Raw genomic sequence first — 113155 nt, 5'->3', positions numbered from 1 at the left:
TCTGCACACTTGACTGAAATCAGAGAAAACAGCACCAGCCTCTCCTGACAAAGAGAAGTCCTTTGACATGTGTCCTGCTCCATTCAGTTTTTTTCCCCCACTGCAAGAGTGTTCATTACAGGTAGAAATGGATAGTTTTGTCTCTAAATGTCAGCCTATTTGTGTGCTTGTATGAATTATTTTAAAATATGTAAATACATTGATTCCATCAATGGGCGCTGTAGGCTAGAAAAAGGCTGCAATTTCACCTGTCAATCAGAAATTGGGAATCTTTATTAAATAATTCATTAAATTTATGTGGCTGTGTACACACAGAATAAGGCCCTTCACTCCCTTGCTGCTCCCTCATTTAACACCTCCCTCCTTTCCTTGTTTCTTTCCTTGCTCCTAGCTCCACCCATCGAGGGAGGCATAAAAAGAAAGAGAAGGAAAGGACGTGATGACTGGGGAAGGGAGAAAATTGCAAACGGAATGACAAGGACCTCTCTAGTGCGTCAGTTACAGACGTGGCATATGCGTGGCAGATGGGGAGGGGTGGATCCGCAGGTCGATCATATATATACATCAGACTTTCCGAAAAAATACTTCCGCAAAAGGATGCGCTGATGTTCTCTTGCTCAAAGGAGACCGGGAGTTCTTAACTTCTACTTCTAGCTCCGAGAAGGAACATTTAATGATTGGAATCTCCTTAAAGACCTGGATTTCCGGGGCAGGAGCAAGTAAAAGATAAAAAAAGAGACACAAGTGATTGGAACCCTCACTCTTCACTGCTGGTATTCTTTCTCTCTGCTGCAAACCCTCTGCAAGGCCAATTAACGCTAACTGGCTTCAGGTGTTCTCCATTTCCTCTACCCAGTTTTTTTGCCCAACCAATTACTCTCTCCTCTGCTGCAGCTCTTCACTCCTGGCATAATTAGTCAGGTGGCTGTGACAGCATAATGCAGACAGTAACCCCACTGGGACTAAAATGGTAATGCAAGTTTTGAAGAAGTTTTGTAATACACCATTGTTATGTGTGGTTGTGCTGAGATGTGAGGTGTTGACATACAGTATAGCTTCAGCAGCTTATTTTACACCTGCAATGCTCTAATGCAGGGATGCACAACACTGGTCCTGGAGGGCCGGTCTTTGAGCTGCTTTTTGACAGCTCTATAAATGATGTTGGTTCACTCCTGTACTTGAGCACAGTACAATCTTTAAGATACACTTGCAGTCTGCAGGTGTAGCTGGTGCATATACAAATATTTAAGATTATTTAGCTAATTAAATAATTAAGATGAAGCTGACCAGCCCTCGCTATGCACCCATGCTCTACTCAGTCAGCACACCGGAAAAAAATGAAATCTTGATTTTTTGGCATAATTATATTTGGAGCTATCTGCTGGTATAAACACTCTATACAGTTGTTTAGGCCCACAACCATTCGTGGGTCACAAATTTCAAGTTTGAAACTTTTTTTGTATGTGTCTGTGGCAATCAGTCAGCAATTGTCACACAATTGCGTCTGCTGTACCCAATTACATTTGTCATTTTCCTTCAGAAATGTCAGCCTTGCTATTGTTTGCTAAGTTTTTCTCAGAGAGAGGCGACAACATCCATTCACTTGAAGAATGTAAGCTTCGTCCTGTCTAACTGTGTAAATAATGTAGTTCTGGAAAAGAAAAAAAGAAACCAAAACAAACTCAAAATCATACTCACAAACACAAAATCTCTGGTTAAAATGAAGCAGGTCTGAACAACACTTAAAAACTATTTATGGAGGTGTACCTATTATGCTGCTTCAATGTTGTTTCAAGTTAAATCTATTAATCATTAGCCAGTTGTGAAAAGTAACTGAAATTCATTTTTAAAAATTAATAAAAATGAGAAATATATATATAAAAAAATCATATTGAATGTCATCTAATTCTGGCATGGCTACACATGATTCATGTGGTTGCACATAACATCAGGACCTTTTGCAGCCTATGTTTAATTTATCCGTAGTCTGCCACCATTTTAAAAGGAAGGGTAAGTTCAAGTTAATAATTTTGAAAGAGCTGTACTAATGAGAAATGCACCAATCCGGATCAGCCTTGTTCGGCTAGAAAAAACATGCCAATATTACTAAGTGAAGGTGACAGATTATTCCTCTATTGTCACTCTTGTCATCTTTATTTCTCCAGAGGGATTTATTTGAGACTGAAATTAGGCTTTTGACCACCTCTTTTTCTCCATGGATCTGACTGCCTACCAAGCCATAGAGCTTTGTCTCTCATTAGGATGAAGCCATCCTGTTCATTATTGTTTCAAAGCAGCTGAACTGTAAGGGTACATTGAGACGCAACAACTAATATCTCATAAGGCCTATTTCACTGCTAATAAATAAGCAGCAATAGTTCATCATTTATTTTAATTTCCTGACTCAAAAACTATAAGTGTTCTCTGGGCAGTAGATAGTTTCTACTATTAGAAAAGACACCTGATATTGGTAAGAAACACATTTTGTTTGTTTGTGTGTGTATGTGTGTGTGTGTGTGCGTATGTATGCATGCATGTGCGCCCGCATCTCTGAATGCACAACTCTGAATGCAATGGGCATTAAATATTGTAAAACCATTGCCTTGTCTGAAGTATATTGACTTCTGCTGTGACATGCCAATGGTAGGGTCAGAATTTGCAGCAGACAGCACATGTCTATAGATCCATCCTGCCTTGTGTCATTGTTAGTTGCTGGTGGTACAATGGTGTGGAGAATCTTTGCTTAGCACACATTAATTACCTGTTGAGTATTGTTTGAATGCCACAGCATAGCCAAGCATTGTTGCTGACCATGTGTATCTCTTTAAAGACAACCCTTTATGGCCACAGTCAACCCTTTTTAAAATTCATACTTTGAGCAGGATAATGCACCCTGTCACAATGCATGCATCATCTGAAGTTGGGTCCAAGACAGTGTCTTCAGTTTATCCCAATGGCCTGCACAATCTCAGTACAATAGAGCACCTTTGGGATGAGGGGGAATGGGAGGTTTGCAACACACGTGTTGCTGAAAAATCTGCTGTGTGATGCTATTGAATCAGCATGGATCAAGATTTTTCTAGCAGTTTCTATGCCGTGAAGGGGTCCTACATGGTACTAGATAGGCATACCTAATAAAGTGACCACTGAGTATTTATGTGCTGCATATAAAATGCATAATTAGTGGACAGTAGAAACATTTGATCAAACTTATGGATGAATTAGTGCATGTGTTATTCCACCTATTAGTTATTTCAACAAAACAAAATGTAATTGGAACACTGAACTGCTTTTATAAGACCTGCCACAAGGGGGAGTTTTTTAGTTATTGTTTTCATGAATTTCTCGCGAGATAAAAAAACAGGATGGAAATTACTAGTTAAAATTTGTCCATACAGGCCAGGTTTGTGTCTATATAACGTGATTTAAATGAAAGTGCCCAGTGATTTAAAATACAATTTCCTCTCTGAAACCTTTAGATATTTAGACACATTTTTACATACGCAATTCAGCTTTCACAAAATATTTGCTCGCTGTTTTTTTTTGTTTTCGACTCAACATACCCGGAAACAATTGCAGTAAATTTGAGGTTAAAGTCAGGGCAAGCTCCTCATCAACTCTACCTTCAGATGACCAAACGTAAAACCCACTGCAATATATCAATCCCTCAGGCTAGTGTATTAAAAGGTTAAACTCAAAATAATCCAGATATTGTTTAAATTGTGTTGATTTCCATAGATCATATCTGCCCATATGTATGTAAAGTAAATGTTGTGTTTTAAAATGCATTTTGTCCATGTGAATAATAGGTACATAAAGTAGACATTAACATTATTAATGAATGATGCATGCTAGCTTCTAGAGGTTTGTCTAATCCCAGATAATCCCTGCCTGATGAATCCAGAAAGAGAAGATATATTGGCCAAAGAGAGGGATTAGTGATGATGGGAAATGGGGATGCATGTGATGTCAAGGAAGGTGCACACGCACTCACACACACACACACACACACACACACACACACACACACACACACATACACATACACGCACACAGACACACACACACAGGCACACACACACACACACACACACACACACACACACACACGCATGCAGGCATGCCTTTCATTTCATTCATGAAACTAGCAAGACAAAAACAGATTAACTGCAAGATGTCCTCAGCCTTGAGTGCTGTGTGACATCACTTTTGAGCTGTAAACATCCAACTGTATTGTCCCTGTTTGGATTATGCTGCTGAGAAGCTCATAGTGAGCAGAGTGAAAACGGGAATCAGACAGCCACAACTTCTGCCAATATTGACCTTACATTGCTTCATATTCATAGCAAAAATCCCTCCAGAAGAGGAAAATCTGACAAACCATATAAGTAATTATTGACTAGGATCGATGATTGATCGTTAAATAAGAATGATGGGATTGCAGTGAGAGGGTTTTTCACCCAGCTCTCATCAACCTGCGATCATTTTGCTGTCGCTAACATTGGTGGTATTTCTCACTGTATCTTGAGTCCTCCTTACCACCCCAGTTAAATGTTTAAAAATATAAAAAAATAATTCATCATTTTCTGCCATCACACATGCTGAGATTATGAGATTAAGATAAATAAGAATTAAGATAAATAAAATTGATTTTCTTAAGGGTGGCCTGAGACAAAATTTCATAACTGAACACAAAACAAACAACAATAAACCTGAATAAGAAGTAACCATGTTACTTCAGTCTGGGAGTGGTAAACACATTACATTAAGCCCCCCACCGGACAGTCTGAGATATTAAATGGATGGTGTTTAAGTATAGAATATTACGTACCAAATGTCAGGATTATGGTTTCTGTACAAAAGTTTTTGGAAATCTGCCCAGCGGCCATTACAATATTTGTTCTTAAATTCCTACAGTATCTGGACAAATACAATATCTCCTCTAGTGTCTGCTGTTTTAAAGTAGGAATTATTGAAAAAATTTATTAACTTGAAAATGTACTTTTTAAATGGTACCTAGATAGTGAATGTGAATCCACTCAGAAAGGATACAGCCTGTAATTTGCTCTCTGCTGTTATCATTCTGATTGTACAACCATTCGTATTTCCATTAATCTTCCGGAAGCTTCCACTGGCTGGACAGTCATTGAGACAGACGTACACACAGGAATAATTACAAACACTCAATCCCCAACACATCTACTGTGCACTTTATTGCAACAAGATGCAGTACTGCATGGTTCTTCTCACATTTACTAAAAGAAAAAAATCTTGGCTGACTCAAGATTTTCACCCTACTAATCACAAACATCAATACTACTGCCTATAGCAGCGTGATATTTCAAGAGTTCCAAATAGCAGGTGAATTGTTATTATTGAGGAATAGTCTTTCTTGTGTTAGTTGTGCATTTAATGTAAAAGCATCCTAGAGTGTATACAATAAATCCCATTTATCAATATAAATTAAGAATGTGCATATTGGGAAATGTTTTGCAAGCAAAATCCTAGATTTAGTGGTATTGGTGTTCTGTATGTATGTATTGAGGATGATTGTAGTAAAAGAAATGAAATGAATGTGACCTTCATCTCTTCACTGGGAAGTGCTTACTGTAAGTGCCACTCAGCCTAGTGAAGCACTGAGTGGCAAAAGTACTGAGAAGCAGCATGTACCAAGGACACTGGGGGTCTGGTGGAAGCATTTGCAGTCTGATGACTGCCAATATAGAAATGTGCAATTAAAAGGACATACACAAAAAACATCTTTAAACTTGAAATCTGTGGCCCTAAACGACTGTATAGAGTGTCTATGCTAGCAGCCAGCTCTGAATATAATTGTGCAGTCTGGTTCTCATTGTTTTGTCATGAATGATTAGTCTAGTATATGCAATTAGTAGCAAGCATTTTTTTAGTTCTGGCACATCTCAACAAGCATTCAATGATTTTTAATAATTTCCATTGGTTTTGAAAGACTACTCATTACACACACAATGTGGATTAGTATTTACTAAATTAATGAATTCACCCCCCTTTGCATGTACATATGTGATGTCATTGCTCTTTCCAGTTCTTAAGTCTAAGTCCATTTAATTAAAATACCGATGTATTACCCCTGTGCACTATCTACAGTATCGTCACCACTTTTCGATTCCTGGCTCTCTGCTGGCATGGACTTACTTTCACGCATTGGCACCTCATCGCTCACGCACGCTTCTTTTCTGTTTGAAGCAATCCTCTGTTCAATTGTGCTGAGATGTTTAATCCGGCCTCAGACCCCTTTAATACAGTGTCTCCTAATAGGATTGCTGGCGTTAACCCCACGGACAATACTGCCAGCTGTCACAGGCCCTCTATTGGTGAGGGAACTGAACTGGGGGTGGCCCGTTGTGGGTGGGGCAATGGAGATGCCTGGAAAGTGTGATGATCTTCTTAGTCCAGTTCAGACAGAGCTGCCCGGTTCAAAAGCCAAAAGTGCTTTACGTGGGGGGAATCTACAATACCCGCGCTGGACTCTACTGTGACCCTCTTCGCTGCTGTTTACACTTTTCTCCTCCTATCATTCGGATTCTGTTTATATATGGGGTATTGATTTTGTGGGCACTGGGTTTTCATGATGGCTGTGGCGCTGGATGCCGTGTGGGGCCGGGTGAAGAACGTATGCAGGCAGAACGGACTGCTGATCCTCTCTGTGCTCGCTGTCGTCATAGGATGTTTGCTGGGATTTTTCCTACGGACACGGCGTCTGTCCGAGCAGGTCAGTCTGCCCTCCCTCCCCAAAACAGGTCCTCCCACACACCGCCGCCATTTGTAAAGCGTCCATCTTGCATACCCCTAAAGACTCATCCAGTCCCCTTCTTGAGTAGCATTCCTTCCTTTTTCTACTGCTTCGCCTCAGTTATACTTACCACTTCACTGAGGTTTGATATGAGAGATTACTGTAGGAATCCATCGAGAGGATGTCCCTGAGGACTGCGGTTACATTTTTCCTGCTCACAGATTATTTCAATTTATTTTTCTCTGCTCAAACATCTACAGATTGGCCATGATGGTGTTCTCCTGGTCTGATTGGTAGCAGGTTACATAGAGCATGAAGGCCAAAATAGTCAGTGCTTTAATGTCAACAGTAAAGGATGCGCTGATAGATGATGAACGATGTTCATGTTTGCATTGTGCGCGATACAATAAAGGAACTAAGACTTTATCAACATGATTTACAGTGCAGTAGAGTCTACTGTTTTCCCTAGATGTGCTCTGTTTAATGATCACCTCCAGAAAAGGTGCTTTTTTAAAAATATTTGCTGCACCAAAATGTTCAAGTTCCACAATATTTCTAAAAATAAAGAGTAGCCCTTTACTCTAACTGCCAGGGATTACCATTCAATCACACAAATGCTCTTAGTAATTGTATATTAACCAAGAGTGGTGCTTAGCCTTAAGCATTTAAAATACATTGAAAATAAAAGGCCTATGTTCTTAAATAAATTGAAATGTCCATTTTCTATTGTATTTTTTCGGGGTGGGGGCTGGGGAGAGGAAGGGTAGCCTTGTGAAAGGTCAAGGGTTTTGTGTGTATGTTGACTGAAACAACAACAGACAAGTGTCTAGTTGACTATCAGTCAGCAAACCAGTGCTAAAATATTATCTCAGCACTTTTGATGTCAATCATTGTAAAAATGATCAATTATATCACATTACAATTACCGTGCAATCATTGGGCAAATGCTCTTATCCAGAGCAATGAACAGTGTAGGTGAGCATCAGTGTTTCTCACAGGAATATAAATAGGAATAAATAGGAATATAAATAGTAAAATAATAACCTAGCAAACAACAATGTTTTTTGAATCACAAGAAGGTAAGATTAGAGAAATGACCAAAATATCTCACACAGCAATACTTATAGCATTATGCAAAAGGAATGAAAAAAAAGTATATCTAAAGTCTTATCATTTTTATCAGAAGATGAGCAAGGTTTCTGCTGTCCTGACTGCAGTGAGAGGCTCAGCCCATGACTTGGAATTTCTCTCAGATGCCCAGAGGTAGCAGAACAAAGATCTGGTAGATAAGTAGGGTCTCATGATGTTCTTTGAAGATATAATGTCCCTTTAGCTGCCCAAGGTTTTGAATATGATGCAAGTTGATATCAGCAGCAGCATCGATCTCTTCATACAGGGTGACTGAAACTGCCAATTTGACTGAGCCTGCATTTGATCACAATTATAATATGGAGTTGAGCATGACTATCATGAAATCTACATACATTTTAGACTAACTCAGTGGTATTGAAACCGAGATATCAGGCTAATGATTATGGTACTAGGATAGTATTTAGAATAGTATGAGTCTCTTGGTGAAGACTAAAGGTTCTTGGATAAAAACATGTATCTACTATCTACTGTTTAAAATATCACATTAGAGCAAGTTATATGTGTCAATTTATAGTGACACTTACTGTAACTCCAGTTACTTTTATTATTATAAGTAGTTGTGGTCGTAGTAGTAGTAGTATGGGAATTATAACAAACGCTCAGATGAATGCCATTAATCCTAATTAAGATAAGGTTTATTGCAGTATCCCACCTCCAGCATACTGCTGTTTCTGACACTATAACAGTGAACTGACTTTACATTTTTCAAACAATGTTTTAAACAAGTGATGGAAGCTGTGTATAGTTGACATTTAAGATTACTGTATCAGTAATATGAAAGCATGCTTTAGGTGATGCCTTGTAAGTGACTTGCATATATTTAAGGATTGGTGTACCATTGATGACAGACTAGTTTAAACCAATAGAAGCACTATGCTGTGGAGCACATGTCATTTGATTGCATAGTTTTGGATGAAACTGGCAAGCTGCCAGCCTTGCTTTCAAATCTCAGGATGCACGTACATATGGATTCTTTGGACACGGCACAATCACTTTTGGGAAAGTCCCAGTCTTTTTTAATTAAAGCTGAGAAGTGTAAAAAAAAAGTTTAAAAAAGTATTCAAGGTGAATTTTAACCTTTGAACATGAGAATTCATCATGTGCTTGAAGTAGTCCTTCAAAGAAGATAAAGCCGGCTAAAGTAGCAAAGTAAAGTCATAGGCTATTGAAGTTTATGATTGGCAACTTGAATGATAGATGGTTTATTGTCCAATAGATTTAAATAACAAAACTAGAGCCTTGGAAATTGCATAGATCTTCTGGCAATTGAAATGAATTAAATCTCAATACATAAATGTGTACAACAAATGTTTTCATAGACAGGTCTAGCAGCATACATCAGTGCAATTACCCCACTAGGTGGCGGGGTCTAGGCTTTGAAATCACCAACTTTAAAATCTCAGAAAGTTTCAGTTACTGTATATTAAACAGATTCGGTTTCACTGTTTCATGTTCAAGAGGAGTTTTTACCCTCATATCCTTAGTTTGACCCTCAAAGACAATTCCTTTTTGTCCCATATAAAGGACATGAGTCACATATTTTACTCTGCAGAAACTTAAACATCCAGGAACAGTCAATACAATGTTTTCACTGCAACATGTTTTTGTCATCCAATATACTAGTATTATATATTTTTTAAAATCAGGGAGTACTCACTTACATTGACCTGAACCTCAGAGTTTGTCTGATATAGTAATATCAATCACTTCAAACAAAACGGTAACTAATCGATGAGTACTGAAAGATGTATGACATTCATTCATTGATGTGTATTTGTAGACTAAGAAACCATGGTACATACCTTTTTTTCACACAATTAGTTTTACTTAAAAAAAAATCTTAGACATGACTTTGCTCAAGATATCCTCCTTTAATGAAACACATTATATGGTAGTCTATCCAATCATTTTGTGGAAGGTAGAGGAGTGGGAGGGAGGTGGAGGCCGGGTAGTTTAATTGGCTGAAATCATATCTATCTGCATTTATTTTAAACCACAGGTAGCCTAATACCACCTGCCAATATAGCCTGCAGTGTAAGTAAAATAGACAATGCAGTTGCAAGAAACATGGCAAAGAAGCAAGAGTTAGGCTTTGATATTTGGAGCCAAGTCATCAGTGGTACAAGAAAAGGCAAATATGGTGTGGTGTTTTGCAAGAAACTGCACCACAACTACAGACTACTCTGAAGGCAACTAGAGAGAAACCACTTTTCCTGAGTACAGTGAAATGGCGACTGAAGCAAAAAATACATTTTCAAATCTTTTGTGGTCTGGTGTTCATGGAGCTTGACCCACCTGTGTCTTTTCTTTTATGGATGCAGACACATCCTTTTAGACCAGTGGATCAGAAAATGAAAATCCATATGTTGTGTCCACGATAGTTAGCAGGATGAGAGTTGGCATGCACACGCAGAAGAGAGAAAAGAGCCTCCAACACTAAGTTGAAACCAAAATATATTGGATTCAGCATTGATCTGCAGTATTTTTTCAAGTGTTGGTATACTCACAATACATTCAATTAGTGACTTGAAATATAAGCAACAGACAACTCAATGTCAATCAAAACATAATTTAAACCAGATGAATCGATATAGTACCTTGTAGCTGCCTTGTAGCAGGCAGAAACAATCTTTGATGTGCAATATCCGTGGCTTCAAAAGAGCCATTACCATGGTAATCAATCAAGTGCATGCAACTGAGGGGAAAATAGGGCAGATGTTAGGGGTCATGTAAAGTTTATCAATGCTTCCTCAGCGACGCAGGATCCAGAAGCAGGTTGCTCATAACCGTACAGTCTCATATGCTCCTATTGTTCAGATCCTTCCCATTCTCGCCAGCGGATATGAGTTTTTATTTTCAGACGTACAGATATTGATGTCAGACAGAGGACGTGAGGCTCATGGACATTGTGGGGCAGAGCAGGACAGCTGAATTACAATAGCGACAGGCTGGCATTAGCAGAGACCAGTGAACTGAAAACCTTCAGTGTGCTGGTCCTCCATTGCAACAGCTCATCGGTTCACTGACCTGCACTGCACCTTGTGTGAAGTGTGACGTCTCTCTCCACATCCACAAGAGTACGCTCCACTCTCCACCCCCAATGCAAGCCACTGTACTGTTTTAAGTCAAATCTCACCTGTTCTTCACTTCCATGGAGTTAGTTTGAATATCTGCTCAGTCCTCTGTATTTCATATGAGGCTGCTGCTGATGGCATCCTTCCTCTTATATATAGTTTTTGCATTGATAACCTTATTATTTTAATTATTTTCAAATTGTTAAAGGAGAACTTTCAACTTGGACCAATTTTTGTGAACTATTTCCACCATGCTGACAATACTTTTGACGCATCTTTCTTTGTGGAGCTTCAATCACGCCAAGAACTGCAATGCAGTCTAATGGTGAATGCTATCACACCTTCAAATGGCTAATTTTCCACAGCATCTGTTGAGTGCACACTGTAATTCAATCCCCATAAAGAATGTAGGGATTGAGAGACTATTGGCTGCTAAGCAACTGCAGATACTGCCTGCACAAAACCTGCCGTTATCTCTCTCTCTTTCTCTATGCCCTGACACAGTTATGTACTTCCTCATCTGCCATTGAAAAGGAATTGCAAATCGTGCAGGTGCTTGTGTCGATGCTTTGCCGCAGTGAAAAGAAGGAAGCTGACCAACCTGACCACCTGACCACCTGATCCATGGCGGTGACTTGAATGTTTGACACTGGTATGCAGGAAAGACAGAAGAGAAAACTTGTATACTATATAGGCCATATATAGAAAGGCCATACATACTAGAGAAAAAAAAAAAAACATTTACAGTACATGATATTCTGTACATGAAATACATGCTCCACCAAGAACGTGATCTATGCCCTGAGCTGCCCATCCTCATTGCTGCATGTGGGTAAGACAAACAGAACATCTGAACATAGGAGCCTCATTAGGACCCTGGATCTAGGGAGTACAGCTGCTTGACACTTCATGGAGGCTCATCTCAATATTTTGTCATTTAACATGTAAAAGCTCGAAGCAGAGGGGGTGATGTTGAAAAAGATAAAAAAGGGAAACATTTTGCCTGTTGTGATATTGATTGGGTTTATATTACATTTTCTATAAGGACTGGCAACTGTCTTGAGTTCATTGCTGCATAGTATAGATCAGGGGTCGGCAACCCTGGTCCTGGAGAGCCGCAGGGTGTGCTGGCTTTCGTTGTTGCTTGGCATTAATTGATCAATGAAAGCCGTTGATTACACGGTTAACTCACCTCACCTGGTTTCTTGGGTCTGAGTCGCTTGCTTATTTTAAGGTGGAGACGAAAGCCAGCACACCCTGCGGCTCTCCAGGACCAGGGTTGCCGACCCCTGGTATAGATATATAATGTATGCATTAATGTTTTCTCCATCTATGGAGTGTGATGCACAAAAGGATATTTTATATTTGCAATACATTGTTCTGTCTTTCCTGCGTAGTACGTATCAGTGTTGAATATTCAAGTATCTGCCTTGGCTTACAAAGATCAGGTGGTTCGTAACACATGCTGTACACAGTATGTATGGGTATTGCTGCATTTGGTCTGTTGAGACCTGACAAAGATCCACTGGGATTGAAATGTTTGCTTTCGAAGGTGTGTAAGGAGCACAACAGAAGTTCAGTGTGAGGCTTCCTTCTTTTCATTTTTATGCTTCCGAGGCTAGCACCTTATTAACTGGATGTCCATATGACACACTGTCTCTAATACTGAATAATAAGTCCAGCAGGGCAGGAAGGAGCTGTTTTACAGATGATAGAAACATTTTTAATCTCTGACCTGGGTCAGTGAGGGTTTTTTTGCATTTATTTCTTTTTTCAGCCTGCAATTTTCTGTCACTGTGGTAACAGGATATACCATTTGCATAATTTATTTTAGCATGCCATGGCTTTAGCGACAGCAGTTTCTTATTTTGTTATGTGGGTGGTAAAACGAGTGAGGGGGGGTCCCTCACCTTCTCTGCATTTTGGAAATCCACATACTACAAGAAATAAGGTAATGTCAGTGTCCTTTTCACAAGTGTACAGCGGACCAAATGCTTCATAGTTTCTCATTCTAAAAATGTGCTAAATCGGAGAAATGTTGATAGAATGTCCATTGTTTACTCTCTGGAGGAATTGTCTCAATGCTGTATGCTTCTACAAATGTACTTGTACATAGAAATGCTATTATCTACATTTTGTATGGGCTCTCCTGAACACTATGAGCCCAAGTACAACCATCTCTGACCAGTATTTGTAATTTAGTTGCAGAGAAAATGTGTTACCCCCATCTGTGTGTAAGAATATTCAGTATAACTTCAGCTAATCAAAGAACCAACTATGGGCATGTTATCGAAGTGACGACTAAAAATAATTTTAGTTAATGACATTATGTTTCCAATGGTGTATTGTTTGTTAGGCTTGCATGAAGCAACACAGTATTTTTTCACCTGTGTAACGAAACTGTAGCATCTTTAATATGCACGTGTCTGTTGTGCTTTGGTGATGTATACTACTCCCCATGATGTATTTAAGAAAAACAAACAGGTTACAAGGATATAGCAGGTATCTATAGTTCTCAAAGGGCTATAAAATGAAATTATAATTGTAAAATTGCACTAAAATGAGTTTTCTTGAATGAAGGTGCACTTACTCTATGTACACTTACGCTAAGAAAATTGTGAGAAATACATACTCACACAAAGAAAAATGTATGAATAAGTGGTTAAATGAGTAACATGCATTTATTTATCAATCTATTCATATACTTATTCATATACTTCATTTACCTAGCTTATATTTACTGTATGTGCATGCATTCGCAAATATATTCATGAATGAACTTTATATCTATATTAGACAACAAAACTAATTATTGCATCTTGATAAGGTTCAAATCTACTATGCAGATTTTATTTGAGGGCAGAGCAAGATCCCATACAGCTACACATTTTGTATTTCTATACTTATGTCATGACACTGATCATTATTATTTGGTACTGCCAGTTGAGCTGCAAACCCTGTTTGTCCCCATCAAGTTTGATAGGCTATGTCAATATTACTTTGATTGAATGATATTAAACAAAATTTCTGCTCGCTTTTGCTGTTCATAATTCATGCTGGTACACAACAGAGGGTCTGGGGCAGTGGTGCGTGACAAGGGCCAAGGGACTTCTGTTCTTAATAGTTTAATTGGCTCAATCATATCTTATCTGACATGTGTATGATTACTGGCTACAGCTGCAGACTGCAAGTCCAATTATATTATTGTGCTCAAGTACACGCTTGAACCAGGGTAATTTATAGAGCTGTCAGCCTATTAAAAACAAGGCAATTTGGCAACTCGTTCACCGAGTTGCTCACTGCGTGAACACCATATTAATGGTTCCATGAGCACGATACATAAAAATAAAATGAGGAATATGCATTTCTAAGGCAAATTTCCACCATTAATGATAGTGATGGTGATTCCTAATAATTTCTCACCATTTGAGGTTCAGTTATAAAAACGGGTAGCACCATTGTCAGGGGTACAGTATATTTTTATTGCAATACTCAGATATACAAGCCTGTTGTGAATCCTATGAGAACTCTACTAAGAATGTGAGAGAGGCTGACCAAGAAGTCTCCCATTTACTGTAGAGGATTCTGAAGCAGTGGCAAGCACTGATATGACACAATTTAGGCTGCAGGTTAGAATATAAGCTAGAGATATTGGAATGTAAGGAAATGTAATGAAAAGAGAATATTTAGTTCCTGCTTTCATTCACCACACACTATTCTCCGGGCACTTCTCTTCCTCAGTGGGGGATGTACACATTTCTCCCTCAATTCATTGGTGTATGACCACACACATCTCCAAGATCATTGTAATGGAAACTAGGAGGAAGGAACTTTGGCTATTTTGACAGATGCCTTGCCAAATCACCCAAATGCATCTTGTTTGTCAACCTGCTATCTACATGTACAAAGGTGAAACCTCCAAAGATACTTTAGTTTCATATGTGCCTCACATGCACGTGTGCTGTACTCCTTGTATGTCCACATGCATGCTTGGCTTTGTTTGTTTCATTTACTCTAAAAGTTTTATGAGATTTTTTACTCCCACAATTGTTCATTTTAGACAGCCAAAGGAGCGCCAGACTTCTGTGATATCAAAATGTAATCCTTACATCACTACCCTCTTTAGCTGCCATTATCACACTTGTGTCTTGTTTCTTATTCTCTCTCTTTCTCCCTTGGTCTCCCCATACTTATGTTTCTTTAGGTCACTATAATCACAGGAGAAATTCAGACTTGAAGCTCTATTAGGATGAGGTGTGAGGTTTCTTCTTCTTCTTCTTCCATACTACTGTATGAAGTAGCCTATCTATGGGGGACTATGGGGATGGCATACAGAAGGGAGAGCCCTGGAAATAAATTACTCTTTTGATATGAGCTGTACAAATACAATGGAACTTGCTAGTTTGCAGTGAGAACATCATGAATGAAAACACAGACTGGCTACTTGACATACTGCTGTAAATACCTGTGGTTTTTTTTTGGCCCCGTTAACCCCAATCCCCAATCCCAAAATGACCATATGAAATATAAAATAAAAAACTCATTCATACGAATACAGTCGTTCAGAGAACAGATAATACTTGTATTTAAAAAAATAATAGGGGCTAGAATTGTCCACCCTCCCTTCACAAAGATAGCACGACAGAGTGGTCTATATAGTGAACATATTGAAACTTTATTTAATTTCTTCAGATCCTTTGTTCTATAAAAAAATATTATATTATAATATATATATATTTTTTAAAAATACAATATAGCTCATTACGTACTTATGTTATTTCATGCAGCCTTTTTTGCTCATCTTTATGAAAGTGCAAATAATTTTTGAGGAAATTGTAAATCCTCAATAGATATTTTTGTATGATTAATTGTAGTGTATTGTACTAGAGCTATCTTGGCATAATTCAACTGTGAAATAACCATCTTTATCTTGCAAATCAAATTTGTTTAGACTTTCTTGGTGGCATTGATCACAGTGTGTAGGAAATTGAATCAAAGTGTTAAAATGTCCTCATGATATTTTTAAGGGAAAAATATTGGTTGTGTGGTTCTACCACCCACGAATACATCTGATTTCACATTATTTCTACCTCCTGGCTGAAAGATTATGCAAATTGGCAAATCCAATGAAAAATGCAGCTTCGTTTAATGATAAAATATGCATTCCAAGACTGTGTGCAGCTGTAACTCACCTAAATCTATGTTACGCCCATCCAATATTTTGGCCAGTGTTTATATGCTCTTTATATTATGTAAATAAATAAGCAAAATTGATAAGTCATGGAAACTGTGTACATAAATAGTTTCCATGACATAAATGTAAGTATTTATGTCAATGTAAGGGGTATGGTTGGAAATCTAATACATCCTTTTCAGTGCCATTAAATGGAATATCGCAATGTATTTACATGATCATGATTTTTACAGCTCCATCATCCCAAACAAATCTCCTTATTCAACCTACAGTAATGTGGCCACTGAGTTTTAATTATACTGTCGGAAAGCAACTTGAAACGCGTGTCATCCAATTTAATTAACTGTGTATATCATTCTAGACAAGAATACAGACAAGAAATATCTGGCATCTTTTGTATGGGCTTATTTTGACCCTTTGTAATTGTATAGGCGGCACGGATGGTGCAGTGGGTTGCACTGCCGCCTCACAGCAAGGACGTCCTGGGTTCGAATCCCCGTTGGCTGGGGCCTCTCTGTGTGGAGTTTGCATGTTCGCGTGGGTTTCCTCTGGGTACTCTGGTTTCCTCCCACAGTCCAAAGACATGCAGGATAGGCTGATTGGAGAGTCTAAATTGCCCATAGGTATGAGTGTGTGTGTGAGTGAATGGTGTGTGTGCCCTGCGATGGACTGGCGACCTGTCCAGGGTGTATTCCTGCCTTTCGCCCAATGTATGCTGGGATAGGCTCCAGCCCCCCTGCGACCCTGTTCAGGATAAGCGGGTTAGGATAATGAATTGTATAAAATGTCATAAAATATACAACCACTTTTATTTTTATCTCAGATTTATTTGTGGATGATTCTGGTGGCACTTTCCCATACACATGCCAAACTTTCACTTCCTGTACCTCAGGCATTTCTGACAGATTTTTCATATTTATGGATAAAAAGCTAGTCATTTGGGAGACAATAAGAAGGCGACAAGCAAAGTGTCATAATCTTTCTTTCGCAATAATTTAGCATTTCTCTTAGCATAATAGGAGGGTTGATGAACAAGCCATTATCATTATCAGCCATTATCAGTATATTGTGGTCTGATCCTTCCTGCAGAGGAGGTTTTCTTCAGCCATTTTACAGTTTTTTCTCCTTATTAGATCATCCATTTGACACCACAGCCTATCCCTGTATTTCAGGGTTAGGGTTATTGTACCTTAGAGAACGGAAGCACTATCTAACAGCACTATTTCAAACGTTACCATTAACTCAAGGTGCCAGCGAATGTGGGTGTGTAATTTTGTGACTCCAGGGTCACATCCAATGGGAAACTTTTGCTACATTTTGTCGGGGCTGAACATGACCCTGGCATTAGCGCAACTGCTGTGCAGTTGTAAATGAGACTGGTAGAATAAGAATAAATGAACTGTTGCTGTGGTGTTTGGTTGGTTTTATTATTGCAATCAGATTGAGAAATTATTTCCCTTTAAAAACAGTGCATTATCTCCATAGCCAGCTGCTAATTTTGTCATTATGAGAGACTCAGTAAAGAGTGTCTTTACAGACCATTACTGGTGAAATAAAAAAAGGTGACTCAATAGTTATAATTTTAATAATTATATTCCCCCTCAAACGAAATATATGTCCCATGCATACAGTATGCCAGTGCTAAAAGCTATGAATATTCAGAGACTGATCAGGAGTAGGAGGCAGCCAGCATAGGTGATTTTCAATCAGCCTCTCCATTGTGAATCTGTACTCCTGAATCTGAGGACAGCAATGAAGATGGCATTTGAATTCATTATACCTTTTTTTTGTCAATGTTCGGCTTAATACCATCCATCCATTATCTGAACCCGCTTATCCTGAACAGGGTCGCAGGGGGGCTGGAGCCTATCCCAGTATACATTGGGCGAAAGGCAGGAATACACCCTGGACAGGTCGCCAGTCCATCGCAGGGCACACACACCATTCACTCACACACTCATACCTAAGGGCAATTTAGACTCTCCAATCAGCCTAACATGCATGTCTTTGGACTGTGGGAGGAAACCAGAGTACCCGGAGGAAACCCACGCAGACACAGGGAGAACATGCAAACTCCGCACAGAGAGGCCCCGGCCGACGGGGATTCGAACCCAGGACCTCCTTGCTGTGAGGCGGCAGTGCTACCCACTGCACCATCCGTGCCGCCCCCGGCTTAATACCACTATTTCAAAAATCCTCACGTGAACACTCAACATCCGAAGAGTACGCAAATCAACTAATAACAAATAATAATCCCACTTATAAAATGAAAGTGGGAAAAGGTAACCAATGCTATTTCAAGTCACTTGTTTTCTTTTCATGTCTGAAAATTTTGAATGTGAATGTGAAATAAATCACAAAAGGCAAATGTTTTTGAAGGGTACTCACTAGGGAAATGACTCCATAGCCAACCAGTCCCTACACTCTCATGCAATTTGTGTCTCTGTAATCTCAATCGTCTCTCTGGTGAATCCAAGGCATGCCACATATAATGCAACTTTAAATGAAGTTGCTGGTGTGTTCTGGGCATTGATAAAGGCAACAAAATTATATAGCTCAGTATACTACTGTTTGGTTTAAATGCAAGCGCATTATTCAACACCAAACTTGCATAGCACTGAATGTTTCCAATGACACACCCCCTATTCCGCTGCCAAACCCATGCTGACTCAAACAAGTTTAGTGAAGATCACGGAACTATCGAACCTAGCTCAGGCGAAAAAGTATTCTGTAAGCATCAGATGAAACTAACAATTCCATTTGCGTCTGGGCGTGTTTGCACTTGTGTTCTCACCAAATAGGGTCCAAAATGTCTACAGCTTCTGAACTGTGTAGTGTGTAACCCCCAAATAACAATGTTTTTTGCAACTTTTGTGCATTCACATTAAAAAATGCTCACTCTCTCTCTGCCCTGCAGAGCGATTCTGTTAGCCATCAGCAGGTGTGTTGACTCTGGCCTAAGTCCTGAGGAAAGAAACAGGCCAGATGCTTTTTCACTCTGTACGCCTGTGCAGCAGAATATTTCCATGTCTTCAGCCAGAACTTATTATCTCAATATTTCTCTACTCCCTGCAAATGGAGTATAAAGGGAAAAGGAAAGGGGCCATTTTGATGGGGGAGGCGCGAGTATTGCAAAACCTTGCACAATATTTTTTTCTCACAGTCCACGCTGAAAATGTTTCATAATGCACAAATCACTTCAAAGCTGAATTGTGGAATACATACTACATTCACATGAATATAGTGACATTTTATTCTAACTCAAAATAAGGTTTTCGAAGCCTCCTTTCAGTTCCTTTATATGGTATGCCACAATGTTCTTCATAGACTTAATAAGCTAAAGCAAAGCACACACATTGCCCAGTAAACAGCATAGAATGTGTTGATTGAAATGTCATTATGAGTCATCCAAGATGTATTGAGTAAGCCATTGTCAGATCTATATCTTTTCACAAGGTTCTCAAAGCAAAAGCTTTGAACCATTTATATATATTTGTGCTGATTTCTTTAGCCATTGCAATTAATTGGTTGTGTTATTAGTGAGTCTAATTAAAAATGTCACAGCAATGAAGAACAGTAATAGAAAGAGGAACAGGGAAGAAGGAATATAAACACTGTATCCAGTCTAGATATGGAAATGCATGTGTGAGTTCCCCACTGGTATTTCATTGCTCCTGTTGATCTACCTCTGACCCCAAAGTGTTGCACAGCCAATCCAGAGGTTGTCAAAGGTTGCCAAAAAAAAGCCTTGATTCCATTATGATTATTTAATCCATCTCTGGTATTGCAGAGGTTTACTCAGCTATTCCTTGAATTCATGGTCATGATTTAAAGTCTCTCCCTGAGTATACTGTATATGCATATAATAACAGATCACTGCTGCCTGCCTTTTAAAGAAGTGCATTTTGTTTCTATTGTTTGCCTCTTATCCCACCTGATATCTTTGTTTGTTCTCTTCTGTAGGAGGTCAAATATTTCCAATTCCCAGGAGAGCTGTTAATGAGGATGCTGAAGATGCTCATTCTACCACTTGTTGTGTCCAGGTAATCAACACTCTTGGTGATGGCAGTTAAAGTCTCTCTTTTCAAATGATTCTTTTAAACTCAACTCATGTAACCTTTCAGGCTTCTAACCAAAGAGCTATGGAGTTGAAATACAGTACAGTGAAATTCACATTTTCTTTGTACAGTATTCTTTTATTATCTATGATTTTTGCTTTGATATTGCTCTACTTATAGACCCCGTTGATTTGATTGAAAGTCAGTTCATGGAGGTGGAGACTAGCATGTACAGCCTTTAAAAAAATCTTGTGCATCAGTGTATTATATGACTATGCTGTCCACCAGCTATGCAGTGCACAGGACTGACCAGAGGGGTCACTATTGCACCGGGAGACAAGCAATAACCTACTGAGTGATACTACTGCTAATTGGGTATTGCTCCTGGACACAGTTTGTATTGGCACAGTCAATCCGATTCAGGCCACAAGGCACATAACACAGCTGAAGGCTAGTGTGTTGGCTAATGGAAACGGCACACCCCTAAACAGTGCCATATTGAGAGCTTAAGAGATAACTGCCTGCTCTTTTAGTAACAAGGTTATTTAAAGGTACAATAGGTAAGATTTTTGTGTTAAAACATTGTTACAAGACCTTTGTAAATCCATTTCTATCATTGAAAAAGGCTCACTGACATGTTGACTCACCCTCTGCCTTTGTTTATAGTCCTTAAATTCGGGTTTCAAAATATACAGTTGACAGCCCAACACAGAACTGTACAATAATTCAAGTTCATTGGTTGAAAACTGGTTCTAGTTGCCACAGCCAATGGTGTTTCAACGTCAGCACGTTTACAGAGAAGGGAGCGGGATAAACTGTGTTGTGGTTTGAAGGTTTTTGTTGCTGCTATTTCTCTCTTGACCATTAGAAGTCCGAAATTGCCTATTGTACCTTTAACTTAGTTTGGATTTTTGGTGCAATATTTTGTTAATAAATACTATGCTACTAATACTATGAGTTTCATATAGCCTACTATTTGCTTTCATAATCAAAATATATTCATATACAACTGGACTTACTGCCTTTGAGAGGATATATTACATTATATAATGAAATCTATATCCAGAGATATTTTGTTGGATGGAAGTACATGGTCCTTTGATGAGGACCTTTATGCAGACTATTGTTTGTATTTTTAATTAAGTTTAGGAATGTGAAAGAAAGCAAGTTTCATTAAGAGCTACAGTGTGTATCGCCATAACAGGTGAAGGTAAATGTGTGTAGCTGGAAGCTGATTTGCTAATTGGGGATCAGCTGTAGAGTCAGCATCAATAGTGTGCAATGCTATAGGTCTGTGCCATGGTTTCTCATCTCCTTTTCTTCAGCCTTTCTTCTTCACAGTTCTCTCATTCACCTTTATTGTGGCTCTAAAGGAAAGAGCTTGTCAGAGACCCACACAGAAATATTACAAAATGCTATTTTTTTATTTTTTAAGCTTGACTGATGCTGAAAGCTATTTTCATAGAGAAAACAGAGATAGGAGCGCATCCGTGGTAAAATGTAAAATCCAAAACCCACCCCAATGAAGGCCTGTGTGCCACAACGCATTGGTGCGTGTTTTTTTAATTCTTGCCTATGCATTAGCCATATAATAAAGGCTTTTTAACGCATCCAAATCAAGTGCCTTGGTCACCATCCCTATCTGACTATTTTCAGTTGCCTAAAACTGAACTGAAACTGCCTACAAAATAAATGTAGAATAAAACCATTTAAAATGAGAAAATCACTCATTGCTAGAGTATGTGCTTTCATCTCTCTCTCAGATACCTGAATTATTAATGTACTGCATGGATTACGCTTCTCAAATATTGATTGACTGGGGTACTGTACAATTAACAGCTGAATAGCATTTAGTCTGAAAAACATATTATGCACATTCCATATTAGGCTACATTATTACATTTTTTATTTAAAAAATGTATATAATACAAGTATATATAATAGAAGTATATAAGTATAGAAGTATACTAAGTTTCCTTCTATACTGTTGTTATATTTTATGAATTATATAACAGTGAGTATTGTAAAGGGACAGGCTCTTTGCAATGGGCAAGCAGTCCTGCTTATAAAAACAAATTCTCATACTTTCATTCCAAGCACCACAATTTTCTGCACATTTCACTGTTTGTGGTTTTTCACTGTTACAGTTTATGTGGAGGTCTGTGTGCCGTGACTCTATGTGTTGTACACTGCGATGTTACAGTGGATCTCTGGCTCCTGGGAGGAGTCATCTCAATGGATAGAGTATGTGTGGCAACGTGGCCAATGCTGTATCTCAAGTAATTTGATGGCTTTAAGACTTTCCACTGTTTTCAATTACAATTCATTTTGGTGGCTGAGAGATTGATACTGGAAAATTCTTTATACTGTTACTCACAGACATAAACCCAATATATTTTAGTCCCTATTTCCAGTGTCTACAGCTGCAAAAGTTTACCATTTCATCCCATTGCAGCCAACAAATGATTGCGGTGCTGAACATTGCCAAGGTTCTGTACTGTTTGCTTAACAAGTCTACGTACATTGATCGCTTAACAATATTATTAACAAATGTTTTTACATGACATTCTACATGTTCCTCTGACAGGATTAACCTGTATTTGCAGGTCCCATTTTGACAACATTTGAAAATGAGTATGCTAATATTATTGTTAATTGTTATTGTTATTATTATTCATATTTATACATATGACTCACATGCCTTTTAAATTATATTTGAATCTTTTTAAAAGCAGTGAAATTATTAAATCCAGAATTATCCAGAATTATTTATTATTATCCGCAATAATAAATGATAAATAAGCACGAAAAATGCTGTAAACCAAAAAATAACAGTTATTGACATAAGTTTTCTTTTCCAACATGTGTAAAGCAGTGGGCTTTTTGAATAGCTAAGGAGCACAAAAGGAGCACATGAGATCTGTTTCACCTGTTTCATTTTGTGGTAAGAATATTGCCAATTGTGTAATTGATTGTGGTAATGACACAGCAATTTTGTAGTTTATGGATACACTCCATAGATCACAAACGGATGAGATCAAACTTGATCATTTTTTGTTATATAGAGCAGACATGAATACAAGAAGAGGAGGTGTGATGATATGTCTCTTCCCACAATGCTTCAGAACTTGCTATTATTAAAGTAAACCCTTTATCTTTTGAATGTATATTTGTGAAGCTAATACTTCATGAAAACAAACATCTGAGTATGGGTAGTATCTATACGCCTCCACCTGTTCTTCCTAACTCTACAAATTGTATAGTGTCAACCATTACTTCATTTGAGCATGATTATTCTTGGTGACTTCAACAGTAATTGGCTAGACCGCTCCTCTCTGAATAACAAAATACACAGTTCATCAATGAGCCTACTAGAGTTGACCACAAGTCATTAATAGACTGGATACTTGTTACTCATCCTGACATAATTATTAAATCTGGGTACTATCCAATTTTCTTAGTGATCATTCAGTTATTTTTAGCGTTATTTACGTTTCCCAGTCTCCCGCCAAAATATATTTGAGTCAGACAATGCAAGAACATTAATGTTGAACATTTTATACATGACCAGCTCAATATGATTTGGAAAAGGTTTCAACTCATACCTTATATTGAAGATGGTTGGAACAGTGAAATGAGTCACTGATAAACATGCCCCCTGGAGGGAAATTCAAGTGAAAGGTCAACATTTACCTTGGATCAGCTCTGATCTGATCAGTCTTTTTTATTAACGGGATAAGGCCTGGGGGAATTATAGAAGAACTAAAGATCCTGCTCACTGGGAAACATGTAGAACATTAAGGAATCTATGTAAGACAAAAACACATAATGCCAAATGCCCCAAAAAAATGGCCTCTCTGCTTCATAATCCAAAACAGATGTGGAAGAAAGTAAACAAATCTAACAAACATTCCAGTACCCAAATTTGAATGAATAATAATATCACGCATGATTCCTCTGTTATAGTTAATTATTTTAATCAGCATTCTACTGATGTTGTTCTTGCCATTAATGATTTAATGATTGACTGTGCTCCTGGACCAGATGGCCTTGAGGCTAAATTTATTAAACTAGCTGCCCAGGTTCTAATGTATCCATTTGTTGACCTATTTAATCTATTTATATCTACCTGTGTACTCCCACCCATTTGGAAATGTGCCAAAGTTACTCCACTTCATAAGGGAGCTAACTCTCATGATCTTAATAATTATTTCCATTATCAGCTCTGTAGGTAAAATATTTGAAAAGCTTATCTTAAGCCTAGCTTATCTACTGCATTTTTAAAATATACTAATTATGTGTTTTCAGCCTCTGGCAGTGGCAAACTTACTTGTGCAGTTTTCCTAGATTTGACCAAGGCCTTTGATGGTGTTGATCACTACCTTCTCCTTGAGAAATAATATGTCATTGGTGTCTCCCACTATACTTTACTTTGGTTTAATTAATATCTTCACAATAGCTGTCGGTGTGTCAATCTGATTACTTAATTTTGGAAAAGGATGTACCAAAAGGGTCGTCCTTAGAGCAATTAATTTTCTCCATATTTATTAACGATCTTCCACAAATTTGCTATGACTTGAATGTGCAATTGTATGCAGACGATACTGTTATTTAAACGTTCAAGGCCAGAATATCTGAAATTAAATGTTCCCTTCAATCAGAATTTTCTGTTATTGAAAACTGGCTTTCATGCAACAAACATTTGTTGAACAAGAAAAATGCTTTAATATGCTGTTTGGTTCTAATTATAATTTTGCCCAAACCTACAATGACTCTATTTATTTTAATGATGGAATGCCCCTTGTGAAAGTGGATACGTTTAAATATTATTACATTAATGGCATTTGGCAGACGCTCTTATCCAGAGTGATGTACAACAAAGTGCATACCCATAACCAGGAATAAGTGCGCTGAAAGACCCTAGAGGGAAATCAATTTCAACTGCTACCTGTACAACAAAGATAAGGACCAGGGCCTATTTTGTTTTTAACGAACAAATAAACAAACAAACAACAAAGCAAAAGTGACCAAACTTAACTATCCAAACACTGCTTACCAAGCCAACTAAAAATACCGATACACAAAGTAAATCACAAAGACAACAATTAAGGTTCACAGCAAGGTATGGAGGGATGGGGAGAGGTGCTGCTTGAAGAGGTGCGTCTTCAGTTTGCGCTTGAAGGTGGGGAGAGATTCTACAGTTCTGACCTCAACGGGGAGTTCGTTCCACCACCGTGGAGCCAGAACAGGCAGTACTCGTGAGCGTGAGGTGGAGGTTCGGAGAGGGGGAGGTGCCAAGCGCTAGCACCAATGTTTTGAATTTGATGCGAGCCATGACAGGCAGCCAGTGGAGGGAAGTAAGCATTATTATTGTAATGCTTATCCGTTATAGTCAAACAATGGCTGTATTTAGAGATTCCCTCCTTTTCTTTCCCATTTCTCATTTTATTTTCTCTTACATTATTTTTTCTTTCATTTTTCATGCTTTCTTCCCAAAGAAGTTATTTTCATCGATTTAATCTTCACCTGTCTTTGTTTTTTCTGGAATGTACATACAAGATTCCTTAGTTATTTATTTATATGTATTATTTACCATTTATCACATGGAGCAGACACCTTATGTGGGTAATGTGGGTTGGTTGGGTGTGATGTGTGGATGAGTGGATAAATGAGTATGCTTTTGTGTTTAGTCTGTGTTTTACTGTATTTTTTGTGTTTTGGATCCCCTTGAAAATTAGATTATCTCAAGGGGCTATCCTTCAATAAATTATATATACAAACAAATGTGACAAAACGTATGCAGTATTTTAGATGTACATTTGCAAAATATGTATATTTATTTTATCACATTGCATCAAAGAATAGATTGAGAGCTACACAATCTAGTATTACTAGTTAATCTTGAGCAAATTCTTTAGCAGTAAAATAAAACATTATGTTTTTGCAAACTGCAGTATTGAGAAATCAGCCTTTTTAAGTTATGCATACATTCTCTGCACAAGATCCATTGGCTTGTGGGTTAATAAAGTGATCACTGAGTGTATATAATCAGAAAAAAGCAAGACTATATAAATCTATTAATCATGCAAACAATAATTATCTTCTGGTCCCCAGTAATGAATTCGCGCATACATGTAATCAGACTCAATAGTCACAACACAAGGTTTTTTCAATAGAATATATTCATATTCCTGCTTTTGATGTTAAGTTAAATAATATTCGATAGATTAATAATGGTTCTTAATGATGTGTACCCAGCAAATGTATCTGGGCTACATGTTTTAGTGCAAATCTAATAGCCACTGCATACTATTTAAATGACAATATTACATTACAATGTAGGACTAAGTCCCCTGTATTATTAATCTGTATGGTAATGTCAAATCAGGCACATGCTTATTGCTTACCAAACAGACTGTGTAAGTTCATTTTTCTATGGTCTATATATCGTACCTACAGTATAGTAACTATTAGGCAGTTAGAAGTTCACAAATATTTACTCATTCCGGACTGAACAGGAGCCTGTCAGGCAGTGTATCGGGCCAAAGCACTGACGGATGATGTCCTTCACTGACACCAGTTCATTCCTGGTGCCACTGCATCCTCTGTTACTGCTGTCAGCTCACCAGAGTGGTACACATTAAGCGGTTGATCATATCACCAAGGGAGGACAACTGTAGTCAGCATGGTTTCTCCACCTCATCATCCACTTGCAGCGTTGGTCTCTGTGGTGCCTGCAGACGGCCTGCACCAGCTGTGCATGAAACCTGGCACAGTAGAGCTCAGCTGCAGGGTGGGCTGCAGCATAAAGGGGCAGCAGATGGTGGAAGGTTTTTTTAGAGGACAGCGGATGCTGTAGTGATGGTACAGGCTTTCATAACCTACAGTAGTTTATGGTTATTCAAGTATACCTTATTTCACAGCGTCGTGTTGTTATTATTATTATTAGTAGTAGTAGTAGTAGTAGTAGTAGTAGTACTTAGTAGTGTGATTACACACACACATACAGTACACACATATACTGTATATTGTTCATCTGCCATAAAAATATATCATACATTTTATAGCATTCTTTGAATTAGGCCACCTGTTTCTTAACCTGTTTCAAAGTATGACTATTTAAAAAATATGGGATAGATAAAATGCAGCCTTGTTGTTCACTTGTAGAAAACACATTTAAGGAGAATTAATTAATACATTTATCCCTGGCTCCTTTTAAACGAAACGTTTATGTGCATGCACTACCTTTTCTTTGTGGCTTATTGGTTCAAGACAACTGTAATTTTAAGGCCATGTAATTTCCGTGTCATTTAATCTGCCGTGAGATTTATTGCCTGAGTATGGTTTTGACTGTAACCCCAAGAAGACTTAATGACAGGTATAGTTTAAGACTGGGAAGGCCATGTTTTATTACTTCCTAGAATCATCAAGCCTGATGCCCAGCATTGATCTTTGGTGGTTTCCAATCCCCACAATTATTCAACCCACCTAAAGTTTTGGTCATCTTTATCAAACAATAGCATTTCATTCATTCTGTTTGACTACATGCGCAAAATCTAGTTTTGATAGTGTTTGCTTGAGCAATTTGTATCAAAGCAGCAGTGATTCAGTTGCTGAATAGCATGTGGGAGGTGAGAGGGACACATACACACCTGGGTCTGACGCCGTTTTTCAATTTCAGTTATTTTAAGCCCAAATATTTAGGAAAAGTTGTGAAAGGAGGGTATTGCATTTGTTGGTATAATTTCATAAAGTCTAAATGCCTGATGGCAATCACTCTGGCCTTTCTAGTGTTAATACTACTCCTACTGAATACACTCAATTATCACTTTATTAGGTAGAACTGTACACCAGCGTGTGAATGCAAATATTTAATCAGCCAATCATATGGCAGCAACTAAATGCATAAATGCATGCAGACGTGGTCACGAGGTTCAGTTGTTTTTCAGACCAAATGTCAGAATGCGGAAGAAATGTGATATATGTGACTTTGACCATGGAACAAACAACATCCAGTGAGCAGCAGTTCTGTGGGCAGTTGTTAATGAGAGAGGTCAGAGGAGAAGGGCCACACATTACAACAGTGATATGTAGAAGAGCATCTCTGAACTCACCTTTATTGTTACAAATGTTTCAGCAAATGTATTCAAAGGCCCCCCCAAAGTGGACATATAGCAGTCTGTAATTTGATACTATAATGGCTATGAAGCTGTAAAATCTTTTTTAATTTGATAAATAAATAAATACATAAATAAATAAATGTTTTGTTTTACCAGTAATCACCAGACAGGTAGTGCTACCTTCTTGTCTGTGCACTTCATATGGTTTATTTATGGTGAGCATAATGTAGTTTTGGGATGAAGTAAAATGTAAGCAAATCCCCTGTCTTGCCATTGATTGTTAACTTATTTACAAAATCTAACATTAAATAGTCCTTAAATAGTCCAAATTCAAAATGGCCTTTAGAGTGTTGAACATAATTCTGTTCTTTCATTAATTTGCACAATTACACAGAAAAGCTTCTTTCTAACTTTGTAACATTGGCTGCTTGCATGCGTGTGCGTGTGTGTATGTGAAACAGAAAGAGTGGGCGAGAGTGAGAGAGAGAGAAAATGAGAGAGATCTGCAGATCATGCATGCCCGTGTGTATATCTGTGTGTGCACATGCGTGTATGCGTGAGTGCGTGCATGCGTGTGAGGGTGTGTGTGTGTTTGCATATGTGTGCATGTGTGAATGCGTGTGAGTGTGTGTGCGTGTGTGCATACGTTTGTGTGCGTGTGTGTGTGTGAGTGTGTGTGAGTGTGTGTGTGTGTGCGTGTGTACATGCGTGTGTCTGAGTGTGTGCGTGTATGAGTGAGTGCGTGTATGAGTATGTGAGAAGATCAGACAGTAATCCCTCAGATCTGACAGAACTGTGTTCATACAGGAGGAGCAGGCTGGCGGAGAACTGAATCTCCTGAGCAACTAATGGAGCCTAAAGCCTCTCTGAGCCATAGCCACAGGTGCACAGTGTCAGCCATCTTCTGCCTTTCAAATAAATTAAATAACAGTGCTGACACAATATTAATGGCTATCCTAGAAACAATGCCCTTGTGTTTCTATAGAAACCTCTACTGGTGGAAATCTGTCCGTAACAATATTGTTGGTAGGAGAGACAAATTGTGGTTTGTTTTTATGCTAGTTTAATGCATTTAATGATGTGCTATAGGTTTGTGATGTATACATGCCATGTATTTTGTGTGTGCTCCTGTGATATTTAATCCCTTAGATATGTAAAGGCTACACTCTACACTTCTGGCATTAAGAGTACATTTTACTGAAAGTAATTTGTGTCTGAAACGAGTTGGGCTGCAGCTTAATGAGTGGTTATGAGAGACTAGCCATATGCTGATTCTAGACTCGATGCATGAGATCTTCTCCTTGGTGTTGTCACTGGAATATTTCAGCTGGACAAATGCCAGATTAAAAAGAGAGCTGGAATTTTCTTAATGAATCCAGCCACATGTGACAAATCCCAATGCTGCGCCCTAACGGGCAATGAATGATTACCCATGTGGCTTCCTGTTTGAACTGCACGTGGCACACTGGAGGCTTAGCTTTCAGAGGTGTATATAAATCCTAATTAATTTATTTCTTTTTTAATCAAATGCACATTAGAACATGACAAAATGCACTTTTAAAAGTACTTTGTCACACTTGCCTTTCGGACTGCTGTGAAGCGCCGCTGACTGTTTAGATTTAATTGAAATGAGAGAGTCATAGACGCCTAATCCCCCTATGCCCAGATGTCTCTTAGTAGTTTTAGCCTTTTGTTTTTTGTTTTTTGTTTTGTTTCTTTTGGGGGTGGGGGGGGGTTCAAACCTTGAATCTTTTATAATTTTCTAATATATCTGTGTGGCCCTACTGTGCATATCACAGAGTTCTTATTAAGCCACTGGAGGGTTGCATTACTGAACAACAAATGCCTCAATTAGCGTTGTTGGACAAATTTTGGTCAACAGAAACATGGTTAGTGAAAGGTATCACCGTATACTACATTTGCAGTATAGTATATGCTGTATACACAGTATATTACAGTGTGCAGTTCTGAAACAGCAGGTCTAACCCACACATTTTGTCATTGCCTGAGTGGTATTATTATCTGAATGTTGTAATATGTTTTCACACAGTTTGATGTCAGGACTGGCAGCTCTGGATGCCAAGTGCTCCAGCCGGCTTGGACTTATCACCATCTCCTACTACCTGTGGACAACCTTTGTGGCCGTGGTGGTGGGCATTATCATGGTATCCATCATTCATCCAGGGGGAGCGGCACAGAAGGAGGACTCCGAGGACAGTGGAAAACCAATCATGAGTTCGGCCGATGCCCTGCTCGACCTCATCCGGTAAGGCACTACCATAATATTCACAGCTATTAGCCTTGCACTGGCTGTGCTAATCATTCAAGTCCTGGGGGGGGGGGGTGTTTCACAAAGCAGAATTACTGAGTTAGCTGGATAAAAACCTTTTTACTTCTGTCCATGTTCTAGTTTTGGAAGGGTTCCTGGTTGTACTCAGTGAAGTTATCCAGCTAACTCAGTAATCCTGCTTTGTGGAGCAGGCCAATGTCAATAGAGAACTGAAATATCAGGCTCAGTACTTACATACAGTACAGTCTTTGGCTGTAGCTGGGGTTTTATAACCTCATTGTACAAACCAAGCCCATTGCTTTGCATTACTGTATAGCAATATCAATATTTATATGCATGACCTATATTCAGAATTCAGCATGCGTTTGCAGTGGCATTATCTAGAATAAAATGAGTGCCATATGTTACTCCAAAAGTCTATAAATCTGACGTGTGCTGTCCATAAGTAAATTAGCCGAAGAATAAACAGATCTACTGTAGGCAGCAAAAGCAGTGGTGCGTGAAGCAGTCCTGCCTTCTATCCTATTGGAAGGAACATGCATGGAAATGGGAAACTGTATGAATTGTTCCATGTGTTTCTTTTTCCTTTTATTTTTTATTTATAAATTCAGCATCCAAATTGGGGCTGGGCATGTGTAATACCCAAAAATCCTGTCAGGAACTGCAGTCACATTCATGTGCAAATCCCACTGCCGGTTCAAAGACATCCATGTTTCTCCTCTGAAACACATGCAGTTGCCAACTGCTTCTTGTCACCCTGCAGACTACAGTACAGTACATAAAGTGAAGTCAGAGGAAGGCCTTTTTGTACGTGGCTTTTACATGCAGTATACGGGCACTCGATTGACCAGCAGGGGTTCAATATATAGTGATGAAACACAGACAGACCATGGGTCTCTTCCCTGCACCACCACATTGTGTTTTATCCAAATGAGCCACACAACAGCCTCAAGTATGGATAAGTCACCTGTATCCTCAGCAACCAACCTCACATTATTGTGTTGTAAAGCTGAAATAATGTGGAATATTATTGCGGGTGGTGCATGGACTGATGTCTTGCCTATGGAAATATAACAGTAGGGAAGGGACCAATGAAATGCAGCCTTTTGTTAATGCGAGCTTCTATCCATTCTATCCCATTTTGAAAGTCCTGAGCCATAAAATATACTGCAGCTCTTAGGTGAAGGCATGAGAGGTTTCCTTACACAGCTACATCTCAACCCTGTCTTCAACACATGAGTCCAATCTCTCTGACCATTTTCCTAGCTTCTGGCTGCAGTCCTTTCATGCCTCTGAAGTCCCATTGTATGCATTCCATTATCCCTGCCTTTTTGTAACTATTTGCTACATTTTGAAATTTCTCAGTATACAGTAAATTGATTTTTTTATCACTGCCCATAGAATGATCTATCTATTTTTAACACTATACAGGAAGTACACAGCTAAGAATCAAGAATTCCTAATTTAATATTCAATTAACTTTAGCATAGATTATGTCAGCACTGTCAAGATCACAAGATTATGAATTAATCCTGCTGGCTAACATGACCATTCTGAACCCATAATAATAATGTGATTATCTTGCAGCTTCATGCAGACAGAAGTATCGTTCTCATGAAACAAAAGTAACTGCAGCACCTTTCAGCAATACACTGCAAAAAAGTAAACATTATTAGTATGATTGTCTTATATTTAGACTTAAAATTTGTATTGCATTCTTGCTATATAAGCAGACATATTGCCAATGAGTTGAGACAGTTTGACTCATTTCAAGTTTTGGCAATTGAATAAGAAAAATGCACATTTTCCTTCCCTAAAACCAGCAGTAATTTAAAGCGAAGTAATTCCTAGTTGAGAGAAAGCAATACGAGTTTAAGTCTCATTAAAAGAGTAAAACACTTGTTAAGACAGAATTCTATGCAGTGTATAAGTAAGGGAAGATAGTAGCATATGGCAGACATAAAATAAACATTTTCTGTGATAATAAACAAGTCGGCCCTGCTGATGTTGCTAATAACATATAAAAACCCAGATGAAAAGCATATGCACAAGGCTCAGTGGTACAGTTGGCTCTAATTTAGATCTTTTCTGCCAAGTTACATAACAAGGCAAGTCCTTTTGTTTGTTTTATTCTCTGTTGCTAAGTGAGGAGTGCCAAAAAATGTGGCCAATGACACATCTTTCCCTGTCTCAGTTTGTTCTCTGTGTTGCACTTTCCTCACCATTCAACTGTAGGACAGGCAATAAAAGAACCTTGTTTTGTTCCAGTGTATTGCGTTGCCATAATAAAATGTGTGATTTAAAATACATGTAACAATACAATTAATTGATTGAATGGCAGTAACACTATTATTTTAATGAATGCTTATTTTACATCGTACAATCACATTTTCAGTGGAGCAAAAGAGTAATTGTAGAATGTATATATTTTCGACACATTTTGGATTTTTGTTCAAAATACCATTTCAGCACTTGGCTAATCCATTGCTCATTTAATTGCTTAATAAACACAACAGAGGTTTAAGGTTCAAATGTATCAGTTACTATGCAGATCTTTAATAATACTGTTTCTAGGTGTGCGTGTGCACTGCGTTTACATTGCTTAATTTTTTTTGCTTTAAAAATTTTTTTAAATATTGTAATTTTTGTAATATACTGTATGACTTTCTAAACTGAATGAGTGAAAGTAACAATCCCAAAGAAGAATTTTCAGGATTTCAAAAAAAGCTTGTTGTTTTAGCCTCTTAAACCTAGACAAACTGGCAGAAGTAACAATTAAACACCAGAAACAGTCAAACATGGAGGCTCATCTGCATATCTTGAGAGCTAGAATACTATGTACATGTAGCATCAGCTACCTAGCATTGTTAGTATGGAAGGCAATGCATATTAAATGGCTTCAATCTGGTAAGGCCAGAACTGGTTAGAACCCAGGAGAATATCTTCTACATGCATTTATATTTACCCAGTGTTCTTTTGTACACTGGAGAATAAATGGCACTAGGACAGAATGATGTGAACTCATTGTCCGCTAATGCTCTCCTTATTAAATAAAGGAATTACAGTTTCCCTGTGAGGCAGACATCCACTTCTCCTCACACAACATCACAACTTTCATTTAACTTTACTTTGAATTGGAAATCACAAGTCATTAATCCGCTGGAGAGATCTGACAAATAAGCAAACAGTGTTGATCTTTTTTAATAGAGCCAGTTAATGTGCCCTGTAAATGTAAATTTCCTTTGTACTCTTTGATATCACTGGTCAATATCCTGTTATAGAAAGCAAACTTTATTTACCTATCCTTATTCAATTGGATGTATATGAGTCGATACATTTTGAGCATATGCTTTTCAAGTGAACAGAAGCAGTGAAAAGGACCCCTGCTTGTTTATCTCTTTCAGAGTAGGCTGTATGGGTCCAAGTCGATAATTATCTTCATTACCTGCATTATATGGTTGTTCCCACTGAAATGAACCAGAAAAAATGAGAAAGCCAGTTTTACAGTCCAATGAAAAGGATCCAAAAACATTTTGTTTACACAAATCCAAAAAACTTTCACGGCCAGAGTTATAATTTGTGTAATTACATTATACCAGCCCTGGGGCCTGATTTATAAAAATGTTCTTGGATTTAAAATTACAAGTTTAAAAGTTAAGTGCTTATACTTTATTTATGAAAATACATGAGACTGACAAAAGTTGCTTATATTAGTCAGCAAATGTAAGTCAAGGGATTGACTTAAAAGTAAATAAAAGCAATATAGTATGTGGTTGCATAGCCCATAATAACCAGATCAAGTCTATGACCCATCAACAATCCTTTGTTATCTGCTTTGGAAATGCCTTTCCTGGTCTTCACTACAGCTGCTTTTAATTTACCCTTATTTCAGGGGCTTTAATCTTCTCTTCAGCAAGTGAAGAGACTGCAAGCTCAATTGAATTGAAATCAGGTGACTGGCTTGACTAGTCCAAAACTTTCCAATTTTTCCCTTTGATGGATGATTTGGCTGTGTGTTTGAGTTCATTGTCTTGCTGCATAAGAGAGTACAATTCATTGGTAGGCTGGTAAATGTAATTGCTTAATTTGGTCCATCACAGAAAGAAAGAGTATGCTATGAAATTAATGTATGTTTCCACTTACCTGGAATACTATCTGTCCAGATACTTTCAAACAATGTGTTGTGTTTTCTAAATATTAGCTGCAGTTCACACTGATAAAGCGGACCATAGCACCAAAAAAGTTATATTTGAAAAATTAAACGGTATCTCTTGACAAATATAATATAATCCTGTGGCTTTCACTAAATTCATTTTCATCAAAGTTTAATCATGGTGGAATGCAATGTTTTGTAGTTTCCAACTACTTTCCAACTGGCTTTATTGAAGCACATGGTGTCAAATAGCGTCAAAATTCATGGTTGAGAGTTTAACAGGGTGTAATTTATGTCATAGAAGTTACACCTGTTGATGTAAATAGTGATAGTATAATGATGCAACATCACAAAGCTGGCTAATAAACAGCTGAGCAGCCAATTGTCCAATTACGTTTACTCCCCCAAAATAGGGTGTCTATGTGTAAAAAGGGTTGTAATTCTTTCAGGGATCACCTAATATGGAAGCACCCTCCAATTAAAGCTGACAGTCTGCACTTTAGCTTCATATTAATTGTTTTATTTCAAACCCAATGTCCAGGAGTACACCGCCAAACCAACAAAAAAATGTCACTGTCCAAATATTTACAGACTACACTATATAAATTTTGAATGAATTTACGCACAGCCCTCAAACATGCAGTACATCCATATAACCAGCAGATAATAAATAAAGTCTTAAAGGTGTAAACCTTACATAGCACGATGATCATGTCCTTGTCAATGTGAAATTTTAGAAATAACTGCTTAAACATGGTTTTCTGCGTCATCCACAAGATACAATTAGATTGTAAGACCATTATAAATTAAGCCCCTGGTATTCCTTCTTCAGCGAGGAATAGCACTAGCTGTGGCTTTGATTTTATTGCCAGCATTTAAAACTGTATAGACTCTTTCCAGGTCCCATGGACCATTGAGATCAAGGTCTTTGTACGTAGTGTTCAGATAAGAAAGAGGGACACCTGAAGAGACATTGAAGTATTTTATTTTCATTATCTTTTGACTGTGTGAATGCTCAGAGCTCCCATGGCTACTGCTGCACTGCTTTCAGTGATTACAATGATTGATTGATTCAATATGTAGAGATACGCCATTTTTAATGCATTTTCATAATGCACCCATTATAATGAGGCACTGTATAGCCAATTTCTCATTGCAAAAAGGCTGACCCTACTGAACAGCATGGACAATGTCTGTGTAGGATGTGCACAAGGTTGCACAGCACTTTAAATTTGTATCTACCTCTTATTTGCAAAGCAGGGCAATAAAACAGCAGGTTCCTCCATGTCATATAAACGGCTTACAACATGGACCAAGTCAAAGACTGAGACAATAAAAGGTTATTCAAACAAACCTTGATACCATTTCTCCATGTCAATGTTCCAATATAAGAACAAAAATATACAATTCAGGAGTTGCATTAATAAACACATTGTTTTTATAGACTTTTATTCCATGTCTGGCCAACATATTTCTGGTTTGGTAGAAATACAAGTTTGTTTCGCAAATTACTTGATATGGACATATTTATGAAACCAAATATCCCACCTGGTTATGAAGCTACAACTGTTTTCTGACTAACGTTGAAGTTAATTTCGTAATCCGTTCAGCCATTTTTGACGAAACTATGTTTTTGCCAGGATTACACCAAAGCAAAAGCCATCTTGAAGTACTTTTGAACATTGTATAATTGCATTGCTAGGTCATTTCAATACTTAACTAATGTAAAACATGGCACGCTTCTTGTAGGATAGTTTCCTACCCTTTCCAACAAGGCATAATGTGTTATATTCTGGGGACAGAGTGTTAGGGGATATCGCTGCATTTCCTTAGCCGAATGAATATACAGACTTGCGCAATTACAGGATTTGGACTTGCTATAGATGTAAACCTGTAATTGTACTGGGCTAACGTGGCTCTGGCTACTTTTAAAACACTTTGGGGAGCTTTATAAAAACACATGTGAAGGTTAATTTTCTGTTTTAATAGAAAAAGAAGTTTTTCTAATCATTCATGTGTCCGGAAAAAATGATAAGGAGATGTTTTACATTTGGATGGATTTGGGGATACTTGAGGACATCTGGGTGCAGTTTTGGGAAAACTCATGTGGAATTTGAATACCTGTCAATATCTTTACCATATTTTATACACAAGTTGACATCATGTTTTTGCACAAATATAACATAGTTCTGGGTTGGTTCTTGACTTTGAAATTGAGATATGTATTGCTAAACTCTAAAAACACAAGGCCTTTTGTAATTTCTTTGTATTTTAGTGTAGCTTTTGTTTACACTGTATGTACATGCTCTGACATAAATTTGACGCTTTTATAGAACTTGTACAAAATAGGTGGAAATTGCCCTCTCGGGCATAACTAGCTCGCTAACTAGCTAGCTAACTAGCTAAAATAGAGAAGCTGCCTATGTTGCCTAAATTGTGTGATGTAGCTAGTTGTGTAATGCGTGGCCTGATAAGTTTCTGTGAAATTGATTAGGCAGTTGCAAGTCTTGTGACTTGTGTAACAAAAATTTAAGTTGCGAATACCAAACAATTTTTTTAGTTTGAAAGTAAAAAAGTAATCTGTCTAGTTTCTCTATTTTGAGCAGAACTTAAACATAGCAACATGCTGAAACAGTAGCCATCAGCAGACCGCTTATATTTTTATATTTGATAAAAGACCGGGATAATCCACCTAACGCACCTTCCACATTGTGTTAAAACAATGTAACGACCATAATGTTTTATGATGCCATATATTACTTATAATGTACAACATATGCTCTTCAAACAAACTTACCAATTCTGTGCTGTTGTTTGCATTAATTAATGTTTCTTTCCTTCCTATCCAGCAACATGTTTCCATCTAACCTGGTGCAAGCAACTTTTCAACAGGTTAGTGCCTTCAAATGACTGCACTGTGACCTTTACCATATATGATCCTTGCATAATTTTGCTCAAGACCTATGAAGGCACATACTCACATAAATATGTGATGGCTTAGGGCAGGGGTGGCCAACCCTGATCCAGGAGAACTGCAGGGTGTGTTTGTTTTTGTCGTTACTCGGCACATAATTGATCAATTAAAGCAGTTGATTACACAGTTAAATCACCTTACCTGGTTCCTTGGGTCTAATGTGGTTAAGTCATTAAAAGCTACACTAGGTAAGATTTTTTGTGTTAAAACATTGTTACAAGACCATTGTAAATCCTTCCTATTGAAAAGGGCTCACAGGCATGTTGACTCACCCCTGCCTGTGTTTATAGTCCATAAATTCAGGTTTCAAAGTGTACATTTGTCGGGCCCTCACTCTGTATCAAAACATTGTACAGCTGTACAAAAATTCAAGCTCATTGGTTGAAAATTGCCTAGCCAATTGGTGTGGGGGCTTTTATTGCTTATTATCCAAGTGAAGATTATATATCTAGTTGTAAAACAATACCAGTTCGCTATCGGTAGCAACAAGCAAATTAGCTATAGTTAGCATGACAAATTTAGAAATATCCACTTACGATAAAATATAGGTAATACGAACATAGTAGCGATGCATAGTGCATAAGCATTGTGCCTCAGGTGGATATTTGTAAATTCGGGAAGCTAACTATTTATAGCTAATTTGTTGTTACTGATAGCAAACTGGTTTTGTTTTATAACTAAATAAGCAATAGTATACAGAGTTTCAGTGATCACTTGTCTGGAGTGCAATTTGGGCTGCTACACATTCCTTTTATCTCTTTACGTGTTCAATCACCCATGTTTAGCTAAACCTTTATTTCTCTCAAACGGTAAGTTACAGTTGCATCGTTTGTGGTAGACTATCATGTCTTAGTTACATAGCCAAATAACTTGCTTGCTCATAATATAGTTGGTTAGTTCAAGTGAAAACTTGAAAAAAGACAAAAAATATAAATAGTGTTGTGTATCGCACTGTTAGGTTGAGCCGTTTAGCAGCTGGATACACAGCAACAAGAGGCGGTGATATGGTGCAAACCGAAGGTGTATTTATTCACCCACATAAAACAAGAAACCGTATTGGACAAAACAGGACATGACTGAGAGCATCTCAGGGTCACAACACACAACAGCAAGCATACAAACACTGGCAGCCTTTATACCCTGCTACAGGCAATTAAGCTGGGTGCTACATCCAACAATTAACATTAAACAATACACAGAATTTTGCCCCTTTTACATATGCATAGTCCACCCATATCCAATACATGGTTATATAAATATTGCATCAATCAATAAATAATAAAAGATAACAATATACATTTAAATGCAAAACCCCACACAACACCCCCTTCTGCTATCCCATCATATGGTCCCTCCCAGAACTCTATATGTAGGTGCTCGGACCCCGGGGACTCTTTTACCTGAACACCTAGAGCACAGACAAAGACAACAAAGGTAAGTGATTGATTGATCAAACAATTAAAACAATCATGGCATTTAACCAAACATTAAAACCTATTTCATGCCAGGTTAAGTAGGTTACTGAATCTTTTGTTTCCCTCTACAGGTGGAGCCCAACTCCCTCCCATGCTGAGGACAAACCCACACCAACCAAACACACGTCCATTAAAACACTTTAAATCATGACTGGTGTGCAATTATTAATGTTGTGCAAACTATTCAATATATATTTAAAATATGCAATTTTACCCTATCAATGTGACCAGAATTGGTAATGAAATGTGTCTTCATTACACGCACCAAAGTCAAGATTTCATAAAGTCACTTGTTCAGCCAACATTTTCTTAATAGAAAAAAGACAGCATGTTCTGTTGCATTTGTCACTGTCAGCTTTCCAAAACAGTGCACAAGAAGACTGAACTGTATAATAATGCTTTATATTACGCGTTATATTCATAGACTGTGGGAACAATGTTGTTGTTTGTTGCTGCAATTCCCCTCTTGACCGTTAGGAGTCTGAAATTACCTATTGTACCTTTATGATGAAAACAAAAACCAGCACACCCTGCGACTCCCCAGTATCAGGGTTGGCCATCCTTGGTTTTGGGAATATATTGGAGAGCCGAAACCAGTGGTTTTGGCTCATCTATTGATATCTTTGGGATTCATAGTTCAAAATGTGGTTGCTGGTGGTAATTGACAAGCCAACTGGACTAACTAATCTGCAATCTACAGGACCCAGCTGAATCTATTATATTATATATTATTTTATATATTATATATTATCTTTTCACCATTTCTCAAAATACAATCACTTTCACCTTTCCCTCACTCTCAGTATCGGACAAAGAGCACACCAATCATGAAGACACCAAAGCCAACAGTCAGTCAGGGCCTCGCAGGGACCACAACCCGACGGGCCCTCATCTATGGCATTCAGGATGACAACGGAACCGACATACAGAACTTCTCCCTGGACCTGACTCCACCTCCTGATGTTATATTTCAAACAAGCCCAGGCACCAGCGATGGAATGAATGTCCTGGGAATCGTCATCTTCTCTGCCATAATGGGTAAATACTGAGTGTCAAGGGGGAATAAACTGGCCTGGAAGCAATGACCTTCCTGGACATGATCTTTCAAGGCTACACACAGCCAAATACACTCACTGATGATTCATCGGCCATTAAGCACAAATGTTTTTTTTTATTATTCTGGTTTCATCTGAGGAACATTTCCCCCATTTCTCAACAACAAATACTCTTGAATTTGTTGAAAAAAAATCTGAAATGGTCCCATGAAATGGTCCTATACTGCATATGTCATTGAACCCTCCCAGAAGTTAAATGTTTCATATGTCCATTTACAGGAATAATGCTTGGCAGAATGGGGCCCAACGGCACTGCTCTGGTAAATTTCTGCCAGAGCCTGAATGAAGCTGTCCTGAAGATTGTTGCCATTGTCATCTGGTGAGTGTCACTTTTGGTAGCTTTCAAAATCTTTTTTTTTTTTTACTAATCACCATGTTCCTGAATCAATCCATTGTACCTCGGTGTCTTATTGTTAAGTGTGAATGGGGTTTTTTGTTGATTTACACAGGTATTTTCCCTTTGGCATTGTATTCCTGGTTGCTGGGAAGATTCTGGAAATGAGTGATCCATCAGCCATGGGTAAAAAGCTTGGCTTCTATGCTGTGACTGTGGTGATGGGGCTGGTGCTGCATGGGCTCTTCATCCTGCCCAGCATGTATTTCTTCATCACTAAGAAGAGCCCCATCGTCTATATCCGTGGCATCTTGCAGGCCCTGCTTATCGCACTTGCCACCTCCTCCAGGTACAGGCCTCCACCCGTCACACCCACCAAGAGCTGCAGTTCAATCAGTGTTACCTCATATTCATTAGCAGATGCTTTTATCCAGAGTGACTTGTATGGGTATATTTGGCATGATTATATACAAGATCTAAAGAGAATTACTATTTAAACTTATATAGCCAGCAACAGCACACCAAGCGTTTCAATACTCACCTAATACTGTTCATGTCATAATCAGTTATTCTGATATGATACCCTGGGTCTATTTGACCACCCTCATGGAAACTAGTAAATAATCTAAAAGCCTGCATTATCTCAACATTTTTCTTGAAAAATGGTTATGCTTTGTCAATACTTTTGCTGAAGTAATATGTGGCATCATGACGTTTTATCAACAAACAAAAAAAAAAGGAATCAGGTATATTTGATCATAGATAATGTGTGCATGTACCAAGGTTTGGCCAGCAAAATGTCCACAATTCACTATTGTATTTGCTGGTACTGTTTTTTATCTTATTTCTTTTGTTAAGAGAGCTCATCCCTCACATCACAGTACAGATTTAGAAAGACTAACAATGCACTGAATATAATTTTTTTTATCAAAGTACAAAACATTCTTGTGGTCAGGAATTTACTCTGGGCTCCATTTTCCTCTGAAAATATTCTGTTGTTTAATATCATTTTGACCACCCAGAATTGTTAGATGGCATGCATAGAGAACATGTTTTATTGGACTAATTCTGTAAGCCAGTGGAGGAGGTGAGGAGATCAGGCAACATCTGTTTCCTCTTAGCGGAAGTGGGAGGTTGTGAGAAATATGTAGCTCCAGTGACTGCCCTTCTGTGTGTGCCAGGACCTTGACCTATTATATCTGGCCAGTTGGATGAGAGATGAAAGACAACTGCATTACACTAAAAAGAACTATTCATTTGTAACAGATGAATATAAGAATTACCTTTGAATATATTATCATATTGTTTCTTCATTTTTCATATTGAGATATAATTAATCATGTTTGAATTAATGAATCAATATAACTTAATTCATTTCCATTTAGTCAATAATACTCATTTCTGTATTCTGTATACTCATTTCATTGCCATTTAGTATCCATCCATCCATCCATCCATTATCTGAACCCGCTTATCCTGAACAGGGTCGCAGGGGGGCTATCCCAGCATACATTGTGCAAAAGGCAGGAATACACCCTGGAGAGGTCGCCAGTCCATCGCAGGGCACACACACCATTCACTCACACCTACGGGCAATTTAGACTCTCCAATCAGCCTAACATGCATGTCTTTGGACTGTGGGAGGAAACCGGAGTACCCGGAGGAAACCCACACAGACACAGGGAGAACATGCAAACTCCGCACAGAGAGGCCCCGGCCGACGGGGATTCGAACCCAGGACCTCCTTGCTGTGAGGTGGCAGTGCTACCCACTGCACCATCCGTGCCGCCCATTTAGTATCTCATTTAAATAATATTTTAGATCAGAGCTGAAATAACTTGGATTTGTACAGATTTGCCAACTGGTGCTACACACTGAATTTTATTTGTCACTGGCATGGTTACTCAAAGGACATTTTCGCCATTATAGAATCCATGGGAGTCATTTGCAGATTAACCTTCTTTGCGCCTTTTTGTGGTATTTGAAGAAATTGATGGCTTCTGACTGCTACAGATGTTAAAATGTAAGCAGCAGGATTAGGCAAAGAGTTCTCCCATTAAATTCTTCCATGAATTTGACCGCACAGTAGAGGGCGGAGGATTTAATGTTGTTGTGTCACCCTCTTCTTCACAGCTCTGCCACGCTGCCTATCACCTTCAAATGCCTCCTGGAGAACAACCACATTGATCGCCGCATCATCCGCTTCGTGTTGCCCGTTGGCGCCACCATCAACATGGACGGCACAGCATTATATGAAGCAGTGGCCGCCATCTTCATCGCCCAGGTTAACAACTACGAACTGGACTTTGGGCAGATCATCACTATCAGGTACCGTTTGGGCAGTCAGAACATCCGGACCAGTGCAGAGAGAATAATTGGCACCTCTTCCATGTTTAACACTTCTCCATATGTGACCTTTCAGGCTCCAGGTCTTTCAGTTATGATACATGATAGTGTATGACATGATGGTGTTATAACACCTATACTTAAATATAGAGTGAAACGTCATATTTTGGAGAAATGTGAATATTTGACGAGGTGCCAGATATTCAGGATAAACTGATAAAAAGGTTAATATCTTTGAGATGGTTTCTGTCCTGTTTAGCTATAGTAGCTGGCTTTTAAAAGTCATATGCTTTGAATAGCAGAATAGCAGAACTTTCTCTTCACATCATTTTTTAAATGAAGCTGTAGAATTGAATCTGTCATGTTGGCTCTCAGGGACAAGGCCACTTTCCTTATCACCAAGCAAAATGCAAGTTCTGAGAATGCAGTGTCTAATAACTGCCATTTTGCAAGGGTCCTCTGTGTTGTGCAGCTGCATACAGCAAGCTGCACAATTTATTCAGAGTCAAAGGGACTGCTGAACTGAGAATGTAACCATATGATTTTAATCACTCTGAGTACTGAACCGCATCCAACAGAATGTGTCCAGTGAAAATATTTGAACAGATGACCATTTTCAAGAGATGCAAGATGTATTCTGAGAATCGCCAGAAAACAAGGCCTTATATTTGTGACATACAGTATCACAAATACTTGTCATACTGTATAGCTGTTATCCAAAATTCACCAGCTTTGACATATTTACAGTTATAATAGCGTTAAGCACCACATCCTCACAGACTGAAGCCATCCTGTAATCCCTCTGTTAAGGGATCCATGTGACCTGAATAAATCATCTCTCCTAGTCACGGCAGATTCATCTGTTTTTCCCCCATCTGACGTTGTTTGCAGTGCTGTTCCATCTGTGCCTCTTTCCCCTCAGCCAAGGACAGTACTATGCTGCAGAGCAATGAAATGGCCTCTGGTAGAAAGAAGCCAGGATTTCAGAAGGCTTGCTTGATTGTTTGTTTCAGATGCCTTGTTTCTTTGCAACCATTCAGATCTGTATTAGTGATCTTTGTCACACCGTTCATGCCTGTCTCATACAGTAGTCTAGAAGGGTAACAGCTCAACAAGAAGCATGCATTACTTTTTAACATTGCTTTATATTGATAAGTTAATTGCTTGGGAGTTGTATATGTGGATATAATGTATGCTTTACAGGAAAAGGAACTTGTTTGTAAAAACTGTTGTTGATTAATATTCTTCTTTTTTTTTTTTTTTTTTCAACATTCCTAGTATTACAGCCACTGCAGCCAGTATTGGTGCTGCAGGGATTCCACAGGCTGGATTGGTTACCATGGTGATTGTATTGACATCTGTCGGTTTACCAACTGATGACATCACTCTCATCATTGCCGTGGATTGGGCACTGTAAGTAAATCCAAAATGGTTATTCACGCATACTTATCTTATTGGCTGGATACCACTGTCATAGTAAACATCACATCTGTTTGACCTTCTTCAATCTTTAGAGTATTTTTAACTGGGTCTGGGTTGAAATGAGTATTTGCATTGCGGTATCACCTTCTTTTAAGCAAATGTAACCCAATTAAAATAATGTGTCCTTTGGCCCTGACACAGAATCGCTGTAAACATCTTGCTGCAGGCACTGCAGGCAATGTTTTGTCATTATTTTACAGAGGTCACAGTGAAATTACCTGGACATGCACATGAATACTGAATACTTAAATGCTGGATATATCACAAGCACTTTATCTGTGTCTGATGCAGAGATAGATTCAGGACCATGGTGAATGTGATGGGGGATGCCCTGGCCACAGGCATCATGGCACATATCTGCAGAAAGGACTTTGTGAAGGAAGGAGAAGGGGTGAGCAGCCTTACTGTCTTCTACATCTTCTACATACCTTACAAACATTCAATATATTTTAAAAAACCTATGTTTACATTACATTACATTACATTATTGGCATTTGGCAGACGCTCTTATCCAGAGTGACGTACAACAAAGTGCATACCCATAACCAGGGATAAGTTCGCTGAAAGACCCTAGAGGGAAGTACAATTTCAACTGCTACCTGTAAAACAAAGATAAGGACAAGGGCCATTTTTTTTTTGTTTAGTATGTTTTTTTATTACTCAGTTTTGCAACTATGACCCTGAAATGTATCAAATAGTTTTTATAATTAGATGGAGCTGCTTCATACCATCTTAATCAATAGTTGCTATAAAGGTGCTACTTACAATTCCAAAACAATGTGTAACTGTATTGGCTTTTTACCGATGGAAAAAAATTAATTAAACATTTTTAAACTGGTAATAGCTTTGAAAGTAATTCAAGTTATGTTTGCCAGACAATTAATTAATTATCTTTGTTCAGTATTATATACTGTGTAGGTTTTCACATCTTCAATTTGTGCTTTAGTGGGACATATTTTTACATATTTAATAGTCCTTTAGTATACAGATAATTCTTAATTTTTTTCTATATATTTTTTATATTTTGTGCTTTTATACGGAGTGCTGTATGCCATCATCTGAAGGACTATCAATGAAAGGTAGCCTATTGGCTAACTTAGATTGTTGTGCATGATTTTCATGACAGATTTTAGTTGTGCAAATTTGTAAATTCAAATTGTTTTATCACATGCTCCAAGTTACATAACCCGGGAGGAAAACGATGTCTGGCCATGAGGTTAGAATTCACTTAATGAAGCCATGGAATAACAGACTGAAAATAACAGAAATGACCTCATTAAAAAAATGTTTGGACTTGCAATGTGAAGTTTAATGTGTGAAGTTTTCTTACCACATAAAGGAATGCTGCTGAACACAGATCATCTAGACCAGGGTTGGGCAAGGCATATCTGTTTCAGACCAACTGTTCTTAATTATTTAATTAGCCAAAATGTTTACATGATCTGTCATTTATAGCCACATTCTGTGATATTAACAGCAGCTGATAAATGTTCTTGTCTTGTAAGCATTTCATTGCGGTCTAATTTCCGAGTGAATCGGTCATGGTGCATATGACTCATTAGCTGATGGAGCCAAGGTAATTGGTGGCAACAAAATCCTGCACACCAGCCCTCCAGGACTGGAGTTGCCCATCCCTGATCTAGACAATCATGAAGATATGCCTGGAAAGCCTTGCTCAGCGTTTGAGTGCCCTGTGATCGTTGCTCTCCCCCAGGTGCCCCTGATCTGTGAAACCAAGCCAATGATCAACATCCAACAGATCATGGCCTACCAGAACAATGGTGGCTTCCAGCCCCCGCCAGACATCAAGACAGACAACATCCCCCCTGACGTAAGACGGCTGATGCAGCTTGAGGAAGGCTTGAGGTCATCTGATAAAAAGAAGCCCCCAGCATCACACAAGCGTGCTGACAAGGACAAGCACAAAGAGCACTGTACCATCGACATGAACGGCCTGGAGACTAATGTGTAGACTCCCCAAGGAGGGCTGGACTACAGCTCATCACACCAGAGTTAAGACCCCTATGGGAGAAGATTGGTATGGTCAAGAAGGACGTGTCGTTTTTTTAACAGGAAAGGTTTTGATACAATGTGCGAAAAGTGAATTGTGAATTGTAGTGGGTTTTATGCTTACATGTGTGCGGAACAGCCCGTGTGGATAAATTCCTGGAGAGAGGATCCTGAATGGATGGATCCTGCCATGTTTGTAAGAGTAGTTGGCTGGCAGCAGCGTCATGAGACTGATGCGCGCCAGTTTACTTCCTGTTTGGACACAATAGGAGGTAACAAAAGAATGGGTTTCCTGTCAGTGTGGAATCTGTGGCCTTAGGGGGGCGCAAAGAAAGGATATTCATTCGACTGCAGCCACAGCTGGATGCTATCTCCAGATGCTGCCCACAGCACCATGTCTTAGGGTCACTGGAACAAATGACCTCCAATGGCATTTTGGGAGATGTTCCATTCATGCATGCCAGTGGTAATCATTTGAGCACAAAAGTGCACACATATACACCCACCCACATACATACACACACACACACACACACACACACACACTCAGTGAGCACTTTATTAGGTATTTATTAGACCTATTTTTTAGACTTAAGTCTTCTGTTGTTGTAGCCTATCCATTGAGAGGTTTGACGCGTTGTGTGTTCAGAGATGCTCTTCTGCATACCACTGTTGTAATATGTGGTTATTTGCATTACTGTCACCTTCCTGTCCTTCCTTTCATGCATTTAGTTGCTGCCACATGCTTGGCTGATTAAATATTTGCATTAACAAGCCGGTGTACAGGTCTACCTAAGAAAGTGCTCAGTGAGTGTATATGTATGCTCATTATCGAAAACTTCACATAAATCTAGCCACCAGGACTCTTGAAAACAGCTCTTATTATCTTATATTATGTAATCAAGTGGAATACTTGCTTTGTTTTTTTACTCTTGCTTATTTAATTTGATACATCTGAATTTTATATGCTTTCTTTCAAGTGTTACTCTTTGGAGCCACATTCTTGTAATCTGAAGCAAAATGCATAGTGAATCACTAACTCATTGTCAGTGAATCACGTTCTTGGAAGTAGAGGTTGCCTTCATATTCCACTGCAGGTTTTTCTTGATGATTTGCTCTCTCCTCATTTCAGCATATAGTGAAATATAGTCAGGCTTCCATCTATGTCTGTACACAAAAACATTTAGCCATGTATGTCAGAGGCAACTTATACAAATCCACAGATGTTGCTAACCAGCATCTGGTATACAAAAAAATAATCCATCAACATACAGCAAAGATGCATGGCACATGCCGAGATAAACATTATCCAGTCAATGGCTTTGAAACTATATAATTTATTGCTGCTACAGCCACTTATTACTGCTTAAATAATTAAAGGCAGGATCTGTCACTCAGATAGTATAACTGAAACTGTTATTTCATTTCCCAAGCTGACCCGAAGTCTGTCTTGGGGAGGGGTGGTAGGAGGGTTTGTGAGCCCTATACATCCCTGTATACATTCTCTGCCTTAAAGAATAAAAGGGAGAGCAGTGGTGTGACCAGCGGATCCCTGGTATCAGAGTACCCCAGAAGTACAGAAAAGGAATATCAACCCACAAAGTGAGCCCAGTGCCATGCCCACTTTGTGCAGCCAGCTGTGTACACAGCATATACATTTATATGAATTAAAGGTACTTTGATGCTCTTTGTTCAGTGCACGTTATTGCATCATTAAACTGAAAATACTTTTTTTCAAAATATGTTTTTAAGCTGTTTCTGTTAACATAAGTCTACTTGTAATGGAATCACACTGTGTATGGAACTGTGGTGTATGCTTCTTCTTTTTTTTACATGTATCAATGGCCTGGTTGCTGTACTGATTTATGTTGCTATAAATCTCCTTGAAGAAAGTTCTTGTGTAAGCATTCTCTCTCTGAATTGTTTTTCATAATTTCATAATTGGACATGGATATGCAGTAATCTGTGAACTTTAGCATTACAACAAAATTAAAGTGTTAACAATAGAATCATTATTTGGCCTGTCTCTGCACTACCATTTTCATGTATTCACATTGTCCTTTCTGTCCCAATTATGTTATTTTTTGATAAGAAAGCACTATCCTGTCATGAAACAAAGAGTGCATTTTTTCCTGTCACTCATTTGCCCACCAAGAATTGAAGGGAAAGTTGAGCTTTCTTTTTTATGTTGATCTTATTGAAGTGAAAAAGAAAATACTCTGAAAGGTGGAAATGAAAGATCTAGCTGCAAAAGGATTTGTCAGGTTGACTTAGCAAGATCAAAACTGAATGATGTTCCCGACGAAGTAATCCTGTCTCTACATTCTAAATAGAAAAATAGAATACACTGAACTCAAAAGGACTGAACAAATCACATTAACAGTTCCAATAACCATTGCAAAAAAAGCTCTAAAAGACTGCAAAAAATAACTGAAAATCCATTGACCTTGACACTTTGCACAAGGGGGCTTTGCACAGGCTGCAATTATTCTGTGCCATTTTGAATTTTAAACACTGACAGAACAATGTGGAACAACAATGAAAGTACATTTCATCAGAGGAAATGCTTTGTGCTTGACTCACCACAGTTCTTTTTTTAACTTAAATAGTGATTTTAGTTAACACCCCATGTATTTTCTATTCATGATGAGGGTGAATAGAACATTTGATTTGGGATTCATGTTATTTGACTAATGTGAACATTTTCTAGATTGATATTCCAAATATTCATTGCTGTGCAACAGATTTTACTAGTAATTGCCAGGGTGTGATACACAAAAATACATTTGTATGGTGCATTATTGTGAAATTTGCAGCATGAGTGTTTTCAGACTCTGTTAAAATACATATACATTTTATCTTGCTTGTAAAACATTAGACTGAACATAGAATATGTAATTTGCAACAAAGAAGAAGCTCCTGAGTAGGGTTAAAAGAAGAGTTTGTTGCCTCACAAGCAGTCTGTCTGCCAAGTAAACTGAAGCCAAAGTGAGAAAGCAGACAGGCCAGCAGTACTCGCTGTTCTTTTAACATGGGCTCTGTTGTGGAGTAAGATGTGGAGAGAATGACATCAAAGATGTTGCATCAAAGATATCTCTATATCTATAAGATATCTGTCCTCAGAGAGTCCATCATCAGCAGTCCCCATTTGTCCAATCGTTAATTGACATCTCAGACTTTGAACGTGGCGGGATCCCAGGGGTCAGACTCTTCCAGGCATCCACACATCACACATTTTGCTATCCCAAGTCATATGAAATCAGCTATATCATCCTTCCTCCTTTGATTGTCATAGTTCTGACCTTGCTTTGATTACCTCCAGGGTCCCAAGAGCCATCCACATGTGTGTTCTGCTGTATGCTGCTATGGAGCCCCGGGACCTGGTTGCGGTGCATTTAAGCTGACTTGTGGAAACATGCATTTTTTTGCATGAACAAAGACATGTAATAGCAGCTGTAAGTCAAGAAAATAATTATCTGGTATCCTGCACCAAATCATCTTGAACTTGAAAATCTCACATTTTTGCATGTGTAAACAAATGGGTTAAGGGTTTTATGTATCAGGGCTTTTCTTGTTTGTTTTCCCCCGAAATCTATTCACGGAGAAAGGATGAGCAGGTCTGGAGCAGAGTGTGCAACAGGTTGTTTGGCTGCAGGTCACGTTAATAGCTTTTGTTCCTTTGAGGTCTTACTGACCATATTCCTCTACTTCTTCCTCTTCTTCCTCCTCCTCCTCCTTTTCCTCCTCCAAGTCATCTTCATGGGCAGGGCTGGTGGAAGTTGGACCAACATCGAGGACTTGCAGGTTCTTTAGGTGAGAAAAGGCACTCTCTACTACCGCATTCACCGACAGCCGGTTAAACCTGTTCCAGGGACAAATGGCACAGTCAATACAAACATGATTAATAGTAACATGATGAGTATAGCGGCTACTACAGCACAAAACCAATATCATTATATAAGAGGAGATGTTAATCTGCTGTACCCACAGAAAATCACCCAGATTTGGCCTTTGGATAAAATTAAATTAGATTTTCTCAAACCCTGCAAACAAGTTACCGAAGAAAATGAAATGAACTCTCATGGTGGCCTATTTATTTCCTAATAGCTTGCCATGTTAAAAACTGAGCTCATTTGTGTCTTTGCAAATAGTGCATTGTTTCAATTCACTGCCAACTTTTAAAATCAACTTGGAGACCAGTCTTGTTGATGCACTCTTTCCAAAGTAGAATATTTGAGAAACAAAATCTGTAAACTTATGTGGCGGCTCAGAAGGCTTAAATAGCACCTCAGTTCGATCATTCCCACTAACCCAGTGCTCGCTCTGTCAAGAGGATAGGTACTTACCTTTTGCATAAAAGGCCAAAAAAGTATCTAATTAAAGTATCTTTTTAAAATCTAATAATAGTAAGAAGTTCTTAACATACATTTTTAGATAACAGCCTAGCTGTATGAGAGAGCCCATGAGAAGAAACCAAAAGCAATATTTAAGTTAAGCCGGGCAACAAACCAAGTAAATTCACAAGCAAAATGATAATAATTATTTTCACAATAATAGCAACCAAAAAGTAATGAATTCTTTGAAGATCTATACTCTAGTTTTAAAAACAGTATAACAGACTTCAGAGGCCATAATTAGCCTTTCCATCAACACCCAGTAAAGGGAAAATATATGTACTTGTATCTCACATACCGCAGGCCTAGCATCGTAAATATTCAATAATACAACATTGTGACCCATAGAGACCCATAGCTTTCCCCAAATATTTCTCATGTCCAAAAATTATGTTTGTTTCAGTGACCAATTTTTCTTGCAAATCAAGGTAAGGACTATGGGCATGGCTTTAGTACTGTAGTTGCTCATTGGGAAGAAGATGCCGGTATAACTGAACAGTAGACATTCCACCATCAAAAATAAAACTCTCCAAGAGGTATGCATTCTTTCCTTAGATTGACCCTTTAGAATTACCTGAACATTACCATATTTTTGGAAAACACCATCAGACTGGAGTTATAAATGTAATCTACAGAATAAAAATGAATGCAACCCAGTACTTCATGGCAACAGCAACCATTTTACAACCCTGCTGAAAAACACAGCACAAGCTGAAACAGCTGATAGCTGGTAGACCACTTCAGTTCCATACTCAACATGGTTTGACCAGCTCAAGCTATGTTTTGAAACAGCTAGATTTTACACCAGGGGAGTTGTCAACCTGCAAGTGCTATTGGAAATATAATAAAATGCAAAAATGGGTTCTGGAACTTAAACATTTGTATTATTTTGGCTATATCCTAAGCTAAGCTACATGTACAAGGACATTCTGCAATGAAGCCAACCTGAACGATGTAGCCTAACTTACTTCTCTTCTGGGCTTCTTCGGTAGCACATCATCGCCCAGGCATTTGATTGGTAAACTAAATAAATGCATATTTTAAAAATTAAATGACTAATTGACTTACTGGTACATGATAGATGTTTAACCAAGACTGAGATTTGAAAACAACATCTGCTAACATTAGATTAGTAGGTCAAGACTAAGCTAACTTATTTGATTGACATTTCTAGGTTATAGAGGCTTCAAATAATAAGACAGTGTGATACACAAGCAAACACACGAACAAACTGAAGGAAACGATCAATAGTCCCCCTGTATTATTTAATGCAAATGCTCTCCGCTTTTTATTCTATTTGTGTATAAACTTTGCATGGATTAAATGATCTCATCTCTAATTGTAATCTATAAGTACTAAGCAGCAGTTGAACCCACCCTATTATATAGTACATGAGTCCCTGACAGAGAAATGCTCTGATTAAGGCTCCAGCCAAAACCCATTAGCTTATCTGTATATGAAGCTTTTTAAAGTGAGCTTAAAGCTTTGTTTACAAAGCAAAAGCTGTCGGCTGTGGATTTAATGAACCCAAATTTTATATCAAAATTAATATTTTGTGCATTGTGCATTGCTTCAGAGTAATAACAAGTAGAAATGTTCAGAGCTGCCAAACTCTTAAAAGCAAAACAGATTTAAAATGTATCATTGGTTTATTACCACATTGGCCCTTGCTGTAGGACAACGTTGTTGTGTCTGACTGACCTGAGGAAGATCCCCTTAATGTTGGGCGTACTCTCAAATGCACTTGCTGGGACACTGCTGATGCGGTTACTTTGCAGATAAAGGTACTCCAAGGTCTCAGGAAGGTCAACAGGTACGTGAGACAGTTGGTTTCCTGAGAGGTCCAACACCTGTAGGAACAAACAGTTCTTATTCCTTTAGCTGGGAAAACATAGCATGCAGTTTATATACAGCACAAATAGTCTACTCTCTACAGTATATTGGGCCTATATATGTATATTTACATATTCTTCCCTTAAAATCCCAGCAGGTCACATGGTGGGCCTAATTATAACCAATCAATTATGTTTTGTTAAAAAAATGTTTTGTTTCATTCCCTTTAAGAGCTGTGCACTTTGTGCCTCTGTTTACCTATTTATGTGGTCTACCACAGCAATTAATGACGAGGATATACTCATCAGAGACTAAACTGATATTCTTGTGCAGGAGGTGCAAAGTAGAGTTTTCATTTTTCAAAAAAAAATTTTTAACAACAATTTCAATAAAACATTGCCAAAATGTAGAATTATTATGGTCCTAATATGTAATGTGACCTGTAATATTTCCAATTGCTATCCCTGAGATGCAGTTGAGTTAAATGTTTTATTCTCTGCTCCATTTGGAATGTATAGCCTAAAGGACCTGTATTTTAGGCTACTTAACATAAACCCTCCAGACAAATCAAAAGCATGTCTTCTAGTTTATCAGTCTCTTTGAAATTGAACACTACATTGATTACAACACAGATAAGCACAGAGCACAACTGGGCTCCTTATTTTAATGCACCAGCCAGAAAACACAGGTCCAAGAGCAACAGGATGTGAGCATATGGTATGCTACACCAATACAAATGCTCTTAAGCTTTAACAGGGGAATCATAAAAGATTCCCAGCTCAGCAACAGGGTTGACTTCTGAATGTGGTTGAGACACCTCCTTATGCGATAAGAGCATAAAAATAGACCAGTTGGCCCCAGACCCTATCCCACTTACGGTAAGAGAACTTAGTCCCTGCCAGGCGCCCTGGTAGAAGGAGCTGAGTTTCAGCTGATTATTGCTGAGGTTGATCTCGCGTAGCTTGCTCATGCTCGCCAGGGCTCCCTCAGATACGGAGCTCAGCTGGTTGTCCTTCACCTTCAGCACATGGAGGCTTTTTGGCAGGCCCACAGGAAGAATGTGCAGACTGTTTCCGGACAGGTCCAGGGACTCCAGCAAGCGGAGCTTACGGAAGGCCTCCTTGTGCATGCGGGGGCTGGTGATCTTGTTGTAGCTGAGGTTGAGCTCGGTCAGGGTGTACAGCATGGCCAGGTCATTGCGGTTGATCTCAGAGATCATATTGTGCAGCAGCATGAGGGTCTTGGCGCGACGGGGCAGCCCCCGCGGAACTCTCTCTAGCTGGTTGTTGTACATGTGCAGGGTGTGTAGTTTCTTCAGACCCTGGAACGCCATGTGGTGAATGCTACGTGAGCGAAGTTGGTTGTTGTGCAGAAGCAGATACTCAAGGTTTCGTATGGGGGTGAGGACGTCCGCAGTGATGCTGCGAATAGAGTTCTTCTCCAGGTGGAGCAGCACCAGGCTTCGGGGGAGGCCCTTGGGCACCATGCTCAGGTTGTTGTTGGACAAATCCAGGTACTCCAGGCTACTCAGGTGGCTAAGGGTGAGAGTGAGGGGAATACCCAGAATTAAAAAAGCACAAGAGGTAAATCAATAAATCAATCTGATATGCGTGGGCTTCCCCTTGTCGTCACTGTTTTATACTCTTTCTGATAATTCTGTGACTTAGTAAGCCATTGTGCACTTTGTCAAAATGAGTACTGGGTTCAGCATTATAAGCTTCTAAGCTATGGTAGATCTTTGGTCCTATTGATTTGCACTCCCTTTACTACTGATTATTCAGGGAATTCATAAATAAAAAGTTTTCCCTGAATAAAAAAAAATAAAAAGTCCCACCTGAAGGTTTCATTGTCCATGCCGTCGTTGCTAAGAAGGTTGTTCTGCAAGTACAGTTCCCGCAGGTGGGAAAGACTGTTGAAAGCCCCATGAGGAATCTTCTCCAGTTTGTTATTCTGTCCACAAGAAGACACTATCAGCAGAGAGTGTCAAGAAACCTTGGCTTGTTTGAGTCACATCTTTCTAATAATTGAATTGATAAGTTTATATTACATCCATTTTGCATTTTTTCAGACTTTTAAGTTGTATTTTTCTATAAAACTTCACCCATGTATTTAGTGCCCTATGAATAACATATTTAAGACACAAACTAATTTTTTCATTTGAGCCTTCTAATTCTCAGCTGACTAAATGTTCATGGAAACATTTTCCAAGTTTTTTTATCCCTTAATTTTCTTTAGAAAATATTATTTGGAATTGGAAAATGTGCCTCTTGGGTTACCAGTGTGCCACAGGCACAGCAGGAGCACTGAAGCCAAAGGGTGTGCACTCCTCCTTGGCATTCGCCTGCAACTGTGCTCACACAGTGCTACAGGAGAGAGCCTCTGGGTACGGTTCTTGTAAAACTTATTGCTCATTGACTAAATACCTTAAAATGGAGTCGGTAGATAGAAGAGGGCAGGTTCTTCGGCACATATCGGAGGAAGTTGCTGGACATAATCAGGATCTCCAGGGAGTTAGAACCATTGAACATGTTCTCAGGAAGCCCAGCATCAGTCAATTTGTTGTTATGAAGATAAACTGACCTAAGTTAGGGTAGGAAATGAAGAAAAACAGACAAAATCACTGACAGAAGAGCGAGGGAACTGCTTGAAATTAATTTAATGTGGAAAATATCATCCTTACTTCAGACGTGGCTTCTGGCCGAAAGTGTTGGGATACACTTTGGTGAGCTGATTGGCTGCAAAATCTGCACTAACCAGAGATGAAGGGAGGAGCCTGGGAGCTGCGGTGAGCTGGGGACACAATAGAGAGCAGGAATGTGCGGCGTGTTTTTAGCACTCTCCTGTGGAACATTACTCTGAGCACAGGAACATACGAAAACATGATGATGAGAACAGGCCTTTCAGCACTTCTGGGTTCTTCATTTGTCCTAGAATCTAAAGCTCACAATTAACAAGGCAATTTCACTGATCTGCACAGGATGAGCTCTCAAGACGGACAACAATGCTGAGAGCCATGGCACCCATTCAGATGATTTTCTAAACTGAAAAAAGGTGTCATTAGCTTAATTGAGTGGCTCTACATGCCTAGCCAGAGCCTGCAGGCACTGTGGCCGTGCTTTAATAGCTGTGATCAATCCACATGGTAAATGGATTGAATGGTAAGTTTGCTATTTGGAGAAAATGTAATTATCAATATACTGCTCTGGAGGTAGCTATGTGTAGATTTACAGTCTCTATGCCATGTATTCTGTAAATAGGAATGTGTGACAGAAGGACTGACCTTGTTGTTCGCCAAGTACAAGTAACTCAGTCGATCGAGGATTTCAAATCCCTCATCTTCAAGACCTGTTAAAATAATAAAAATTTAGCATTGACAACAAATATAGGCAAGATAAGAATAGAGCGGCCTGTAGCGTAGTGGTTAAGGTACATGACTGGGACACGCAAGGTCGGTGGTTCGATCCCCGGTGTAGCCACAATAAGATCCGCACAGCCATTGGGCCCTTGAGCAAGGCCCTTAACCTTGCATTGCTTCAGGGGAGGATTGTCTAATCAACTGTGCGTCACTCTGGATAAGAGTGTCTGCCAAATGCTATTAATGTAATATAATGTAATGTAACACAAGATGCCAATAATTACTCTGGTAGCTTCATGTGGCCATAGACAGCCAACATTGTACACGGGGTACATCAACTGCACTACACTAAAAATTGCACAGTTTTCACTCCCTTTTAACCTTCAATTTCCTTTCTAATCTCTCTGTCAGTCTGACTTATTTCCCCCCTCCAGTCCAACCTTGTGAAGTTAGACGGTTGTTCTGCAGGTTGAGTGTCTCCAGCAGGTAGAGTCTGGAAAGTTGCTCAACAGTTACTTCCTTGATTTGGTTATTCTGAAACAATAAGAATCAGTCAAACAATCAGTAAAATATGAAGAGAGTGAAACAAATTGCATACAAAATTATATTTAATATGTATCGTCTTGACTATTTACAGGGCAGGCCCAATGTTATAAGAAGCTGTAGTTGGGCTGTAGTTGTACCTGCAGGGACAGCTGGCGAGTGGTTTCAGATATATCACTGGGGAACTGGGAGAGGTCCACCCCTGCACAGTCCACCGCGCCTTCTACTTTACAGTTGCAGTTCTTTGGACAGCGAGTAACATCTGGCTCTACCACTGCAGGGGGCACTGTCTCCTCCACTCCATCTTCCTCTGCTTCATCTTCCCATTGCCCCTGGCAATGCACCAGCGCCCAGCCTAGCATCAGCACACTGAGGACCTGCAGGAACCCCGCAGGCCTCGCCATGCTGAGTGACCTGATCCAAAACATTCCTGACCCAAAGGCCCTGCTCCCTATGGTCTGACTGGGATTCCACTTCCAAAACCTTGAGCTCTGAACAAGGCCTCCTCTACGCCTGCAGAGGTCGGGTGAATAAGACAAAATATCTGGTGAATATGACAAACAATGTCCCATACAGTCAAATAAATGCTATGTGTTCTATAATTATTTTGCAAGTTTACAGTGAAAGCATCCACGTATAGTACATCACTGGATGAAGGCTAAATGAATGTAATGTAGTGTAATATACATTTGCTCTTCAAAATATGTATTATTTTGTTTTATATTCAGCCATTTCTTTTTTCATAAAAAGGCCATTGCATTTACAACTTCGTTAAGAAATAATCAAGCAAAACTCTTATTTTGTCTGTTAATCATTCCACTTCATTTTTTAAAATTTATTATTGTTTTGTCACTTGAGATTACTGACAGAATGAAGAGCAGAGGTGATGAAACCTGTTCCTGGAGAGTTTTATTCTCCAATTAAAGCAACCAATCTGAACTGATTGTGTCGAAATTTGTTGTGTTTAAAGGGAAAGTTGTTCAAAAAGTTTTTATAGTATATTTCGTAACAGCCCACGGTTTGTTAGATTGCTTCCTATTGCAGGGTTTGGTTGTTTAAACCATTAACTATAAACCATTTAAATAATGACTGGAGTAGATACCTATTGAGGTAGGTCTCAATCAATGGGAAGCAAAAATGTAAGAACTATTAGCATTGCAAAACAAAAAAGGTCCAGGCCTTTATGATTATGCTCCCACATGCTCGATATTTCCATTCCACGATGACTCACTGAGTGTGTGCAGTTACGATTTAGGGGAGCTGTCACTCCAAATTAAGGTTTTATTATAACTCCAGACAGAAAACGGGAACTAATGTACTTTGGGAATGAGAAGAGAGACTTCAATTCAATACCCATTTCTGTCTGTCATCTTGTTAGTTCGGATTTACTGTGTGGGCATCAAATAAAAATCTTGAAAGCTAAATTTATTGGTAAATTATAGGTTTTTTGTTGAATAACTAACGGTAGAACACAAACCGTGTGTTGCAGTTTTGTCGGGTTTAATTTCTACCAAACATCTGTGCCAATGAGAAGTATGCTATCAGTTTTTTTTTTTTTTTTTTAGAGTTAGAGTTCAGAGTTAAGCTGTTTGACTGTTTAACCAGTCAAATTCTCCAATTTCTGAAAATCGCCAAACATTGTACTTTATATATTTTTTTAAACACTGGCTTTATCACAATTCACAATGTTTCACTTGATATCCTGCCAGGCTTCTTCTGGATCTGCTCCACTGTGTTATTTTTGTATGCTACCCAAAATTACTTTTGCCACCACCCATGGCATACACAGCCAGCTAAATGGACATTGAAGAGATCAACTAGTTAGTATTCCTTAGCTGAAAGGCTAAAAGCAAAATCGGCTACTTGTCCCTCAGGGGCTGAAATGAATATCTACTGTAATACTTATAGTTGGTGGTATAACACATTGAAGACACACTCTCATATTAAACAGCACTGTGTGTGCTCTGGCAATATCACCATGTGATGTTATGTTATCAACAGAATGTCAATATAGCTGCAGAAAAGTGAAATACTACAGAAAAGAGGAAAATCGGACCTAGGATGTTCCTTTATGCAAATTATAATGAAGTGAAAGTGCTTTGGCCTGGAATCCTCCTTTAAACATCACAGCCTATATACATACTGTAAGCACAGCAGTTTGTCAGTCTGCAGGAGTGTGGCAAACTATGATCACATTATGAATTAGTTTCTGACAAGTTACAGAGCAGCATTGGAAGATTTGTGTAATTGCCGTTACAGCTGTAGCAGTAGTACAAAGCTGGAGATTTGTTATCACTGGCTAGCAAAAATGTAATGTACATCAGGAGAATCTTAGGTTTAGTGGCAGCTACCTAGTTATAAGTTGTAATCAGTGTTTATGGTGTCTGGTGTTGAGCAGATGTATACATGATGTTATTTTTGTTTTTAAATGATTAAAACATTTATTTAATTTCATCTCATCTCAATTCACAATGCCAGATATTCCAAATATTTGTGCCTATATTACCGATATGCTCATTATAGGCTCACAAAGCAGCACAGAACATTAAATGAGAAAAGTGTTTTCTCTGTCTCCTGCAGCAGCAATGGAAACATTAAAAACAGACTATTTACTTTTCCCAAATTCTTCCGTCAAAGCTGCATTCCGCATCTCCTTCAGTGTTCCACAGCTGCCTATCCTGAGCCAAGTGCTTGTGACGTGCGGGACTAACATCTGTTGTGTTCAGTGACCCATAGTGGTGTGCATACAGAAAATACATATGCACATTATCTCAGCACAGCTCCCCTTCCCACACCGAATGCCTGAGGCACACATTCATTCACTGCCCTGTTTTGACCCACCTCGCAACTGCATTTCACATGCCATCAGCCAAGAGATCAAATAAAACAACTTTATATTTAATGTCATATTTTGCCCAGTGTTCAAGGGTGTGTATGTGTATGTGTATGTGTGTGTGTGTGTGTGTGTGTGGGTGTGTGCATGCGTGTGTGTGTCAGTGTGTGTGTGTGTGTGTGTGTGTGTGTATTGCCAAAAATGGAATGGAATCAACTAGAGGACCAATTTATGCACCATGTTGAGTGACACAAGAACAAAGATTAAATTGCTGTATGGTCCAGTTACCAAATGCAGTCATAACCACGTCCTGTATAGTAATAAGTCAGCCACATGTCTTTCCACACAGGGTGAAGCAGAAAGTGTCACAACACTGAAATATCTGGACTTATCTATAAGTCCAGTCTTAAATAAAGAAAGTATTTTTACCTTCTCTGCCTTCTGAGTTTGGTGCTGAGTAAAAAGTCTGACCTCCAATCTCGTGAAAAACAATCCCATTACAGGAGAAGAATAAGTGGTTAAGTATCACTACAACAGCTAGAGCCCTTCCAGATGTAAGAGTGGGTGGGAGAACCACAGTGCTGTGTGTGTGTGTGTGTGTGTGTGTGAGAGAGAGAGAGAGAGAGAGAGAGAGAGAGAGAGAGAGAGAGAGAGAGAGAGAGCGAGAGAGAGAGAGAGCAAGAGAGAGAGAGAGAGAGAGAGAGAGAGAAAGAGAGAAAGCGAGTGATGTTGGGGGGGTGGGACATGGCCAGAGTTCCCAGCCAAATTTCCTGTTTTTTTACAGTTTTTCCTGCAACAGGTCTTTTCCAGTCCCCATATGGAAATGTGCTCAGTTCACAAATCTTAGATTAATATGGGGTTTGAAAAACATCCATTGAATCTTTGGAAACAATCCTGTCTCCCTTCTAGGATTCACTAGGGTTCACTTACAACGAGGGCAATATGGTTGCGACCTACAATATATGTTTTACAGCACATGCACTTTTAACAGTCATCTCAATTTAATATTACACATACTCAATTGAAGCCACACTGTTTTCCTCTAGTGTTTTGTGTCCTTGATGTTTCAGCTGCTAGTATTGTGAACAAAGAGTATAGAGATACTTCAGAGTAAAGGGGAAAAAAATATGCTATAGAATATGCACATATTTTTTACAGTTATGCCTGCTAGGACTGCATATTGCAGAAATATATTTTTCCACATTGATCAGTTTGCATGGGTAAAAATTAAACTGGAACTGTAATTATGAATGATTCCTTAGCACTTACTACTATAGATTGGAATGTATTTGCAATCTGTTCATTTTATTCAAATGACTCCTCAAACAGCACCATAGCATATTATCATGCATGAAATGTATTCAAGGCTCATCATTGCCGGTTTTAACTGATTTTTTAAAATGGAAATTCAGATTCAGATTAAACCAATTTTCAAGATTGTTTTTGCTGTTGTTAGTAAATGAGGGTATGCAGCTTTAAGAGTGAGAATCTAGTGATTGGTCTGTGTGTATGTGAGGCTGCTGGGAATGGTGAAAAAGTGGCTGTGTCCAAAATGGCTCACTGTTCACTAATTACCAATCCCTTACTAGTGAATGTCCATATGGTGCACTATAGCTATAGTTTACTAAATAAACAGTGAATTCGGACAGCAGACGTCGTCTTTTGCAATCGAACAGCACCATCACGTATAGGCTACGCGCTGCTGCATATAGCCACAAAACCATTAACAAACATATTATAGTCATTTCAGAAATGTTAGGCCTATTTATTGTAGGTCTATATGTCTTGTAGGCCTATATGTCACTATAAAAGTTATTAAATGTGCAGTTGAAATAACAGGCTCAACATATCGAATCTCCTGGAATGTGCACTATCATTGTTCCATTCACAAAGCCTATGGTCAACAGATTTAATCAATCAGTAATTAATAGATCATTTATTTTCATACAATTCATACTCTATTTTAGTAATAGCAATTACAAGCACATTGCAACATTGCATGAATAGGTATGAAATATAGAGTATATGCAACTTCAATAATTGGTTCATGAAAACTACATTCAGCAGTAACCTGCCCTGAATTCCAATTGGGTTTGTAACAGCCCTGAATTTACCATGGAAACTGGCCAGAAGGAGCAAACTGTTTCAAAGGTGTGTTTTTTAATAAACGTTACTGATTGTCATCATCAATTAATTAGTCCGTTAAGCCAGATATAGGACCTCTCTTATAATATAATATAGAATTAGTGTTTATCATTTTGCTCTGGTATTCCAACCAGATGTTTATGTTTCCACAACAGTCTCACCTGCCATTCCCCACAGGCAGGCAGTCACCTTTGCAATGTATTTACAATACCCCAGTGAGTTTCTAACCTTTCAAGATTTAACACCTGGCCATCTAACAAAATACTATAATTCAGTTTCAATATTTATGATGAAGTATGCACAGCCCCCAACTTTCCATCACACAGATACATTATAATAAATAGCACAGGACCTCTTTTTTTACTGCTAGCTACAAGGGCCATTTGTAAGAGTGTATCCGTTGCTTTTTGACAGTATAGAAGATACGCAGGTTTATCTGAGAGCTTCACCTTGAATTAGATTGAACAGAATTGAATTGTTTTCAGAGAAACGCATTTGTACATTCATCTCAAATATGAAAAGTCTGAAAAGAGGTTCTAATTAACCATTAACATTCATATTAACTAGTATTGTTAATAAGAATTTGAGGTGCTGAAGGTATGTCAGAAGACAAACCAGAAACTGTTTAAAGTTACAATATGACATGCACTAGCGATAGCCACAAAGTCCCTCGGCTGGTAAAGCAAATTATTCCCCTGACAACTGATTTCACTAATAGTGAATAATAATAATAATAATAATAGTGTCATCTTAGGCTATTCAGTGTATCAATAAAATACTTAGGTATGATTTTATATGCCACCATTATGACAATGATTTGCAGATAATGAATGTGGATATTTAATGTAAGAAAAAATGTATGATGACACTTGTGGCAGTCACATTTAATGCAAGCTATCATAATATAATATCACGTACAATGCTATTAAAAAATATAATTTTTGTTCAAATAAAGTGACATAAATGTTCATCACACCTTTATAAACTTCAAAGGCAATGACATGAAGTGTCATCATATGGATTTTGTGACACTTGTCATGACACTTTGTCCTATACATCCAAATATGTGTCAGGACACTAAAAACTCAAAAGCATTTATGACATGGTCATGAAGTTGTTATAACAATTGCAATTGAGTAATTATGTATTGTACAGCAGTAGAGAATTGTGGCAGGCAGATTATAAAATATTCTATAAAGGTATTAAATATACATGTTTAATCACAAACTCCAGAGGGCCATTTTATAAGGAGTTAGAAAATAATATTTACTTGATCTTCATGATCTTCTTTTTGGAAGGAATCTGATTTCAGTTTTACAGATAATTGTATATGAAAATATCAAATACAGACTTCATATTAAATGTCATTGGATAGCAGAACAAGACTTTGCTCAATTTAACAGATGACCAGGATTGATGAAATACAAACAAAAAGCAGTTTATCGGAAAATGTCATGTGTTTATAGAAGGCCAGGATATGTTTATGTTTTGGTCTTGTATAAACTGGTCCTCTGAGGCCTTTACAGAACAAAAGTTGGGTTCTTGGGCTATGGCTATTGCAAATACAACTGATGGCCTACAGAGCAATCCGGGTTGCATACCATTAGCAGATGTATTTGCACCTTGCTTTTATATTTTCAAAGGGAAAACAAAATCGGGCTTCTGGGAGAACATTCACTGGGATTATTTGCTGGAAGTAAAACATTAGTTTCCTGTCCTTAGGCCTTCAAAATGGCACTTATCTGTTCCCTACTTACAATACAATACTTTATTTCAGAATGTTATTTTTTTTTTATTTAGAAGCTACTACCAAAACAAAAGCAGGCTAATACTCTTTCCCGTCACAACATGCTTAGTTGTGCTTGCTGGAGTTCACAGTTTACAAGACTGAGACACCAGACTGAGATGTAGACCACATTGTGAATGCCAAGGATTCATTTCCGCACACATTTCAAATATATATTTCAAAATGGGGACCCAGCATTCCAAAGCACTGATAATACCCTACAGACAGACAGGAGGAAGCTCTAGAGACTTTACTGATCCAGCTGCAAGCAGTATGAGATGGCCACTGCCAAGTTCACGTAATGCATCAGTGCAGCTATCGTTGAACTGACATCCAACGCTAGAATACCCTTGACTGAATTTTGGGTTCTTTGTTAGAGGCTGGAAATCGATCCAGAGGGAAAAAGCCCTCAAGTTATATCAAATTACCCTTAGAGGAATTAAGGGTTTTAGTATCATCATTCCAGCTGTAATCAGACAATCTGGATAGGTACCACATTCGTCAGTGGCCCCAAGATAACAAAACATGAAACCAGGATTATCCCAGCTTCATCTGCAAGGTATGGTATGGAGAATCCTGACCATCTTTCCCTTACAAAACAGCTGAAAACTGAACAGAGACACCATACCAAGGAGCACTGTAAGGAGCACATGCATGAAAACTGCCAAAACCTTTTGTTATAAATATAGATAATTTTCCCCTCCCAATTTTAATTAACACCAAGCTCCCATGTGACTTTTGTACCTCTGACAATGTGGTCAAGCGTATCATATTTCCTTGGACAATGGCAAATTGCTCCTACTAGTACAATAATTCATACCAGATAAATGGCATAACATGAGAAAATCCATTTCATTGTGAATAACAGGCCCTTTTATGCAATCATAAGATAATGATTAGGTAAAAAAAAAAAGCCTTCCAGATCTCTGGTAATGCATTCATTTCCATACTTTGCTTAATAGTTCAGTGTGTTATTAGTTGTCCTTTAGATAATAATATACCGTATATGCACAATGTATCATATAATTTATACCACTTATATGGCCAAGTGTTGTGTATATTATGTATGCATAAAATAATAAAATGTAGGCTATGGGCAAGTAGCCACTGTGAATTTTGACTGTTGGGTTTAGCTACAGTTGGTAGGCTAAAATCCCCTTCCTATTGAATACACTGGGTGGTTTAAAAAAATTATATGAGAATAATTTCCATTCTATATTCCAGTGTATGTGCCTGGTTCAAAGGGTTAAGTTTGCCCAGTTGGCAGATTAAGCTTGACTGGAAACTGGGACACCAACATCAGCAACATCAGCTTACAGGAATGCAGAGGCCTCCTGCAACACCACAGCCGCATAAATGTTATCTGTGCACAAATGCTACCAAGCAGACATTCCACAGTGTCCTTTTAAGGACACAGTCATCAGACACAGAATTGTTTCAAAAGTGGGAGACCCAGGTTGGGAGAATCTCACAATCAGACTACTGATTAATAGTAGCAGTAGTATAATGACCATATACTGCGGGTATGACATCTAATGATTCTTTATAGTTCTTTTTTCCATTAGGCTATCACTCTGCAGTGAAGCAGTTGCTACGGATCTGCAAGCAGACCACTGCCTCCACTGCACCATGATCCAGAAACTATCTGATGCAGGTCTTGAGGTGAGAGAGGTTATGTCCATAAGTAAAATAGTCCGTAATATAATCTTTTATAAAATTTTAATTGAATACAAATATTTTTATTCAAAAGCACTATTTGGCAAGTGCATCCAGGGCACAAACTAAATGTTAATGTCTATGCCATAGAGTTGTCAGAAAATTCTCTATATATTCTGCCAGATTAACAGGTCATGAAGAGAAAATCAAGCACAACTGAAGTCTTGTTAACCGATAGCAACCATTTGCAGATATTAATTCAAGACGCCAACATTTATAGTGCAGTCCATAAGTATTAGGACAGTGGTACAATTTCTGTTCTTTTGGCTCTGTACTAACTGGATTTAAAATGAAACAATGAAAATGAGGTTGAAGTACATCACTAAGGTTGGCACATTTGGCCATGTCATCTATAAATCCTCAATTTCGAATCCCTGCTTTTTCTACTCCTCCTTTTCTCTTTTTATTCTTCGTCATCTTAACATGTGTCTGCTTAGTCCGCCTGGCACAGACTTGCCATTAGGTAACCAAACATAATTTAAAACAACTCTGGGCTGTACTAACTTGCGATATGAGAGAGAACCACTCTAAATCCGATTTTTTTGATGTGGCTGCTTTTCAGGGAAAAAGTCGTCCATGCCCTTTTGCCCATTGCTTTGTCCTTTCTCTATGCTTACACTCCTTGTTTTCCCTCTCCGCCTTTCACTCCCTATATGGACTTCCTATCTGTCCTTCACTCCATCATCTCACCTCCATCATCACCTGTTCCTTATTATCTGTTCCCCTGTTCCCGTACCTGTTTATCATTTAGTCCATTTGTCAATCTATTTAAACTGCCTGTTGGCTCTGTTCAGTGCAAGTTCGTCAGATCTGTTTCCTTTGTGTAAGGTGTTACGCAGTTCTGTTCTAGCCTCTGTTTCCTGTCCCTTTTACCAGTGTGCATTCTGCTCTGTTTTGTTTCTTGGACTTCGTGGTTTTGATCCTTGCCTGGTTATTTGGATTCAGTTTTCTCGGATTGTGAGCTCTGTACCTCTGACCTGTTTCTTGGACTATCGACCCGGTTTTGAACTTTTGCCCATTTGTTGCATTACGCACCTGTCTTCATTAAAACCTGCCATTTGTCACTGCATCCATGAGTCTGTGTATGGTTCTCTCTGCCCGATCCCTGACATGGTGATCTATTTATTAAATTATTGTGTTTCATGACCCCAACAACAGCAGCCCACTGGGAATCTTTCCGATTAGCCACCCTGGGTTTGTTCACCAGTATACTCCACTGCCCTCATGACCTGTAACCCATGTTTCAGAAACGAATAAGGGGACAGGGATTATCCCCTTCATCAAATGCAGCCATCGCAACAGAACACAGTGTCATTTCTGCAGCAAATAACAGCCAATTAAATCATAACGTCAATAGTCTCATCCATTTATATTTCAGCATTGCGTTTTTCATCCAATGCAAGAGCTAATGCTTGTGGTCTCTATTTAGTCTTGCTGGCTACCTGTTGCTACAGATATTCGTTATTTATAAATCTTGTAAATCAGCATAAAGAAGATTATAGTGCAGTCAAATTTCATCCTTAAGGAAATAAGAAGTCATTTGTGCCCCTTTTTATGTACATATGTGTAGGTTATACATTTTTATATGTCAGCATAATTCATTTCAGTTGGGGCAGCAGATAAATAAAATGATGGAAAACACTTGTTTTGTCCAAAGTCTAGATGAGTTGGAAGATCCACATAATCCCAGGATAAACAGATACATTGCATTGGAATAACATAATAACAAATTGAAAACTCTTAATAGAAAACAGATAATACAGTTATGCTGCCAGTAACAACATCATTACGTAAAAGTAGAAAAAGCAAGGAATACACATAATTTTGAAATACTGAGGAATCTGAAAATACAGACAGAAGTGTTGAAGATAAAACTATGCCTGTGGTCTTGTTGGCATTCAAAATGTATGTCTAACCATGTAAAAAATAACTGAAATATTTCTAATTTATGGAATATTAACATGAAGCTGGATGTAGTGTATGCAGAATGTCTTAGGCCTCCAATTGAAGGATGCCATAATAGAAATTCATTTGAACTATTAATGGATAACAACATTGATTTTCACCAGTAGCTCCAGAACATAACTTATAATTAATCGGTTAATTATAGAAATTGAGGTAGAAACATCACACTTTATATGCACCACAAGCTTATCACTTTCTTTTATATACACTTTTAGATTTACTTTGACATGAGAGTTTGACATGTTCAGAGATGCTTCTGCATACCACTGTTGTAATGTGTGGTTATTTGCATTACTCTCACCTTCCTGTCCAGCTTCGACCAGTCTGGCCCTTATGCTCTGACCTCTCTCATTAACAACGTGTTTTTGCCACAGAACTGCTGCTCACCAGATGTTTTTGTTTTTTTTGTAACATTCTCTGCAAACTCTAGAGACAGTCACAATCAGTCCACAGTCAAAGATCACATTTCTTCTTGATTCTGACATTTGGTCTGAAAAACAGCTGAACCTCTTGACTATGTCTGCATGCCTTTATTCATGTTGCTACCACATGATTGGCTGATTATTTGCATTAACAAGCTGGTGTACAGGTCTACCCAATGAAGTGCTCACTGTGTGTATAAATTTACCCCTGAAACCATACCAACATCCTGCATTTAAATTAAGTACCCCTTAAAAGGAAACCAAGATCCCTGAATAGTCCATTAATTTGTGCATGCAAAAAAAAAAGATCCATTAAAAACATCCTCATGCCTACATTATTAATGGGAATATTAATGGAATTTCTAGGTAAAAGATTTAGGGATCTGGTTTCCTAGGGCATTCAATCCCCACATAGGCATAAACTGATATAAGTTGATATTGCAATTTGACTTCTCTCATTTCTACTTAATACATACCATAATCACGCTATACAATGTAGTTTGCAGCCATTAACATATTTAACTTTGCAGTCACTTTAAATAAAATTTGAATTCTATACCTGTCACCTATTTAAATTCAAATTTAAAAAATGGATCAGAATTCATCACCAGTTTTATATTTAGTCCAGATTTGATCCCCACCCTGGGTTTCACAATGTAGCAAAACCTTTTATTTAAGTGGAAACGGTGGCGCGTTGAAGACAAAGTCACAAACCGTGGGCAGACTGGCTGAATTATGGTTTAAAGCATATACCTATCAATCATTATTGATTCAAGCTTTTTGTATTTTTTATGCATTGCCAGTCAGGGGTGCCAATAATTCTGGAGGCCACTGTATACTGAATACCTTAAGCAATACTTTACATGTCAATGATGACCTCAGTTGAGCTTGTATCTGTCATTCTATCAGTCTCAATTGTCATAAGTGCACATCTCCTGATTCTGTGCAATTGTCTACTCCCTAGTCTGGAGCTGTTTTTACATGTGTGTCTTTGTGAATCCAGTCCGTGTTTTCATTTCCCCCTCATTATTGTATTATTACCCTTTCATGTGTCTCACCTGATGTTTATTTGTTAGACCGCCCTCACTCCCATGCCCCGCCCAGGTTGTCTCATTCCCTTGTGTATTTATACCTGTTCTTTTCAGTTGCACCTTGCTAGTTTGTCATATCCTGCTTTTTCAAGTCCCGAGCCCTTTTACTCCTTTTCCCCTGTTCTAGCCTCCTTACTCCCCAGCCCTTCTTCCCCAGCCCTTGTTTCCTGAGCCCATGCCCCTGTGGCATTCTGTCTTGTTATTTTTGATTTTTGCTTCTGGATTCCTGTGTATGACCCCTGCCTGCTTCCCTGGACTCTTCACTTGTTTTTGTGGACCTTGTGCCTCTGCCCTGATTTTGGATTGCCTTCCCGGTTTTGACCCATCGCCTGTTTCGATTACGCTCTGTCTGCCCCTTCATCTGCCATCATTAAAACGTGCCATTTTTTCCACACCCCTGCGTCTGCTTCTGGGTCCTCTGTCGCCCCCCTGCCGTGACGTACAGAGCAAAATCTGTATTTTTCCTAAACATTATGGAGCTCACTGTACATATTGCACTGGCATAGCCCCAAGGATGCTCACTAATAACTTCCCCTCATAATCATTGCTTATGAGTTAAATGAAAGTAATTGATAAGCAATGGGAGCTTTAATAATTTGCCAAATTCTAAAATCTCAAATCCTGCTAAAAAGCCCACAGTAATAACAGTCTTGATTGGCTTCATTGGCTTTTACTGTCTTAGCATGTGGCTATGTAACAAGGATGTAAATCACTGACCTCACAATGTTGTGATATGTAAAGCAATGATTAAATTCACCATAACATGTTCATTTAAGTCTTCCTCATAATAATAATAATAATAATAATAATAATAATAATAATAATAATAATAATAATAATATTTTTTTTAACCTTGTGTCCTGTTTACCTTCACTTAGCACCTGTGGAATTGATAAAATGCTAGCCTAGGTCAAGTCATGGGCAACCAAACACCAATCCAATGGAATATTTTTTTTTCATAGGATGGTAAAACATTACTTCTGTTTTTGCTTGAAGCATGAGGATAGTAATCATTTCATTTGGACTGTTGGCATTTTACCTTGTGGTTTCTTTTACCTTGGTCCCACACACACACAGTGCATCCTTCCACTCATTTGTAAGCACTAAAACTTACAGCTGACAATATAACCACAGAAACTATGGTACCTCAACAGAAGAACAGTGATGGCCTCCATCCCAGCATAATGTCTGCACAAACATGAAAATATTATGTGTGACCTAAGAGCTCAGATGTCAGCTCAGATACTCTAGAAAGAAAAACTATTTGTTGCAGGATCAAGTTTAAACATGTACTGTTTAAAACGTTTTAAAAGTATGGACGTTTATATTGGCAAGGGTATAAAAGAATACAGAGTAACTAAAAAAAGTCAGGTAATTACTTCCAGCTTTCAAAAATATGGAAAGACACTGGAGACACAATGCCTGAGAGAGATGCTGCAGTTTTTTAAAAAGGAGATGACAAGGGTTCATGCTCATGTTTGTGTACATTTAAAACCATTTAGAAGTAGGAAAAATATAAAATACAAATGACTAAAAACAGTTAGAAACAAATTTAAAAATGACTGCCAGAAATACTTGTAAAATGATTCACAGTAATTTTCTTTTCACTCTCCTGGATTAGCAAGGCATTTATATACTGTAGAAGCCAGGAGGACTTTCCAGATGCAGACAGCTTGTCTCCAGGAAAATAAAATGTGTGCACTTGTAGCTACCTAAAAGGTGGTTAAGTACTATTATATTTAACAGTGGCTATTAGCACTATCTTTCGTACTTATGTATGCCACTGCCTCTTTGGACAAATGCTTAAAATGTGAATGAGATTTTCACAACTGAGGTAAAACTTTGGTGGTGCTAATATATGTGCAATACAATGAAAATGGAAACCATGACAGTGCATAAGAATACTACTATTGTAGACACTCACATGCTCAATGGGAAAAAGCACACAAACTGTACAAGTCATTGACATTGAGGTTGCTCTGAGGTTAACCAAAGAAGGACCAACACTTCAGAAAGATCCCATTCCATGCCCAGTACTATGTAGGGCATATACACCGAGGCGGAAAATCCAGATTCAGAAAGTGAAAGTCCTTCCCAGTTTCTTTGGCCAGGAGGTAGAACTAATTACTGAAATCAGCAGGCCAGATTCGTGGATGGAGGAAGCACATGGCAGGACTTTTACTTTCTGACCCCTTTCCACGTCAGCATATACACTTCAAAAGGTTTCTGGGAGTATCAAATCTAGTACAGAGTACAAGTATTTCTGACTATAATTCTACTACACATTCTATAAGTTATTACTATCATGAAAAGAAACTTCTTAGATGATACAACTGCCACAAAACACAAATGCAGCCATTAAAATAAAAGGAGATTAGGAAAATAATTAAAATATAAATTCTGACCAGAGTACACAAACTGTATGTGGTACATTTATACAATATGTGATACAAGTGAATCAACATATACTCACAGAGTATCAATATGGGTACAGATGTTCCTAATAAGAGATGAATACCTTCACTCTGACAACAGCAATGAGAGGTTGCCCCTCCAGTCACATAATCCTGATAAGATACCATACAATGCCACCTTAATGGACAAGCACCTTTATTCCTCATTCCACCAAGAGCACCTCCAGTATGTTCTCAGTCCAAGCACTCACAGCAGACCATCAGAACAATAAGATCATAAACCCTTCATGTTAAGAGGTTTTTTTTAAATATATAAATGCATGCATGTAACTGTAAGCATGTAAGCATTAGATTACATTTGTGTCACGTTATGGGATGCATCTGACTAAGATCAGGAGGGGTGGATGGAGTCATATTATACAGGTTGAAATCAGGTGGATGCCCAAGTTCAACCATACTACAGGTTTTATGCCTCAACACACACACGAGCACTGATGGAAAGAGAAATTGCTTTCATGCAAAGAACTAGACTATACAGAGAATCTCATCAATCTAATGGAGGGAGTGAACTGTCACCTTTTTATCTGAGCATGTATTTCTAAGGCTGAGTGGCCATGCTGCTGCTGCTACTGTGTGTGTGTGTGTGTGTGTGTGTGTGTGTGTGTGTGTGTGTGTGTGCATGCATGTGTACATGCACGAGTGTGTGTGTGCATGTGTTTTTTTTTTTGTTTTTTTGGAGCAGCTCGGAGGGTTTAAGGGCAAGCATCAGACTGAAGCTGGCTGGATTACTCTCTCACCCAGCAAAATTAATATCTCTACAGAGGACTTAGCTTGGAAAGCCTGCCTCAGTCACACTGCTGTGACAGCCTGTCTTACGTTTTCAGTGCTTTGGAAGGACTGTTCCAACAAATCACCCTTTGCCCAGAGTGCTGCTTCCCCCTGTTGGTCATTATAAGATACATTCCCCTAAAATTTTTCTTGTTTATTGAATACACAGTTTTCATCGAATTGTATGCAGAGTAGTTCAACTCAGGCCTGGTTTTTGTCGTTTTGTTTTTTGCCAAGCTGACAACAAAATAGCCATTTTAACTTAACCTACAGTGTCGATGTTGAGCTTGAAAAAAAGCAATTGTGTCTCAAACCCAAATTAAGCTGCAGTAGCCTACTGCAGCACATAATGAAACATATGACAAAAAGAATGGCACATTAGGTTCTTTGGCTGTTAAGTCACCTTCTCCATTAAATTCAATGGGCAGCAAACTCCTTTGCCCTCATTATGAACAGTAGAGGCCGTTTCCAGTTGCTTCCTAGGCCCCTCCTACCCTCTCCAGTTCCTATGTACACTCTGTGGTTCGTTAGATTCCCATGGGAGCTCCTCAGTGGCACATTAAGCCAGTGCATGGAGGCTGCCATGTTTGATTATGGGACTTTTTTGCACCAGAGCATGTATACCTAAACTTGAAGGGATGAATGTGAGACGGATGCATGGGGGGTTGGACCCAAGATGCACAACTCAGATAACAGAGGTGTAATAAAGTCCAGTCAGGGCTTTATTCAGGGAATGTCGAGTGAGCGTAGTCGAAAAACAAGCAAAGCCAGGCAATGGTCAACAAAACAGAGGTCAATAATCTTTGGTCAATGAACAGGCTTGGCTCATAACAGGTAGACAATGGCTTGACAAAACCACTAAAGCATGCACTGACAAACAGGAGGCAACAAATTCACAAAAACATGACATGGAACTGAACTTATATGCAGGTGTAGACCGGTGTCGACAATTAGCTTGAGAGCAGCATGCAAATGGAAATCAGGTGTGGAAGATTGACAAGTTAACGAGATAATTAGTAATCATTAGTAATAAACCTATCCTGCCCTAGCGTTAGTAAATTAGTAAATGACATGCACAAGAAACGTAAGGTAAACATGAACACATGGTTAGAATGTTAGTATTACCCAATCCTGATCTAGTGTTAGTTGATTAGTAAGAAGACAAGGGAAATTTAAACAATTAGGGAAGCGTCAGAAAGGGAGAGAGAGAAAGCATGAATGCAAGGTTTGCAGAAAGACACAAAAAAAGTGTATGCTAAACAATGAACAGAACCACATAACATGAAACAACATAAATCGTGACATAATAAGTTTGCAAACTTGTGACATGAATAAACTATATAACATGACATGACAAGACTAACAATTAAATCATAACAACTAAACATGAAACGTAACATGACATGAAAATAAAACGTAACAAGAAATAAAACCTAAGAACGTGGCGAGACTACACTCACATAATACGTGACATGACAATAACATAACTAAGACAATGACTAAACATGAGCCATGACGTGACAAACATGAAACGTGACAGAATGGGAAAATCCTTCTTCAGTACGGCTCAACAACAACAACAAAACAAAGAAACGGCACCTGGAGAGTAATCAAATTAATAGAATTTTAAAGTACTGTCCAAAATGTTCATCATTTCAATTATAAACTAATTTCGCTAAATGTGCGTTTTCGAATGGAATTCAATTGGGAAACTGAGGTTTAATAGACTGGAATGCCTCAGTTAACCACTGAAGTTTGCAACCTTCAGAGTGGATGTCATTCCATAGACAGGCAAATACACTCAGTGAGCACTTCATTAGGTACTGATTAGACATATTTTTTAGACTTACATCTTCTGCCGCTGTAAGCCTATCCACTTTAAGGTTTGACATGTGTGTTCAGAGATGCTCTTTTGCATACTACCGTTTTAATGCTAGTTTATTTGCATTACTGTCACCTTCCTGTCACCTTCCTGTTTGACCAGTATGGCCCTTCCCCTCTCTCCTCTCCCCTCTCTCATAAACAACACGTCTTTGCCCGCAGAACTACTAAATGTAAACTTTTTGTTTTTCTCATCATTCTCTGCAAACTCTAGAGTCTGTTGTGCATGACAATCCCAGGAGTTTAAGAACGTAGTAGAAATTAAGATAGTGATCATCATGGCATATTTGTTTTCAGTACGAGTTATATCGGAACTTAAAACATCTAGGACTATAATACCTTTAAGTAATATGGTTACATACCCTGCAATGTTAAATAATAGACGGTGCTACAGCAGCAAAGTTGGATCAGGATCTGAATATTTGCATAAGAGCATTGTTCCAACCATGCACTATCAAAGAAGTTTACCACGGTGAGTAGCAAACCTTAAAAAGCATTTTGCAAACAATAACATTGACTAGCCAATTAGCTAGCTACTGCATAGTTTACTGTATAAATGTGTGTACATTAACTCGATAGAAGTGGTGTTGTTGCAAGACAGTCTAATTTAGTACTTGGCTTACTAACATTAGCTAGAGCTACTTTCAAATGTAGGTGAAAGTGCACACCCCGAGTCAATGACATTAACTTCCTCCAGTCTCAGTTCTTTGCATAAGTTGAGTATTAAAATAATAATAATTATCATATTTTCTGATTAATGCGTGAGCATTTGTTTTCAGTTCATCATGGCAATCATTTTATTTTTGCAGACTGCCAGTTCCAAAGCTGGAAGACACAATTAAGCGTTATTTGGCTGCCCAGAGGCTCCTCTTAAATGACGAACAGTACAGGTATGACTTCAAATATGTATGTGGTTGGGCTGAATAGCAAGTACTAATTAATTTCCCAAAATACCTAGCAACTATGTTATTGCAGAAACACAGAGAAACTGGCTCACAACTTCCAAAGTGGGGTGGGGAAAGAGCTGCATAACGACTTGGTGGCTCAGGACATGAAGAACAAGCACACAAGCTACATCTCTGGTGAGTTATCAAATATTAGTGCTGTCCACTTAGCTACATAATGTAAGGGATCATGTGATGTTTCTTATAAGTGACCTTCATGTAATCAAAAATGGGGTTTTTAAAGGCATACTATGCAGGATTTTTACCTTGAAAATATAAAACGTGCTCAGTCATTACTATGATACACTGGCAACCTGTGTCTGTGTTTACTTCTGCCCAATACCTTGTTTGTCTACTTGTATTTGTTATTCTAAAAACTCCTCTGGCCGCTTCTGGGCATGGGCCTTTTTTATTTCTGTGCTGTATCTGAAAAGCATGTGTCCAATACACTGAACTCATACGCTCTATGATCCAATACAGAAGGAGGATGAGGAGGGGAAAAGGAGCTGTGTATAGATTGGCTTCTACAGTGGAGAGCTGGGTTTGTGAAAGATTAGCAGAATTGTGCTCCTTCCAGGCAGGCTAGCATTGGTTAGCTATAGGCTAGCCACTATCAATAACTAAATACAAACAGGACTAATGTCAATTAAATAGCAAGCTAAAAGGTTTGTGTGGAAAGTGACTACTAAAACAGATGTTTTACCTAATTATATTAGACCATGGTTTTCTTAGCCAGAACATGAAGCAGAATGATCTTGGTGGCTTAGGCAGGGTTGAGAATGGGGTGTAGACACTTTGTGTGTAAAAAAGAGGAGTGAAGCGGGGAAAGAAAAGCTGCATAGTATGCCTTTATGTATTGTTAAAATGGGTCAATGTTGGTCTACAATGTTTTCCATATGTTTTAGCTCCATGGTTCGACATGTACCTTTCTGCAAGGGATCCGGTGGTGTTGAACTTCAATCCTTTCATGTCTTTCAACGCTGACCCAAAGCCAGAATATAATGACCAGCTACTGCGTGCCACCAACATGGTGGCCTCAGCGGTGCGCTTCATGAAAACACTTCGGGGGGGATTCCTGGAGCCCGAGGTTTTCCACCTGAACCCTGCCAAAAGCGACACAGAGAGTTTCAAAAAGATCATACGCTGGGTGCCAGCAGCACTTTCTTGGTATGGGGCTTATGCACATAAGGTTATGTAATGCACATAACCACACAATACAACAGTATGGTATGCAGAAGCACATCTCTGAACACATAACGCGTCAAACCTCTTAAGTGGATAGGCTACAGAAGCAGAAGACCAAAAAGTCCACACACAAAAAAAAGTCTAATGAACACATAATAGAGTGCTCACTGAGTGTACATTGGCTCATTTCCAGTACTCCAGTACATTTGCCAGCATTAGAGTGTTTCTGTGCTATAGACAAAATGGTTGACATCAAAATATTTATTTGCCCTGCCCATTTAATTTAGTATTCTTTTATGTTATCAGGCCAGGGGTTTGACTGTCACCTGTTTAGAATGTGCTACCTTGCAAATTCCAAGGGCATGCCTCTGCCTAGTTTCTATCAGGACCCAGCTTATGCAGCTATCAACCACAACATCCTCTCCACCAGCACTCTCACCAGCCCAGCTGTAAGCGTGGGGGGCTTTGCACCAGTCGTGCCTGATGGATTTGGAGTGGGTTATGGGGTCCATGATGAATGGATTGGATGCAATGTCTCTAGCTACCCAGCTCGCAATGTCCATGAATTCCTGCAGTGCGTTCACAAGTCCCTGGAAGACATCTTCCACGTTTGTGAGGGCAAGCCCATAAGCTAGGGATAAGATAAACAATAGCCACCATCACTCTAGGGAAGTTACATTACATTACATTATTTGCATTTGGCAGACGCTCTTATCAAGAGCGACGTACAACAAAGTGCATACCCATAACCAGGGATAAGTTCGCTGAAAGACTCTAGAGGGAAGTACAATGTACAAAGGCATTACCAAGATGTATGATCAATATTGGGTACCACTGGCTCTTCTCTGCATGTTTGAAATTAAGGTGGTACCATATGTGATCATATTGAAGAAAGATAGTTCCTTACAGTAGCTCTCTGCTTCAGTTGCATTTTGTGTTCCCTTAACATTGTCTAGTACTAGTTGGGTGCCACACCTTTTTCAACATAGCATTAATAACATACAACAGAGATTGGCACTTGGCTTGGAGTTTGAGTAGACAAAAAATCTCAGGTAAATGCTTTGTATGTTACTGTCAACTAAAAGATTGGGTTGTTGGTATTGAACTGTGAAAGTATACAAATTCTCTGCCTTTTCCCCCATAATGGTGAATAATGAATGAAGGGCTCATGCTTTTTTTTGTTGTTCAGTACAACATATGTTTAAATGCAGATTTTTTTTGGTGTGCAACTGGTGTGATTGTGGGATCCATTCTCCAGTACGTATTAGTAATCTATCATTTTTAAGTGAATGTGAAAATATAAGTTATGATACATTTGCCATTAAAATCTGAAGTGAGCTTAAACAAAGTATGGACGTTTATATTGGCAAGGGTATAAAAGAATACAGAGTAACAAAAAAAGTCCGGTAATTATTTCCAGCTTTCAAAAATATGAAAAGACACTGGGGTTCATGCTCGTCTTTGTGTACATTTAAAACCATTTAGAAGTAGGACAAATATAAAATACAAATGACTAAAAACAGTTAGAAACAAATTTGAAAATGACTGCCAGAAATACTTGTAAAATGATTCACAGTAATTTTCTTTTCACTCTCCTGGATTAGCAAGGCATTTATATACTGTAGAAGCCAGGAGGATTTTCCAGATGCAGGCAGCTTGTCTCCAGGAAAATAAAATGTGTGCACTTGTAGCTACCTAAAAGGTGGTTAAGTAGTATTATATTTGTCTGCCACTTTGCTGGCTAGCTTGTGTGAACAGTGGCTATTAGCACTATCTTTCGTACTTATGTATGCCACTGCCTCGTTGGACAAATGCTTAAAATGTGAATGAGATTTTCACAACTGAGGTAAAACTTTGGTGGTGCTAATATATGTGCAATACAATGAAAATGGAAACCATGACAGTGCATAAGAATACTACTATTGTAGACACTCACATGCTCAATGGGAAAGAGCGCACAAACTGTACAAGTCATTGACATTGAGGCTGCTCTGAGGTTAACCAAAGAAGGATAAACGCTTCAGAAAGATCCCATTCCATGCCCAGTACTATGTAGGGCATATACACCGAGGCGGAAAATCCAGATTCAGAAAGTGAAAGTCCTTCCCAGTTTCTTTGGCCAGGAGGTAGAACTAATTACTGAAATCAGCAGGCCAGATTCGTGGATGGAAGAAGCACATGGCAGGACTTTTACTTTCTGACCCCTTTCCACGTCAGCATATACACTTCAAAAGGTTTCTGGGAGTATCAAATCTAGTACAGAGTACAAGTATTTCTGACTATAATTCTACTACACATTCTATAAGTTATTACTATCATGAAAAGAAACTTCTTAGATGATACAACTGCCACAAAACACAAATGCAGCCATTAAAATAAAAGGAGGAGATTAGGAAAATAATTTTTAAAAAATTCTGACCAGAGTACACAAACGGTATGTGGTACATTTATACAATATGTGATACAAGTGAATCAACATATACTCACAGAGTATCAATATACAGGTGTACAGGTGTTCATAATAAGAGATGAATACCTTCACTCTGACAACAGCAATGAGAGGCTGCCCCTCCAGTCACATAATCCTGATAAGATACCATACAACGCCACCTTAATGGACAAGCACCTTTATTCCTCATTCCACCAAGAGCACCTCCAGTATGTTCTCAGTCCAAGCACTCACAGCAGACCATCAGAACAATAAGATCATAAACCCTTCAATGTTAAGAGGTTTTTTTAAATATAGAAATGCATGCATGTAACTGTAAGCATGTAAGCATTAGATTACATTTGTGTAACGTTATGGGATGCATCTGACTAAGATCAGGGGGGCTGGATGGAGTCATATTATACAGGTTGAAATATCAGGTGGATGCCCAAGTTCAACCATAGTACAGATTTTATGCCTCAACACACACACGAGCACTGATGGAAGGAGAAATTGCTTTCATGCAAAGAACTAGACTATACAGAGAATCTCATCAATCTAATGGAGGGAGTGAACTGTCACCTTTTTATCTGTGCATGTATTTCTAAGGCTGAGTGGCCATGCTGCTGCTGCTACTCTGTATGTGTGTGTGTGTGTGTGTGTGTGTGTGTGTGTGTGTGTGTGTGTGTGTGTGTGTGTGTGTGTGCATGCATGTGGGTTTTTTTTTGTTTTTTTTGGAGCAGCTTGGAGGGTTTAAGGGCAAGCATCAGACTGAAGCTGGCTGGTTTACTCTCTCACCCAGCAAAATTAATATCTCTACAGAGGACTTAGCTTGGAAAGCCTGCCTCAGTCACACTGCTGTGACAGCCTGCCTTACGTTAACTTAACCTACAGTGTCGATGTTGAGCTTGAAAAAAAGCAATTGTGTCTCAAACCCAAATTAAGCTGCAGTAGCCTACTGCAGCACATAATGAAACATATGACAAACAAAATGGCAGATTAGGTTCTTTGGTTAGGTTAAGTCACCTTCTCCATTGAATTCAATGGGCAGCAAACTCCTTTACCCTCATTATGAACAGTAGAGGCCGTTTCCAGTTATTTCCTAGGCCCCTCCTACCCTCTCCAGTTCCTATGTACACTCTGTGGTTCCATAGATTCCCATGGGAGCTCCTCAGTGGCACATTAAGCCAGTTCATGGAGGCTGCCATTTTTGATTATTGAATTCAATTGGGAAACTGAGGTTTAATAGACTGGAATGCCTCAGTTAACCACTGAAGTTTGCAACCTTCAGAGTGGATGTCATTGCATAGACATGCAAATACACTCAGTGAGCACTTCATTAGGTACTGATTAGACATATTTTTTAGACTTACATCTTCTGCCGTTGTAAGCCTATCCACTTTAAGGTTTGACATGTGTGTTCAGAGATGCTCTTTTGCATACTACCGTTTTAATGCTAGGTTATTTGCATTACTGTCACCTTCCTGTTTGACCAGTATGGCCCTTCCCCTCTCTCCTCTCCCCTCTCTCATAAACAACACGTCTTTGCCCGCAGAACTACTGCTCACTGGGTGTTTTTGTTTTTCTCATCATTCTCTGCAAACTCTAGAGACTGTTGTGCATGACAATCCCAGGAGATCAGCAGTTTCTGAGATATTACATACAATAGGCCATACAATAAGCCATAAGTGAACCACAGCTACAGATTTAAAACACACAGAGGTTCTTAGATAAATATAATAGTGCAGCATTCAATTCCCTGTGGTGTTTGCATTCATAACCGCCTGAAATTGCCAAATATTGTTTGCTAGGACTAGCTTGTTGAGTGTTAGTCTAAAATGTAAGCAGCCTGACAGGAAGTTATTACTCAGCCAAGATCTTTCTTTCAGTTGTCTAAACAATTTGTCTCTTTTTGTCACTGGTGGTGAAAGCTCATTAAGGGTGGCCTGTAGTGTAGTGGTTAAGGTAAATGACTGGGACACGCAAGGTCAGTGGTTCTAATCCTGGTGTAGCCACAATAAGATCCGCACAGCCGTTGGGTCCCTGAGCAAGGCCCTTAACCCTGCATTGCTCCAGGAGAGGATTGTCTCCTGCTTAGTGTAATCAACTGTATGTTGCTCTGGATAAGAGCATCTGCCATCTGCCAAATGCCAGTAATATAATGTAATGTAACTTATTTTAAACTGATTTACAATTTCAGCTTAAGAAAAATACTGGTTTGTATTTTTTTTGTAAACGTTTATAAATCAGTTTTGGTTTAACCATTCACACCTCTACTATCTATCAATTTGAAATAATATATTCATCAAAAAAATGCATTATATTCTTACAGACCTCATAGACAAAAGATTGGAGAAGGGCCTTCAAAGGCTTTCTATTGTAAAAGAGATATTAAAAGTAAATATTTTCCTAAAACTTCTGGACCAAAACATCATTGTTTCACAAACTACTACACATAATGACATTTGTCGCTGGTTTATTTGGTTATTAAATCAGCTTAGGGTTTTACATCGACCCCTCTAACCGGGTTATGTGTTCTTCCTACTTCCTTTTTATGAACTAATGAAGAATAGGCGGTGAGAGCAGAGTCTTATTGGATTTTCTGTCAGCGCAAACTACACGGGAAGTAGTAGGCTAGTATGGTAGCCTAGTAATCTGGTTTGGAAGTCCAACCTGGTCACAGTTGGGCTACTTTCCTTGCTAGATTAAACAAGTGGTTTTTTGAACTGATCATGTCTAGCGAGCTGTAAATATCACTGGATTTCTTGAATGCCGCCTTCTGCTTCAATATTTTAACATTTATTAATTGTTCTGCATGTCCAGTTTCCATACAATCTGACTTGTCAATCTTGACTGCTCTCTGTTTCTTTATGAAAATTAAATATATTTGAAAAAATATTTTAATAAATGTATTCCACAATATATTGGCAAATATGCAGATTATTTATATTGCGATTACATATTGCCATATATTGTAAATATACTATCATTACATTTTACAAACAGTCCACATTATTACGATGCATTGCAATTTCCTTTTCAATTGCCATTTTATTAAAACTTGTCAATCTTGTAACTACCTCCACGGTCTTTGTCAGTCGACGATAGGGGGTGGAGTCTCCACGGACCGGTCTGTGTACGAATTTCCCTGTCTGTTAGCAAGGTAGCTACTAGCTACCTATTTTAATACAAACTGGGCGACAGACATTAGCTCGCGAGCTAGTTTTGTATTTAATCAACCTGTCTGTTTCTCGACCGAGGTGTTCGTTCCATTTGTGTTGGCCCTGTACTATTTTCAAGTAGCCATATAGATTGATAGCTCACGTGAGAAATCTCGAGTTTAAGAACGTAGTAGAAATTAAGATAGTGACCATCATGGCATATTTGTTTTCAGTACGAGTTATATCAGAACTTAAAACATCTAGGACTATAATACCTTTAAGTAATATGGTTACATACCCTGCGATGTTAAATAATAGACGGTGCTACAGCAGCAAAGTTGGATCAGAATCTGAATATTTGCATAAGAGCATTGTTCCAACCATGCACTATCAAAGAAGTTTACCACGGTGAGTAGCAAACCTTAAAAAGCATTTTGCAAACAATAACATGGACTAGCCAATTAGCTAGCTACTGCATAGTTTACTGTATAAATGTGTGTACGTTAAGTCGATAGAAGTGGTGTTGTTGCAAGACAGTGTACTTTAGTACTTGGCTTACTAACATTAGCTAGAGCTACTTTCAAATGTAGGTGAAAGTGCACACCCCGAGTCAATGACATTAACTTCCTCCAGTCTCAGTTCTTTGCATAAGTTGAGTATTAAAATAATAATAATTATCATATTTCTGATTAATGCGTGAGCATTTGTTTTCAGTTCATCATGGCAATCATTTTATTTTTGCAGACTGCCAGTTCCAAAGCTGGAAGACACAATTAAGCGTTACTTGGCTGCCCAGAGGCCCCTCTTAAATGACGAACAGTACAGGTATGACTTCAAATATGTATGTGGTTGGGCTGAATAGCAAGTACTAATTCATTTCCCAAAATACCTAGCAACTATGTTATTGCAGAAACACAGAGAAACTGGCTCACAACTTCCAAAGTGGGGTGGGGAAAGAGCTGCATAACGACTTGGTGGCTCAGGACATGAAGAACAAGCACACAAGCTACATCTCTGGTGAGTTATCAAATATTAGTGCTGTCCACTTAGCTACATAATGTAAGGGATCATGTGATGTTTCTTATAAGTGACCTTCATGTAATCAAAAATGGGGTTTTTAAAGGCATACTATGCAGGATTTTTACCTTGAAAATATAAAACGTGCTCAGTCATTACTATGATACACTGGCAACCTGTGTCTGTGTTTACTTCTGCCCAATACCTTGTTTGTCTACTTGTATTTGTTATTCTAAAAACTCCTCTGGCCGCTTCTGGGCATGGGCCTTTTTTATTTCTGTGCTGTATCTGAAAAGCATGTGTCCAATACACTGAACTCATACGCTCTATGATCCAATACAGAAGGAGGATGAGGAGGGGAAAAGGAGCTGTGTATAGATTGGCTTCTACAGTAGAGAGCTGGGTTTGTGAAAGATTAGCAGAATTGTGCTCCTTCCAGGCAGGCTAGCATTGGTTAGCTATAGGCTAGCCACTATCAATAACTAAATACAAACAGGACTAATGTCAATTAAATAGCTAGCTAAAAGGTTTGTGTGGAAAGTGACTACTAAAACAGATGTTTTACCTAATTATATTAGACCATGGTTTTCTTAGCCAGAACATGAAGCAGAATGATCTTGGTGGCTTAGGCAGGGTTGAGAATGGGGTGTAGACACTTTGTGTGTAAAAAAGAGGAGTGAAGCGGGGAAAGAAAAGCTGCATAGTATGCCTTTATGTATTGTTAAAATGGGTAAATGTTGGTCTACAATGTTTTCCATATGTTTTAGCTCCATGGTTCGACATGTACCTTTCTGCAAGGGATCCGGTGGTGTTGAACTTCAATCCTTTCATGTCTTTCAACGCTGACCCAAAGCCAGAATATAATGACCAGCTACTGCGTGCCACCAACATGGTGGCCTCAGCGGTGCGCTTCATGAAAACACTTCGGGGGGGATTCCTGGAGCCCGAGGTTTTCCACCTGAACCCTGCCAAAAGCGACACAGAGAGTTTCAAAAAGATCATACGCTGGGTGCCACCAGCACTTTCTTGGTATGGGGCTTATATGGTGAATGCCTACCCTTTGGACATGTCCCAATACTTCCGGCTCTTCAACTCCACCCGCATCCCCAAGCCTGGCACAGATGAGCTCTTCACTGACGCAAAGGCCCGACACCTGCTGGTGATGAGGAAGGGCAACATGTATGTGTTTGACATCGTCGACCGTGACGGGAATCTAGTGAAGCCAGCGGAGATCCAGGCCCATTTAGAGTATATCCTGTCTGATCCGTCCCCAGCCCCAGCCTTCCCATTGGGCTTCCTGACCAGTGAGAACCGAGATGTGTGGGCAGGTCTGCGCGAGAAGCTGCTGGCAGCAGGGAATGGGGAGGCGCTAAGAACAGTAGACAGTGCACTCTTCTGCCTGTGCCTGGATGATGAGCCTATGCATGACCATATCCACATATCCCATAACATGCTGCACGGTGATGGGTGCAACCGCTGGTACGACAAATCTTTCAGCATCATCCTGACCAAAGATGGGAATGCTGCCATTAACTTTGAGCACTCCTGGGGAGATGGCGTTGCTGTCCTCCGCTTTCAGAATGAGGTTTTCAAGGACACCACAGAGCAGCCACTGGTCAACCCTGGCTCCACAGCAGCTGCTGTTGATTCGGCCTCTGTGGTGCGCAGGCTTGACTTCAAGCTGGACAGTGAGCTGGAAAACGGCATCAGCAAAGCGAAAGAGAACTTCCAGGCAGCCATCTCCAAGCTCACTATTGCCGCGGTGCAGTTCCAGAGAGGGGGGAAGGAGATGCTGAAGAAGAAGAAGCTGAGCCCAGATGCTATGGTACAGCTGGCTTTCCAGATGGGCTTTCTGCGGCAATATGGACAGACAGTGGCTACTTACGAGTCCTGCAGCACCGCTGCCTTCCGCCATGGCCGCACAGAGACCATCCGCCCAGCCAGTGTCTACACCCAGCGTTGCGCCAAAGCTTTTGTTTGCCAGTCAAACCAGTACTCGGTGGACCAGCTGCAAGGCATGCTGAATGCCTGCTCTAAATATCATGGGCAGCTCACTAAGGAGGCCGCTATGGGTGAGTGCTGTTGGTAGTTTTTAAATTGGAGCTGTTCAGACTGCAAGCTTCTGACTAGACTTGATATACACTGAGGTTTATACACTCACTGAGCACTTTATTAGGTTGACCTTTACACCAGCTTGTTAATGCAAATATTTAATCAGCCAATCATGTGGTAGAAACTAAATGCATACAACCATGCAGAAGTGGTCAAGAGGTTCAGCTGTTTTTCAGACCAAATGAATGGGGATGAAATGTGATCTAAGTGACTTTGACCATATAATGATTGTTGGTGCCAGACAGGGCGGTTTGAATATCTCAGAAATTGCTGATCTCCTGGGATTTTCACACATAGCAGTCTCTAGAGTTTGAAGAGAATCCAGTGAGCAGCAGTTCTGCGGGCAAAAACGCGTTGTTAATCAGAGGTCAGAGGAGAAGGGCCAGACTGGTCAAATCTGACTGGAGGGTTAGAGTAATGCACATAACCACGCATTACAACAGTATGGTATGCAGAAGCACATCTCTGAACACACAACATGTCAAACCTCTTAAGTGGATAGGCTACAGAAGCAGAAGACCAAAAAGTCCACACACAAAAAAAAGTCTAATGAATTCATAATAGAGTGCTCACTGAGTGTATATTGGCTCATTTCCAGTACTCCAGTACATTTGCCAGCATTAGAGTGTTTCTGTGCTATAGACGAAATGGTTGACATCAAAATATTTATTTGCCCTGCCCATTTAATTTCATATTCTTTTATGTTACCAGGCCAGGGGTTCGACCGTCACCTGTTTGGAATGTGCTACCTTGCAAATTCCAAGGGCATGCCTCTGCCTAGTTTCTATCAGGACCCAGCTTATGCAGCTATCAACCACAACATCCTCTCCACCAGCACTCTCACCAGCCCAGCTGTAAGCCTGGGGGGCTTTGCACCAGTCGTGCCTGATGGATTTGGAGTGGGTTATGGGGTCCATGATGAATGGATTGGATGCAATGTCTCTAGCTACCCAGCTCGCAATGTCCATGAATTCCTGCAGTGCGTTCACAAGTCCCTGGAAGACATCTTCCACGTTTGTGAGGGCAAGCCCATAAGCTAGGGATAGGATAAACAATAGCCACCAACACTCTAGGGAAATAAATGTACAAAGGCATTGCCAAGATGTATGATCAATATTGGGTACCACTGGCTCTTCTCTGCATGTTTGAAATTAAGTGGTGATACCATGTGTGATCATATTGAAGAAAGAGAGTTCATTACAGTAGCTCTCTGCTTCAGTTGCATTTTGTGTTCCCTTAACATTGTCTAGTATTAGTTGGGTGCCACACCTTTTTCAACATACCATTAATAACATACAACAGAGATTGGCACTTGGCTTGGAGTTTGAGTAGACAAAAAATCTCAGGTAAATGCTTTGTATGTTACTGTCAACTAATAGATTGGGTTGTTGGTATTGAACTGTGAAAGTATACAAATTCTCTGCCTTTTCCCCCTTAATGGTGAATAATGAACGAAGGGCTCATGCTTTTTTTTGTTGTTCAGTACAAGATATGTTTAAATGCAGATTTTTTTTGTGTGCAACTGGTGTGATTGTGGGATCCATTCTCCAGTACGTATCAGTCATTTATCATTTTTAAGTGAATGTGAAAATACAAGTTATGATACATTTGCCTTTAAAATCTGAAGTGAGCTTAAACAGATGTTTAACCTAATTATATTAGACCATGGTTTTCTTAGATTCAATTAGATTTATGTGACATTAGTGTATGTTTGCTGTTTTTCATCCAGTTTGGGGAAAAAATATTTGGTCTTTGTAGGCACAAGGGCAAATAGGATTTTTGTTATTTTATACATAACTCGGTAGGTTGCTGTGGAAAATTAGCAATTTTGGAATGATGGTGTAGCTGTGGTTTTAATTGATGTCGTTCAGAGTTGAGAGTTGGCAACTTAGAAACATGTTTGCACTATTATCCTAAGACCTGGCAATTTCTTTTATTCCTCTGTTGAGGGACATAAGTGTCTGGTCTTCATCTTAAGAACCATATGTTCCACTATGCTGAAACCTACACTACAGGGGACACTCAAGACATTTGTATTCTGTCGAAAAATTCAAATTTTATAGTTCCAGGTCTCCCCCAAGGTCTTGTCAATTGCAAAATGTTGCATTTTATCAAATATATACAATGATACGTAATACCATTTGGTTTACATTATTGTATGCAATCTCTCCAAATAAAAAATGTGTTAGATTTACATAAAACTAAAAATTATGATTGTGAAAAGGAGCTTTTCAATTGCTTACAGCCAGACTTAAATATAACGATTTATACAATCACTTGAAAATTTGTTCAGTGTTGAAGTCATCTCTTAAAACTTATAATATAATTACCTTTCTATTTGGCTGATTACAACACATCAAGTCATAAACAACTTGTCATTCAGTAGCAGTGGTGTCAAACTAAGTGCCATGGAGGGGCCATGTCTGTGCTGTGTTTAAATAACTTATGTGCCTTAATGCATACAGCTGAATGAGTCATTTGAATTCATTGTTTGGAATAAAAACTTGCATACACACAGCTCTCTGTGTCTACTAGTTTGAGACCACTGTTCAACAGGTATGACGGCTTCAAGTTAGGTCTAGGGCAGGGGTGTCAAAACCAGGGGGCTTTTTGTAGCTTCCTTTCAATCAACAAGGTGTATAGATTATTTCACCAATCAATTACTTTTCTGGATGAGAACCTGTTTGAGACCTGTGATCTAGCTAGACCAGTGATCTTCATTCTTGGTCCTGATGGACCACAGGGTCTTCTGGTTTTTGTTTTTGCCTTAATATAAGCAACAATTCAGACCAAAGAAACCAGGGCATGCCCCACAAAGCAGGAGTATAGTCAGCCAGATAACCGCACGGAGTAAAACCCAGATCCTGGAACATGAACTGAAGTAAAGAGTAAAATGTATGGTAATGCTGAAGCAACACACAAAACGGGGCATTTTCCCCAAAATTTATTTATTTAAAATTAAAAAAACAGTTTAATCAAGCAAGGCAAACATGTAATAACAGCAACAGCTATTCATCCAATCTTAGATGGGTTTGATTTTGAAATGCAAGCCAATGAGACTGAAGACCAGACACTTCAGATCTTGGACCAGGTAGTAGAAAACTCTGAGGCCTTCTGGATCTCTGAAAAAGGGGAAAAATTTGTATAGCACACACTAGAAAAGTGCTTTCACCAATGTTAAACAGACAGGAAAAATAAAGAGAAAAATCCTTAAATCGTTATTTGCAAGTCCAGCCCACAGTAATCACAGTCCACTAAGGTGTGTACTTACTTTGACTGGTTGACATCGATCAAGGACCCAATCTTGGATGTTGTGAACGAGATGTGTTCATCACCTATGACGATCTCCAGCTCCTAAAAAGTTGTTTTTTTTTAACTTATTTAAACAAATTTTGCTAGATAGGTTTAGCACAAAGGAAAATCATTTGCAAAACATCCAAGTATTTGCTACAAAATAACATTTTAGGCATTTAATGGCCAAGACCCTGCTTAACTGAACTGTTTTTGAAGTTGTGTTTGCAGGAAATCCTGCACCCATCTATCAGCCAACGTGGATGAGATTCAGGGCCAACAACCCTGATTCCGGAGAGCCACATGGTACATTGTTTTCATTTTCAAAAATGTATTTTGGCTGTTACATTACATTATTTAACTGAAGCTTTTATCCAAAGCGACTTAGCAGGGGACAGTCATGTACCTTAAGCATTGTACCCCAGTCATGTACCTTGAGCATTGTACCTTAAGTGGGTATTGTCCCCTGCTTAGTCTAATCAACTATAAGTCGCTTTTGATAAAAGTATCCCTTGAATAACGGTTATGCAATGTAAAGAACTGACGCGATTAAAAACAAGGTTGTACAACAGCATCGTCATGAATAAGACAAACCTGTCTGCCCACTCGGTCTGGTGGTGGCCACAACGCATCGTCTTCTTTTGTTATCTCGCTGTCGTCGATTATCCTCTTCAACTCCTCCATCACACTCTTGTGAACGTATGCCTAGGGAAATTGGCGCACGATCAAACAGTCAAACACTTAATTCAACGAACCACTCACTGCAAGTGATGTAATTCCAACATTCTAGTACACACGTACAAACTCATTTTAGTTGTTACCAATGACAGTTGAAAATAACCACGAGAACAAACACAATATTACGTTACCTCCTTTCTGATCATGACATCATTCTTGTAGTTGCTGTTGTTTGCATACCTTAACTTCCCTGTAAACACAAAAGGAAACAACTGCATCACGTTCCTTGAGGTAGCACAACTAAAACAATACCACCAGACTAGTAGCTTGGTTCAGTATAACGTAACACTAATTTTACTGTTCCGTTGAAAAAGGTAATCTTGGCTAAGAAGCCTCAGTAATTAGCTTGAGTGTGTATTCTAGACTTACATTTCTACTAGAAACTAGTTAACAGTTAGTTAGCTAGCTAGCTAATGTTATTGGTAAGATAACGCTGATTTGGGGACTAAACGCATTGGTTCAGACGTTAGCCATCCCATCCAAAAAAAAGTTCACCAGATTTGTACTCCTATTATTTCCAGGGTAGAAGCCGATTTCAGTTGGCTAGTGCTATTGGTTAGCTAACGCTCGTTCGGTGACTAGCTAACTTAAATGCGTTGGTTTACATACGTTAGCCAAGCATTTAACTTTTGATACACACGAGCAAATCTTAGCACTCCTATCGAATTTCACACAATGCAAAAAAGTTCACGTGATTTGTATTCTTCCTATCATTTTCTTGGAATACTTACAAACAAAAAGGACAAATGTATGACGGATTTCTGAAAACAGGTTTAGCTGAAACTGAACGAGGCCCACTCAAACGTAGCTAGCTATTAAGCTAACTTATATACGCGGCATTTCCCACAGATTTCTACTCACGATTATGACCAAATAACTTACCATCGGGTCGAAACTCAAATTCCAGAAACTCGTGGCCAAATTTGCCCTTGTGTCCGACGTAATACCTCAAATAAAAGTCGCTAGTAGACATTTTAAATAAAAACTGCAAATCGTGGTCTACCGTCCACACACACCGCTTTTCTTCTAGCTCTGAGACGCTTGCGCCTTGTAGCGCACATGATGACGCCAAACACCTTTGCGTCGCGTCAAAATGACGTTTTGGTAGTTCGGGGACCAAGGATTGATTGACACACCGATCCGTACAGCTTAATTGATTTGCTTTCCACAGAATCTCGTAAAAGTCGTTACAGGGGTTATTGTTTTTTCATAAACTGGATAAAAGCGCTTTATAAATACCGCGCTATATAAATATAAATGCCGTCCATTCATTCAGCATCTGGTGCCAAAAAGATGTACCTATCCAAGCCCATTCAAAACCACGCATTTATCCTGCCGAAATTATACTATTTTGGACAGTACTTTTAAATTCGAACATTTAATCACACATAACTAATTAATCTCCAGGGACCTACTGTTACCGAGCCCAGGTAAGAACGTGCTATTTCATTAATATTAACTGCACGTTTGGGTACCCAGTACGCTTGCTCTGGTGCCAAAAAATCCATAGTCAAACATGGTAGCCTCCTAAACTGGCTTCATGAGCCATTGAAAACCTGTTCTTTTGGACAGATTCGGTTCTTTAGACTTGTCTGATGAGCTCATATATTGTGGAATTGTATTACAAGAACACATATCTCAAATATCAACGCCAGAGACTTCTCTTTTTCTGGGTGGTAGTGCTGATTTTAAAAAAATTCTGTTGTTTGTTGTCCCACACTTCTCAACTGCTTATGCACGGGAAATAACTCATAACAAATAACAAATTCACAGCAAACCTAAACTTGAATAATTTCTTCTTTAACTTCTTCAATTTCTAATTGTTGTTTCTTCTCTTTAGTGCTCTTCCATCATCAGGAGCCTCATTTATAAACGTTGCGTAGGCACAAAAGAATGCGTACGCCACTTTCTAAGCAAACTTTGGCATTTATAAAAAACAAACTTGACGGGAAAATGTGCGGTCCTCCACGGAAACTCTGACCCATGCGTACGCACATTAACTGGAGAAATGAGAAACTGTGCCTTTAATGCTCGTGAGGTAAGACCAGGAAAACGGGAAGTGAAACAGGATTTAAAAAGGTATAAAGATTTCCCGGGAGTTGGGTATGGCTGCTGTAAGGACGTGCGTCGTCCCTGTTATACTTATTAAAGTGTTGTATTGTTGAATCTCGCTATACGGGTTCTCTCCCTTCCTAAGTGCAACAACATTTGGCGACGAGAGAAGTCGAAAATGATACACAAATGATACCACTGTGTAAAATAAATCGAAATTGATTGTTGTTGATTGTACTCTTAAAGGGTTCTGATTTTCTGCATGTTTACACTAGGACTCGGAACTATACTGTCCTCTCAGGTCCTCTTTACACTTGTTCTTGTGTTTAATTTGCACTTTGTTGTACGTCGCTCTGGATAAGAGCGTCTGCTAAATGCCATGTAATGTAATGTAATGAAATATTACCTCTCACGTATCATATATGAAGAGTTAATTTGCAAAAACGGATAAAAGCCTCTCTTACAACGAATAAAAAAACAGCTGTTCGATTGATGCTCCCTGGAGTGCCCAAAAAATATGATTTAGGATGATAAATATAAACGGAGATGTTGTAAAATAATCCCTCAAACATGTAGACGAATTGTTAAACAATACTTCATATTAAATGTATTCTCATAAATAATATGGTGAACAGTCGGACAAATTGCGCTGCACTGATGCCGTTTACAATGCGTCAGTCGGGCAGATACGAGCATAGTTTTATATATTGTTATCATATTCATATATTATGTTTTATAATGTGTTTATTGTTATACATTTTTTTAATATTATCATCGTCATCATCACATTCGTTGTGTAGAACTGTTCGTCATTTACAATCAATCAGGATAATTCCCACACCTGTAGCTTTTCAGAGGCAATCAAATGGCTGAAATCTCTTTTCTTGGCCTTCTTTTCAGCGTTTGCCATTGTCGTCTTCCTGAAATGCATATTCATTAGGGGTGTTTCACTGCCTATTTATAGGCAACTGTGGGCGGGACATGAAGCTGGCAAAGTTGCGCCACATTTAGAGTTGATTGTGATTTATAAAGGAAAACTGGCGTGGGACGTGCGTATGCACTGTTTTATAAATCATAATATTTTTTTGCGTACGCACGTCCTGGGCTTCATGCTTACGCAACCTTTTGACGTGAATCCTACGCACAGTTTTATAAATGAGGCCCCTGGTGTCATTATTGCGCGAATTCATTGTGTAGAAAGTGGAATTTAACGTTTCATCTGGGAAAACCTTTTCTGTAATTCTTATCATGCGGTTTTTATTCCTATACTTTCTTGGTAATCTATGGTTTAGCAGACATTCCTAGAGATTAATTGTTGCCCACCTGGCTTAGGCGAATTCAGACTGAAACACTATACTTCGTATAAAATCTTTATTGTTCGATTGTTGGTGCTTGATTACACAACCCCTTACATGTAATCTCCATTTACATTATTATACATTTTTTAAAGGGTCAAAAAGAATGTTGCTGTATGACAAAGAAGTAAAAAATCGAACATTATTTTAAAGAAAATGGAAACATTACAAAACATTTAGATGTTCTAGATTTTAACATTCTAGAAAAACAATCTAAAGGGAAATAAAATCAAAGAAAGCATAAAATGCCATTGAGTGGAATTTACTCAAGAAAAATATGCATTTTGCTTATTTTTGTATTTTCCAGCAATTTACCGCTGCATTTAACAATGATCCATGAATTGATGTGTTATTGCACGGTCAACTCTTCCAAAGTGGCTCCCCTACAACATCCAAGCAAATATGTGTTTTATTTCTTCACTTCAGGTCATATAAATGAGTACACATATTATAGCATCCAAATGTTTTGGTTAAACTATACAAACAGCTGTCAGTGCTAAATAGCTGTTATCACATGCATGCCATTGATTGCACATATCTTTAACCTTCCCTTTCAATTCAGATTTCCTCCATGTCAATGCCATTAAAATAATAAACTTTAAATATCAAAATCAAAGTTTAAATTAATCTAAATATACACTTAATCACAGAACTTGAGTAAAGCTATATATATATATATATATACATTATTGTTGTACAAATCATTTGAACAAAGTGATAACATAACTACCTACAAATTGTGGAACCAAAATACATAATATATGAAAGGAATACTCATCATGTTTTGTTTTTGCCTGTCTACACTTTCCAACCATTACTTTCTCTCTGACCTGTGTACTTGTATGTAAAGGCATGAAGAGAAAATCATTTCTTTGAATAGTGACAAGTAAAGCTGATCGTTGATTGCCTATGTAAAAGTGATGATATGTGATGCTATTTTGAAAAGAACACAATTTTATAAAACACATGATTCAGCTAAGCACTGTTATATTCAGAAGGAAAAATTAGTCTTATCCCAAAGGTGGGGGTTGTTAATCAGTTTTGCAACTGACCACTCCACAGACTGCCATTTTGAGTGATTTTTTTGGTTTGTTGTAACATCCACTAAATGTTCTGCATTATACAAATACTATATGAAAATGCCTTTCACATGTGAATCAATAATCACAGGCTTTATAGCATATGCATAAAATAACAGTGCTGGACACATGTAACATCCATTGAAATCTTGTCCTTTAGTTGATGAACTGTTGATAAAGCCTGAACCCTTTCCCCTACAGTAGAACCAATTTACAGCAAAATTACTAATGAGAAATGATAAATTGGCCGTAATAACAAGTACAAATCAAAGTATTCAGGGACTAAACTCAACCACATTCCCAATGACAACCAATTCACAATGAGAAGTAGGCCTATATGAAAAACAGGCAATATCTGTGGGAAGTTGCAAAAAAAAAAAATGTGTACTGCTTGCATAAGTCTTTCAAAAATATTTAGAGGTAGGCAGCAAGGAGCAACAGACTGTTTTTGGTGAGTGAAATTAAGAGCTGGTTTCATAGACAGATTAAGCTTAGACTGGACAAAATACAATTTTGAATGGATATTCTCTGTAGAAAACTCAATTTAGTCTAGGACTAAGCTTAATCTGTGCTAAAACTGGCCCTAAACATTTTCATTCAAAATTATTGTTCCCACACTTAGAGCATGAGTCATCTTTACAAAAAGTACTATGGTGGCAGTTATAGCTAAGTAACTGATATGAAGCCACAGCACAAAACATCTTGCTTACATATCCCATTGCATGGGTAAGAAAGTGATATGATATTGCCACAAGCAGAACCATGAAAGAAACAATGCACAGGGCAGATGTCAATGACACTAGTAAATAAGTTACACAGACCTGCTCCTAACAGAAGATACAATACTGATGTTTCAAAGAAGAGGAAAAGTAACACACATTAAAAAGCTGGCTATGGAAACACATTATTGACTTATCCTTTACACGTGATTCACGTTTATTGACATTCCCAACCCCCACCCCACCCTGATATATACACACACACATTTTATAAATATATGTTTTTGGCTGAAATTCAAACACCATTACCTAATTTTCTTTGACACAGCCAACACATTTTTAATACATGACAAATAGTATTTAATAAACTACCCTGTTTCTTGTTGTGGAGGGTGTAGTAGAACAAAATGAGAATCAGCAATCCAAGCATAAAATAGGTACCTAAGATTCCTTAAATGCACAGGAATGATGGCACTGGACAACAGGACGTTAATGCACATTCCCATAGCCTTTGTGTGACATTTCTGCAGTGTTTGTTCAGACTGCAACTTTGGTCTGTACAAATGACTATGCTTTGCCCCAGCTCGGCACATCATGTTATATACATTTGTGTCCTCAGATATTGTGCATGATGCCATGGCATATGTGTAGATAACACCCAAACCCAATCTAATGCTGAATGGAATGAACCGCAATGTCCGTTTTGGCAGTTTGTCAAGAAATGATGCACTGTACATACACAATGTTCAATGTGTGCCTTTCACTTTAGACAGAAGTGTGGATCTAGAGATTTATTACTGCAAGATAAAAGATTTTTAAGGGTTTGAGGCAAATGAAGACTCAACTTTATTTTAATGAAATCATCAAGCAACACAAGACAAATATAAAACAATTTGTGGTCATTTTTAAGATACCATTTTGCATTTTGAAACTTATAGCATTTTGTTGCACTCAGAGAATATGACATTGCATGTTGAAACTGAGCTGCTAAGGCAGAAAACTTGCATTGGAATGCAGATAACCTGAAGTATCCCTGAAAATACCCAGCAAAAACAGGGCAGCAGTCCTCCTCCCAAGTTAACGGGATGCCCCCATCCACCTTTAGAGAATTGAGTTAACCCACTGAACTTAGCGGAGATGATGAGTCGGTCTTTGCACAAAGCAATCCATCTGATTTGGGCGTGGCACAGAGGCAAGCGGTTCAGGGACCTGAAAGAGGAAGGTTTAACTGTTGGGATGAGAGGTAGGTGTCAGGGCCAAGTTTATTCTCCCTTCTTGTGCATGATCACAGTTGGAGACCCAGGGCATTTTTGCTGCCAGAGCAGTACTGGATAAGCAGGTCGGGTGAAGGAGTGAGAGCGCAACCAAGAGAAATTCAGACACGGAGTACAGACCGGTGAAGACACAGGCCTGATTAAAAAAAGAATAATAAAAATGTTAAAAGTGTTTTAGGTTTTTCAGGTTTTGTAAGTTGGCATGAATAAAAAATGTAGGTAAATGACTTTATCTGGCACTTCCAATACTAAAAGGAGTCACAGCTATATGCATGTCATAACTCCTCAGTTGTACAGAGGCATATTTGTCAGTTTTGTATTCTCCAACCACATCCTCCCCCACCCCCAACAATAAAGACAAAACCACTGACCAAAAAACGTGAGTGCTGGAAACTGAACAGGCAGCTAGGGTTCAAGCACCACAAAACGCCACCAGCACTCCTCCTCCTTTATTCATATATGCAAGCGCATCAGGGGGGCAGAAGCTAATAATAATTAAAAAAAATAATAATAAAATTAAAAAAAACTAAATAAATAAATCACAAAACAGCGACTTTGCCTCTGACCTGCAGTTGTTCCAACGCTGGGAACGAAATACCTTTTACCTTCCAAAACATTTCACCCAGTCCAAAAATAATATTCATGAAGGCTTTGTAGTTCCTGTATATTACTTCTTGATTTTAAATACAGTGTAGCTGACTGGCGGTATATACAGTTGACCCTCCCCTCTTCCGTCGATGGCTGATTTTTGGGGAGAGGGGAAGTGAGGTCAGTGCGGCCGACTGCTGGACTCGGAGGTCTTCCTCTTGCGAGGCGTGATGTAACCGTTCACACAGCCGTTCCGCTTGGTCAGACCGCCGTTCAGAATGTCCTGGATGTGCTGGACAATCAGGTTTATGGCCACTACAAAGACAGAGAATAGTGCTTAAATGTTTCATACGGAGTAACTACATGTGAACACCGTTTCTATTGCTCTGCTTAGGCACCCCATCCTTAACCAGAATCACAAAATGACTACAGGTGGAACTGACCTTCATAAAGGGTCCTGGTAATGAGATTGAGCCAGTGGATCCTAGTAATCCCCCACTCTATGATACTCAAGAAACTCCATCCTATATATTACAATTCCAGCATCAGCAAAAGCATCCATCTCTGCTGATCATCATCCTTGTTATATTTCAGAATCGCCACCAATTATGAACCACACTTCCTCATCATACATTGCAGAGTCCTGGAGCTTAGAAAATGCTGGTTGGCTAATTCCTACTACACTTTTATTTCTGTAAACACCAAAAATGATGCTGTATGTTTATAAGAATGAGGAGTATATTCCACTGGTTCAGTGCCTTAGCGGTTTCATGTCCTCATTCCACTAAAAATATGTTCCCACGACAACATCCTGGAAAGTCCTGCCCTTATCAGGCGGCTTCTGAATGTGTGAATCACAATATCAATCCCTCAGAAAAAGCATATTACCGCAGCACAGCAGTCCGTTCCTGGCTTAAACTAAAACAACACGGCTGCCTAAAATGGCTGCAAAGCCAACGTACTGCTGACTCACTATACAGCGCTTGATCAGCAAGAATGTACATTGTGTGACAGCCATCTAACCCCACATAAAAAGGCAGAAATGTTTTTCAGTGGGGGCGGGATAGGAGGTTGTGTTTCAAGGGAGCAGAATCATTAGATTTGGTTAGTGAAGACTTTCTTGGCAGCATGAGGGGCAGCTCACACCAAACACGCTTTATCAGCTGGGGGAACCTTTTTTACCATTATTTTCAATGGGTTTGAAGCGTTTCCCACGCTGCTTTTGCGCACCATTTCGCCTTGCTGTCTTTAGGTTCACGTCCAGCTGCAAATGATTCCGTTTTGATGTGCACAGAGAACAAAGTGCCCCACGTCACTAGCATTCTTTTCTCTGCTGTCCAACTGCATGGAAATAGAGGCAGAGTTTGATTGTCTTTAGGTAAATGGTAAATGGTTGGTAGGTTCTAATGTGAACTAAGATGGAGGACAAATTGTCACCAGGCTACCACAGTTGACACTGTTTTGTGTTTAGCAAAGAATGTTGGCAATGCAAGGGACAGGTGGGGAGAGCAGTCCAGCATTTTTTACAGGAAGTCATACATGTTGTGCTCCTCGTGTTTTCAAGGCCCTGAAAGTGCGTTTGGTCTGAACGGCCCCTAAGGCTGCTGCTGGGAGACAAAACAGCTTTACCAAGGTTATCAGCTCCTCGAGGAATGATCACATCAGCATACTTCTTGGTCTGAAATGAAAATAATAAACAGGCTTTGGCAAAATTCTTGCAGTCACACAACTTTTTTTTCTTGCATGGCATAAAACAGTTTCAGTTCTTCATAGCCTTTGTACAGCTGTGTTTCTGCCATTTAGATATGCCCCCATAGCCAATAGATTAAAGTACCCTCTCACTAGCAGGCTGTCAGATCGCACAGGCACACTTGAGATCAGTCAAGTATTTTTGTCTATTACATTACAAACACTATTTATGGACCCACTTTTTAATGTTTACCTTTGGAGTAACTACATGCTACCATAATGGAAGCATTCAATGTATTTTATAGGCAGCCAGAGAAGACTTAAACATACAATACGATAATTATGCAATTATATACATAAAATGCATACAAAACAAGCTTCAGCGCATATCGAAAGCAAAGGCGTTTTTTCACCACTTGAAAATGAACAGTAAGAATCGGAGTCTTAAAAAGCTGTATAGCCAGTGGCAGTGTGACAGTGTACTGAGGTCATTGGGAGGTGTTGCTTGGACTCACTGGCAGACAGAACTCCTCAAAGGCAGGCTTGACAAAGGTGATGTACTGTGTCAGCACCTGCTCCAAGTCCCGGCCGCGCTCCGTTATGTCCCTCAACACTGAGGCGCACAGGAAACGGGTGACAGTTAGACACCTGGCTTGTGACTCTTTCTCTCTTTCTTTTACTTCTTCTTTTACTCATTCACTCAATCCAAATTCCCTACCAAAGGGAAGTATCCGTGCAGCATACCTCTACGGGAGAGCCGAGTGTCAGCATCCGTGTCCACAAAGAGCTTCATCTGAAACATGTCCCTGATCTCCAAAGAGTAAAACATCAGGATCCCCTCGAATAGCACAACGTCAGCAGGATACACTGTTACACTCTCCTCTTTCCTGCAGCGCAATGCCCGCCACCACAAGAGGAGAGAGAGACAAACGGAACAGATCGTCACAACAGCAGCCTCACGCAGACAAAGCTTGTGGAACAGTTTCTGTATAGAACAAAAGAACATCTTGAACAGAGTAATATGATCAGTGTGGCCTCTCCCGTTTTCTGTTGCGAAACACGCACGTTCACTAAGAGCAGTGTGACTGTCTTCAATTGAAACCAACTGTATTGCTATTGTATTTACAGACCACTGAAAATGGTCACCTTTGTTGGAGATAATGGACAAATAGTAGTCAAATAATTATTTCTGTTGAACACTGGGGGCAGGTACACACATTATGAAATGTAACAAGGCCACCGTCCAAAATACATGCTGGAGGCTACCATCACCCAAACTTAGCCATTTTGAATGGAGAGCATACTCCCATTACACTTGAATGCAGAACACACAGGGTTCTTCCATATAAATTGAAGACTCTTCAACATTCAATACTCTATTATTAACAGCTGTGGTCATGTCATTATTATTTTAGTTTTTAATTAACATTATTTGATTTAGATGACAATTTTATAAAGTTAAAAAAACTACTTTATACATTCCCGAAATTACAAGGGTGCCCCTCGTCCCCTCTTCTTTTTGCTCTGGCCATTGAGCCGCCTGCCAAAGCCATCAGAGTAATTTAATTTTTTTCTGTACATTCTTTCCCTATCCTGCTGTTCTTGTGCATGTAGAGTGCTCTGTACCCTGTATTCTGTATGTCGAAAAAGACACTACCTTCTTTGTTACAACCAAAACACTGACCTGGAATGGGTGACAAAGTCATACACTGGGATCTGGACTGCTTTGCCCTCCATGATGTCCCACAGTGTCTTCATGATGAGCTCATTGTCAAACGCATCTGTGAATAGCGTGGACAGAGAGAACGAGAAAGGATGATAACACATCAGCACTTGGACTTCAGCGTTTCATTGTTTACAGGGCTCAAAGGCAGCAATCCAGGGTCGCATAACACCAGTGCTGTGAAAAGTATTTGCCCCCTTTATTATTTATGGTTCATATCTTTAGACAAAATGTAATCTAAGACAAAGGGAACCCGAGCAAACAAAACATTTCATTAAATGTAATGAAGAAATCCATGTGACCCGTGTAATTGCTCCCTCAAATTTAAAACAGCAACAATTGCAACCAAACACTTCCTTTAATTTGATATCAGTCTTTACATCACTGGGGATTAATTTTAAGTGACTCTTCTGCCTTATTAAATAGAAATTGTCAGGTTTGAGCATGAACTTTAATTTTGACTACCCAAGTTGGAGGTAAATACCAGATCCAAATCTCCCAAATGTATTCATTTGCATTTACCTATGTCTCTTTACACAAGAAAAACCAGAGGAAAAGGAATCACTGTGAATTTCAAATTTGTGCATAAGTAAACGGGAGTGGAAACGCCTGAAATTCAAAAACTGCCAAAATATCACAAAAAAGTTTTTTGCATTGGCCAAGGTGGAAAAGTTGGCAAATCGAGAAAGAGAAAATGCAATAAAGGGTGATGGAAATCACAGAGTCGCTTGCCCAAAAAATGTATGTCTGGCACTCTTCATTACATTATGGAAACTTAACGAATGACAAACAGTGCACAGGACTGTTAGGGTCACAGCATTAATTAAGACCTGTTGGCCTCACCTACCTGGGTGGTCGAAATTGTACTGGCCCTTCAGTGCCTTGGCCTTCTGCTCCGGGGTTAGCACTCGGTAGAAGCTGTCCTGGCTGAGAATGGCCACCTGTCGCTGGTGATGGTCTATCTTATTCTGTCCCAGAAGCTCCATGATCTTCCCACAGACGGAGGACTGCCCCACAAAGGGAAGATACAGCAAAGGGCTTCTTATAATCTAACGAGAATAGCTGACAATCAAACCTCACTAGGAAGCACTCCATATCCATACACGATGCCAACACAGAAGCATGTTTGCACAGGATACTGACAAAGCTGCAAAGTATGTCCACAATCCGTTATCCATCAAAACAACTTACAAATGGCAAAAAAAACTGATAAAATGTAGCTGACTGATTCATCTTAATTTCTAGTTCCCACCTACCCCCACATCCAGATATACAGTGCAGTCCATAAGTAAGTATTTGGACAATTACTTTTTTTTTGGCTATTTACTCCAGCACACTGTGGAGTTTAAGTGCAGACCTTTGCTTTTAATTTGAGGGTTTGTACATCCATACTGGGTGAACAGTGTAGCTGTCTCCTTAATTTTAGGGGACCAAAAGTAATTTGACAATTGGCCGCTCAGATTTTTATAAGGCAGGTGAGTTAAGTTTCATCATTAGTTCATGCATAAGAGCTAGCAAAATGTCAAAGGTCTAGAGTTGGAGTGCCATCGGAAAGAGGGAAATGAGGAGAAAAAAAATGAACAGCTCATGATTCCAAGAATACCACATCATCTGTCAAACATGGTGGAGGTAGTGGTATATCTTGGTCATGTACGGCTGCTACTGGAGACAAGCAGGAGCTGAAGACGGCTGCAGGACAGGCGTAAAATGACTGTAAAGTCAATATGGTTACCAGCTAATGCACATGGGGACAATGTGTGCTGTGGTCACATCCCTCATCTCCAGATGACTGTATTGATAATCTATGATTGACAATGACAATTTCAAACTCTAACCTCTGGCCTACCACTGAGTAACAGCTGTAATGGCTGAAGATGATGTCATCTACTCTGACCAAACCACAAAGATGTAACAACACAAGAAAGGAATGTTCCCAAAAGGAAACCTGATATGGAGGTTCTAAAGAAGTACCATTGTGACAGAGCTTATTCACCTCAGGAATTACCCTAGAGGAGCATGGTACATCAGTTCAGGCAGTACTGAAGTGGGCTGGGTTATGAAACCACAAGCCAGCACAGAATAGATTAAAAAAAAAGGATCTCAACAAAAGGGGACATTCCTCTCCAAGACTTAGGACAATGAGGGTGGCCACTTGAAGTCGCCATGTTTCTCGTCATTTAATCCACCCAATGTATTTGTTCCTTAAAGCGCCTCCCCCAGGTGCAACAGTTGTCAGTGGCCCTTGCAATCCGTTTAACTAATTAACCACAAGCATGTTCACACACAACACCGGTTTAACAACCCCAACCCCTTCCAGAATGCTCAAGATGTGCTGCCCTTGCTAATCTGCAGACACAGAACAGAAGACATACAAAAGGATGAGTAATGGGAAATAAAGTGAAAGCCAACAGATTTGGCCCAGTTTGTTCCCTACTTCAAATACAATCAAATGTATGTAGTCGCTTAAGGAAATGTGAGACACAGCTAAAAAATCGCCTCCTGTCCAACCCCCACTGAGAAGTGGCAGATACAAACAGAGATAGACAGTACTGCCAAAGTGACACTCCTGCAGTATACACAGACCCCAGTCTCAGACAAACGTGCTCGAAGAGGCTCTGTGGGTGTCAAAGTTTTATCTGCATCTACCTCTGCAGTGCAGTGCCAAGTCACTCTGCACCAATCATTGGCAAAAGAAGGCTGTAGCCCAACCTAGCATAGGCAGACAAAAATAAAAAATATGCCTCTTGTCAGTGCTGACTAAACATTCTTCAGCCCTTGCCCAGAGCTCTCTAAACATTCTTCAGCCCTTGCCCAGAGTTTTTGTGAAAACGGCAATCTGCCTATTCTCTCTCCAATGGTCCCATCAGCCCTATAGGCTGATACGACTACAGGCTGCAAGTTTATGTAACACTGAGCACAAAAATTAGAAATACAAAAGCAGTTTTTACACAGGAGCAAGGTGTTCAGCAATTGCTTTTGAGGAAATTATTTGGTTGGTTAATAACCCATAGGAAAATAATGCTGATTTCTGTGTGCAAACAGTTAACACTGCCATGGAGTGCTGTGACACTTTGTCATATCTGATGCAGTAGTGTGTATACGGACTTCTTTCACCTGGAGTCACATGGCACATGGTAGTTGGGGGGCACACTACAGAACGATTATAGGAAAAAGACCCAAAGAATGATGTTCAACAAGCTCTGCTGAGAGACCATGACTACACAATGATCTAGAAGAATTATTGTGAAGCCACTTAATCACCAATTTTATTGCACGACTCATAACAGTATGTTTCAAGGCTGGACACTCATTTATTCACTCTGTCCTCCCTTACCGTGGGAATTAAGATATGGAGCAAAAACTGCAGCTGTGTAAGAGCCCCATCAGGGTCAAAGAAAGAAAATAGGGAACATTCAGGGCCCTGCCACTATCTTATGACGTATGCTGAAACAAACATGTGTACCATACCGTACCACATTCAACAGAGTACTTTGTAGTTTGACACCAAGACCCCATTTACAGTAACCAAAACACAGAATAACACAACTAGGACCCTGTATTGCTGTGTCTACAGGACCTATACACAGTAATACAAATTAGCCAATATTTAGTAAGCCATTTCTGACAATATACACTAATGAGCACTTTATTAGACTTATTTTTTAGACTTATTAAATCTTCTGCTGCTGTAGCCTATCCACTTAAAAGGTTTGACTCTTTGTGTGTTCAGACATGCTCTTCTGCATACCACTGTTGTAAAGCATGGTGATTTGCTTTACGGTCACCTTCTGGTCAGCTTCGACCAGTCTGGCCCTTCTCCTTTGACCTCCCTGATTAACAATGCGTTTCTGCCCAGAGAACTGCTGCTCACTGGATTTTTTTTGTTTTTCACACCATTCTCTGCAAACTCTAGAGACTGTTGCGCGTGAAAATCCCAGATAAGCAGTTTCTGAGATACTCAAACCACCCTGTCTGACACCAACAATCATTCCATGGTAAAAGTCACTTAGATCACATTTCTTCTACATTCTTACATTTGGTCTGTAAATAGCAGCATTTCTTGACCACATCTGCATGCATTTAAGCACTTAGTTGCTGCCACATGATTGGCTGATTAAATATTTGCATTAATAAGCTGGTATACAGGTCTGCCTAGTAAAGTGATCACAGTGTATTCAAGCACATACTTTTCCAGATAAAAATATACCAACTGCTCAAAAAAGGGAAATGTTGTTCAAAACCACATTTCTAAATGCTGATCCAAGATAACATCCATCCCTGTAGGCAACACACTAAGCCCAATTATTCAGGTCTCTTCCATAAAAACTTTGAGCAGCAATTTCAAATAAGGCATAGCCTAATAATCACACTATCAAACAAAATAGGCTGGAATTATTCAAATAAATACAACTGTTTTATGCCATTCCATCACTGAAATGCCCAATCATTATATGTTTATGGCAACAGCTCTTGGTTATTTTAAGCACACATCTGTTCATTCAGTTGTAGTCCTCTCCGAAGGTATTGGAACAGCAAGGCCAATTCCTTTGTTTTTGCAATACACTGAATAGATTTGCGGTTGAGATAAAAAGATGAACACAAGGCAAGAGTTCAGAATTTCAACTTTTATTTCCTGGTATTTACACCTAGATGTGTAAAACTACTTAAAACGTAGCACCTTTGGTGTCAGACCACCCAATTTTTAGGTTAGCAAAAGTATTGGGACAGAGAGTATTTAAGTAAATGACACTTAATATTTGGTAGCCCTTGCTTACAATAACTGCATCAAGCCTGCAACACATTGACATCACCACAGCTCTCTGGTCTTCATGTTGGTTTATCTTTTCTAACAAAAATGCAGTCTTCACAGACATTCATTATTGTTTAACCAATTAATCTCACAGGACACATCGGGGCAAAAAGAAACACCTGTCAGTCACATGTTCCAATACTTTTGCTCACCTGAAAATTGGGTGGTCTGAGACAAAAGGTGACATGTTCCAAGTTGTTTAACTAGGAAATAAAATCTGAAATCAGGATCTGTCCTCTCATGTACATATTTTTACCTCAATTGTCTTCAGTGTATAGCAAAAACAAAGGATTGACCTTGCTGTTCCAGTACTTTTGGAGGGGGCTGTATTACTGAATTATAATTTATTAAAGAAAAATGACACAATGGCAACACATTTTAATACCTGTCAAATGGGCTGGTGAAGTTCATATTAGCTTACACTGAATAGAATTTCTGCAGAATTGCCCAAAAGTGTGACAGAATTCTCACACTATGTGACAGACACAATAGGCCTATAATATGAACAGAATGCATGAAAAAACTGTAAAAGTCATGCACTGATTGTTTTACTGTGATGATACACAATTCACATTGGCGCCCATTTCTAAAACAATTCGCATGCACAGGATTCCTTCCACTTTGTAAATGGGCAATTCCACAGTAATGTCAACCTGTCAAATGTCAAATTTCTTTCACATGTATCATCAGGGTGTATATTTTGCTGAACAGAATTAGTTTTGCCAGTGTTATACTGGAACGGCATGTGCAGGATGCACTGTCACAAAAATTGGTCTTTTTCAGTCAACTACATTTAATGGCTGTTTGAAAGAGCTGAACTTGTTTTTTGATCTATGATTTATAATTGATTTCGTTTTTCTAATTGTCAGTATCTTTTTGAATGTTATGGATGTGACAGTTAAGGAAGTTTGATCAAATTAAAGACATTAAAGAATGTCTGTTTATTGCAAAAGCATGTCCCATTGTTTGAGTTATTTTGGGTAAACTATGATGAAACTTCATTTATTTAATTCCGGGATTTTGAACCAGTTTAAAAATCCCGTGCATAAGGTTATCTAGCTTGCTAAAGTACCTACTTTCTATGCGTTGACACAGCTAGTGTACTGTAATAGTGTCCTGCAATAGTGAAGGCGACATTTGGACTGAAATAATGCATTGTCCTTTAAGCTAGTTATTTCTATTCAGGAAACTGTGCAAAGTTTCCCTTTAGCACTGAACAAATCACGTGAAAATCTACCATCCAATGCTCAATATCGTTGTTCGCTCTGATAGTGTTTCACTCACAAAGCAGAGTATATTTCCAGAGTAACATATATTAATATGCACAGCTTTTAGCAAATAGAATACAAATAAAAAACAACGCATGCCAAAATGTGGGAATACAGTAGACCAGAAATGTGGCAGCATTGTGTACCATTTGATTACAATTCTAAAATTGTGGGGTACAGAGCCAATAAAAAAAAAAAATGACTGTCCCTATCGTCCTGTTCAGTCACTTTGAATTTATACGTTTTTCAGGTCTTACACTGTCACTGTTACCCACTACATTAAAAAAATAAATATTTATACAAACCTTGGTAGATTTGAAATTACAAAAATAAAAATTCACCATTTGCTGCCTGACTTGTTCCACACACAAATTCATTACAGTCATGTCAACCAGAGCATACAAAAATAAAGTTCTTTATTTCTTAATTAAACTACTTTATCACTTGCCCTTGGTTATGTTCCAAACATAACTTTATTTAAATTTATTTTGGTATGCATATTGCTTTATGTATGTCTCCAATTGCTTTTTCTTATTTTTCTGTCCAATTACTTTTGGTCCCCTAAAATGGTGGAACTATGAATAAAAAGTGATGTCATTCCTACATGGATCACCCAATCAGTCTGTAAATATCCTCAAATTAAAGATGTCAGTCTACACTTTAACTTCATATCCATTGTATATCCCTATCATTTCAAATCCAATGTGCTACAGTACAGAGCCAAAAGAAATTGTCCAAATACTTAGACTGCACTGTAGTCCCCCATTTCAGGACACCATAATGTTTAGGACATATTAAGGTTATTTGTCACATATATTCTCTGTTGATGCTTTAAGGTGTTCTGCCTTTTGCCTTTTTCAGTGGTTAGTTGCCTTAAGTCCTGTACAGCATATGAAACGAATGTACAATTGGATTATGATCAGATGAATCCGATCAGATGAGTGAGAATATTCCAGTTTTGGCTTTGAAAAACTTGTTGCTTTAGTAGTCTGTTTAGGATCATTGTTTTGCGACAGGAAGATGCATCATCCAGTGAGCTTGGAGGCATTTGGTTGAATTCTAGGAGATAAGAGGCTTCAGAATTCATCAGCAATTACAACATCAATGAAGACAAGTGAGCCAGTATATGCTTAAACCATAAGAACCCCACCATTATGTTTCAGAGATGCTTTGTGTCTTGGACAGTTCCTTTTAGTCTCCACAGTTTGCTCTAGCCATCGCTCTGATACAAGTCAACCGCAACCTCTGATACAAGTCATTTGTTTACAATACCTTTTTCTAGAACTCTGCTTGCTGTTTTGAGTACAAACTGTAACCTGGTCATCCTGTTGTTGTGGTTTGTGTTTTGCATTGTAGCCTCTGTAGTTCTGTTTGTTTTCTGTGCACCATAGTCAATGACACATTCTTGCCTGCCTCCTGAAGAGTGTTTCTGATCTGTCACATAGGTGTTTGGGGACATTGAGACTATCAGTCATCAACTGACTGTCTTCCTTCACCTACTAGTTTATTTGTGATTACTTCTTAATAATGTCCCAAACAGTCAATTATGTGACCATTTTCATATCTGATAAAATGTAGGCCAACTACAGGAAAATGCCAAAAAAATGATTTATTAGTCCCTTTCCCATTGAAATCAATGCTTTGATGGCCATCTTGAAAACAATTTCAGGGGGTTTTCAAAATGTGAAAACTGAGATTCAGAACCATTTTAGATGACCCATTTTAGATGACCTTATATGGCCTTTCCCTCAGCCAAGTGGGTGCTCATTTTGTGTCCAAATGTCACATCCATAATGCTACAATTGCCCATATGTTCTATAGCACTTTGAAATACTAAAAGCCTTTACAAAGGCCTTCATCACAGACCACAGTTCATATACATATAAGAGACTGAAAATTAAATTATTTCCCTGACTTTTCTTAAATTTCTTACCTGAAACTCTGATGCAATTTTCTGTCTACTTTCAATTATGAACTTTGATTTTCATAATAATTCATAATGTTCTCAACAGAATATATAAAGAACATTTACACAAAGTTTGAACAAAATTAGAGTAGTCACCCCCCACAACTCTGGGTTGATTTTTCACAGAATGACCCAACTGTGACTTTTTCCATCAAAGCAGGAGGACCCAAATAGCATATCCAAATGCACATATTTTGGTTATGACAACAGAGAGTAGGTAAGTGTTTGCGGAACTGCTACATAAAGACTGTGAAGCTTTTTCCCAGTAGCCATGCATCTCATGAAACGTAATGGCAAGATATTTTTTAACTGTAATAAATATATATTCACATTGCAGAGGCTACTACGTATACATGATACAATGCTACCTAACTAAAATGGTAAGATACGCTGTGCTCTTTGGGTCAATAATATGTGCAATATTAAATGTAAAAGGTCACTGAATTACATTAACAAACTGCAATTAAAATGAAGCATAGAAAACATTATTAACGTTCACATCATAGTACAGCCCAGAGGGCGTAGAGAAAAAATGCCCAGGGCAAGCAATAATTCCACGTGGGTCTAGAGAGCGAAAGCCCCGAAACGCTGACCCTGAATCATCTTTTGGATTTTTTTCATTATGGAAGTAGGACGGGGCTACAGTGACATACACTGGTCCTGGATCAGATAGAAAAAGAAAGCACGCAGCGCTTCGAAAGCGTGGACTAGGCCGTTGACGCTTCTGCGCAAGTCACATCGTGAGCAACTTGTGCAAGTGATTCCGCTACACTCTCGCTGGCTGTTCGGCTGACCCCGTTATGATGGTTGCTGCTGGCGGATCCACTGTTCTATATACGCTCTATGGGCGGACCTTTGCTTTCAGGATTTCCAGTAATTCTTCTGGTGCATAAGAAAGGAATTCGATCCAACACACTGTATTTCGTCATTATTAAATGTTCACCAGCGTATTGATGTCTTGTTTCGTTTTGTACCCACGCCGTTGTCGGAGGAATAACGTTACCTACCTCACTGGACAAAATGTGATAGAAACAGCAACACGCTATTCTCCCCTAATGTTAGCCTACTACAGTAATCTGCCTCCCCCACAACACGCGTGTCCCATGTCAATTTGTCATTCAAATTATCGAATGTTAGTCTTTCATCCAAAGAGAAAGGAACTAGAAATCAAAGACTACGTGTATACCAAACAGACTTCAAGTAACGTTATCATAAAACTGTCTCGACTGTAGCCATAGTCAGCCTGTTGTATTAAGCTAGCCAGCTAGCCGGATAACAAAAGATGGTGTAGCTAACAGTTTTCACTGCACATTCGTGTACCTCGGATCTTGACATTTGGATCTCGGTAACACGGCGATACGAGTAATTATTACAATCATCAGAGAGCAGGCGAGATCATTCAATTTCGACAACTAATAATTTAAATATTGAGGGTTTGCCGAGATAGCTAACGACATATCTGGCAAGCCATGTAGCTATAGCTCATCTTGATATCCCCATTTTGAGTGCCTTCACTCAGTCTGCAATAGCTTTGTATTGTCTGCGATCCATTTATCTAATTATAGATGGCAGTAAATCATGTCGACTTGATATAAAAAACACAATCTTATCATGTTGGTTATTCCTTAACCATGAATCCTTTCGTGATTTATTTGAATAAGAATCGGACAAACTATCATACGGTAAAGCTAGTCTATCCACATAATGCCACGACATCTAAAGAATCAAATAGGCTATCGAACATACAACAATTACAAGAGATACGAAGTATCATAGTCCCTTTGAACCAAAATACAGGATGAATAACATAATGAAGGAGTTTGACATACCTAACTATCAGCTAACTTAGCTTGCTGTGTCTGACATGAGCCACGCGGTCGGTGCGCTCTCATATTTCAGAAAGAAACATGATTTAGCTGTATAATTATGCTTTATTAACAAAAATGTTTACTTAAAATTTTAACGTTTAAAGTAGGCGAAAGATTGCCAACCTTTCCGCTGGCTGTGCCTCCGGCCACCCCGATGAGGAAAGGTTGCCGGTTCGCATGCTCATTTTCGGCTCTGTTCTCCAGCCGTGTATCGCTATCGCCTGCCATGCTTACACTAAATGTGATACGCTGATTCCAGTGGGGCTAACTAAGCCAGTGTTCGTGCTCCTCCTTCCTTCCCAGACGTGCGTGTTGTGTGTTGTGAGTGGCACGCATTTCCTGCAACACCAAAATTGTGGAACATGTCGCTGTGCTAAGGAATAGGTACCTCTGCCTGCCAAACCCCAAAATCCATATGGATTACATAGGCTACCTGAATTTCACTTCATCATAACGTTTCACAATCATATCTGTGCCCTTGGACCTGTTCCCTTCTATGTTTTTAGAGATAGGCTATAGTCCATACTACATTAAAGTGTAACCTTTTCATAGCAGTGTACAGATGTGCAGCAAACAGTTGGGAGCAGCCATGTCCATGTAAAAAATCGTTTTTAGATTCAGTCAAGACTATTTTTCAGTAAAATGTATAGTATTTTTGTGGAGATAAAAAAGCAGTCTGTACAGTAAATTATCTACATTTAATATAGCCACCTACCTGGGTGTATTATATAAAACTGGCCAGGTGTTTCTTCAAAAATATAAAGATCATGTAAATAATTGTTGATTCCAGGCCACCTGTAAGTCCCACTACCTTGTTGGACAATTTTACTTTTACACCCTAGTTTAATGTTTGGCTCACTGAATACTGATGCTAAACCTCAAAAAGTATAAAATATTTTATTGAAATTGCTAATTGTTGTCAAACACGAAATATAAATTAAATGCCAAAGTTAATTGACAGAGCTGGACAAATTGCAACTGGATAACTGATTAAGTTATAAGAGTATTCAATGTCTAACCTAGAAATCTTCAACAGTGAATGCAATAGACATGGACATTAAATAAATTACAGTCACAAAATAAATTAATGAAAGAAGGGGCCAAGCATCCACTGCCTGTCTCTCTCAGATAATCCCAAAAATGCACAAAGACAAAAGACCAAAACCCAGGGAAGGACCAGAGAAAGTTTTTTTTGTTATGGTTATGAAGGAAATAACCCTCTCTTGGTGAGACACCACAGGTAGGTCAGGTATGAAATTAACCATGTTTCAAGTCTAGTGTTTTCACCCTAGCCTCTGTCGAACATTTAATGGAATCAAGAGGGTATAAAGTGGGCTTTTGTCGCTGCTTGCGCCATCTTTTGCCCCATTGCTGACACACATTTGAAAGAGTCGTTGCTCTCTGTAGTTTATTGCTTGGCTAATGTGGCCTAGGCCTTTGATGTTCCCTACAACCAAATGGTGAAATTTCCAGCCCTACAGCCTGAGTGAATAGTGCCTTTCACACATGCATCTGAACCTGTAAATGTTCTGCCAATTTTCCATGTCAGCATCATGTGTGAATACATCGTCGATGTAACAGGACACAGTAGAATATCAGTATTCATTAAGAGATTGATACACTATTTATATCCATACAGGTATATGGTTATAAAATGTTCACAGACATAAAGTGTCAACTCTCCTAGACAGTTATAGGCTCATTTGCATGACCCTCCTTGGGGTGTAAACACGTTTTTTCCTTGGGGTGTAAAAGGAGCTCCTGGAGAGTGGGTTGAAAACACCCTGATGGACTATGTGAATGTGGGAGTCTAGAACGGTGATTCCCAAACTCGGTCCTGTGGGCCGCCTGTGTACGCTGGTTTTCATTGCAACCACAATTGGAATCACAGAACTTTAACAAGCTGTTAATTTTCCTTCATAATGTGCTATGTTCAGAGGGATTATTTACCCTCTTAATTTTGTCAGCCATAGCTATGCATGCCATGAAGAATAAAATTCCAATGTTTCTATTATGCTTATTGTGCTATATTCCAAACAATTAGATAAAAAGAGGTAATATTTTATATCAGATGATAGACTGATGTTAATCAATAGGCTCCTAATTAGGTTGCTGAACACATCTAATTTAATCCTTTTTCCTTAAATTCAACACAATGCAGGTTTGGCTCATTATGATTTGCTTTGTTTTTTAATTCTGTATTTTCTTCCTGGTTGTTAGTTTTAGTGTCCAGGTGTCCACAATTTCGCCAGTTAGGAACCTATTGATCCACCGCACTCTTTCATTTGATCACTTAAAAATAAGTTGCCTTTATTATGTAATTGCTTGCAATATGAATGTGGGAATTTTACTCTTCATGCATAGTTATTTCTGACATAACGTGTCTTAAGAGGGTAAATAATTGCTTGAAACCTCAGTAGCACATAATTAAGAAAAGGTTACAGCTTGTAGGATTCAAATTGTGGTTGGAACAAAAATCAACATACATAGGGGCCTCCAGGACTGAATTTGGCAACCATTGATCTAGAACATATGCTGGTTTTCTGTGTATGCTGGTTTTTGTTCCACCCACAATTGCAGTCCAACTTTCAACATTTTTTCTTAATTAGGTGCTTTTTATGATTAGAAGGACTACTTACTCCAGTGGTGTCCAATCTTATCCTAAAAGGGCCAGCGTGGGTGCAGGTTTTTGTTTTAACCCAGCAGTAACACACCTGATTATACTAATGAACTAATCATTGTTTTTAATCAAGACCTGTGCTAAAACAACAACCTGCACACACACCGGCCCTTTCTGGATAAGATTGGACACCCCTGACTTACTCTCTTAAACAACATTTTGTCAGATAGGCATGCATATCATCAAGATTAAAACTGCATACATTTTGCAGAACAATTAAAAATTAAAATTAAAATTAAAGACTGAAGTGAATCAGTAGGCTCCTAATTGGTGAATGTGTTGACACTTACAAAACCGAACCATTTGGAAGATAATGAAGAATTAAAGGCAAAGCAAGTGATAAGAAGACAAATCCCCATTATATTGATACAGTTAAGGAAAACATGTGTTACCTCGTCTTATGTAATTGTTTACAAGATGGTGCAATAAGTTCACAGTTATGAATATTGTAATTTTTTTTCTTCATGCCACTGCAACAATATTTCTGGCATAATGCATTTTAAGGTAAATATTTACACCTAGTTAAGAAAGATTAACAGCTTGTTAAAATTATTTGGTGGCAATTGGTGTTGGAACAAAAACCAGCATACACAGGGGAACTCCAGGACTGAGTTTGGGAATCACTGATCTAGAAACAGTAAAACATGCTTTACTAGATTGTAACACATATGATGAACAGTGAAGACTGCGAGGTTTGAGATCTAGGTGTTCCTTCTTTTTCTGTTAAAACAATGGCCAAATAATTCAGAAAGTGTTTTTGCTAATCATGTTTTCTATTCCGGAGTTGAACAGTAGAGGGCAGACATGCACTATGAGGCAGAAGAAATATGAACGTACCTGCATGAAAATAGCGATTGAATACACCGGACTAATCAGAAACAGCGGAGAAGCCAACTATCCAGTTAGTTTTGGTCCACTGAAATGGGGGACTATGCATACGGTTTTTGAGTGTCTGGGGAGGAGCAGACTTGCCGGCTGATTTTTTTTGGCTAGGTTTTTGGCCTCTATTTGGAAGGGAAAAGTAGACATCTCGTTCGATTGGACTGATTAAAAAGTTAACTGTTGGCAACAATGCAATCTGACGATGAAGGTGGAGGGGATTGGGGAAATACTAAGAAGAAAGATAGGAAAAGAAAGGATAGGAACAATTTATCTCAGGAGAGAGAGGGAAGAGAATACCAGAGTGAGGAAACAAAAAAGGCAAGAAGTGAGATGAGTCAGAGTGAGGAGTATAAAGTCATATTTAAACTTAGGGAGGGACAAGCAGGTTTCAATTCATTTAACCCCATTGAGTTGACCAAGGCGTTGAAGGCAGGGATGGGTGAAATCCTCCACGCTAAAATTCTTGTAGACGGCAAATTGCTGGTGTTCTGTAAATTGGCAGCTCAGTTGGCCAAAGCCATGGAACTAAAGGCGATTGGGAAAAAAGGAGTGGAAACGATTGTCCCGGGGA

At 38.8% G+C, this 113155-nt stretch overlaps 6 protein-coding genes across 7 annotated transcripts; 3 read left to right on the top strand and 3 right to left on the bottom strand.

Annotated features, from left to right (window-relative positions):
* Positions 1-6607: 6607 nt before the first annotated feature.
* On the top strand, positions 6608-47186 carry LOC133126828 (excitatory amino acid transporter 5-like). Of its 2 annotated transcripts, none has more exons than XM_061239238.1 (11): positions 6608-6751; positions 20156-20235; positions 30421-30636; positions 37663-37705; positions 40066-40300; positions 40597-40696; positions 40827-41060; positions 42845-43039; positions 44336-44470; positions 44831-44930; positions 46254-47186. In XM_061239238.1, the coding sequence occupies exons 1-11, from the start codon at positions 6608-6610 to the stop codon at positions 46509-46511; spliced, it is 1740 nt and encodes a 579-aa protein (XP_061095222.1). In that variant the 3' UTR covers positions 46512-47186. The 2 variants fall into 2 exon arrangements, with proteins under 2 accessions (XP_061095222.1, XP_061095221.1); XM_061239237.1 differs by having other exon boundaries at positions 6611-6751; positions 44831-44945.
* A 2093-nt stretch (positions 47187-49279) lies between these two features.
* podn (podocan) lies at positions 49280-60057 on the bottom strand. Its single transcript, XM_061239236.1, has 10 exons — positions 59937-60057; positions 56815-57187; positions 56572-56665; positions 56057-56121; positions 55457-55566; positions 55200-55356; positions 54611-54726; positions 53654-54311; positions 52645-52793; positions 49280-50411 (listed from the first exon to the last, which is right to left on the bottom strand). The coding sequence occupies exons 2-10, from the start codon at positions 57100-57102 to the stop codon at positions 50237-50239; spliced, it is 1812 nt and encodes a 603-aa protein (XP_061095220.1). The 5' UTR covers positions 57103-57187; positions 59937-60057; the 3' UTR covers positions 49280-50236.
* A 14061-nt stretch (positions 60058-74118) lies between these two features.
* LOC133126080 (carnitine O-palmitoyltransferase 2, mitochondrial-like) lies at positions 74119-76519 on the top strand. Its single transcript, XM_061237901.1, has 5 exons — positions 74119-74227; positions 74565-74645; positions 74731-74837; positions 75605-75888; positions 76244-76519. Exons 1-5 carry the CDS (start codon positions 74124-74126, stop codon positions 76517-76519), a joined length of 852 nt encoding a protein of 283 aa, XP_061093885.1. The 5' UTR covers positions 74119-74123.
* Positions 76520-81441: 4922 nt separating this feature from the next.
* cpt2 (carnitine palmitoyltransferase 2) lies at positions 81442-86585 on the top strand. The gene is made up of 5 exons (XM_061239995.1): positions 81442-81881; positions 82218-82298; positions 82384-82490; positions 83258-84562; positions 85314-86585. The coding sequence occupies exons 1-5, from the start codon at positions 81688-81690 to the stop codon at positions 85640-85642; spliced, it is 2016 nt and encodes a 671-aa protein (XP_061095979.1). The 5' UTR covers positions 81442-81687; the 3' UTR covers positions 85643-86585.
* A 948-nt stretch (positions 86586-87533) lies between these two features.
* Positions 87534-89714, bottom strand: magoh (mago homolog, exon junction complex subunit). The gene is made up of 5 exons (XM_061239997.1): positions 89514-89714; positions 88763-88821; positions 88488-88598; positions 87874-87956; positions 87534-87724 (listed from the first exon to the last, which is right to left on the bottom strand). Exons 1-5 carry the CDS (start codon positions 89602-89604, stop codon positions 87625-87627), a joined length of 444 nt encoding a protein of 147 aa, XP_061095981.1. The 5' UTR covers positions 89605-89714; the 3' UTR covers positions 87534-87624.
* A 2323-nt stretch (positions 89715-92037) lies between these two features.
* On the bottom strand, positions 92038-109375 carry uck2a (uridine-cytidine kinase 2a). Its single transcript, XM_061240536.1, has 7 exons — positions 109146-109375; positions 99958-100117; positions 99072-99168; positions 98132-98274; positions 97903-98000; positions 97328-97376; positions 92038-96013 (listed from the first exon to the last, which is right to left on the bottom strand). The coding sequence occupies exons 1-7, from the start codon at positions 109248-109250 to the stop codon at positions 95880-95882; spliced, it is 786 nt and encodes a 261-aa protein (XP_061096520.1). The 5' UTR covers positions 109251-109375; the 3' UTR covers positions 92038-95879.
* Positions 109376-113155: the final 3780 nt, after the last annotated feature.

Source organism: Conger conger, chromosome 4 (assembly GCF_963514075.1).
Source record: "Conger conger chromosome 4, fConCon1.1, whole genome shotgun sequence".
Taxonomy (NCBI): domain Eukaryota; kingdom Metazoa; phylum Chordata; class Actinopteri; order Anguilliformes; family Congridae; genus Conger; species Conger conger.
Note: the sequence above shows the minus strand (reverse complement) of the source record. Positions and strands in the feature narration are given on the sequence as shown.

Excerpts from the sequence above, each read along its gene's own strand:
- LOC133126828 (XM_061239237.1), top strand. The coding sequence starts at position 6,611 with ATGGCTGTGGCGCTGGATGCCGTGTGGGGCCGGGTGAAGAACGTATGC. Across the intron at positions 6,752-20,155 it reads CACGGCGTCTGTCCGAGCAG|GAGGTCAAATATTTCCAATT; the intron begins GTCAGTCTGCCC and ends TCTCTTCTGTAG. Across the intron at positions 43,040-44,335 it reads GGGCAGATCATCACTATCAG|TATTACAGCCACTGCAGCCA; the intron begins GTACCGTTTGGG and ends CAACATTCCTAG.
- podn (XM_061239236.1), bottom strand. The coding sequence starts at position 57,102 with ATGTTTTGGATCAGGTCACTCAGCATGGCGAGGCCTGCGGGGTTCCTG. Across the intron at positions 56,122-56,571 it reads CAACCGTCTAACTTCACAAG|GTCTTGAAGATGAGGGATTT; the intron begins GTTGGACTGGAG and ends TTATTTTAACAG. Across the intron at positions 54,727-55,199 it reads TCTACCGACTCCATTTTAAG|AATAACAAACTGGAGAAGAT; the intron begins GTATTTAGTCAA and ends TCTTGTGGACAG.
- LOC133126080 (XM_061237901.1), top strand. The coding sequence starts at position 74,124 with ATGTTAAATAATAGACGGTGCTACAGCAGCAAAGTTGGATCAGGATCT. Across the intron at positions 74,228-74,564 it reads TATCAAAGAAGTTTACCACG|ACTGCCAGTTCCAAAGCTGG; the intron begins GTGAGTAGCAAA and ends TTATTTTTGCAG. Across the intron at positions 74,838-75,604 it reads GCACACAAGCTACATCTCTG|CTCCATGGTTCGACATGTAC; the intron begins GTGAGTTATCAA and ends CATATGTTTTAG.
- cpt2 (XM_061239995.1), top strand. The coding sequence starts at position 81,688 with ATGGCATATTTGTTTTCAGTACGAGTTATATCAGAACTTAAAACATCT. Across the intron at positions 82,299-82,383 it reads TTAAATGACGAACAGTACAG|AAACACAGAGAAACTGGCTC; the intron begins GTATGACTTCAA and ends ATGTTATTGCAG. Across the intron at positions 82,491-83,257 it reads GCACACAAGCTACATCTCTG|CTCCATGGTTCGACATGTAC; the intron begins GTGAGTTATCAA and ends CATATGTTTTAG.
- magoh (XM_061239997.1), bottom strand. The coding sequence starts at position 89,604 with ATGTCTACTAGCGACTTTTATTTGAGGTATTACGTCGGACACAAGGGC. Across the intron at positions 88,822-89,513 it reads ATTTGAGTTTCGACCCGATG|GGAAGTTAAGGTATGCAAAC; the intron begins GTAAGTTATTTG and ends TTGTGTTTACAG. Across the intron at positions 88,599-88,762 it reads ATGTCATGATCAGAAAGGAG|GCATACGTTCACAAGAGTGT; the intron begins GTAACGTAATAT and ends CAATTTCCCTAG.
- uck2a (XM_061240536.1), bottom strand. The coding sequence starts at position 109,250 with ATGGCAGGCGATAGCGATACACGGCTGGAGAACAGAGCCGAAAATGAG. Across the intron at positions 97,377-97,902 it reads TTGAGGAGTTCTGTCTGCCA|ACCAAGAAGTATGCTGATGT; the intron begins GTGAGTCCAAGC and ends TTTTCATTTCAG. Across the intron at positions 96,014-97,327 it reads TCGAGGAGCTGATAACCTTG|TGGCCATAAACCTGATTGTC; the intron begins GTAAAGCTGTTT and ends CTGTCTTTGTAG.